The sequence below is a fragment of the Mauremys mutica genome, chromosome 13 (genome assembly GCF_020497125.1).
Source record: "Mauremys mutica isolate MM-2020 ecotype Southern chromosome 13, ASM2049712v1, whole genome shotgun sequence".
NCBI lineage: Eukaryota > Metazoa > Chordata > Testudines > Geoemydidae > Mauremys > Mauremys mutica.
In genome coordinates this window covers 3,218,302-3,341,531 of record NC_059084.1, presented here as the reverse complement: position 1 = coordinate 3,341,531, position 123,230 = coordinate 3,218,302, and the positions used below count along the sequence as shown (strand labels likewise).

The 123,230-nt window shown below is 48.8% G+C and overlaps 4 protein-coding genes across 10 annotated transcripts; 2 read left to right on the top strand and 2 right to left on the bottom strand.

Annotated features, from left to right (window-relative positions):
* Nucleotides 1–8,633: 8,633 nt before the first annotated feature.
* SDCBP2 (syndecan binding protein 2) lies at nucleotides 8,634–19,436 on the top strand. The gene is made up of 9 exons (XM_044986651.1): nucleotides 8,634–8,745; nucleotides 14,136–14,213; nucleotides 14,621–14,684; nucleotides 15,210–15,319; nucleotides 16,035–16,196; nucleotides 16,640–16,815; nucleotides 16,912–17,083; nucleotides 18,118–18,209; nucleotides 19,017–19,436. The coding sequence occupies exons 2-9, from the start codon at nucleotides 14,160–14,162 to the stop codon at nucleotides 19,069–19,071; spliced, it is 885 nt and encodes a 294-aa protein (XP_044842586.1). The 5' UTR covers nucleotides 8,634–8,745; nucleotides 14,136–14,159; the 3' UTR covers nucleotides 19,072–19,436.
* A 1,041-nt stretch (nucleotides 19,437–20,477) lies between these two features.
* Nucleotides 20,478–55,205, bottom strand: SNPH (syntaphilin). Of its 5 annotated transcripts, none has more exons than XM_044984572.1 (6): nucleotides 54,960–55,205; nucleotides 54,261–54,367; nucleotides 32,432–32,522; nucleotides 30,456–30,662; nucleotides 26,702–26,851; nucleotides 20,478–25,016 (listed from the first exon to the last, which is right to left on the bottom strand). In XM_044984572.1, exons 3-6 carry the CDS (start codon nucleotides 32,473–32,475, stop codon nucleotides 23,780–23,782), a joined length of 1,638 nt encoding a protein of 545 aa, XP_044840507.1. In that variant the 5' UTR covers nucleotides 32,476–32,522; nucleotides 54,261–54,367; nucleotides 54,960–55,205; the 3' UTR covers nucleotides 20,478–23,779. The 5 variants fall into 5 exon arrangements, with proteins under 5 accessions (XP_044840507.1, XP_044840506.1, XP_044840509.1 ...); XM_044984571.1 differs by lacking the exon at nucleotides 54,960–55,205 and adding an exon at nucleotides 54,629–54,840; XM_044984574.1 differs by lacking the exon at nucleotides 54,960–55,205 and adding an exon at nucleotides 54,629–54,840 and having other exon boundaries at nucleotides 30,456–30,563.
* Nucleotides 55,206–58,781: 3,576 nt separating this feature from the next.
* On the bottom strand, nucleotides 58,782–93,363 carry RAD21L1 (RAD21 cohesin complex component like 1). 3 transcript variants are annotated; one of them, XM_044985106.1, is made up of 13 exons: nucleotides 93,229–93,363; nucleotides 88,173–88,349; nucleotides 85,967–86,096; nucleotides 83,442–83,541; nucleotides 81,514–81,620; nucleotides 80,381–80,566; nucleotides 76,627–76,728; nucleotides 75,687–75,800; nucleotides 73,035–73,264; nucleotides 69,744–69,846; nucleotides 66,531–66,670; nucleotides 64,793–64,870; nucleotides 58,782–60,254 (listed from the first exon to the last, which is right to left on the bottom strand). In XM_044985106.1, exons 2-13 carry the CDS (start codon nucleotides 88,314–88,316, stop codon nucleotides 60,066–60,068), a joined length of 1,623 nt encoding a protein of 540 aa, XP_044841041.1. In that variant the 5' UTR covers nucleotides 88,317–88,349; nucleotides 93,229–93,363; the 3' UTR covers nucleotides 58,782–60,065. The 3 variants fall into 3 exon arrangements, 2 of the variants coding, with proteins under 2 accessions (XP_044841041.1, XP_044841042.1); XM_044985107.1 differs by having other exon boundaries at nucleotides 93,255–93,358; XR_006573112.1 differs by having other exon boundaries at nucleotides 60,201–60,254; nucleotides 66,512–66,670.
* A 20,606-nt stretch (nucleotides 93,364–113,969) lies between these two features.
* On the top strand, nucleotides 113,970–115,710 carry TMEM74B (transmembrane protein 74B). The gene has a single exon (XM_044986427.1). It carries the CDS (start codon nucleotides 113,970–113,972, stop codon nucleotides 114,639–114,641), a length of 672 nt encoding a protein of 223 aa, XP_044842362.1. The 3' UTR covers nucleotides 114,642–115,710.
* Nucleotides 115,711–123,230: the final 7,520 nt, after the last annotated feature.

The window sequence follows — 123,230 nt, the reverse complement described above, 5'->3', positions numbered from 1 at the left end:
GGCCAAAGCCCTGAAATGTCTCCCCAGGCTCAGCAGCCGTGTGCATTCCGGTGCTGCTGTCGGATCCCAGGACGGCAGTGCCGTTGTCCTCCAGGCGCCTGGGTATAAACGCTGCCGGCTGCTGCTCAGGCTCCTTGCAGAAGGATCAACTCTAGGTGGGTGCTTGAGGCACGTATTAAAAAACAGGCTGCAGGTTTCTTTGCTTTAATTATTAACCAGCGCCTGGCAGTGCTGCATTCTGCGGAGCCCAGCGGGAGTATGTCTGTGCAGGCTGAGCCAAGGCAGTCTGGCTGTACAGGTGGAGGCTGGTTTCTGGCTTTTTTGAGGGGGTTATTCTGAGACCAGCTATGGCTCATTTTTAGCAGTAAAAATGGCGTGTCAAGGTATGTTCCCCTAGATTATATCAAGCCCTGGCCTCCTGCCCTTAGTGAGGCTGACTGTTACAGTGGCACCACCGGCCGCCCCAAACCCCACACGTGGCCAGTTCTGGATGCTCCTCACTGTGTGCGTCCAGCCCAGCGATGAGTTTTCGGTCCCCACCAGGATGCCAGAGCCCACAGAGCAATTTGCCTCCTGCTTTTCATTCTACGTTTCCCCTTCCCCCCCCCCTCCCCCCTTTATGTAACGAATGCATGAGTCACTGGGTGGTGAATCTAGCTACATGGCATGTGTGTGACCTTTTGGTGCTGAACTCGTGTTCTGCCTCCATTTATCGTGGCCGTGAAAACGCTGTAATCTGCTTCCTTGTTTTCTATCGGGTTTGTAAGTGACCCCTCTGGCTCGCAGCCCCAGTTCCTGTGCTACTTAGCAACAGTTGCCATACAGGCCAAGTGTAGCAACGTTAAGCAAGCGCGGGCCGGGCCGTGTCTCTCAGCCCATTGGCCCTCGGATGGATCGTTTCCACCCCCGGAGCCCAGGTGCAGGGTGACGGGTTTGAACAGGGAGCTGATGTCATGAGCAGCGCGGGGTGTCATGTGGCTGTTCCCCAGGGAGCTGTCGAGCGGGGGCTGTGCTCGAAGGGAGAGCGTGGGGGTGATTTGGGTGTGGGTGGAGGGGCTGATGCACGAGGGAAACACGCAGTTCCCTTCTGTCATTGTCTCCCCCGCACGGGTGCATCTCCGACAGCGGGAGTTACGCATGGTGCGAATTTGGCCCTGGGTCTGGGGGTAAGCGAAGGAGCTCGGAGGCCAGAAGCTGTCCCCTGCTGTTCTTCCATGGGTGGCTCAGACAGCAGCTGCCAATCTCTCCACGCTGCCCCAGCAGCTTGGCCCTGGGAAAAGCCAGGTGCTCAATGCACCACGGCCCGGGTGCTTGGACAGCAGTTCCGGCTCCCGCCCAGCCACCTCCCCACAGAGCTTGTTCCTCCAGGCGTGAGGGGCTCCGTGTTCCCGTTCCCGAGAGCGAGGATGGCATCCATTTCTCTGCAACACCCACAACCAGCCCAGGGCAGCCGACTCCTCCAGCACATCCCAGGGACTCGGTCTCGTCACATCCATGCCTAGTGCACTGGGGTGTGGAGCGTTCCTGGGCCCCGTCCTGCTGCTGGAGAAGCCAACGGGATTTGTTCTATTGGCACCAATGCAGTCAGGCTTGGGCTCTGTGTCTGGGTACAGGGCTGAGCACAGGCAGTGCTTAACAAGCAACCCTCCTAATTCTCTTGTGGGGGAGAGGCCAGGCCGGAAGGGGAGAGGAAGAGGCACCTGCAGAGTCTGGCCAGTTATCCCAAGCAGTGTCCTGCCTGGAGGGTGGAAGCCGAGAGCAGGAAACTCAGGGTGCCCAAGGCCTCTTCCACTCTTGCTAAAGTAGGTCAGGACGCTCAGCTGCCAGGAGGGAGCTCAGCCCTGGCCAGCTGTATGAACTCCATTGTTGTCGCTTTTCCCGGGGCTGGGCCTCTCTGAACAGACAGGGCCGGGTCCCGGCGACAGGATGCAGCCTGCAGGGACTGTGTGTGTGCAGATTTCTTTCAGCAGGGTTTGCAGAGGGAGCCCTGGCTGCATTCTGGCATGTGGCACGTAGATTCCCACACGCTACCCGACAGGCAGCAGCAGGGACGCGACCGAGGGACTCCTTCAAAGTAGGGATGGTTTTTCACATGTGCTTTCTTTAGTGTGAAATAGAAATCTGTGTCCTCCCTGGCACTTCTCGCTTAGTTATTGTCGGCTGGGTCACTTGGACACTGTCTGGTGAAAACTAATGGATAATGGATAAAAAACCAAAATTCATTGTGTTACAAATAGAATCTCCGATTAGTGAGATGCTGAAATCAGATGCACTTGTCACTGTGTACGCAGAGTGTTTTCTTTTTGCTAAGTTTGGACGAAAAATAAAAAGTGATTCTATATTTTTTTTAAAAAGCCCAGTAAGGGAAAAAGCCTGAAATGCATGGGAGTGTCTTTATTGCTACAGCAATTATAATGTTGCTAGATTACTATCTGATAGAGAGGCAGTGGGGGCTAGTGGATAGAGCAAGAGTTAAGGACTCAGGGTGGGTTCTAGTCCCAGCTCCTGTAGTGACCTGCCAGATGGACAAAGCCATATCACCCCCATCTGTGCCTCAGTTTCCCCATCTGTAAAACAAGGATGATACTGACCAACTTCGTAAAGTGCTTTGAGATCCATGGATGAAAAGTTCTGTATGGCCTTGATCCTGTGAAGTCTTTGAAGGATGGTGGTCGGTAAGAGCTGGGTATTAGTACTGTTACCCAGGTCAGTATTTCCACTGGGGTCTGCATGGCTACAGCACTCAGCTTGCGGGATCAAGTTACTGCCAACTCCAGGTGCTCAAAAATCTTGGGCTAAGCTCCCTAAAATAATGAGATTTTTAAATCTAAGAACTGAGGGTTTTGTGGCGTTTTGCCTGCTGGTTTTTGAGCCTTTAGGGGTCACCTTTTCAAGCTTTGCTCTGCAGCAACGAGAGCTAGAATGGTCTGTCTTTTAAAAACTAAAATGGAAGCTGAGAGTCGCCCACACTCCCTGACGTGCTGGAATTTAAGGAAAATACCAAGTCTCATTGGACTCAGTTGGGGGGGGCGACGCTGTGCACTGGTAGTTTCACTGACTTCAGCGTGGCTACGCAGAGTGCGTGAAGCTACGCGTCTCTTGAAGTCTTTGCAGAGTCGGGCCGGGGCCTAAGTGAGCTGCAGAGGCAGGATGCCCAGACCAGACCTCTCAATATTAGGGACTTTGTCTCCGATAGGCAACTATATGCCCCCTTCCTCCCCGAAAACAGACCTGCCTCTATTTTTCACACTTGCAGTCTGGTCACCCTAGGCGGAGACAGGGCTAGTGAAAAACCTTGTGCAAAGGGGCCTGTGTGTGAACAGCCGGCAATTTTCAAAGGCTCATCACTCAGTCAAATCAAATTCAGGTACACCACAGCTCTCAAAGGCCTTCCGCCTCAAGAACAGCTAGTTCCTTGCCATATCTAGCTTCTTACGCACAGGAGTTTCAGCTGTAAAGTTAATTGGAACAACTTCATATGTTTTGGGGGTTTGGGTGGGTTTCTTTGATAATAGGAGTTCATTTCCCCCCCCCCCCCGCCCCCTTCTACTCCAAAATGGCTCAACTGTTTGTTTCTTTCTTTTCTTTCTGTTTTTTACCAGACTCCAAACCTGGACAATTTCAGTCCAAAAGGTGAAAGTTTGGGAAAGTTAAGATCAACCCCAAAGAGGCAGTTGGAACCTTAACTGGAGCAGTCCCTGCCCTCGGGCTAGTACAGAGACACTTTCAAAGCCCTGGGCCGATATTAACGAATCCATCCAAATAGCCTCTTCACTGTACCCCGTTTAGAATCGCTAAGAATCTCTTAATGAACTACAGCAATTCAGGGTGAGGTTCTCCGTCCTGTGTTATGCCTGAAATCAAATGAGCTTATCATGAAAGTCTCTTCTGCTCTCAAAATCAGAAACAGAAAAATGTTCAAACACTTCTTTAATGGCCAGAAATCAATTCAACTGCATGAGCAGGAGCACCAGCTGGAGCATGCGCTGAGCCGGAGACAGTCCCATCGTGGGCTGGAATGACCCCACCCCAACAAACGCCGCCAGTGGCATGGCGACTGACAATACACGGAGCCAATGAGACACAAGACACGACACAGAAGTAAACTCCTTGGTTGTGCTGTAATCCACAGGGTGGGTCACTGTTGCCTAGCAGCTGTTCAGAGGCAGCTGTTATGAAGTAACCTTTTCCTGGGTGTTGCCTAGCCAAGTGTGGCTGTGGTTTCTAGGCAGGTTCACTTTCTGGCTCTCATGCCGCAGCAGGAGGCTGCAGAGGAAGGGTTTCCCTTTGACTCAAGCAGGGCAGGTGGGCTTCTGCAGCGCTTCCCCTGGAGTGTATCACTGCAGAACCTGAGCCTCTCTGGAGTTTACAAACCAAGCCGGGGGCTCAGCTACTGACCTGTAGCAGGCCTCTCCCCGTGGCCGGCAGCAGGGCGTGTGCCCGACGTAGTTTTGGGAGGCTGTGACATAACCGACCTGCTGCTCAGCAGTGCTCTCGGCCTTGTGCTCTGTGGGCCTGGCAGGGCTGGAGATTCAGGAGCAAGCTTTGAGCCAGTGTAGGCTACAGGCCCAGCTGGGTTTGAATGTGTCGGGGCAGCAGTAGCCGTGTGGCAGGCACAGCTGCTTCCAGCAGTGTCAGTTTCAGTGTCCGTTTTAATTTGAACAATTCGGGGATCAGGACCCATTGAGATCCCTAACAAAACTCCCCTTCTCATCAACTGGCGACAGGCTGAGTCCCTGCATCCCAGGGGTCCTGCTTTGTTAAGGTGTCTTCATCATGGTGCTGGGGTACCCCCTTTCCTCTGTGTGGCTTTTGGATGTTTTTAATCCCGGCAGTTTAACCTTTGCTACAACTGCTATCATAGCGAGCAGCATCGGCTCAGCGCAGCACAGGGCATGGGGAGCGCCTGCAGCATTTCCTTGTGGATTCAGCCCTGCAGCTTGGGCCGTGGCGACACTCTGACCTTACTCCGGTTTTGGCCGGGTTTCGCTCACTGCCAGCCTGGCATCTGGAAATCAAGCTGGGCCCTTTCTGGCTCAGCCAGGAAATCCTCAGGGGGACCCTGCCTGAGCGCGCTGTGGGTGGAGGAACGCAGCCCTCCCATCACCCCTGCAGCTAGCTATGGGTTACTCTCACAAACAGAGGCCCAGGTTACAGCATGGGTGTTATGGAAAAAGCTTATCAGGGCTTCCGGGGCACTCCTTCCCACGGCTGCTGCTAAGAATAGCCCGCTCCCCGGGTGCCCTCCCCTGGCTGAGAGCCCCTCCTGCCATGACGTCCCAGAGCCGGTGGGGCAGCATTCCAAGGCTTTGGAGAAATGACGCCTGTTGTCTAACACACACAGAGGGCGTCAGGGTGACGTTGCACACAAGGGGTGGTTTTGCTAAACAACAGACAAGTTCCCGCACCCCTGGTATTGCCCCTGATTTTGTGCCCAACATCAGAGCAGCAGAGACAACCTGGGGGCAGTTCTGCCCTGACAGTTGACCCTCGCTCCCTGATCCTTTCTTATTTATGCTGCGGTTTGCCCTATGCAAAAAATACTTATCAGCCTCTTTCTTCAAACTAAACACACCCTTTGTAACCAAGAGGAAGCTGATCACAAGGGGGAAGCTCATTTAAATGCTGCTCAGACCAAATTTGCATTTAACCTGAGCATGAAGCTTGTGTTCCCTTTATACCTTTGAAATACAGTGTGTGCCCAACACCCCTAGATGCCATAGAAATCCACAGCCCACCTCCCCTTTCACATCAGAGGGACCCGGATGATCCACCGTAATGAATATTTGTGAGGACTTCTGGCGACAAGCACTGTTGCAAGACCGTCTCACCAGCTACTGATTTTTCTTCTTGGTTTCAAAGGCCTCATGGAATTACCACATTGGCTGTTACGCAGGCTGTTGTAGTGAAGGCATGTGATCACTCCCGCAGTGGTGTCAGACCCATGTGCTCATGACCAGAGACAGAGCAGTGTCTAGCAGATAAGCACAAGCCTGAGCATCAGGAATCCTGGGCTCTTTTCCTGACTCTGCCACTGACTCGTACAGTCTTGAGTAACTCAGTTTTCCCATCTGTTGAATGGGCTTATTAGTGCTGCCTGCAGTGGGGGTGGTGAGGATTAATTAACACTGGGTACAGCTGCATCCAATACCAGACTGGGGGCAGTTCTAATGCAAAGAAGGAAAAGCAACAAAAACCACCCCATTGCATTCACCCCAATTGACTAAAACTACCCTGTCAGCGAATGAGTGTGCAATGGGGCAGGCAAACAGTTAAACCATTAGCTGTGCAACAGAAAATTAGGGGGGTAACAGATCACTGCGCATTCAGGCCCGAAGGTCCCAGCTCTAGGTGTTGCGCTGGTGCACAGGGCTGCAGGAATAGCACCTGGAGACTGTGCACATCAAAGGGAAAGCAAACGTGGCAGGAGACACCCTGGCCAGAAAAGAGAGCCCAGACCTGCACCCGTGGGCTAACCTACTGCATCAATGTCACACAGACACCCCTTAGCAAAGGGTCCCCTGAGCTTTGCAAACAACTCTCACCTCAGCCCTGCCAAACCCACTACACAAACACACATCTTACAGGCTATTTAGCCATAAAGAGTCACAGGGAGCTACAGAAAGCTCAGAGCTTGTCAAGCGTCACAATCATTACGAGCTGTATATGTGGGTAATAGTTAAGGAGTAATGTATTTATATTGAACGTGTGCTTTATAGACTGGGCGCTAGAAATGAGACCCAGGGGATAATGTGTCTCGGTGACGGCCCATTCGGGCAGGGTGGTGTTGTCACCCCGTCCTTTTTAGCTGGTGATGTAATGCCTGGCTCAATTGTGTAGCCTTGTGCAATACATGTTCAATGGAAAAAAACCACCAGCTGCAACAGCAAACAAGTGAAACCACTTGAAGGTGAAAAAGGAAACGCACAGCAAGGCCGGGGTTCGCCCTGGCTGTTTTCAGTATAACATAGAGGCAGGAGATGCATTCTGGATCCATTCATTACGGAAACCCTTTGGGGAGCAGGGCTGCTTTCATGGCCTTGGGAAGCCAGCCAGCTCAGCACCAAACTGAACTCTGTGGGGAGGGGGAACGGCCCTACTTTATTAGCTAGGAAAGCGAACCATTAATACGAGTAGGCCCAGCTTGGTGTTTTGTATTGTAACCATTTGTTTCCATCAGGCTCTATTGTGTCTAGTCAAAGCTTTAGTCTTTCTTAAATCACCCCCCTGTTGTTGTACTGGACGGGCTCACAAGTGCGGTGCTATACAGGAATGGAGATTTAAGCCAAACCTAGTCAACGGGGGTACACGGCACCTTGGGGGGCAGAGGGTCTGGGATTTCTGTGAGTAGCCAGTGTCAGGGGCTGGATATCACAGGGGACGAGTCAAAGGGCCTTGAGGCCACGTATTGTTAACCAGCACGGCAGAGCCCAGAGGAGAGGGAGCGGCTGAGAGGCTGGTGGTGGTAGGAGCTGCCACCCAGCCAAGAACAAGCGAGTCTCCCGCCCTCTGGAGGCCGGGGTAACAAGGTGACTCACAGCCCTGGGGACCCTGAGAACTGTCACCGTCTCATTGCAATGCTGAGCAGTTAGAATAGTATGTCATGAATTAGTATCCAGGGACACATTGTCCCTGACTGCAGGGCTATGACACCGTCAGGCTTCGTGCTGCAGACGCGGCAGCTGGAAGTGGCGGCTCGGCCGGAGCTCTTTAAAGCCAATGGACTCTGACGTGCATTTCTCACCTTCAGCAACTGGGCGGTCAGGCAGCTCCGGTATTAACTGCACCCTGGGTGTGCCTGTTTGTGTTGCTTTGTATCAACGTTACCAGGCCACACAACTTGCAGCCATGGACCCAAGTGCAGATTTGGGGCCATTGTAGCTGTTCTGTTCTCACCAGGATGGCTAAGGTACTGATCACCATGCTGTCCCAGCCCTCGTGTCTTGGCGCTATCGGTGGTGCCCAGGCTGGCCGACGTGCTAGACAAAGATGGGACCTTGTTGCTAGAGAAAACAGGGCTTTGCAACAGCTTTAAAAATGTCCCAAATGGTCACATGCAACTGCAAAGACTTTTCAACGACGGCGCTGGCGCGTGGGAGTGAAGGGTTGTGTATCACCAATCCCAGTGTGGAGCCAGGAAGTGACTTACTCAAGGCCATAGCATGGGTGTCAGAGCCAGGAGTCAGCCCTGGTCCTATGACCTGTAGCCACAGCACTAGGCTACGCTGCCTCCCTAAGGGGGTGCCAGTGTCTGACATAGGCCTTGCAGATAGGCTAGGAGAAGCCGTCCCCCAGACTAGACCTGCCTTCCAGCCAGATCCTGACTCCTGGAGCCAAGGGGCCCTTTTAGTTCTTGGGACCTGTGTGATACGAACTGTCTGTGCTAGAAAAAGCGCCAGGCTCGTGCCCGGCTGAAGCAATGCACCCAAGAGGCCGTGACGCCAGGTTTCCTGCACGGAGCAGCCTGAGTCTCAGACCCACCCGCTCCTTGCTTTGGGCCTGGGTGATCCTCGCACACTTTGCCAGTGTGGAGCAGGGATGGAGCTTGGCTTCCTCTTTCCTGCACCTGCCTGTTTCCTGGGCTGCTGAATTCCTCTCTGGTGACTCCGTTGTCAGCTGATTGGGTGACGCCCCTCCCAGGCAGGCAGCACCTGTGTTTTGCTGCTATTATAAAATCACAGACCTTTGGAAGAGGAAGGCAGAGTGTGCTGGAGAAGAGAAACCTGCTCCGGAGCTGTCTGCCAGGTAAGGCGGGACACCCCTTCAGCAAGAGAGCGGGAGGGATGCACTAAGCTTCACCTGCTCCCCCCATCCCACTGCTCCTTCTTTGGGCTGTTCGGTTTCCTTAGAATCATAGAGTCATAGACCGTTCAGCAGTGCTGTGCCGAGTCTTCATTTATTCACTCTAATGTAAGGTTTCGCGTGCCAGTCATACATTTTAACGTTTGTAGAAGGTCTCTTTCTATAAGTCTATAATATAGAACTAAACTATTGTTGTATGTAAAGTAAATAAGGTTTTTAAAATGTTTAAGAAACTTAATTTAAAATTAAATTAAAATACAGAGCTCCCAGAGCAGTGGCCATGACCCAGGCAGTGTGAGTGCCACTGAAAATCAGCTTGCGTGCCGCCTTCGGCACCCGTGCCATAGATTGCCTACCCCTGGTCTAGTCTGACCTCCTGCACAACGCAGGCCACAGAATCTCACCCACCTGCTCCTGTAACAAGCCCCTAACCTATGTCTGAGCTGTTGAAGTCCTCAAATCGTGGTTTAAAGACTTCAAGGTGCAGAGAATCCTCCAGCAAGTGACCCGTGCCCCATGCTGCAAAGGAAGGTAAAAAAACCCCAGGGCCTCTGCCAATCTGCCCTGGAGGAAAATTCCTTCCCGACCCCAAATACAGCGATCAGCTAAACCCTGAGCATGTGGGCAAGACCCACCAGCCAGACAGCCAGGAAAGAATTCTCTGTAGTAACTCAGATCCCGCCCCATCTAACATCCCATCACAGGCCATCGGGGGTATTTACCGTTTGCTAATCAAGCCCAGGGGTTTGTTGTGGGCTCAGGTTCAGCCCAGCTCTGCATTCGACGCCACGGAGCAGCAAAGCTTGGTTTGCCCAGCTGGGTTTCTCCTCTCTGGGACGCTTGGCTGGCAGGTGCTGGATGGGATGAAGTCTAGTTTTTTCCACCAGGCTGAGACAAGGTGCTTTCACCTGCTCTAACTGAGCGAGTTATAGGCACAGATTCTGCTCTCTGCTGGCGGCACTTCCGCTGGGACCAGTGCGAGCCCCAAGTGCTCCTGTCACAACAGAGGGCCAGACTGTCAAAAGGGAGCATCACCTGGGGTGCACAGTGGGGGCTGAGCACCTTCAAAAAGCTGCCTGACGGGTCACACAGGTCGCTGCTGGGAGCCGAACACGGGAACGTCTGGGCCCAGCCGTGTGTGCTGAGCACTGGAACCTCTGGAGACAGGCCCTCAGCCGATGTCAATTGTCCTAGGTCCACGGACTCCAACTGAATTCTGACACTTGCCACATATTGAGGAGGTGGCCCGAGCCCTTTGCCCCATCGCGGGAAATTGCTCAGGCCCCTGTGGGGCTTGTGTGAAGGGGGCTCTGTTCTTGTTGCTGGGAAATCGCCCCGTTCGGCTTCGGAATCTGCATCCCTTGATGGTTAGTATCGCGCGTCCAAAGCTGGTGGAATGGTGCTACAACGAGGTGGATTTTTTTCCCCTGGTACATTTCCATCCACCCTGGAGTCACTTTGAGGCCCCATCTGCTCCCACTGGAGTCACTCAGCAGCTGATTTCACTGGACTCAGGCTTGATCCTGAAGTTTCTCCTACAGGATTAGTGCCAGGGACGGGGAAGATGGGAACGTTGACGCAGCTCAGGCTGGAGTCTGTTTTCCAGATGCCTTCACTGGCTGGAGCTGTGAGTGAAGTTAATGAATTCCTGCTACATCTGTGCTTTAGCTCTGAATTCCTGGGCACTTGAGGGTTTTTGGGTATTTCCGTGTTCCAGAAGGGCTGAGGTCTGTCCCAGTGCGGGGCATCAGGACCCAGGGTGGTGGTTTTCTCTCTGGCCTCAGGAGTGTGCTGCTGTTCTGAAATCTTGGCCCTTTTAGTCAGTGGCCATGGTCATGGCATTTATTCCACCAGGTCACGTCATTCGGGAGCTCCCGACCTTGCGGGTTGTGTTTTCAGAGCCAGGGGCTGCACTCGACATGCCTTTGTAAGCGGGAGCCCTGCTAGTGGGGGGGAATAAAGCGACGACTCCAGAACATCGTCTGCTTGGTTCTGACTAATCCCTGGCTTGGGGAATCGTGGACCTGCAGAGCAGTAACGGCCCACGGGGCGGCTGATGGCACCGTGTGACAAACTGGGCAGGGCCAGCCTTTACCTTTGCTATTAGATCAGCTGATAGTGTCTGAGGGACGTGGGTGGAAAACCCACCCCCTGCGTCACTGGGGCATTGAAAAGCAGGCTGGCCAGCTCACCAGGGCAGCGTGTGACCGGCAGGGACGCAGGCTCAGGGCCGTATTTCAGCGAGTTCAATGGGAGTTGGACACCTAGGAGCTTGGCCTGAGACCCCGAGCAGCTGGTTTTTGTTCTGTAGGGTCAGAATGTGCAGAAGGCCGGATTCTTTCCAGGTGTAACCAGGAGCCTCGCATGCATTTACACCCACTCAGCACTTGGCCCGGAATCTTTAGGGGAGGGTCAGGCCAGAGCGCAGGACGGCAGAAAGTAAAGCTACACCGCTGAGTAAACAAGGAGTCGCATGTATCCCACCCCTGCCTCCCCTCTCCTCCCCTGCCGGGTTTCCCATCACTCCAGCTGCAGCCAATGGCAGCTTTGCCTGAGGCCAGCCGGCAGGCTAGACCTCCACAGGCCTAGGGAGATTCCTCTGTTGCGTTGGTGTCATTGTAGTCTGGGCTCGTCTCAATACACTGGGGGAGGTGAGAGTGGGAGCGTGGCCTGGTAAAAAGCAGGTTTTCACTTGGTTCTTGGGGGAAGCCCTCACAGCGCTACCCTGGCTGGGAGAGGCGAGAAGCTGGTCAGAGAAAAACCCGCAGTTCTGCACCTCCTCGGGCTAGAGTCCGAGCACAGCAATAAACCCCAGGTTGCTGCCGTAATCCCTAGCACCCTGCCGCCAGTGGGGCTGCGGGCCGAGGTTACTTCCCCCAGCCGTTGACAGCAGTGGGTGCTTTGCCATCAGCCCATCACTTGCCACAGAAATATGCTATTGCTTGTGCCGGTATCCCGGTGTATTCCCCCATTTGTGCCTTAGGTAGAGCAGAGGGAGGCTGGCCCAGTGGTTGTTAGCCTAGGACTCTGGTGACCTGGGTGCAAATCCTGGCTCTGCCATGTCCGCCTGTGTGACCTTGGGCAAATCACCTATGAGATCTGTGCCTCAGTCTCCCAGCTGTAAAAGGGAGGTCATAGCACGTCTCTACTGCACAGGACTGTTTCGAGGGTGAAGCCCTTAAAGACAGAGAGAGAGGAGGGAGGGTGTGTGTGTGTGTGTGTGTCAGGGACTGGGAGCTCAGGGGCTGAGGCTGCAAACAGTATTTTCTTATCCTCCCCTGTGCTTCATTCATAGGCTCCATTGCTGGCTCTCTCTCACACACGCAGAGGGACAGATGTGCTTTTTTACACACACACACACACACACACACACACACACACACACACACACACACACACACACACACACACACACACACACACACACACACAGGTCAGATGTGCATAAAAAGACATACCACCACCCCGTCAGAAGCCCACTGGCGCACCCTGCAGGAGAAGAGTTTTAAAGCGGGGCAGAGCCAGGGGGCAGATAACAGCATTACCAAAAATAGGAGCTGTGGCAGCCTTCTCGGGTGGTGGAGGTGCCCAGGCGAGAGAGAAAAGGGGTCCTGTCCCTTTAAGATGTTCTGCCATTAGGGTGCCTGCCTTTTACGTGCAGAAACCAATCATGTGATGCTGCAGAGACTTGGCCTGGCCCCAAAGTTGTATCAGTTCCAGGCTTCACGTGACCAACCTGTTTGAATGGGAGCTTTTCATGGGCAGCGCCTGCTGACACAGGCCGCCTGTGCCCTGAGCGCCCGGTGCGGGGTTGGCTCATGGCCGTGGGGAAATCGGACTCCAGGGCAGGCGCCCGCCCCCGCTGCCTGTTTATTCTGTGGGTATTAATGGCACAGAGGCAGCTATTCAGCCAGCAGGTCACACCCGCTAACGCCACAGAACTTGGGTCGTTACCAGCAGAGGTTGGACGCCAGCAAAACACAAAGAACAAAAGTCTGACACATGGCGCCGGTTTCGTGCAGCAGCAACCGCTTGGTTTGCAGACGCCCCGGGCAGGGCTGCGGTCATTAGACTGGCAGGCTGCTCCGGGGGGTGTTGGTCTATTCCTGGCACTGTCACAGACTTCCTGTGCAACCGTGGGCCAGGCCGGCACCACCTCCTGCCTCAGTTTCCCCACCTGGCTATGAATAGCTTGCGGCACTGATTGGAGATGTGATACAGGTGCACAAAATGAGAGCCCCAAGCTGCAGGAGGCCACAATGTGGTTTTAATTGTGAGGGGTGGCACGGGCACTGACACGACCAGGGAAGAATTTGAACCAGGCATGACGCAGCCTGACAAAAACCTTATTCCCCTGGCAATTTCCACTGAAACGCGGGGGGGGAGGGAGAGAGAGAGAGAGAGAGTGTGTGTGTGTGTGTGTGTGTGTGTGCGCGTGTGCGTGTGCGCGCGCATGCTGTAGCACCAATGTGAATCACATATGGCGGCCTGGCCATGATCCCATCCTACACTCATGCCCCCGCTGGGGCTTTTTGCCCATGAAGGCTGAGCAGATTACAGGGTGATGGTTGGGCTGCTCACTTTTGCTTTGGCTACTTGGGTGCAGAGTTGTGCCCAGTGTGGCTAAGAGAACCCAGACAGCGTTCATGTTCCAAACTAGACACGGGCCAGGTGCCAGTTTCCTGCAGATTGGTGAACCTGGTCTGAATTAGCCTTCCTGTGGCTGCAACCCAGAGGCAGGTGAAATATAGTGGTTTAGGCTCAGGTTTTGCTTTGAGCTGGTGTATTTGAAAGCTGCTGGAACTGTAGGCTGTCATTTTAATTTGCACGGGGTTTCCTGGTCGTGCTTGCAAGCTAAGGGGCGCTGTAGCAAAGTGTGCAAGCGAGAAAGAAACTGCTTAAAGCAAGGCCAGGGTGAGTTGTGCATCACTGCCTTAGGGAGCAGCCTGCTTTGTCTCTCTCTGGTTTTGGTTCTGGTACTGGTACGTGAGGGTTCTGGCGTCTGTCAGTGCAATGTTACCTTGCAACCAGCAACACTCCAGCAAGAGTGTTTTATGGTCTCTCTGAGCTCTTGGGCTGTGTGCCGTGAACATACCCCAGTGGAACCTGAAACTTGGGAACCGGGGGCCAGTACTTGCCCAGCCCCATGTAGACTGGCCCTGCAGCATGCTGCCTCTGGATATTAATGCAGCAGTGTGCGGAGCTTTGTGTCCCGAGAGGCAGGCGGCTCCGAATAAGGTTTGCCAATGAACTGGGAGGGAAGGAATGTAACCTTTGCTCTCCGTTTGCTCCAGAGCATCTGTCTCAGCCTTGCCTTTGCGTGCCTCTTACAGGTGGTTCCTGTGGAGGAAGCAGCCATGTCAGCTCTGTACCCATCACTGGAGGACATGAAGGTGGATCAAACCTTGCAGGTAAGAGGCTGGGTTTTGGGTCCAGTTGACACCAAGCTCGGCGGTTGGAGCAGCTTCTGCCAAGGCTCCAGTGTGGCCCCATCCATGCGGCGGGGCGGTGACGGTGCTCCCTGACGGCCTTGCACCGAGCGATGCGCTATGTCCCTCTTCAAGCAAAGGCCTCGGACACTGAGTGAGCAGGGGCCCCCTCGTCTGTGGTTTGGTTTCAGTGACCAGCCCAGCTGTGTCTCCCAGCCCATTACCCGGTGCTGAAAGGGACGGCGTGGATTCGCTCCAGCCACCGACAGAGCGCAAGGACAATCCCAGCTCCCCAGAAGCTGGGGGGTGGGGTGATAAAACGTGCCAGCCCTGCCCACTCTCCGTGCCCGCTGCCGTCCCACATAGTGACGTCTGTCTTCTCTTCCCAGGCTCAGGCGAATGCAGCCGCCAGGGCTCTGGCTGGGGTTGCAGAGAAGTCAGAGCCAGCAGCGGGTAAGTCCCAGCTGAGACGCGGCCTCTCGCCACGAGAAGCAGGTTTGAGGGACAGTCTCCTAGACCAGGAGTGGTTTCGCTAGCGGCTCAGGGTGCAGGGGAAAGCACTTATTGCCCAGTGAACAAAGGGTTAATTCTCAGCTGCACGCCCCCCTCAGGCTGGGCACAGTGAGGAGGGGCTGTGAACTGGCTGCTTGGGGTGAAGGGGCGGGGGAGGGGACGGCTGGGGGAAGGGCAGATCTTTGCCCTGAGGCTACAGGACAGGGGTGGCCAAACGTAGGGACCTGCCGAGCCGCCTGACGACGTTCAGCAGTTCGAGCACTGGGGCCCCGCCGTGGGGTGGTGGGGCTAAGGGCTTCTGTCTCGCGGGGTCTCGGGGCTGCAGGACGTGGGTAATTGCTCGTCATCTCAAGGGAGGCAGTCGACTCCTGTGGCAGGAGGACGGGGCCTCCCTGGCTGGCCCAGGCGGCGCCTGCTCAGCTTAGCTCTCTGAATGGACAATGTCCTTTTCTCTTCCCCCCTCAGCCCCACCTGTTCTGTACCCAAACCTCACGGAGCTTGGGGACTACATGGGGCTCTCGCTCTCCAGTGACGAGGTCCAGAAGGACCTAGCCCTGGTCCCAGCAAGTGGCAACGTAGGTATCGCCGTGACCGTGTCTGTCTGTCCCCCCGCTGGCACCACTCACGTCCTAGGCCTCAATAAGCCGGGTCCTTGCCCTCACCCCTGCCGGACGCTCTGGAGAGGAGGGGACGGAACCTGCAGGCCAGACCCAGGCCGAAGTCCCCCTGAAGAAGCAGTTGGTCTGGTGCCTGAGGAGTGGGCCTGGGAGAGCCAGCCTGAGTCTCGCTTCCTGGCCGGCCCGTAGATGGCTCTTGGGGATTAAGCTGATGCCAAACTTTGGGCTGCCCCTCGTTTCTGGGGAATGTGTCGTATCCGTGTCTCCTTCCCCGCTTGGAATCCTGCTTTCCCACCCAGCCCCCAGCCACTGGTTACTCCTAATGCCACCGGCTTTTGCTCCTGGCACCTTGCTGGGCCTTGCACTTGGCATCTGCAACATTCTGCAGCAATTCTGGAGGAAAGACCTTTGCTGAGCCCTGGCCCATGGCTGTTGGGTGCAAGGAGGTGGGGGATGTGCAGGCGGGGTCACCTCCCTCTTCTGCTGCCTGGCTCTGCTACCAGAAAGTCTCCCCTCTCCTGCCACACCTCACCCCCGCTGCCCACTCCAGTGATAGACACATGTGAGGGGCCAGCCCTGATGCCATCTTCCTCCCCACTCTCATTCCACCCCATGGACCATCTGCACTTGAGTCAGCTCAGATTGTTCATGTGCCGGTTGGATTCTCCAACAGGCAGGGGCCCTGGTCCCTTCCTCCCAGGGTGTGCTGGTCGCCCCACTGACGGGAAACAACCTCGGGCTGCGCAGGGCAGAGATCAAGCCAGGCCTGCGGGAGCTCCACCTCTGCAAGGATGAGCGCGGGAAGACTGGGCTCCAGCTGAAAAGCATCGACCAGGTGGGTTCTGAGGCCAGTGTGCACCGCTCCCCTTGGGTCCACTGCGGCCCCATCAGGCCTGGCGCCCGAGTGCCGGGGCTGGGACCTGCTGAGCAATCTCAGGGTTGTATAAGAATAGTACAAGGAGAAGCTGGACCCCTTTGTGATAGTGAGCGGGTTGGTCTGAGGATGCTCTGACTGTGAGATGGGGTATCAAGCGCCAAACTCCCTGGAGCCAGCCTGGTGCCCGGGTCGCCCTGGCAGTGCCCGCTGTGGTCCCTTACCTCTGTCACAAACCCTCACGCTGCAGCCCCAAATCCTTCCAGCCGAGGCCTGGCCAGCATCCCTTGCTGAGCCGCTCTGCAGTCAGCGGGAGTGGTCGCCACTGAGCGATGCGAGCGCTGTCCCGGCACAGGCTGCCTGGTGCCGCCCATGTGACAGTCTGACTCCTGCTCCTCCCGCAGGGGGTGTTTGTGCAGCTGGTTAAGGCCAACTCCCCAGCGTCCCTCGTCGGGCTGCGCTTCGGGGACCAGGTGCTGCAGATCGACGGGAAGGACTGCGCCGGCTGGAGCACAGACAAGGCCAACAGGGCCCTGAAAAAGGCCGCCCCGGAGAAAATCGTCGTGATCGTGCGAGACAGGTGAGTGGGGTGGGGGGGTGCGCTCGGCCTGCGTCCGGCTTCCTCAGCGGAGCGTCAGGTCCCGACTAACTGCCCGTGTCCCGGTGCCCCCCCCAGGCCCTTCCAGCGCACGGTGACGATGCACAAGGACAGCACGGGGCACGTGGGGTTCGTCATCAAGAAGGGGAAGATCGTTTCTCTCACCAAAGGCAGCTCTGCAGCCCGGAACGGCCTCCTCATCAACCACTACATCTGTGAGCTGAACGGGCAGAACGTCATCGGCCTGAAGGTAAAGGCCCCCGGCGAGATGGGCCGGGAGGGTGCGCGCGGGAGACTCCCTGAGACAGGCCCCTGGCCAGGACAGGGAGCAGCCCTCGCTCGGGGGGCCTGGTCCCACAGCGGGAGAATCCCGCCTCTCTGGGGCAGCCGTTGGAAGCACCTTGAGTCGGGCTCGGGTGACCTACAGCTGAAGATTTGTCTCGCTCTTGAGAAACAGGAACTGAGTGTTCTGAGAAGCTGCCACTGTGGGTTACTGATGCCTCCTGGTTCACCGCTGCTGTGGAAGCGTTTCCTGTGGCGATCGCTGTGCTGCAGTCAGACCAGACAAAGCAGCTGGGTACCAGGGAGTTTGAGGGGAAGATTTTTAGAGGCACCCAGCCCCTTTCAGTGGGACTAGGGTCCCGAACGCCCCCTTGTGGCTTTGAAAATCTCCCCCAGGTGGTGTCTCTGATTAAAAGAAAAAATTGTGGTTGGAGGCTGAAGGAAACTGATCTCTAGTTAAATGTACCAGTAATTAAATCATACGGTGGAGTATTTTGCTGCAGCAAACACTCAGTGGCTGTTTCGGTCCCTCTTCCCAGGCCTTCCTTTTACTGGGGGACCAGCGTGCCCCAGCCCGGGGCCTGGTGGGGCGAAACAAAGTCTTTTTTCATGTCATTTAGTGACGTTAACTGGTGTGTTGTCAGCCTGAATAAGGGCTGCTTTACGGGAGGTCCCTGCAGCTGCCTCTAGCGGGTGAGTCTTTTGGTTTTAAAGGCTGCCGGGTTAAAACCGTTTTAAAAAAAATCAAGGCTGACTGTTTTTTTTTTTAAGAGCTAGGTTTGCACAGCTGTCCATGCAAATAACCCCCTGTGCATGCGTAACTCACCCCTAGCAGGGAACTGACGGGCCTACGCACTGGCCGTGCTACATCTCCTTTGTGCTGCTGCAGGAGTGCACAGCGGAGTGGCAGCTGTGCGTTCGCTCTGCCTGGGGGGGGGAATGCTTGGCCCGTGCAGTATCTGGGGCTGTAATATTGTATTTCTCAACTCTTCCCCCCTCAAGGACAAACAAATCCTGGATATCCTGGTTACAGCTGGTAACGCCGTCACCATCACCATCATCCCCACAGTGATCTACGAGCACATGGTCAAACGGTAGGGACACTGGCTTCCCACACACGTACAATGGCAAAGTGAGTGCCTCCTGGCCTGGCGCGTCCCAGCTGGAGGCATCTGTGAGCTCTTCCTAGAGCTCTGTTAAAATTCAGAGGCCTGGCTCCAGCCCGAACGTGACCCGGGCCAGCCACAGCCGGGGCCTTTATTACAGCATAGGCTGCGCTGGGGATCAGCCTTCCCAAGCCCGCAGGGAGGCTCTGAGCTGAAACGAACACGGTTGTGAAGTGGTGAGCGCTTTCAGTCACAGGTGCTAGAGAAGGGTCAGGTTAATTACTGTAAATTGTTAATAAATTATGCCTTTCATAGTGCCAGAAATCCCCCACTGCCTCTGTATGGTGCCTAGTGCAACCGGGCCGGTGGCTGCTGCTGGCCTCTGGCATCTTTCCCTTTTCAAGTAAAAGGATCCAAAATCAAAACCCAAAAACCCCCTGGCACCAGCCACGCTCATGCAAAGTCCCACAGCTCCTCAGCAGGCTTTTTGCAGGCCCGTTCCTCCACCTTCCTCTGTACATTGCATGGTTAGAGCGGACGCTGTTTGAGGCAGGGAACACGTCATGTGCCTTTTCTGTACCGCACAGGGTGCTCTCTGTACTACGGACATTGCTTTACCTAGTACAGCTTTTTTGGTGCTGTTCATGAAGAGTCAATTCCTGCTCTCCCCAGCCCCCCCGAATGTTGGGAAGGAGGCTCTGGCCAAGGGAAGGAGGCGGGGTGCTAGGTAAAGATACTGGGCAGATCCTTTGCACAAACACTTCCTCACTGACCTTTTTCCCATCTACTAACTAGGCTGTCACCTGGGAAGATCAAGTCATCCATGGACCACTCGCTTCCTGATGCTTAAAGTCCGGCCCCTGGTCAGCGGGAGCTCAGCGAATCTTCCTTCCTCTTATTAAACACAATATACCAAAGACTTCCCTACAATGCCGGGAAAACAGGTGCATCTCTGTGGGGGATATTCTAGAGCAAAAACCAACTGTTTCCTTTAATCTTTTATTCATTCACCTGGACAGGCTGGAGCCTTGTTTTGTCCATCCAGTCGGCTGGTGTCCGAAGGAGCGCGGGGAGGTGGAGGTGGGTAGAGATGCGGGTGTACATACACAGAAGCGAGGTGAATGGGTGTGGGGGGGCCTCCCTGGTGGAGGTCACATGATGCAACCCTTTCAAGACCCACACAGAGAGCTGTTTTAATAAACTCAATTAAAGCTGCTCCTATTTGCCTCTTCTTAAACCGAGGGGAGTGAGGGTAGGTTTAGGAGCTAATGAATGGCTCAGTGGCCACTCCAGCATCGAGTGTGCCAACCCCACTGTGCAGTACTGCCCCAAAGGAGTTTACTATTGATGGGTGAGGCCTGCGGCTGGCTAGCAATGCATTCGCACCTGTTCCTCTTTGCACCACTTGGGACTTGACAAGCAGCATGGGTGGGTGTGTGGGTGGGGAACCTTGGGCATAAGTTCTTCCTCAACCAAATCCCGGGCCAGCTGCAGTGCTTGAGGGAAGTGTTTGCAGAGCAGGTCAGATCCAAGGGGGTTTGTCCCATCACAGATTAACGGGTAGAGCAGGTGAGAATGGGAACGGCCTCACAGCAGAAAGGCAGGTGCATGTTAATACACCCAGGCGGCTACCCAAAGGGGCGTAGTGGGGACTGGTGGATTGAAGTCCCAACACCATGCAGCAGAAAGGCCCCAGTCCTGGCCCAGGCCGCCGGGCTCAGCCCTGTCACAGGAAGTCGTAGTCCTTTCTCCGTGGGCCACTAGAACCACTGCTGCCAACGGATGTTGTGCTGGGCCCCCGCCCCACTGAGAATCGAGGAGTTAAACTAGACCTGCCCTATCCCCTGTCTGCTTTATCAGCCTTCCCACTTCCCCCGTCCCGCCCTGAGACACACCGACAGAAGGAAACGGGAGCCCACCCACACGGCCTGCCGGAAAGCACAAGGCACTCGGGGCGTTGCCGCTTCCCCATCCCTGGCTCGGGTTTGACTGCCCAGGCCCGAGAGCCCGTTAGCGCCCCGGGAGCAGAATGGACATTCTGGGTGGAGACATCACGTCCGGGCGGCAGGGGCTAGGCTCTTTCATCGCTCAGAGGCAGGGACACTGACAGGGGAACGTCTGCGGAACGTGCGCTGCAGCCCAGCTCGCTCCAGAGCGGAAGCCTACGGCCGGCTACATGGAAACAGCCACATGGAAACAGAGACCCAATGACATTTATTACATCCACCAACAGACAAAGGTTACAGGCCCCTGGGAACAAAAGTGGTTACAGCTTTTAAGTTCTGTATTTAAAAAATATATAGATTTCTCTTTCAAATATAATCCTACACTGATTTCTCAGCAGAGCGTTGGATAGTCTAACAGACGTGTACACACATTCACAAATACATTGCACAAGAGCCTTACATCCTAACTCCAATGACAGTTGCCATTTTGCCTGGGTTTTGTCCATTTCTCCCCCAAATACTTTATATTACATTATCAAACCCAAGGCTCCTTCAACCCCAGCTCCCCCGGCTCCCCACTACATTTTGAAGATCAGTGACCCACTTTTATCCTGCAACAAGCTCTTGTCCCAAAGGGATATTGATTTGTGACAGTCCTGGCGTGCTGGATACAGGTTGTGAAAGTACGAGCATGTGGCAACATCAACACATGCAGTGACACCCCCCTGCAACAGTAGGTAGGGGGCGGGGGGCACATGACCAAGGTAGCCAGCCACCTGTGGTAAAGTCTAACTAAAGCTGTTTGACAGTCTGACCCAGAGGGCAAAAGCCACAGGGAGGTGAACCAATGTGCCCCGCCCCAGACGCTTGGACCCCGCCAGACAACTCGCTTTCAATTGAATAAAACGCTTACAAGAAATACTCCCGCACCCCACGTGTGTGGAGGAGATGGCAGCGGGGCAGGGAGTGGGGGAACGTAAGAGCAGAAACATTGTTAGTTCAAGTAATCGTAAAGGTAAACACAACCTTTGCAGCCAGATTCAGAAACGTACGTGTGTGTGTGTGTGCGCGCGTGCATGTGCGCACAAAAATGCACTCACGCCCTTCTGAAGCCCTGGCCCTTCAGGTCAGTCACTCCCCAGAGAAGACAGGGGCAAGGCCATCCAAGCTCACGGAGTTGATTTTATGCGCTCTCAGGGCTGAACACTGCAGATAACCCCAAGCCGATTACCCGTCAGAGCACTGGAGCGTATGCCAGCAGGCTTGTGCTGCACATCTAGAGGAAATGGTTTGGATGAGGCCTCATTCTCTCTAGGCATTTGCCCCCAGCTGATCGATCTCTGCAGTGAGATTTTTTGGCTTTTAAAGGCATTTCCGGAGGCCACCTTCACTTGCAGACGTTTTCTGCCAGCCTGAGTTTCAGACAAGCTGCCTCCAGAGACCAGGGCTATGCTCTCCCTGTGCTTCGCTTGGCCCTCTGCCTTCTCTGCTCTGTCCCCCCACCGCTCCATGCCAGTTCCAGGCATCTCCAGCTTTCAGAATCAGCACCGAAAGCTCTGCGGCGATGGGCAGCCAGACGCCCCCCACCGCTAGCGTAACCGAAACACTCTCACCCTGCACTCCTATCAGACACTCCAGTACTGCTCCGGCCTGAGGAAACCCCAGCTGTTCTCCCGGCCCCAGGACGAAGAGCTGGGATGGAAGCAGAGCAGCAGCAAAGGACTCCGGGGCCTTGGTTCGTCCTTGTAACCCTTTCAGGACTCTGCCAGCAGTGCAGACGTCAGCCTGTCATTGAAACCTGCAGCAGAGAAACCTCTACAAGGGAGCTTCCGTTTGCAAAAAGTGAACATAGTGCAAAGCACGGAATGAAAGATACAGAACTTAAGGAGGTCTCCCCATAAGCAACCTGGGTGCATATGTAATACAGCAGGTGGCTCTGGAGATTCACATGAGGTATATCGGGCTTCTCCGGCTTGGCCACCAGGCCCTCACTGTCACATCTTCCAGGAGGCAAAAAGCTTTAGAACTGGGTCAGCAAAGCAGGACTTGAACCAACAGCTCCAAAGCCCCAGGAGGTGACAAGGATAAGGGAGTGACATTCCTGTGGGTTCCAAAGTGAATGCATAGAAGCATCTGTCCACTCTGTCCTCTGACCCCATCCTCTGGGGGGAGGGATTGTGAGTCACTGACTCTCCTACGGGCAAAGGGAGCAGACCTGGGCAACCCTCGTTGCTCCACCCCTGCCCCTAGAAGCCACGTTCTGCACCGGCTCTCACACCGATTGAGACTAGACTCCTCTCTGCAAACCGGGAATTCAGGCCTCTCCCTGTTTATTCTGCAAAGCGTGTTGGGAATAAGGACATCTATTCTAGAGAGGCACCTCCCCCATTCTAGCCCTTCTCCCCATCTCTCCGGCCCATGCCTTCTTGATTTCCCCTTTGTTCTCTACACGTTAAAATGAGTCTCTGCAAGCAATGTCACTTGAGAGCTACAGCCATTAGCCAATGTCCTCGGAGCCCTGGGCAGGGTTTCAGAGAATCACAGAATCTCAGGGTTGGAAGGGACCTCAGGAGGTATCTAGTCCAACCCCCTGCTCAAAGCAGGGCCAAGCCCCAACTCCCCCCGATCCCTAAATGGCCCCCTCAGGGATTTAACTCACAGCCCTGGGTTTAGCAGGCTAATGCTCAAACCACTGAGCTAGCCCTCCCCCTGTTTGACCCGCAGGACTCCCCTCGCACTGACGGCAGGCGTGGCGGTTTCCTCTTGGGACTCAGGAACGACTGTAGGAACAAGTTCAATGCAATGAAAGGCCAGTTGGGCAGTCAGCCTTTCAAATGACCCTGCCATGGCCAGAGGGAACAACAGAAGTGGACTAGTGAGGGGAGGCAGGGTGGGGTGGAGGGGATCCATCAGTCCAGGGAAGGGCTTGCAATGCTCTGTCTCCCTAGATGAAGTGACCCTGGGTCCGTCTACACCGCAAAAAGAGTCCCATGGCAGCAAGTCTCAGAGTACAAGGTTAACTGACTCAGGCTTCTGCAGCAGGTTCAAAACAGCCAGTGTAGATGTTGGGGGCTCCGATACCGGGTGAGGAGAGGGCCTCAGAGCCTGAGCGAGAACGTCGACACTGCAATTCGTAGCCCTACAGCGTGAGCCTGAGTCCGCTGACCCGGGCCCTGAGACTTGCTGCCGCAGGGGGCTGCGCTGTGTAGACGCACCCTGCACGTACACATCTGTGCTACCCAGACTTCACTTGCGGACAGTGCAAAATCCATCAGCTACATCACCTGCTGGGCGAGTGTCCTTCAGCCTGGAGGCTGGGGTGCCTCCCCCAACTCTGCTCTTCCAGGATTGGCCGTTTTTATTCCTCAAACATCTCAGAAGCCAAAGCAAACCCAGAAGCTCATTTTCCTCAGGCCCCTGGCAAGCCCCCTGGAATTGCATATTCTAGCTGCAGCAGATCAGAGGATGTCAGGCTGCCCATGTACTTCAAATAAATAAAACAAACGTTTTGTGTGTCTGGAATTTACAATCAGTGGTCAGATAAATTCTGATCGTTTCACAACGTCGGACCTTGAAGCATGTGCAATGTGTTTGGTTGCTGGAAGAGGAGAGTTATGGCTGGGAGCTGCCGCCGCTACCTCCCATGTTGCTAACAGAGCGACAGTTGATCTTCCGTAAGGAGTGCAGAGCGACCGTGCAGCACCCACGGAGCAGCGAGCTGATATTGTATATGGGCTGGCCCTGCCTCCGCTGAGTACGGCACAGCCAGGCTACCGTGGGCACCACCGGCACCACCACGGCCAAGAGATCCACAATGAAATGGCGGCTCCAGTAGCTTTTCGGTACCGTGGCCTCCTGGCTCAGCTCAGCAGCGTCCTCCTCCAGGGTGCAAATGACGCTCACCGACTGGCTAGTGCTAGAGGGCTGGTGCACGGCAGGGTTGTTGGTCACCAGTCCTGGGCAGCCCTCTTGCCCCTCCGGAGTCTCTGGCCCATCTCCTGCAGTCACCACCACCACAGAGTTGGGTTCAGTCGCCATCCAGTCCGTGGTCCCGGAGAAGTTCTGGGCCTGAGTCTCAGAGCTGGGCACGATGTCTTCCATTTCGGACACCCACACTGAAGTGGGGCTGCCCAGGCTGCAAGCCTGGGTCTTCATGACCTTTTCCAGGATAGTGTCCAGGTCTGGCTGGTAATGCACGAAGTCAGTCTGGATGGCCTGCTCCTGCATGCAGCTTGCCTGCACTCCAGCCTCCACGCTGCCTTGCGTACCCATCAGTTTCTCATAGGTGGAGCTGGTGGGAAGTCTGGAGCCCAGCGTGAAGGAGCTCTGTAGAGACCCCTCCTCAGTGCAGAACTCTACCCCTGATGAGAGCAGGCTGCTCTGCTCCAGCAAGTCCGTCCGGCTTAGCGAGTCATCTGCAGCCACAAAGCCGCTGTCCGCCACCTCCTCAGCTGACAGGGTCTGTGAGTCCCCAGCGTTCCTGTCCCCTGCTGCCTGGTCACTCAGCTTGGTGTAGGTGGAGCTGCGGGTGAGTGACCGGGCTGGAGAGCCCCCCGCCGACTCCCCAGCCCCTTCCTCCTTCACAGCCCCATCCTGAGCTATCTCCATGCTGTGCAGCAGAGTCTCCAGCTTCTTATTCTGGATGTTGATGTCCACAAAATATTTCTGAAGGCCTTTGTCCTTCTCCATCAAGTTGTTCTTCACGGTGTCAATCACTTGCTTCAGCTGTTTGATCTCTTTCCGGGCCTCCTTGAGTGCCAGCTGGGCCTCCACACGATGGCACTCTTCCTCGATCCAGTCCTCCTGCATCCTCGAGAGCTGGGTCTTCAGATCCTCAATCTCAGTATCCCTGCACCAGACAGACAGACAATCACCACCACTTCCACCCGAGGGGGCCGGTGTGACACGACCGGAGGTTGGAACTTTGCATAGGTGTTGACAGTCCACGCTAAAAGTAGTTTGGACGGTGCATTTCTGGGGTCAATTTATTGTCCAACCCCCCTAATCACCATCTTTCTCCTCTCACCTATGCTAGGACCTTCTATACAAGGAGAAGGGCAGACAGGACTTATATGGGTAAAAATGGTGGGAAACCGAAGCACAAAGTTGTTCTGTGATTAGATTGTCCAATCCCAGGTTCCCTTGGATAACAGCAGCACTGGGGAGATGTGTGTGTGTGTTCAGTGGGGAAGGGGGTCAGAAAGCACATAGGGGCCTTGGGGATACTTCCTGAGGGAAGCAGAGAGGGGGGACAGGCAAATAGAAACCCTGTGATCATCTCTTACAGTGGTCCCTTCAGATGAGAATCTTCTTAGCTCTGCAGGTTTAAACTAGAGTAAATGCTGGATTCTCTGTAACTTGAAGTCATTAAACCAGGATTTGAGGCCTTCAGTACCTCAGCCAGAGGTTAGGGGTCTGTGACCGGAGTGGGTGGGGGAGGTTCTGTGGCCTGCAACCTGCAGGAGGTCAGACTAGAGCAGGGGTCGGCAACCTTTCAGAAGTGCTGTGCCGAGTCTTCAGTTATTCACTCTAATGTAAGGTTTCGCGTGCCAGTCATACATTTTAACATTTTTAGAAGGTCTCTTTCTATAAGTCTATCATATCTAACTAAACTATTGTTGTATGTAAAGTAAATAGGTTTTTAAAATGTTTAAGAAGCTTCATTTAAAATTAAATTAAAATGCAGAGCCCCCTGGACCGGTGGCCAGGACCCGGCCACTGTGAGTGCCGCTGAAAATCAGCTCACATGCCGCCTTCGGCACCCGTGCCATAGGTTGTCTACCCCTGGACTGGATGATCACAATGGTCCCTTCTGACCTTAGAGTCCATGAGCCTAGTTCACAATTCCATCCTTTTTCCTACACCACCAAGTTATTAGGTATTGGGTCGGAGGGGAATTTATATTCATACACAACGCTCAATAAATATACAGTATACAGGCAGAAATGTAAGAACACCACAGTGTACTAATATCTGCTGCTCAAGAAAATCAGATCAGAGAGCAACTTGATGGAGAACGGGAGAGTCACAAACCTGCCAGGCGAAAATCGCGGTCTCTGCAATCTCCAAATTTCCTTCCCAAATTTGGCAACAAATTTAAAACTGATAAAAAGAAACCCTTTGTTTTACACAGCTCCTGACTAACCTGTGGAACTCACCACCACAGGATGTTACTGACTGCTTAGTCAGATTAGCACAGGGATTAGCTATTCATGTGGATAATGAGATCATCCACAGCTACACATTATCATCCTATATAAGGGATATAAACTCTCAGCTTTAGGGCACAAACCAACCAGGAATTGCCTGCAGCTGGGAAGGCTGTTTCCCCTTTGGTCATAGTTACCCACTACATGGATTCTGGTGCCCCCCTCTGAAGCAGTGGGTACTGGCCACTCTCAGAGGCAGGACACCACATTAGATGGCCTGACCTGATTTGGAGGTTCCTACGCATTCAGTTACAACCTTCCCATTCCCTCATCCCCACTGGTACTGGGAGCCTCCTGTTACCTGCTCACCTGCCTCAGCACTTACCTGTCCTGGAGTCTCTCCTGGGTGTCCTTCAGCCGGGCCTTCAGGTGTCTAATGCAGACCTCCTTCTGCTGGAGGGGGGTCAGGTACTGCTCAGGGGTGGGCGGCTTTATCCCATGGTTATCGCTGCACAGACTGTACTTGATGGGCCGCCTGGGAAAACACGGACAGTCAACAACCCCACCAAGCACAACAATCCTGACCACGTCAGCGCTGCTCCCCACAGAGCCGTTCCGCCCCAGACCTCGGCTCAGCTCCTTTCCTTGAGTCCAGCACTGCCAGGCGCTGGGGCACAGGCCGGTAGGAGCCAGGAGGCTCAAAGGGAAGAGGAGTTTCACCAAGTGGGGAATTTTAACCTTTTCCTCCCCACTTCTCAGATCTGAAGCACAAACCTCCTGGATTACAGACCGTCCTGGACTCCAGTGAGAGATCCCAGCGTGCGCTCGGCTGAGCACACTGAGGGCATTCCCAGACGGGTACTGGAGAACGGAGCCTGTCTGTGTGACTAACAGAAGGCCCCCCTCACCCCTCAACACCCTGCAGTGTAAGAGCCCCAATATTCCTAAAGTGGGACACGTGGTAGGAATATTAAGAACTACTGAATATCACATTTTCATGCAGAAATTAAAGCAGGCCGTGTCCTCTAACCAGACCCCTTAGGACACCCCCCGGCTAGGTAGAGAGTATTTGTGCTGCAGCCCTGAGCTACAGTTGTTGTTATTACTAGAGTGTCACGGGCAGACAAAGCATTGTACGGACACACTGAAGACAGGCCCTTGCCCTCAGACAGCGGCCAGTCCCACGGCTATCAGCAGAATGGGTGCCGGGGCATCTCCCTGGAGAGGGACTGCACTTTAGCCCTGGAAAATACAGCCACCCGAAGCAAAAGGAAGTGTTCATTAAAAATGACACTTACAGAAACATCGCCGGCCTGGTTACTGACACATTGGGACGCTAACACTAAAGCTGGACTAGAAGAAGGGTAGATCCTTCGCAGAGCTCTGCTAGGAGACAGGGGAACCCTGCAGACAGCAAACACTCTGACCTCTCTGAGCGAGCTCCCATGGCAATGCAAGATTCCTAGTGATTTTCTAAAGCGAGCCCAAGGTGAGACCTCTCCCCTGGAATACGTCACCAGGAGCACGTTTCCAAGAGGCAGAGAGCTCCGGATTAGAACTTGCTTGAGGCAGTCGCTCCTCGTGGCCACGAAGGGTCACCCGAGGACTCTAAGGGCCGGGGTGAGTAGTCAATCATGGGCTAGCTTTTTGCTCCTGCACACCTACGTTCAAATCCTGGGGGCATCAGGTGCGCAAATAAAGCTTGATGGCTGCCACCTGTCCACAGCACAAAGCCACTGGACAATGGGGCATGATTAGCCGCCGCTGCTCAAGAAGGCCAGGGCTGAACTAGAAGAGGGGGCTGCCTCTCAGGATGGAAATGAATTGACCCGACTGCATGGGGGCCTGGGGCTGGAACAGCAGGGAGGAGAGTTGTGGGTAGGGTGACCAGACAGCAAGTGTAAAAAATCAGGAATGGGGGTTGGGGGGTAATAGGAACCTATATAAGAAAAAGACCCCAAAATTGGGACTGTCCCTATAAAATCAGGACATCTGGTCACCCTATTGTGGGTCATTGCCAGAGCTATGTGAGGAAGCCCAGTGCAGTGTCTAGCTGCAGACTCTGGCTGGTATCATTAGTCCATCGGTGTCCCAAACAGGGAATTCATTTAGAAATTCAAAGCAGAATATCTGTCCTGGCAAGGCACCCTTGGACTGTGTGCGCCTCTGGAGAACCCAGGAGATTTGGGGGCCCATCTGGAATGGGCTTCGATACAGCCCCAACCCTAAACACACAACACACTGCAGACAACGAGCCATATTCTCCACTAGGGTTAATCAGCACAGCTGCCCTGAAGTCAATGGAAGTGCACTCAGTAACTGGGGAGCAGAGCATGGCAACGGGGGGAGAGGAAAAGCAGAAATATCTTCTCAGCTGCTAAACCCCATGTCATTTATCCCCTGGCCACGACACCGACGTTTACTCGGCCCTCACGCGACGCCGGCCGACGTTTACTCAGCCCTCACGCGATGCCGACCGACGTTTACTCAGCCCTCACGCGACGCCGACCGACGTTTACTCGGCCCTCACGCGACGCCGACCGACGTTTACTCGGCCCTCACGCGACGCCGACCGACGTTTACTCGGCCCTCACGCGACGCCGACCGACGTTTACTCAGCCCTCACGCGACGCCGACGTTTACTCAGCCCTCACGCGACGCCGACGTTTACTCAGCCCTCACGCGACACCGACCGACGTTTACTCAGCCCTCACGCGACGCCGACCGACGTTTACTCAGCCCTCACACGACACCGACCGACGTTTACTCAGCCCTCACACGACGTCGACCGACGTTTACTCAGCCCTCACACGACGTCGACCGACGTTTACTCAGCCCTCACACGACGCCGACGTTTACTCAGCCCTCACACTTTCTGTTGTACTGGCTGAGTCAGGCACGACAAGACACACATGATACAGCAAGGCCCAGATCTGACGTGCAGCACAAGGAGGGCCAAGAGGCATGCGACAAACCAAGCCAGCTGTGCATTGTGTCTGCAAAGTGCTATTGCCACAGCACTGGAGATCTGTTCTGCCAGCTGCAATACACACAGACGACAGGCAAGCAAAGAATTGGTGCCAGACAGAGAGCAGAGGGGCTCACAGTAGCTGTAATGCAGAGATAGGGGGGTTTCTGAGCCGCTAAGTCCTTCTCAGCAAACTCGGAGGGGGCCATACATTTACTTAGAGCGAGAAGTTGGTCAGTTTCTCCATGATGAGCTTGGGCCATTCATTGAGGAACCAGGTCTGGGAGTGGAGACGAGGGATAGAAACGATCCATTATAGCCCTGGGACCAGCTCAGCTGTCTGCAGCAAGTACCACTGCATTGCACAGCATCCCCGGGCCCAGCAGTTCTACTCCCAAGGGGGAAAGAAATGCAACGGCAGCTGTGTTTAATATTTGGGGCCATTTCATGTGCTCCATGCTCAACTGTCCTTTATCCCAGGGGAGAGTCAAAATTCTCCTCTTCCAAACAGTCCACCAGTCTCCTGCTTTCCAGTCCAACATCCGCCGGGCATCACAAAGGGACAAGGACCACCACCTCTTGTTTCCATGGTGCTGTTCCTCCCGAAGGATCTCACAGTACGTCACCAGGGCGTGCGGGAGGGGAGCACACAAGAGGCACACAGTGCGCTGTGCAAAAGCGTGTGTGATGGCGGGAAAGGCGACAAAGGAAAAAGGGTGCTTGGAAATCGAGGTGATGGGCGGGAAAGAAAATGGAGCAGAGACGGGGAAATTTTTGGACAAGGACACCAGGGCGAAACTTTCCTCTGACACGACCTACCGGCAGATCAGCCGTTCCACCCCCTCACAGTGCCCCGCCCGCCTGACTGCACGTGCACAAGTCCCGCCAGCCCCAGCCCTGCGGGGACGGGAACCTACGGGACGAAGGGATTTGAGGGGGTTCAAGCCCGTGCCGCAGACCCTAACGCTGCTCTTTGCCAGCAGAGCCAGTGACCGGGCAAGGGCTTTCAGACTCTGCCTTAGAGCCGTCCACAAACAAGACTCCCTCGGGGAAATCTCACTGAGCCACTGACAGGCCCGTGCCCCGTTCCACGCGGCAGGACGGACGGTCAGCGGAGCAGGTGGGCGAGGCGAGGCGAGGCGGCCTCCCCGGGGCGCTCTGGACGGGTTACCTTGGGGTGGGGCTGCTGTCGCTGCCCTTGCAGGAGCCCGAGTTGCTGCTGCTGCTCAGCGACGAGGTGCCGTAGGTGTCCCGCATGCTGACGGGGGGAGAGGGGCGCCTGGAGGCAGGGAGAAGAGGCTGGTTCTCAGTCGGAGTGGCAGGGGGGGCTGCAGACTTAAAGAACGAGGCCAAGCCACTCCTTCCACAAAACCCCCGGCTTCCAAACACCACGGGCACAGGCACACGCAAGACAAAAGGACAAAACAAACAGCGGGGATCAAGATGGCACAGAGCAAGGCTGTCTTGCAACGGTCACTGCGACAATAGCAGCGGGGCCGAGAGGAGCTGCACACCCGGCGCTGCCCTCATCCCCTGGGCCAGGCCAAGGCGGCTGTGCCCCTCTCCCACGTCTACTGCCCATCGCAACAAAGAGCTTCTACCGCTCTCCAGCAGCCCTACAGAGGGCACCGCAGACCGGGGCCAGGGGCGGCGCCAGGCACCAGTGCTCCAAGCGCGTGCCGGGGGCGGCAAGCCACGGGGGGCGGCCTGCTGGTCCCTTTGGCGACAGGCCTGCGGAAGGTCCGCTGGTCCCGCGGCTTCGGTGGCAATTCGGCAGCAGGTACGCCAAAGGCGCAGGACCGGCGGACCTCCCGCAGGCATGCCACCGAATCCACGTTACCAGCAGACCTCCTGCAGGCGCGCCACCAAAACCCACCTGACTGCCGTGCCTGGGGCAGCAAAATACATAGAGCTGCCCCTACCGGGGCTGGGCTAACGGGCACCAATCCACCCTGTCTTACGGCAAGGGTCTTGAGCCCAATGACAGCAATGGTGTGAATTTTGCCTCAGGTGCCATTTTGGTTTGGAGCCACTCAGAACTCTCCTCCCCCACCCCCTTCTGTTCTGTTCTCTCCTCCCTCACCCCCCCCTTCACACCACAAGCCCAACACTCTCCTGAGCCCGCTGGAATCCCATTGTGTTTTATTTATAGCAAAGTCAACCCTGCTATTCCCAAAACATCTGTCTGATAGGCCACCTCTGGGCTTCTCTCATGGCCACTCTGGAGATACCTCTAGCAAGGCATTGACACAATCAATAGTGAAATAACCCCTGTCCGGGGATGTTGTGAATCTGAAGGGGGGTTTCAAAGAGGATGGAACTTGACTGTTCTCAGTGGTACCAGATGACAGAACAAGGAGCAATGGTCTCATGTTGCAGTGCGGGAGGTCTAGGTTGGATATTAGGAAACTAGGAAGGTGGTGAAGCACTGGAAGGGGTTACCTAGGGAGGTGGTGGAATCTCCATCCTTAGAGGTTTTTAAGGCCCGGCTTGACAAAGCCCTGGCTGGGATGATTTAGTTGGGGATTGGTCCTGCTTTGAGCAGGGGGTTGGACTAGATACCTCCTGAGGTATCTTCCAACCCTAATCTTCTACGATTCTAATGAACAAACTCTGGTGTGAACATGCATGTCTCTCCTAGCCTCTGACTGTACCCAGAGTACGGCAGCCTAGGGAAGGTCTCTTCAAGGGGAAAACCCCTCAAAGCCCCATAACTTCCACACCAATGACTGAGGATAAGGATACTCCATCAACACCTGCCTTTGGCCCAACAGAACTGAAGAGATAATCCCGACTTCACGCACTGCAGTGGAGAGACAAATGCAAGTGTGCATGCAGGAACGCGGGCCCTTCTGCAAGTGCTGCGCAGAAGAGTCGTTAAGACGTGCCACAAGGTACTTCGGCAGCTGCCAAAACTATCGCCCGACCCTGGAGTCTGGTCTGTGCACAATGCTGCCGGTCCAGGTCCAGAAAAGGACCTTGCTAGCTGCCCTTCTTAAATGAAAGCGCTCAGATCTCCTCCTGCACTCTTGCTGCACTAATGCATTTGGGAGGAGAGGAAAAATGGCCTCTAGTTTGTATCTTTTATCGGCAAAGGCACTGCAGGGATTCCAGTGTCATCTACAATAATAGGTTGGACGTATTCACCTTCGAGAGCCAGTGGAGGACCGTCTGCTTCCCGGCAGGGACATAGCAATAGCACTGCAGGTCCCGGCAGTGAGGATAACCGGCACACCAGCTAAATAAAGAGAAAGACAGGAGGAAAGAGAGTGAGAGCTGGAAGTGTGGACGACGTCACTTGAGAGGCACCTGACTGGAGGATACTTAGTAAGTGTCTGGGGCAAGGTCCAGCTTTTTCACTGTGTGTCCCCCGTACCTACCGCTTTGGGGCCCGCTCCCTGACTGGAGCCTGTAGGGTGCTACAGTGCCACAAACAGACAAGAATGGAAGCACTGTCGGGTGCTTAGCCTCTCCAGTCCCGAGGGGATGCCATTCTGCCCATTGCAGCGGAGCTCGGCTGACTTACACCACATGAAGATTTGGTCCAGCATGTGGGTTTTTTTTTAAACAAACCATTGCTGTGCTCTGTATTATCCGTCCTCCTTCAGTTTTATCACCAGCACCTAATGCTGTGCTCTGCTCTGTGCCGTCCAGGCAGGGAACTCAAACCACTTCACCAACATTAACCCGGCGCACATTTCACTCCTGTTTTACAGGTGAGAAACCGAGGCCCAGAGAAGTGAAGCAACTTGCCTAAGGCTGACGAGTGAGTCAGTCGCACAATTGGGAGTAGAAGGCAGGTCCCTAACGCCCAGCTCTGGGCCTTAGCCAGACCTCTCTCTTCTGCCCGCCCCAGAGGCCTGGTCACGCGCATTCCTTATGTTCTCTTCCTATTTACTCCTCAGGTAAATCCAAATCATCCGTAGCGCAAAGAAACCAGGCGTGGAAATGGAGGATTCCAGGCAATCCAGCACCAGCAGAGAATCTCGTGAAAAACCCAAAATCGGGTTTTTACTGCAAGTAACGGGGCTGATCTCGAGCCCCTGGAAGTCCACTGGAATCTTTCCTCTGGCTCCGCCCCAGGGGGGGGGAATAGGAAACGGCACGGGAAGGGAAATCTGGAAAATACGAGGTCGGCACCTAAATTCTCCTTGGGTGCTATTTTCTAGATCGGTGGGCTCCAAACTATTTACGTCCAAGATCACTTTTTGAATCTAAGGGCCCCCCAGGATCTATCCTGAGGCCTCGCCCCAGCCCCAAAGTCCCGCCCTGCTCACTCCATCCCTCCCTCTCTCTGTCGCTCGCTCTCCCCCACCCTCACTGCTGGGGTGCGGGATGGGGTGCAGGCTCTGGGCTGGGGCTGAGGGGTTTGCAGTGTGGGAGGGGGCTCCGGACTGAGCCTGGGGCAAGAGGTTGGGGTGCAGGAGCGGATGAGGGGTGCAAGCTTTAGGAGGGAGTTTGGGTGCAGGAGGGGATCAGGGCTGGGGCAGGGGGTATGGGGTGCTGGCTCTGGGAGGGGGGTCAGGGCTGGGGCTGGGGGTTAGAGTGCAGGAGGGGGGACATGTGCTGGCTCTGGGAGGGGGCGCAGTGCTGGGGCTTGGGGTGCAGGAAGGGGTTCGGGGTGCTGGCTCCGGGAGGGGGCGCAGTGCTGGGGCTTGGGGTGCAGGAAGGGGTTCGGGGTGCTGGCTCCAGGAGGGGGCGCAGTGCTGGGGCTTGGGGTGCAGGAAGGGGTTCGGGGTGCTGGCTCCAGGAGGGGGCGCAGTGCTGGGGCTTGGGGTGCAGGAAGGGGTTCGGGGTGCTGGCTCTGGGAGGGGGCTCAGGGATGGGGGTTGGGGTGCAGGAAGGGGTTCAGGGTGCTGGCTCCAGGAGGGGGCTCAGGGATGGGGGTTGGGGTGCAGGAAGGGGTTTGGGGTGCTGGCTCCGGGAGGGGGTGCAGTGCTGGGGCTTGGGGTGCAGGAAGGGGTTCGGGGTGCTGGATCTGGGAGGGGGCGCAGTGCTGGGGCTTGGGGTGCTGGCTCTGGGAGGGGGCTCAGGGATGGGGGTTGGGGTGCAGCCTTCTGCCAAGCAGCACTCACCTCCGGCGACTCTCGGTCAGCGGTGGGCACAGCGAGGCTCAGGCCGGCTCCCTGCCTATCCCGGCCCCACACCGCTCCCCAAAGGGGCCAACGCGCCCCTGCGGCCCCTGGGGAGTGCAGGGGGCACATGGCCCTTAGCGCTGCCCCTCTCTGCAAGCACCACCCCTGCAGCTCTCCGGCCAATGGCAGCGATGCTTGCAGGCAGGAGCAGCGCGCAGACGGAGACTCCTGCCCTGGGGCCATGGGGCCGCACTGGCCGCTTGCGGGAGCAGCGTGGGGCCGGGGAAGGCAGGGAGTCTGCCTTAGCGGCAGCCACGCTGCACTGCCGGAGATCACGATCGACTGGGAGATCCTCTAGAATCGACCAGTTGATCACGATCAACCGGTTGGTGACCCCTGCTCTAGATCATAGCAGGCACTGCTGTAATGCTGTGGCGGATTCTCCATCCCTGGAAATTTTCAACTCAAGACTGGATGTTTTTCCTCTATTTCAAACAGGAATTAATTCAGGGAAGTTCTACGGCCGGTGTTCTACAGGAGGTCAGACTAGCTCAGTGGCTCTCATCCTTTCCAGACAACTGTACCCCTCTCAGGAGTCTGATTTGTCTTGTGCACCCCCAAGTTTCACCTCACTTAACAACTACTCGCGCACGCAGCCAGACATAACAATACAAGTGTTACAGCCACTGGTACCGAACAATGGCTGACTCTCACTTTCACCATAGAATTGGCAAAGAAATCAATTGGAATATACATCCTGTACTTACATTTCAGTGTACAGTCTAGAGAGCCGTATAAACAAGCCATTGTCTGTATGAAACCTTCACTCATATTGACTTGGCTAGTGCTTTTCCTGTCGCCTGTTGTAGAACTAGGCAAATCCTAGCGGAGGTGCTGTAGCCCTGGAAGGCCCCTGCGTACCCCCAGGGGGACGTGCACCCTGGCTGAGAACCACTGGACTAGATGCTCACAGCCATCTCTTTTGGCCTTGTATCTCTGAATACAGTGTCTCTTGTCCATGCCCTCATGTGTTCTCACACTATCCAACACACCATAAACCTATGGGAAATATGGCTGCTCTGTGCCCCCGTCAATGCACTTCCTGGGGTGGAAGGTGCGTCTCCTCCTTTTGGCCCCACCCAGGCCTGCTCTGCCCCACACACGAAGGGCAGCAGATGCGAGCAGCAGTTTTGCACTGCCGGCCTTGGTGCTTTAAGTAGGACTTGACCAGTTTCACCCTGCAGGGAAAACTCTGCCAGCGCCCCGTATCTCAGCGAGACGGGAACACTCAAGCCAGCCATCTCATAATCAATCGGGTGGCTGTGCTGGCTGGGCCATGACCCTTGGGGGGGTGGCAGGAAAGGAAGGGAGAGGGGATGACCAGGGATGGAGCCAATGGCCGTTGAAGGGCTCACCAACATTTTCTATAGCTCTTCTCCCGCCTTCTCTCTCCTCACTCAACCCCTTTTTTCTGAGCATATCAAATATGGCAAATTCCACCTTGTGCCTCTGACTGCGGCACCATTCCTCCCTGCCCCCTGCAGCATCCAGCATCTGCACAAAGGCTCCCAAACCAACAGCGCTGACATGGTTAAAGAATCAAAAACCCCCAGCAACGGCTAGACCCATGAATGCCCTGACCCCCTGAGCTAGCTCCTCAGCGACGTGGGCCGGGTTAGGTCCCGTGTCCTCGGCTAGGTCTGCACAGCATCGAGCGCGCTATTGGGACGGTGCAGAACAACAACAAAAACCTTGCGAGATATTTGCCGTCTCACTCTGGTCCTCGGGCTCCACCTCGAGAACGGAAGCTCGGGGTGGCAACAGCCAGGTGTGAAGGCAGGAAGCAGACGGACCACGCGGGATCAGAGCTTCGCACTCAGCTGGGTAGGAGCCAGCGTCTGCCTCCCTGAGCCAGGCAGCTGCAGGGGCTTTGCAAACGCACCCCCAACCTCACCGCTGCCACTGAAGAGGCTCAGCGAGTGCCAAGTGCACTGATTGCAGCTTGAGCGAAAAGCAGTCGCTCCAGCGCTGCCAGGGAGCGCAGGAGACAGCAGCCCCAGGCCCGTGGCAGAGGATTTCAGGCTGCAGGTGGGCCACATTTCACTGGCTCTGGCTGGGGCTGCAGGAGAGCAGGGGCATAACTGTGCAATAACCTGCTCCAAGTGCGGTGCTGGGGTACAGAGAGGGAGAATGGGAACGGCAGCCGCGCGGCGAGAAATCGCTGCTTTTGCCAACAGTTTTAAGACCAGCTGGTGCCCGAGGAGAGCTGCATGTGCTAGACAAATTGCTCCAGGCCAGCCGGTTCCTGGCTCGGTTCCAGGGTGAGCCTCACAACTCCCTAGGAGGGATGGTCTTGTGCCTAAGGCACTGAACGGGGACTCAAAAGAGCCAGCAGTATCTCCTGGCTCTGCCACAGATTCTCTGAATGCCCCATGGCAACTTGCTTGACCTCTCTCTGCCTCAGGTCCCCATATGTAAAATGTGGAGAATAATCTTTCCTTTCTGCTTGTCTAGCTGGCCATAAGCTCCTTGGAACAGGAACTGTCTGTTACCGTGCGCCCGGACAGCGGCTAGCACAACGCAGTTCACTGCAATATCAATAACTCAGTCACCTCTCTGCCATCTAATGGGGCAAATGTCTCCTTGCAGCTGGTAGTCGCAGGGTATTGTCTCCACCTCCTGCTCTTGCCCTTCCGGTCACATGGTTTTCCACGTGGAGATGCTCTATTTAGTGGGTGACTGAAGGGTTTGTCTTAGGGGGAGATTTCCAAAGTCACTAGTGGTTTGCTCAGTCTGGACAATGGACACGAATCACTCCATTTCCCTTTCTGGTTCGGCGGCACTGGCTCACGGGCGTAACTGCACCTGAAAACACACTAAAGTATCAATTTGCATGCACAATTATTGCCACTATGGAAATCTGGGTCCTTGTTGACAGTAAGGAGATAGTCCTTCCACAACAGCGTCAGCAAACCCAAGATTAGCTAGTCGAATCTGAAAGGTAAGGGGGGTACTGGCAGCAAAGAGCTCAGTTCCACGTACCCTGCCCCAGAGCACTTTGTCCGGAAGAGAGAGTAGAGCCTGCCCAGTACAAAGCTAATAAGAGTATAAAGGGCAGGCAGCTCTTCACTGGAAGCACAATACTTATTCTGTGGAGAATCGGTGGAAGCATGGAAGCTTTGATGGACTCCAGGGTTTTGCACTGTTACCTTTGTGGATGAATTATACCCCGGGGGGTGCTCCATTAGTAGAAGTCCATACACCTCCATGGAAGAATCTCTACCCTGCGCCCTCTTCATCCCAGGCACTCAACTCCACTCGGCGCTCATACTCCCTGGAAATGCCTTGCATTTCTGATGGCAGCTTTAATGAAAACTGTCTTATTGTTGCTGTGGTGATGAGCCCAAGCATTGCGGGCAACACTCTCCATTGCGGCTGTTTGTCTATTAGTCATTAGGAAAAGTACACAGAGAGGAAATGGAAAGTGCTCAAAGATAAACGACTGAATGCCCACGTGTGCTGTACGCTCTCCAGCAATAAAATACACCAGCTGCCACTGGGGATGGCCAAGAAAATGCAGAAGAGTAATCAAAGGCAGGAGAGAGAGAGGTGCTTCTGGGAGATGGAAAAGCAGCTGGGGCAGGAGAGGATGGGCAGGATTTCAGCACAAAGTGGGAAAGCGTGAGGCAGAGACGTGAGGCAGCAGTACATAAAAAGGGGAGGTGAAAAACCACTTCATCTAAGTAAGAAGTCACTGCGTCAGGCACCAGTGAGGACAGGGGTATTTACATCACCTAGAAAAGAGAGGGGGACATTGCTAACAATTAAGTGAACGATTCAGTGATGCAGAGTGCAGGGTACGGCAGGTACCAGTAACAGAGCTGTCTTTGCCAGGAGGAAAGACAAAACACTTAAGCAAACCAGGATCATGTCAATTATCCAAAACACATGAGAGACAAACAAATGAGCAGGCAGGAAGAGCTCCACCAAAGCAGCACTGGATGGGCTCCATGGGGTCGCAGCTGAGAAAGAGACCAAGAGAACGGGGAGGAACATTTCAGAGATTACATCTGTAACAGAAAAGCTCATGTCAACAGTTTGAATGAAATCCTGGCTCCATGGAAATCAATCAGAGTTTTGCAATTGACTTAGATGGAAACAGGATTGCAACCTTTGTATCCAGACAATAGAAATGAATGCATGAAAAATGAAGTGTGTGTAGCAAGCTGCTTTCTGTCTAAGGGTACGTCTACACCACAGCTGCTGCATCTGTGCCACTGTAAAACCACAGTGTAGACCAGAGGTGAAAGTAAGCCGGTACGCCCTGGGTACAGCTTACCAGCAAGAGCCGGTGCGCCGTACCAGGGCCAATCAGCTTCCCCGGCGGCAATTTAAAGGGCCCGGGGCTCCCACTGCCGCTACCCTCTGGGGCCCTTTAAATCGCCACCCAAGCCCCGCTGCTGGAGCCCTGGGGTAGCGGCAGCGGGGCTCTGGCAGTGATTTAAAGGCCCAGGGGCTCCCAGCTGCCGTTACTGCAGCGGAGCCCTGGGCCCTTTAAAGCTCCGCCAGAGGCCGGGGCCCCAGGGTGGCGGTGACAGCGGGGAGCCCCCTATGATGGTGATTTAAAGTGATTTAAAGCCTCTGCGGCTGGTAGCTCCGGGGGTAACTTAAAGTGCCCAGGGTTCCAGCTGCCGCTACCACAACCCCAGCCCCAGCCCTGGGCCCAGGCCCTTTAAATCCTGATTTAAAGCGCCTGGGGATTTAAAGGCCCCGCCTTTTCCGGTAGAGGCCCCGCCTCTTCTGGTTGAGTCCCCGCCCCTCCTGAGGACTCCGGAGTACCGGTAAGTCCTTTAAGTTACTTTCACCCCTGGTGTAGACGCTTCCTACATCGACAGAAGGGGTTCTTCCATCAGTGTAGTTAACCCACCTTTCTGAGAGGTGGTAGCTAGGTCATCCGAAGAATTCTTCCATTGACCTTCTTGTGTCTACACTGGGGGTTAGGTCGACCTAACCATCGCACTCAGAGCGTGAAATTTTTCCACAGCCCTGCATGGCATAACAAGGCCAATCTACTATTTAAGCGTAGACCAGGCCAAACGTGCCCCCCTGAACTGACATTGAATCTCTTGGCTATCCTCTTAATCAGCGGGTGAGGTTATGGCTCATTTATTGCAACAAAGGGAGAGATCAGCATTGCTGGTCAGGACAGAGCAATACAAACCAACAGCCGTCAGGTCCACCTGCTGATGTAATTACCCAATGGCATTTCTAGTCCTTCTGGGTGCAGAGTACAGGCGTCACTCACGCATTCGTGCAGCACTGTCTTGCTGAACCTGCAGCGAGGATGCCACAGTACCAAACGAGGTGTGAACTTCATCCATTCGTCTTGAGGAGACTGTTACATTTAAACTCGTTAAAGATCACACTTTCCCATCAGCTCGAGTGACTCTTGCTTGCAAGTTGGATTCTGTGATGTCCTGAATAAGATCAAAAGCAGGTGAAATAGTTTCCTCCTCCCAATCAGCATTGGCAGCAATTTGGGGAACGAAGACCAGGAGGGATGCCTTGCAGTACTCACGGCTTGGGCTACACCTATAATCGGCATAGCTATCTTGGTCAGGGATGTGAACAAAAACCAAAACAAAACATGCCCCTGCCCAACACAGCAGTGCCAACAAACCTGCAGTGTAGACACAGCTATGCCAAGAAAAGATTCCCACACCAGCAGAAAAGATGGTTATTCACCTTTGGTAACTGTTGTTCTTTGAGATGTGTTGCTCATATCCATTCCAATAGGTCCAGTCCTCCTCCAACACTTCCCGGAGAGTTCACCAACACTGGACTCGACAGACCCCGCTTCGAGGCTGGAGTCGACGGTGCCGGGAATGACAGACCAGCCTTCTGGTGTCCCAACGTGGGACACACCATGCAGGAGTCCTGTCCGCTCTTCTTGGCAGGGGAGCGGCCCTGCTCCACCTTCTTCTTATGTGGCGCCGGGGATTGTGATCGGTGCCACACCGATGAGCCGGCCTTCCACACAGGGGAACGGTGCTGATGCTCCTTATGTGAGTCCTTACTCAGTGCCAAGGCTGGTGCACTGTGCACCGAGGCTGCCGGTGCCAACTCTTGAGCTGGAGAGCGGACTCCACCCAGAGGAGTGTGAGGTGATAGTCTCTCTCCCTCTTAGTTCTGGGCTTGAAGCCTCTGCAGACGGTGCACTTTTCTTGCCAATGATCCTCTCCCAGGCACTTCAGACAAGCGGTGTGTGGATCCCTTCTGGGCATAGGCCTACCACACCTATCGCACGGCTTGAACCCCTGGGGGCCGCTGCATGCCCCGGTGATGGGGAAAAATATTGGGGGGGAGAATCCCCCAACTTAAACGTACTAACGAACTAACAAACTAACTAAGATGAAGGATAACAACTATGTACAGGGAAAACCACTAGGAAGCACTTGCCAAAGCAAGAGACCAGTTGCTCCAATGACCGTCTCTGGCGGTAGGAAGGAGCTGAGCAGGCGGCGGGTCGGCAGGGGCCTATATACACCGCGGGCTCCAAAGCTGACCCGACCGGTACTGCTAGGGTAAAAGCTTCCGACGATGGTGCACGCAGCGCGCACACACCTATTGGAATGGACATGAGCAATCACTCGAAGAAGACCAACTCTTTTGTGCGTGTATGGCTGCATCTACACCACGGGGCTATGCCGGCCTAGCTTCGCAGCGCAGACAAAGCCTAACAGAAGGAACACGGCAGACTTGAGAGAATTCCATCAGTTCGTAAGTGAACCGATCCTCATCTCTTCATGTCATTCGTCATCAGCCTGTTCAGTCAGAAGGGAAGGAGTGATTATAGCAGAGTTTGAAAAGCTTTTAACGTGCATTAGAACGCCTAAGCTGTGAGCACAACTTCCGACACGGGGCCTGCGAGCGCAGCACACAGTTGCATGCCAAATGGATCTGAAAATGCAGATTTTGAAAACCTGGCCCTCCCCTGTTCACAGGCCACTTACTATCACTATCACTAGTGTCCAGAAGCACGTTTTCCGAAGTGGAGTGACTCTGCTGCACCTGAATACCCCGACACCCCCAGAGGATGCATCTAGCACAAGAATCACAAAGTGGGGCTATCTGGGGTTTAGTATCAGATGGAATAAGGCCCCATGAAATGTTGTAACAAGAGTCCTAAAACAGAGCTGGAAATAATTGTTTTCTTTCTTCATTGCTGCGGGTGTTATCCTACAAGTCACCATTTGCCCTAAAACAAGCTGTCTGGGGAGGGGATTGACCCTTCGACTCTGCTACAGGGCCCGATTAACCCTTTTCTACCCTACAACTGGGATTTCATAAATTTCACCTTTCACGTCCAAACTGCCAAGCCCCAGCTCCCCCACTTCCTGTTTATCGCATTTACTGGAGAAAGGACACCCTGCCTTCAGCCATGACCCCTGGACTTAGGCAGCTTAGCTGTCATTGAAATCCAACGCCCTGCCAGCCCCCCAGTCCTCCTCCTCCTCAAGGCAGCAGCTACCAGCACCCCACAAAAATCCATGTTGGCCTCTAGGTTGCTGTAACCCAGCTGAAAGGGTTATCACGGCAACTGGGATGGGGTTTAAAGGATCGGAGAGCATCTGACGCTGCTGCAGATAGACAACACGCAGCATCCCCTGCACCACCATCGGGCTGATGTGTTCCAGCACCAGGTGGAAAAGTTAGTGGGTTCATATCCCCCAACCTCCAAAATATTCTTAAGCCATGAGCCCACAGTGCTATTCAGACAGCCAGTGGGATAGTCCACCCAAGTCCATGGATACTTGGCTGCAGGGGCTCTCTGCTATCTGTGCAGTCGTATGGGGTCCCACACCACACACGGTTCTGAACTGCCAGCCAGAGTCTCACTCCAAGTCCCTGCCCTTGGTTCTGCTTGGCAGAGACGCCAGGGAGTGCAGAAGAATGCAAAATTCCCCAACTGCAGTCACCTGACCCACCTGTGGAAACTTGCACGGCCAGTCCCAAGAGCGGGGAGCAACAGCGCTTCAGACAGGTTGGTGTGGGAGTGTATGAACATGGAGATGGGCAGGGATGTCACGACCTGAGGGGATTACAGTCAGCCAGGGGCAACCAGCTCCTGTAGAGATGATGGTTATGTAGAGGGTATTGGACGGCTCTCCCCCAAGTTATTTTGCATAGGCCCCCTACTAAACTGTCGGACCACCACCACTGTGTTTATGAACAGGTTAGACAAACATCTGTCAGGAATGGTCTAGTTATTACGTAGTCCTGCCTTGAGTGCAGGGCACTGGGCTAGACGACCTCTCAAGGTCCCTTCCAGTCCTACACTTTTATGACGCTATAAAGTACTATTTGGAATTTGCACTGGTACAATCAGGCTCCATTTCCAGCAGCCAAACGGCAGAAAAGCGTCAAAACTGAGAGAAGCTGTCGGTTCTAAGTGTAACATACAAGCTAAGCGTGTCACATCCTCTTCTACTGACTGGTCCACGTAAACAACAAACTACTATTGCTGCCGCCTAACGGAGTTGCTCCTTTTGCTCAAGTGCTAGGGCCTGTGTGCTGGTGCCGAAGCCTCAGGTTCAAACCACGCAGACAATTGGTGGTGGTGACTGTTACATGCAGCAGTGTTCTGTACACAGGACAAATGCATGAACACAGCAGAGCCTCTGCAGTACAAACTCTCCACCGGCATCTCCTTTGTTTCCCATGAATTACTTGTTCAAACTACAGAGAAACAACTCAATTTGCCTGTCTCTCCCGCAGCCCACTGCCTATGGAATTAGGAGGACAGTCTTGGTTTGGGTTGAACGTGACTGTTTGTGGGGAAGGATTAAGAATGAAGGTGTATGAAGTACACGTGGAGGGAGCCGCACGGTACCCCAGGGAGCGTGCCCTGGACTCAGTGCGGCAGTACACAAGACCAAAACCACACGGGTAGAATGGTTCGATCCTTGTGTGGCTGCAACTCATTTGCCACATAACAACCCACTGCGGGTTAGTCACCAAGAGAGTATCCGACGGCTCCTTATCCTTTCACTTGTGACAGAAGTTGCTGTTGTTTAATGCAGCAGATCATTTTGGAAACTCATGAACATCTCACCACGAATAAACTGAAATGGACCTGAAAAGAGAGAGCTTCTCAGTTATATTAAACAGTGACCGTCCTTTGCTCATGAGGCTTGGAACTGGCTTAGTAATCTCTGGCGTAGGGTCCACACACAGCCAATGCCGCGAGTGATGCCGTTACTCAGGAGCATGGTGGCCACCAGCAGGAGTCTAAAATGCCAAGTACAGTTTAAATCCTTCCTTAACCTGGGCACATCAGTCACGGTCTACACCGGCGGAAAGCGCTTCATTCCGCAGTAGTGCTCGGAAGTCACCACACTACAGACGCACAGAGTAGATCAGGGGGTCTCAAACGTCATTGCACTGGGAGCACGACCCCCTTCTGACAACAAAAATTACTACGTGACCCCAGGACGGGGGAGCCCACCAAGCCCAGCTGCCCCAGGTGGGGGGGCTGAAGCCAAAGCCTGAGCCCCACTGCTCGGGGGAGGAGGGGCAAAACTGAAGGGCTTAAGCCCTAGGCGGGAGGCATGTAGCCCTGGGCCCTGCCACCCAGGACTGAAGCTCTCGGGCTTCGGCCCTGGGTGGTGGGGCTTGGTCGTCAGTCCCAGGCCCCAGCAAGTCTAACACCAGCCCTGGCACCCCCATTAAAATGGGGCTGCAACCCAGTTAGGGGTCCCAGGCCACCGTCTGAGAACGGCTGGAATTCAGCATAGCCAGAACGTGCCCAGTCTCGTGTGCAGGGAGGCCTGCGAGATGAGACCATCGACACCAGGCGAGGACCTGGGTTTTCTGAAGAAGCATTTAGACTATGTTTGTAATCCCAGCTTGCTGGCAGGTGTTGGCAACCTCCTGAGACTCCCTACGCAGCCCAGGGTGATCGCATTCCAGATGGCAGTGGGAGGGCCTGCCAGTTGCCAACTCAGAGAGAGACTTTCACAATTTCTATGGAATTCATATGAGCAGACTCCTCCCCATCCTTAGATCATTCTGCCCCACAGACTCCCAAGCAAGCTGGACGTAAGTTAGGCAGCAAGTCCCCCGGATTGTGTGGGACTCTGGTACGGCAGACTGGAATCCTAGCCCAGATTCCTTGCCGTTTAAAAATGGAGATTTGATTGAATTAAACAGGAACAGTCAGAGCACTGGCCGAGGTTTATTTTGATTCAATTCTTCACCTGGTTACTGCGGTCACTGTCAGACGGCAAGAACTGAGCAGCTGGCTCAATCATTCCAAGCTCTCTGGTCTGGTGCACGATAGCCGTGTGTACCGAAGCCCCACGATTCAGCCCCCCGTACCAAGGTAAGACTTCTAGCGGGGAATCAAACCGCAAACTTCCATACTTTGACGTAGGCTTCCAAAATCCAGCAGAGCAGATTCTCCAGTACGTCATGTAACAGCAAAATAGCACATTGTCTCTGGGAGGGCTAGGGACACTGTCATTCCTGTCTCAAAAGAGATCCTCTCTGAGCCTCGTACCGGGTTCTAAATTAGCTATAACTTCACAAAAAGAGTTGCTATCATTGTGGACGGCTCAGAGGAGGCAGGGGTCACGAAAGACAACCAAGTGTTAGAATGAAAAAGGGATGGGATGGAGAGCCCTATTACGCCATTTTATAAATCAGTGCTATGCCCTGACCTCGAATGCTCTGCTCTGGACACCGCCTCTCAAAGAGGATCTAACAGAAATATAGAAGGTTCTGAAATGGGCAACGAGAATGACATGGAAGAACGTGCGTATGAACAGAGATGGAAAAGATCCGGGCTGAAATTCTCTGCTGTGGTTCTAAGAGGTACAGCACAGAAATGGCAGCACAGGGGGAGGGACGGCTAACATGGCATTAAGACATCGTTGTATCCTTTTAAACCTGGGCTGCCGTGGGCAGGCCCCTGGTGTAACGTAGACAGTCCTGGGGGCCTTCGGTGTGGCAGCCCCAGGGCTCTGCTATAGACTGCAGCCTTGCTCAGAAACTCTGCAGTGCTGCATACTGCAGCCCTGCCCGGGGCACACCTCCCACACCAGGGCTTGCAAGGCGTTAGTCGGGTGGCAGCCTTCCACCCACACCCACATATGAGGCTTTAGGGCCTTTCTATGGAGCGCCAAGGAGCCAGAGTGAGTGAGGATCTCACCCTAGAACCATTTACCTAATGAACAAGAAGGGACATAAGTCAGAACAGATCACTCCTCAGTGCAAAATTCGTCGTAGTTTAATTAGTTAGTTCTTTATTTTGATGCTACTGGTTTTTACTAGGGCTTGGAATGATGGGAGAGGGTCCTTGGTTCCAATGTGCTGGAACTGAAGACACAATAAAGAATGGCCTAGAGAAGGCAGACCAGAGCTTCTGTTGATGATACGATGAAAGGACGAGGGGCGGAATATTCAATCCGATGGGAAGGGAGCACATTTAACATTCATTAAAGGAAACGCCTGTTCTGTGCAACACAATCAGCTGGTGGCACTCATTGCCCCAGAACTTAGCAAGAGTCAAAAAAAGACCCGGGCATTTCTCTGGATAATGGAACCTCCAGACTTACATCGTGACGGTTAAACAGCAACAAGAGTTTAGAAATGGGGATTAACTCTCAGGGTCCAGGGCATAAGCCAGCCTCTGACTGATGGGAGTTTGGGCAAGTTTATTCCTCAGGCAAATTTCTCCAGGGTTTCCTGCACTTTCCGCTGATTAATCCAGTGCTGGGGCCACTGTCAGGGCCTGGGCACTGGACTCACTTGTTTGAGCTGCGTAAGTTCCTGTGCTCACCGCTGATACTTTTACCTTCAAACCGCTCATCTGTTCCTTCCCCTTGAAATGCCTGTAGTACCTCCCTCCTCACTCCCACTGAAGATATCTGGCTCACACAGATCCTTGCTACCTCCTCCAGGGGCCTAATCCTGCCAGATGCTGGACACCCTCAACTGCCCTTGAACGTAGAATCGCCATTTCAGTGGATGACTCTGTTCCACTTCAAGCAATGGAGCTTTAAACACCACGGGACGGCCAGTCCCATTAAGGATTGGAGGCGAAGAAAAAACGGCACTTGAAGTGATCAGTCAGGAGCCTTTTGCTCTATCTTGTGATTCCAGCATTCACAGTCTGGTGCTTCGCGGGCATACCACCGCTACGGCTATTTCCGACATTTTATAGGGACAAAACATACACAAAAATAGCCCGATTCATACCCTCTCACTGGAGTCAGAGGATAAATAGCACTGCTGAGACCATCACATACGATCTCATGCTACTGCCTCGCTGAGAAAGATTTGAGGGTGTTTATATTACAGTGGAACACAATGTATTGCACCACATTAAAATAGATATTGGAATAAGTTTGCCATCCACCCAGGGAGGGACGCCAGCTCAGCCACCCTTCCTGTGCCAAGCAGACAGACGTTTTCAGGTGTCTCCCACCCTGGAATTCTGAGCGAATCAGTGGCTGCTGTGCCGGCTCCAGAACAAGTCTAACTCAGCAGCCTCGCCGAGGCCTTACACGCCACCATCCTGCTAGGTGCTGGATGCCCTCACCTCCCCCCGACTCCAAAGGAAGTTGAGGCCCTCAGCACCATCGAACCTCAGGCAGGCAGGCAGAAAGCTGCCACCTAAAACGGAGCCAAGCAGCAGTATCTGTGTGAGAGAGGAACCTGACACTTACTGAAAGGGAAGAACAGGGTCTACCCAGTAAAAGAACTAAACCCTCCAGTTAGGGGCCTCTTCTCTGCAGAGATACAGCACCAGATCCCCAGCTGGGGTCAACTGGCAGAGCTTCCACAACGGCAACAGAGCTATGCTGGTTTGTGCCAGCTGATGATCTAACCAAAAATGCCTAGAGACCATCTTGTAATTATCGGCTCTGCCAAGAGCTGGACAGGGCCTGGTTACTGTATAGAACAGTGACCATAGAATCATAGAATATCAGGGTTGGAAGGGACCTCAGGAGGTATCTAGTCCCACTCCCTGCTCAGAGCAAGGCCAACCCCAACTAAATCATCCCAGCCAGGGCTTTGTCAAGCTGGGCCTTAAAAACCTCTAAGGATGGAGATTCCACCACCTCCCTAGGGAACCCAGTCCAGTGCTTCACCACCCTCCTAGTGAAAAAGTTTGTCCTAATATCCAACCTAAACCTCCCCCACTGCAACTTGAGACCATTGCTCCTTGTTCTGTCATCTGCTACCACTGAGAACAGCCTAGTTCCATCCTCTTTGGAACCCCAAGTTTCAAGTCGTTGAAAGCAGCTATCAAATCCCCCCTCATTCTTCTCTTCTGCAGACTAAACAATCCCAGTTCCCTCAGCCTCTTCTCGTAAGTCATGTGAAAGTAAAGGATGGATAGTTCCCAAGACGATATGAAAATGAACCAGAATTCTTTGAGAGGACCCCGGGACATTCACACTCCTGGGATGTGGCAACAGTGAGGGTGGACCAGTGGAACTGTCTAGCAGCAGTGCCTGTTGAAGCGCTCTCCTGCCCCCGGGTGACTGTGAACGTTCAGAGGGTGAGGCTACGAAAGGGTGGCATGGCACTCCGACTCCCTCAGTTCCTTCCAACTGAGACAGCAGACGGACCAGAAACTTTACTGGGTAACTGGAGCAGGATCCCTCAGATTGTTCCAAGAATGGGAACATGCAGAGGAGACTTGTTTCAGAACATTAACTCTGATACTGAAATTGTATGGCCACCTGCTATTCGAGTCACTGTTCCTCATGCAGTGCTGCTATTGTGTCCGATTTATGGTTGTTTTCCCTTCCATTGCTCCTTTTGTTATATTTTACATAATCTGAGCTAATGCTGACGTTTGCCAGTTTCTAACAGAATGGCCTCGCCTCGTGTTTGGGGGCTGTGTTGAGGCTTCATCCCTCCTTTTGGAGGCTTCAAAGCAAAGTTCTAAATAGCGGTTTAGAAACATCCCAACTGAGCTCGCCAGGGAGCAGAACTCAGCAAGCTACAGCTCTGTTGCAATATGGCTTTGGCTAATAGTGTTCGAAGGGCCCTCCCGACTGATGGGGCCAATCTTTTCCCCCCAAGAACTGGGCTCACTAAAGCTGGTTGCAGACTCTGCTATGCGCCCACTCACACAGGGCTTTAAACAGGGTTTGAGAACGATCTTTAAGCAGAGTTTAAACTTGACTGTGTCTGAATGTAGGTTCTAAACAGAGTTTGATCTGTCAGTAAAGAGGGGGCCAGTTCAGTTATAATCGGGCTAATCCACTAGGCTCTAGCCCAGAAAAGCACATTTCTCTCAAAGGTTAAGAGTTCATTTATACTAATCTAATGTCTGCCCTTTGCAGCCTTTACTCTCAATTTAATGGGAATTATCGCCATTTTGGCGCAAGATTTTAACTGACTGGCAATGAATAAATAAAAAATAAAAACAAAAACGCCAGGAACTGGATGGTAAGTTTGGTTTCTGTCCCAAAAGTTAACTCACATCCTCTTTCCCCACATACTTCTTATATCAATCCCCAATCCTGCCTCAGGATATGCTAACATGAATCCCTGCACCTGTGTGGCATCCCACTGAAGTTGGATACACTCTGCATGGTCTGTGCTAGAGGATCCTGATTCAGAGCCAGGGCCCTGCTTTTAGAAAGCAAACAAAACCCGACCTACTCCACACTTCGGTGTAAGCCCAACCCAGCCTCCAATCCTGTGGGCATAATTCTGTGCCCGCAAATGACTCTGGGCACATATGTCAGAATGTAGACAGCTAACCGCCTGATTTGCGGGTGCAATCAGGTAAATGTCTCAATGCTTTCATCTGCAACCACAAAACTGGAGGCCATTTCTGAAAAAACGACAACAGGCCCTAAAGGTCACTGGCAAAGCCAAGGCAATGCTGTGGAAAGGCTATCTTGGCACTCCAGTGCAACCACACCGCCCTGACTGATAAAAACCCAAAGCGACTGCAAAGCCGAGACACAATGGGGCTGAAGGAAGAACAGAGAGACCATCTGAACTCAGAATTTCCTTGGTTTCCTTGTCACACGTCACTCCAGTAGCATCAAGAACACATTTCTGATATACACATATTTAATAAATGACAGCAATTACCATAAAATGGAGGGTTTACATTTAAGCTCCTATACCCTGCTTTTCACTATACTGTCGGGAGACCTCACGAGTACCAGTGTCACGTCCACATCCTGCAAAGTTGCTAGTGGGATAAACCCAGCGTTCGGCAACCCCAAAGGGTTAAAAATACAGGGCACACAGTGAAGGCAGAGCCAAACCTTAGTTTTGAAATGGCTAACAAAATGCTGAGGCGCACTTTAAAGAGGCCTCCCTGCACTCTTCTATATTAGGCCTTTTTTTTGTTTCGTGTTAAAAAAAATCACAAACAAAACATAAACCTGATATGGAGGAAGACGTTCTAAGTTCAGAAAGATCATTACAAATATTTCAATCGGTTATTTTTTTTCCAGGGGTGGGAGGAGGGAAGACAAAGAATACAAGGTGTTTATATTAGGGGCACATTGAACATAGGGGCAGATTGAGATGGGCTCTTTGGAGCAATGGGATCCAGTCCCCCATAAACTGGAACCACATGGATTCCACGGATCTGTTATCAGTGGCATGGGGTGGTTGCTCACTCTGGAGACCTGATGGGCTCTGTACCGAATGAACTCGCATGTGTTACATTCCACCCCCCTGCCAGAGGGTAATTGCAAGGCACTAAGTACTGATCAGCAAATTGCAGCACAAAGACCTGGGGGTGTTTTGAAGCCATTGGTCTCTCTTGTGCCCAAGTATGGCGGTGACTGTAGGAAGAGCCTTGTAATTTTTGTGGCTGTAGGACTCCAACCGTCTGAATCCCACCTCTTTACAATGGAGCAGCCAATTGCCCCATAATACTGATGGACTTAAGTTGTGATCTCACTGTTACAATCCAATGGGGCAGTGTTGGTCCCAGATTCGTTACTTAATAATAAATATGCAAGGGGGGTGTGTGGAAGAAAGAGAAATTCCTGCCTTCGTTAAATGCTTAATCATTCGAACCCTGGGTCTTGGGGACAATACTAGCTTTATTACGGCGTTGAAATCCATAGCTTCATTAATTGTATTTAAACATATGTGGATTTGAATCATCTCCTGCAGAATATAGAAGGTTGGCCCTGCTTACCCAGAATCCTTTCCCCTTCATTATCCACCCCATCCCCAAACTGCTACATGGGGTGAAGTGATGGACGTGAAGGGGATCCAGGGCCCTTCCCATCAGACCTGCTTTGCTTCATTGGCAAGGAATAGGCCTGGGTAATGCACAGACAGGTGTGCAAACACTGTCAAAAGCAGATTCATGTTTCCACCCAACATTTGTTTCCCTGCAGAGCTTGCAGTTTTCCACTGGGTCAACATCGATTTATTTCTGAGTTTCAACCCAAGCACACAAGCCATCATGGCCCCATTCTGTTTACTTCCTTGACTGCCGTGCTCCAGCCTCACCTACAAAGGTCAGCAGGAAAACGCCCCATTCTGGGAGTGGAAATGCTTATTTACCATTGCTACAGCATAGGGAGAATACACACAAAGATATTCTGGGCCAAATTTTCAAAAAAGCCTCATCTCAGCCTTTACATTTGAGCCCACGTCATTTGCAGATACAAAGTAACAATTTTGACAGCTAGCTGGTTTGTGGGAATTACAGGCATCTTCAATCGATGTGATTAATAGATTATAAAGCCAGAAGGGAGCCCTGTGCTCACCTAGGCTGACCTCCTGCATAGCACAGGCCACAGGACTTCCCTGAAACAATTCCTGTTTGAACTAGAACAGTGGCATATGCAGGAATTTAAATTTCACTGCTTTCAGAGGGGCTCATTCTGTGCCCCCCTTGAGGCCCTGAGGCCAGAGGAACTCGCTGCCCCCTGCCCCAGCCCTGGGGCCAGAAGAGCTTTGTGCCCCCCCCAATTATTGCGGGGCCCAGGGCCCTACTTGCCCCCACTTGTGCACGCCCCTGAACTAGAGCAGATCCTTGAGAAAAATACCTGATCTTGATTTATGGAGACTCCCTGACCACCCTTGTTAAATTGTTCCAGTGGTTACTTACCCGCACTGTGGAATATTTGTGCTTTACTTATGCATGATTGTACATGCACAGTCGCAGTTGTGGACTGATTTTCAGATCTGCTGAGCACTTGTGAGGCCATTGAAAGCCAATGAGGGCTCTGTGGGTAAGTTTACACTGCAGCTGGGAGTGAGACTCGTTAGACTCGTGCTAACTGGGCTCAAGCTAGCACGCTAAAAATATCCGTGTGGACCTTGTAGCTCAGCTGCAGCTCAGGTGTTCAAGCCCACTCGACCCCCTGCATCTGAGCTTGGGTGGCTAGCCCATGTCTCTGCCGGAGCCACAACATTAGCTCCAGCCCAGCGAGCGTGAATCTGCACACCCAGGCTGCCAGGCTCACCCTCCCCTGCAGTGTAAACTTAGCCTGTGTTCCCAGCATCTCTGACAATGAGGCCCAGGGAGCCTTTCGCTCCCCCCAGCAAATCCTTTTACATTTTTAAAAGCTTCTTATCTTAGAGATGGGATGATGGTTTTTAAAGACGCAGAATCTGAAGGAAATTTCCTAGGCAAAGTATAACAATTTTATAATGGGCAAATCTGAGGTTTCCCCTGCTTCCTGCTCCTTCAGATGAAGCATCTGCCCCACTCTAGCAGGGCGGGCAGCTTTTTTGCCACCCCAAGCGGCGAAGTGTGTGGGGGAAATAAATAAATAAATAAATAAATAAATAAATAAATAAAGCCGCAATCGGCGGCAGCTCTACCGCGTCACTTCATTCTTCAGCGGCGGGTCCTTCGCTCCGAGAGGGACCGAGGGCTCCGCCGCCAAATTGCCACCGAAGACCCGGACGTGCCGCCCCTTTCCATTGGCCGTCCCAAGCAACTGCTTCCTGTGCTGGTGCCTGGAGCCGGCCCTGCACTCTAAGATCATTTGATTCTGTGGTTTCCAGGGGGCTGGTGACATCTAGAAGTGGCTAGGGAAATGTGGTCCTTTAGACTAACATGCACATTCAAGATTTGTGCTTTAAGAAGCCACTGCAGCAGCAGAAAGGGATTTCTCTGAGAGCTGCTATTACACATGTAACTGGAAACCTTTTCTTTTTTTTGGCTCACCACTAAATGCTGAGTTTGCATCAAAGATCCTATTGAAAAGAAACCCGCTAGACAAGAATACGTTATTGTGCTAAGTAGCTGATCGGTTTTTCAAACTGATATTAACGCAGGGACAAAGGGTGCTGGTATTCCCAGGAGGAAGGGATCATTGGAGGGTAACCCTTTCCCTTCGTGTACAACCGGAAAGCTTCCCTGTGTGTCTTCAAGAATAGTTTGAGAAACATACGGCAAGATTCTAAAGCTGATTACAATTGACACATTCCCTTTTGTGCAGAGGGGTTCAGTTCACCAAGCTTTGCCCAGTTCCACGAGGGTTAACTTGCTGTCAACTTTACATTGTGCCTGATCCAATCTGCAGGGGGGCTGGAACAATTTTTATAGTGGGGGTGCTGAGAGCCATTGAACCAAATTGTAAACCCTGGATATAATGGAAACCACTTCAAGCCAGGGTGAGCGGCAGCACCCCTAGTTCCAGCCCCTATGCCAATTTGCACAGTATGTGGCACTCTGTTAACTTGCTTTATCAAAAAACACAGTCTCTCCGAGAAGCCCCGTTTGATGCAGAGACGCTTATTCATGGGCAGAGGCGTGGGGGATGAGGGATGAGCGGGTAGATTAAAGGCAGGATCCCTGGGATCTAGGCCCCATGTTCCTAGGTGAGGCCCAGACAGAAAAGCGAGTCAGAGAAGCAGCAATGCTACAGAGCACAGCTGATTACAGAAGGCAAAGTGAGCTGGCCTGCGTGGGGGCGCCCAGGGACCGAAGATACAATTCCATGGGGCTAGGGAGAATGACGCGGGAAGAGAAATTCACTTCTCAATGTGGAAGAAAAAAGCAAAATGTTGGTATAACCAGCTCCCCTCTAACCTCAATCCACCCTGCGCCAGGAGAGGCTGTTCACAAAGACTGTGGCCCACTGAAGTCCCATTTGAGCTTTATAAGGAGGCCTTCGGGGCTGAAGTGGGGTTTCTGTGGTGGCGGAGACCTTGTGCTGGCCCTATAAAGCATGGGCAGATGTTGCTTTCTTTTGAGCACAAGATGCACCCGCTTAAAGATCAGAGAGACCTAAAAAAGGTTGGGGAAAAATGGTTTTACCTGCCTGAGCAAGGTCATTACTTCAACTATGCCTTATCTAGATCCAGGGGCAGAGCGATGTTTCACAGGGATGACACATGCACGGCAGGGGATTTTTATGGGAGAATCTGCCTTCATTGACCTTGAGGGGGAAGAAATAAGCAAGGAGCACACCCATCAATCACCCCATGTGCTGCCAGCATCCCCTTTGAGATGCAGCATAAAATCATTAAATAATAACCCCCCCCAGCTGCACAGCAAGGCCCCAGGGTGCAATGCTGCAGGAGAGGCATCTGGAATGGCCCCGGCAGACGCTGATTGGGGGCGTGCCTGACCCAAAGCGGAATATCCTCCCCTTTGGCCCAGGGTGTGATCCAGAACAAGCAGCCTGCCAGCCTCCTCGCTGCAGAGCCCGAGCTCCAGAGCTGCGTTGCGTTTGCAGAGGGGGGGGGGGGGGGGGTTTGTGCCGGTCACATGCATCATCCTTAAGTTTTACTTATGGGGAGGCTAGAGCCAATGCAGCCTCACGCCTTATCCCCACCGCAGTCTCCGGAGCATTCCCCCAGCCCCGGCTTTCCTCCCCTCCTCCCCCAGGGTGATGCAGCGCTTTGTGTGCGCATCCTGGGTGCGTTGCGCTCACCTGAGTTTGCTCAGCGGGGCCCGCCGGGTCTTCTCGGCAATTCCTCCCGGGGTGGGGGGTGCAGCACCACTGCGGTACTGCAGCAGGCAGCCGGCTAGCTCAGCAACCTGCCAGCAGGGAACACAGAGGCAAGGGGAACGGATCAGAGCCAGCCCCCAGGCCCCTGCCCCTCCCAAAGCTCAGCCCCGGCAGGGAGGGATGCGCAGCTTCCTGCACCTGTTCCCGGCGCACGGACAGACCCCCCCAGCTCCCCCCGGGGCGCACCGCAATAGATGCCCACCCCCTCCCGCCCTCCGCAGCCTAATCCCCTGCAAAGCACCGTCCGTTCCCAGTGCCGGCTGGGGGAATGGGAGCTCTGCCTCCATCACCTGCTTCCGCGGCCATGCCAGGATGCTCCTGCGTGGCCGGCCGGGCGCTGGGAGAGGCGGCTGCGCTGGGGCTGGGGAGGGATGGTCATGGATGGAAGGCAGCGCCCGGCTTCGCTCACATGCTGCTGCGTAACTGCCGCTCGGCTCTTAAAGAGACAGCTGGCGCTTGGCAGCGGCAAGGGGGTCCCCGCCCCGCTGGGCTTTTCCTGCCCCCGGAAAGGGCGATTTCTGCAAAGTTGAAAGCAGACCCCACCCTCCCCGCTTCTCCCAGCGATCAGTGGCTCCGAAGCACTCCAGCCACGCGAGGTAGGGGGCTCTTGCCGTGACTTACTAAATCCGCTCCACTTCGGAATGATGGGCCATAGTCATTCCTGGTGCCACTCCGGACTTCAGTGCCGTGAGGCCAGAATACAGGCACGGACACATCTAATCTAACCGCATTCCAGTTACCTGCCTGGTTTTTCAGTCCCGCTGCAATTCACACAACCTCACTGTATTCCGTGTCCAGGGGGAGAGCGTCGGGAGTGTTAATAAACTGCAGCAGGAATGAAAGGACAAGAAACTCCATGAATAGCCCAATGGCTTGCACAGCTTGTGAAGGCTGCCACAGAAACAAAGAAAAAAAAGCCACAGGAAATGTCACACAAGCAATAATAGTTTCTATAGCAACATGCATCCCATCCAGACAGATTTCCCCAAAGCACTTTACAGTCTCCAGGACAGATTCTGATCTCAGGCACCATTCGTTTAAATCTGGAGTAACTCCGGTGCAGGCAACAGAGTTACTCCAAACTTACACTTCTGTAATTGGTCAGAATTTGGCCCTTCCTCACACCAAAATATGTAATTATAATTGGGAATCAATAGACATGGCTTCATCCTTCTCTCACACTGGTTAAATGAGGAGTAACTTCAACAAAGTCAATAGAAATGTATTGGTGTAAAATTGATGGAGAGGAGAGGAGACTCAGACCCAGAAGAGTCAAACGGAGAGATATGGTGACAGTTCATCTGATGTCAGGAGTTTAAGGTATTTGGGATTCTATTTTGTATTTCCTGACTATTCAATCTGTTTGTGACTAGATACTACGGAAAATCTGTGAAGTGCTTTGAGAGACTTTCGGATGAAAGGTGCTGTCGTTTTAGTCTATAAAGTCCTAATCCTGCAAAGACTTTTGTACATACTTAACTTTGTGCAGTATTTGTAAAGCATGTGCAAAAATCTTTGCAGGATCACAGCTCAATGCAGCCAACATCTGGGCTGAAATTAACAAAATATATAGTTACAAACACTAATAAACATTAACAAAATAAAAGTTTATACTTAGCAATGGCAACACACATATTTGTGTACAGCTTCTTAAATGTCTCAGAATGTCCTCTCAATTCAGAAGTAAAACATTTAATGGGAAACATGCATTCAGACCCTTAATCCACATTGACATTGAAGGCAGAGATTCCTTTGTGCAACATATCTTGATACATGTTCTTGCTGGTCATACTACTACTCATACATTTGCTTTGATATCTATTTAATATAACTTCTTCTACATTATTTAAAATACAAACATCTAGATTAAATAAACCAAACTCATGCCTCAAATATTATATATACTCAGCTAACCAAAATTTAAATCCCTAATTTCTCATTTTATATTTAATCTGATATAATTTGTAAGCACATGATATTGTTTATTATAGTATTTTTTTCTTGTAAGGTTTGTATTTGATTCAACTAAAGTATACACATTGTGTTCAATTTCTCTCTCTCTCCGGCTTACACTTCTCTTATTCATCCCTGCTTGCCTCCTCAGATCTTCTTCCAAACCACTTTTGTTATATCCTGCTCCTACTCTTGTTTTCATGCTTTCTTCCATACTGCAAGCCCCTCACTCTTAGACACACGCAAGCTAAATAACCTCTTTCCTCCTTCAAATCCCTCTTCAAAGCACACCTCATTCTGTGGAAGTCTTTCAAACAGTGATCTTTGCAAGGTTCCTAAACCATCTACAGATCTTGATCTTGAAGTGGAGGAGTCAAAATCTCCAGCATTGAAATCTGGGTCATATTGAAGAGTTCCACAAGGGAGAGATGTATTTCTGCTGGTTCATCTTCCTATTCACTGTTGTGTCCTTTTGTATTTGTATTATTCTAGCACCTAGGATCTGTAGTCGTGTCTTCTCATGCACCTCAGGTACTGCAGTTATTTTCATGTTCAGACTCTTCTCCCTCCTGCTCTCCATCTCCTGCATCACTGGCATTAATTTCTCTCCACCTGAGTCTCTCATGCAGCAGTTTTTCTCTGGATGCACCATACACTGCAGGTCTTTCCCTTTACCTTCCTTGTATCATACCCTAACATGTCAGTTCCTCTACTCTGCACTTGAAAACCAGCTATCAAACAGGTTACCTGGGATTTATGAAGGCACTAACACAAGGCAGTTGCAGATGTAAAATATGCAGTTAATTCCCTCCCCCCCCCCAAGTACAGAAGAATATAACATAAGAACGACCACACTGGGTCAGACCAATGGTCCATCTAGCCCAGTATCCTGTCTTCCAACAGTGGCCAAAGCCAGGTGCTTCAGAGGGAATGAACAGAATAGGCAATCACTGAATAATTCATCCATTGACATCCACTCCCAGTTTCTGGCAGTCAGCTAGCATAAAAGTTAGCATAAAAGTTTACTTGAGGAGTGACAAATGATAGAGTCAGTAACTACTCCCTTAAATAGTGAGATGTGGCCTGAGGGAGTCCTTGAAAACCACTTTTCTGACAAGGAAGCCATTTCCAAAACAATTCCTTTCATAACAGGGCCTATTATTCACGAGTTTTCACTTTTGGTTTACAACTACATTTTCTAGAATGCCCATCATTTGAGCCCTCCTGATTCATATACAAGATGGGGAGACAGCAAGCTTTGGTGGGTAAGGCTGGAAGTCAGAGAGACTTTTTTATTGCTGTCTTGGTCATGGTCATGGGCCTGCTCCCAAGGTAACAGATGCTAGATTTTGAAAAACAAACTCCCTTTTTCTCCACAAATTGGTACTCAGACTCCTAAATAAAAGCGTCTGGCCAGCCCTCAAAGAAAAGAAAAATATAAGCCATTCATAATTACAGTCCCAGGCCAGTCTAAATTTGGATGAGATTTCTCCTGCACATGTCATCAATGGAAAATGTTCTGCTTCTATAGAGAAAGACTTAGGTCTTTCAGTTCTGCCTGGCAGGGTCTCTTTCTTCACAGAAGGCAATCTGTCAAATTGTTAGCCCTAGAATAACAGCAAGGACTCCTTTTTAGATTTGTACCTTATTAGGTTATCTCAAACTGGGCAAAACAAGCAAGCAAACAGCATTTAAGTAATAATTAATGGTTAATTCTACTAATTCTTACTCATGTGAGTAGTCTAATTGAATCAATGGGAAGGGCTACTCTTATGCAGGATTGGGCCCCGATTCCACAAACAAGTAACTTTTTACATGTCGATGGTGAGCAACATGTGTTTGGGCCCTGAGGAGGTATCCAAACTGATAAATGTGTGGAAATTCAGAAATTCAAAACTAAAATTAACACCACTCATTTAACTTTTGGGTGGAAGGAGCATTCCTATAACTTAAACCAATGGCAAACCAATCTTTTTTTCAGTTTCCATAAATAGTATTTGGTCCCATCTTTTAGACAGTAGAAAAAATTATGGCTGAGATATTAAAATCCCCTAGATTGTCAGATACATAGAAGAACATAAATTGTTGGGCAAAAGTCAACATGGTTTCTGTAAAGGGAAATCATGTCTTACTAATCTATTAGAGTTTTTTGAAGGGGTCAACAAACAGGTGGACAAGGGGGATAAATTCATGGAGGTTAAGTCCACTAATGGCTATTAGCCAGGATGGGTAAGGAAAGGTGTCCCTAGCCTCTGTTTGTCTGATGGTGGAGATGGATGGCAGGAGAGAGATCACTTGATCATTACCTGTTCGGTTCACTCCCTCTGGGATACCTGGCACTGGCCACTGTTGGTAGACAGGATACTGGGCTGGATGGAACTTTGGTCTGACCCAGTATGGCCACGCTTATGTGTCTGTTGTTTTTGACATTTTACAGCTGATATCAACAAGATAAGAAGATGTCTGCTTTTGCTTTTTACGGATTTAATCTCAATGGTTTGCACACAAAGTATATCAACGTTTTGTTAAAAAATGTAATGTACATTACCATCTCACATTTCAGTATATTTAAGATAACTAATTTCTCAATGCAGAAAACACCAATTTACAACACTGAAATAAAAGTGACAGAACATCCTAGGAGAAAAGGAAGGAAAAGATATACTAATGCACTGAGTTCATTATATATAAATTTAACAAAGAATTTTAAACGTCAACAAATAATTTTTAAATAAGTAATCTTTGAGAAAAATACTGAGCAGTATTTCATAGTGTAAAATGTCTTCCGGATGTTATATGAATATTCTGGGTCTGGAGTAACTTCTCTACAATGCCCTAAAGAACCAGCAGAGTAACAGAAAATGGAACTATTAGTTTTCTAGAGGAAGAGACATAGTCGGCAGTGTTTGAAAGTCTATTGTTAGAGCTTAAAATATAAAGTTTAAACTCTCCTTGTAAGAAAGTTATAATTTTAAAATGGACTCTAATGTTTCTAATAAAGACCACTTAAAGTATCACTGTTATCACAAAGTAGCAAAATATGCTTTAGTGGTGTTATCCAATAAAAATAAAGTTAAAAATAAATACACACGACTTTCAGTTATAAAATAAACAGACTGTACCATGGCTTGTGATAAACTATATAAGTTTTCTGAGATGTACACAAATTGAACATCTACATTAGTTAGTAGGGTTTCATGGACCATTACATTTGGATATTTGTATCTCACTTATATAACCTTACAATGCCATAGGAAATAGTCAAATCTATTCATGTACCCTGTGACATCCGGACTGAATATTTAATAGGTCTTTTAATGGTCTTTTTTAAAAAATAACCTAGTGCAAAGATTTTGGCTTAACAATTTTTAAAAACAGTGTTTGTCGTAACTCTAGACAGGTTTTACAGAACTTTCACGGAGATTTTTAAAAGAAATTTAATATTAAATACAAAATTTGTTTGAGTGGAATGCTTATTTTTAGCTTTTCTCCATTAACAAAATATTGAACTATTGATAATATTAAACAAAATATTTTTTTAAAAACCTAAACCTTATAATAAACATCTTCTCCGTGAATAACCATGACATATATATCACACCTACACAAGCTATTATATAATCCGGAGAGGCGGTGCAAGGATGATATGGGGGGAACTATTTGTCAATTCCCCATAGTCTGATGAGACCTGCAACTCCCTCCTCTGGAAAAAAGAATGTTTGAAAAACTCAGGGCACAGGTTTTAACCCTGGTATGTGTAGATTATGCTAGCTCTCAGATAGTATGGAACTTTGGACCCACAGTTACTATAATATCAGCGTAGGGAGCACACTGAGTAAGCTCAATAGCCAGCTGTTTCTTTAGAACAAGGAAGCTGTAAAACTTGGCTGAAACTTGTTTCCGGTCATTGTTCTTACAGAACTCCAAAAAACTGACAGAACTCACTCCTGATTTGTTGATGTACTGTATAGAAAAAAGAAATTGAAAAATATACTTAGGTCAGTTTAACTGCTAATAAAACAAGTTCCCATGGTGTTGGAACCAACGTACTGATTTTACAAACATTTTTGCACAGGAGTAAATATTTACAGGATTGAGGCCTTAAGATGGTTTCTTATCTGTATGTTTTAATGTATGTAATTTTCCTAAAGTTCTTTATAAATTTTACAGTGTTGCCAACTCTTGCAATTTTATCACAAGTCTCACGATATTTTGTGTTTTCTTAACCCCCCCTGCCCTTCTGGAATCAAGAGATTGCATGGGAATCTAAGCTTTCATTTTAAACAAAATTCTAGCCTTTGTGGTTGTGCAGAAAAGCTTGAAAAGATAAAGCAAGTGCATCCTAATGGGGCCAAAAAGCAAAAGGCAAACAAAAAGAACCTAACATTTATTTTAAAATTTCATCATTTTGGGGGGTCTGAGTCATAGTTTTTGGATGGCTGGAGTTGGCAATACTGTTGATGATACAAGATGCAATGTATCCCATAAAAATCTACTTAGGCCTTGATCCTGCAAAACGTTACATGTCTATTTACAGTATAAGTCATTAGTTCCATTTAATTCAATGGGACTACTCAGATCCATAAAAACAATCACATGTGTAAGGCTTTGCACAACTGCCAGTCCTTATGTTATAATTTACTGTGGCTTTTACTATCTTCCCTTCTAAGTACAGCAAATACCATTAAAAATACAGTAAAGTCTACCACAACTTGGTAAACGTTTGTGTGATTTTTGTAAATGGCCATGTGTGTGACTGTGTAAATATACACACATGTATCACACTGGATATGTGTGTGTACACACACACACACACACACACATATATCTCACAAAAACTATGTTAAAATAAGATTATTAAGGTTGCAAAATCAAACACTCCAAAGTTAGGAAATGCTAGAATTAAGGTTGCCTGTACCCCCCTTGTATGTTTGCATTATGATACATTCTTTAATTATATGATCACTTATTTTTTTCACAGAATCCCTGCCTCATTCAGTGCACAGAATAGTCTATGCTCAATTAATACACAGCTATTCAATATTTTGTTTTCTCCTAATTGTTCAATGTGTGGCCCATGCCTTATTTACCACACATTATTCAAACCTTGTTCTGAAGAGAAAATTATTAATTTTCTCATGGGTTTTTCCTATAGTATTCATCACTATAGCATCAAGAGAGTAAGGCTTTATAAGGGGGTCTTGCCCCCTGTACCACTTCAGTTCCTTCCACTGCTAACCCAGAGAAACCACAATAAGACTTTGAGAAAGAGGGGATGGTGGGTGCGAACTGTGAATATGCAGTCATCTCACAGAACTCTGGTTACAAGGAAGTAACCTTCATTTCTTCTTTGAGTAGTTCTGCATATTCCCAATTATATGCAGTGCTGAACATTCAGAAGGTTGGAACAGAGTCCTAATTAAATAATGACTGAAGCCCTGACTCCAGGAGCGGCGGAAGCTCTCTCAAAGGAGGGGGGGCCCCAGCACCCGAACCGTAACCCTGCCCCCACTCCGCCTCTTCTCCCAAGGCCACCGTATGTAGGTTCAATATGGATGCCATGCAATCCACCAGGGAGTTGAACTGAGAAGTATCCTCAGAATGGGAAGAAGCAGAAAGCACACCCACATGCTCATCAGTTGACATCAGCTCATCAGGTGACATCAAAGTCAGTATCCATTTGTTCTTGTTCAAAAAGAGGAGCTATCTTCTCATCCTTCTCTTCGACAGTGTATCAGGTACCCTTGCCTGAGCTGCCAATGGATCTGGTGCAACCAGATCCAATGATTGCTGAGACACTGGATCCATATTAGATGAAACATCACCTCTCCATTCATAAGGAGGAGGATTCAGAAATTCCTGCAGTGCAATGCAATGGGGCCATGGAGACTAGGACTGCCAATCTCTCCAATAGATGGGATCTGGAAACACACCATAGGAGGAGAAGCAAAGGAGTGAGGGAGCCCAGGCTGAGGGGGCATGAACTGGGATGAATCAGGTGTCTGAATTCTTTCTTTCCTCCTCTAAATGAGGATACTACCTCAGAACCACTGTGGATCATACCAGAGACAACAATGGAACCAGAAGTCAAAGAGAAATAAAAGGTGAGAAAGATCTGCCACAGGGTCTTGCAGGAGTCTTAGGAAGAGGATGCATTGATGGATCTGGAGAAAGACTATCTCCTCTGCTCTTCTCTTTCCAGATGAAGAAGACATTGACCATGGAATAGATGACACCCATCTCTTCTTCATCGTCCTCTGCCTCTCAGTTGGATTTGATGAGTGTTGAGAAGCAGGAAGGTGCACAGACACCACGGTAAAAGTCCTCTTCAGGTCTGAGAGGACAGTCTCTGAACAGAAGCAGAGGATGGAGCCTGTCCCACAAACTTAAGTACCAGATCCAAGTATGAAGTTGAACCCAGAACCACCTAGGGTTTCAGAGTCAGAACCACAAATGCCATGTCAGACTTGGATGGAGCTGATAAATCTGATGTACAGAATCTGGCATTGCTAACACTGGCTGTCTTCTCCCTTGTCTTCTTCCTCAAAACAGGTAAGGCTGGAGCCAACCATGTGGCTCCAGGATCCTCAGCAGAAAGATGGCCTTGTAACACCAGTGGTGCCTTTGAAGCCTTGACATCTTTAACAGAAGGATCCGGAGACCAAACTATTGAAGATCCCAATGTCCTGGGAACCTTTAAGCAGCTTAGTCTTGCTGGAGGAAGCCTCAGGATCTGAAATTGACCTCTTAGGCTTCAGATCTGATGACCATCTAGAACCAGAGGATTTAGCAGCTAAAGCCTCCATAATCAGAAGCACCTTCAGTCTATTCTATCTGTCTTTGCATGCTCTGGGCATGAAATCCTGGCAAATGGAACACCCAGAAGGAGAATTACCTTCAACCCAGCACTTCAGACATCTAATGTGGTCATCCAATGCTGGGAAGACAGCTGAGCACAAAGTACATCTCTTAAATCCCAGCTTCTTCTTCTTCTGCTGTTCCGCCATATCATGGAACCGAACCTTCCAACTCTCCTTAACTATCTACACTTATTACTTAACTACACTGCACACTAACAACAACAACTAAAACTATCAAAGGCACTATCAAAGGAGGAAAACCCCTGGATCTGAATGGATTGGAATGGTTCACTTCTGTCTGCTGCAGCAACTGGAAGGAACTGAGGTGGTAGAGTGCAGTGCCCCCTTATATAGTCTTGCCCTCAGAACATTCAAAAGCATTGAGGGGAAGGCGTGCGTGCGTGTGTGTGTGTGTGTGTGTGTGTGTGTGTTTGAACATGCGCTCTAATAGGCAGTGCTTGGAGAAGGTTCTACTGTTAGGTGCCACCAGGTGGGGCAATATTCATTAGTGGGAATATGCAGAGCCATTTGAAGAACTATTAATTCTTTACCCCAATCTCTCAGACCCAGTCTCCCCACAGCCATCTCCCAGGCCTGGTCTCATCCCTCTGTTTCCCATTCCTCCCAGGCTCCCACACCAACTGCCTGGCACAGTCATCTGCCCCCACTCCCAGATCTGGCTTATGTCCCCTCTACATTCAAAACAGACAACTGTCTCCTCAGTGGTGCCTCAGTGCCAGCCTGGGGGCAGGGGAGAGAAGGAGGGCATCAAGAGCACAGGAGAGCCAGTCTTCCCACTCTCACTTCTGATGCCTGGCCCACAGCAGTCCAGACCTGTAATTTCAGGGAAGTCCTGCTCAGTCCTGGGCTGGAGAATGCCAGATTCTGTATGAACCTTTTGAGTTTTTAGCTGTGAAGCTCTACTAAGCAATTGTTGCAATTGTTCAAAGACTTACAATTTGGCCAAATTTGGGCAGATTTTCACATGGAAGGTAAACAGCACATCCCTGACATAAAGGCAAAAACCGCTATCAAATTTCAAGATCCTGCTCCAAAGCATATGGGCATAAAAGCATCTTAAAATGAAGGTCATCAGAATTTTTTTAATATGGGCAAAACAATGTATGTTTCCCTAACATCATTCTGAGAAATGTCTGAATCATTAGGGCTGAAATTGTCCAAAAAATTTAGCCTGATACAGACACCCAGCATGTAAAACTTTAGCTTGAACAGTTTGGCAAATTTTGGCAAAGTTATGAGCAATTGAAAATAGGGTCTTACAATGGGAAGTGTCAGGCAACCTTAATAATAGGCAGTGCTACCAGACCCACCAATAATAAAATCATGGTCCAGTGTTAAAGCAAACTTCCAAGTGAGAAATCAAGTACTCCAAAGTTAGAAAATTCTAAAAATTCCAAAAACTGTGCAGGATTTGCCATTATATAAAGCATTCTGAAGCCTGAGAGTATCCAGGTCAACACACAATAAAACATGGTTGTATCACACATGAAACTCTTACAGAGACCAGTTGCACATGTAATGTATCAACGAATAGCAAGTGGTTGTACATTATATTTTGTGGTTCAATCCAATTCAATAGCTGATTTAAAAAGCATCTAATGGCTACATCCAACGTCATACCCGTAAAATGTTCAATATTTGAAGAGTTCTTTTGCTCCACCTTCTTTCTTCACTGTCTTGATCATTCCTCACCATCTCCTGTATAGGAGATTAATACAAGCATTAGATGTAACTTATAAAAAAATCACATGCCAAAATGTTAAAAATGGGACAAGTATTTTAGCTCACTCCTTTAAATTTCAACAGTTATTTACCTCCCTACCTGGTAAACTTCACTTTTTAAGGCTGCAATTTTTTTTTATGTGGCCTGTGTGTTATCTATTTTGACAATGCCTAACCACATCAGAGCTGTATTAAGGGTGAAGCTGGGTATTTTGGTAGTTGTGTAGCGGACAGTTGGGGCTTTTGGCATGTGTGGAGTACTAGGCTGTAAGGAATTGTAAAAACATTACATAGATATTGTTACTCAGATGGGCTCAAATCTTGTTTAACAGCATTTTACTTACTATACAAATAAAGAGCCTTTTAACTATTTTGCTACTGTTCATGGGCCAATCTGGCATTTAAAATGTTATCTCTGTATTTTGGAGTTAATGACCTATTAAGATGAATGGGGCACTTCACACTACTCATAGCTACTGTTTCAAGCTGCCTGCAGACTCAAGTTTAAACTTGGTGCAAGTTTTTAAGATTTTTTTCACAACCATTAAGGTCAGAAACTTTTTCTAAATGAAAGTTTACATTCTGCAGCAAGGAGTTGATTCAAGGCAAATTCCACAATGCTTGAATGGTGGAATACACGGGGCCTTGATTACCAAACCAGGGTTTCATATTTGTACAAATTTTGGCACTCACAGAAAAAACTTGTCAAACATGAATTCTACATTTTTAAAATAAATAACTTCTGTATTAATTTTTATTTTAAATTTTGGAAGAATATTGTTTTTCCTGGCTTCATCCTCTCCTTACAGGAAGTAGTATGTACTACCAGTCTTTAATATCTCAGTATTTTTTACAGTAACTAATTTTCCCATCCCATAGGCAAGGCACAGACTTGTGTTCTGCAAGAGTGATTGCAATGCCTTCACAATCTCCACTGGAGAGTCACAACTACCAGATTCATAGTCGGTGTGTATGCACAGACTCTGCCCCAGCTTGTTCCCAACCCTCACCTGCATCAGACTGTTCAGTCTCCCTCTTTGGTGCACAAAGGACATAGAGGTCCCGCTGTGTGACAGCAACACCACACCCTTATACAGTGCACTACAGCATGACTTAAAAAGGAGCAGAATGTATTGTGGCACCCACCACATTGGTGTAAATATAAACTCTACGTTATAGCAAAAACCTCAAATTAAAACTAACTAAACAAAGACATTTTCTAGTTTTGCTAAGGACACTAAAAGACTGTATAATGTCCAGGCTGATATCAGGGAGATCTGAAATCCTATCCTTGATACAAATGGCCATAACATGTATCTTTTTCAGCACACATAAATAATAATTAGGTTCAATTTATAAGTAGTTTATAAAGAGTTAATAAGTGAATAGCTATTTTAATAAATAGTTAATAAATTGGTATTGTATCCAACAAGTTTGCTTATAAACATGGTTTATAACCATCCATAAGGCATTTTACTAATGTACTTAAAACATCTATAACATAAGCTACTCATGTCTGTAACATACTTAGTAAATAATTAATAGATGTTATAACTCTCTGTAAATGGAAACTTAATATAAAGCATGGCTAATAAATACATGCATTGATCCTTTTACATTTATTGAAGGTGCTTACTATAGCCTCATCCATTTTATTAGCATCCTCATTTCTGCCATTCTGTAATGCCAACACAAATGAATCATCAGTAATAGTTCTCTCAGTTTCTGTATAAGCTGACTCTTGCAGGTAACTTGACTCTTCTGTTATCAACATCTCTATATTAACAAGAGAACAAAGTTTAAAATGAAGTTACATTGAATCTCAAAAATCAACCACCATTAACACCTAACGATCATGGACTATAAGAATCAAAATGAGTCCTGAGCAGGAGCTGCGTACCCAATGGTACTTTGGGACAAAAAACTAGTGGAAGAGTTTTCTTGGAAGCATTTAAAGACCGACCTGTCACTTGCAGGAAAACTGTACAAACTTTATAAAAATAAATGACTGGTTAAGAAGCAGACTTATTTACCATGGAATAAACACTGTTTTCCACTGCAAGTATAGTTCTCTCAACACATCCTACAGTGCAATTCAGCAAGTGACAATATAACATTCTACTCAATGTAAAGTATAATGCTAGTAGTCACATTCTCAAATTAATAAAGGAGGAGGAGTAAATAAGAAAAGGGACCAATTCCGACACTGGAATAAAAGGTGCATTTTCTATTGTTTTCTCTGCACTCATTTATGCCAGGGTTGAAATTGATCTAAGTTATACTAGTGCCAAAAAGAGGCAGGATGGCTGTATATGCTGGGAGAGCTAGTCTGTGGTCTGTAAACACTTCTGTACACACTTCCTTTTGCTTGTTTGGTTACCATGGGTAAGTAGACTTAGCAAGCAGCCATCATGCAGAGGTGGATTAATGTCTATGTGATACAGGCTGGGTATGACATGCTGTTTATTCACTATCATTGGGCAAACATTAAACTATGCCTATACATTTTTATAATTATGCCATGAGGCTGCTCAAAATGAACTGGGTGAATCTGGGTCTGAAAATCTTTTTAAAAAGAGACTGAGTACACTGCTAAGTACTGAGGAAGAATAATTGTGGATATAGAGGTATCCTAATCTATTCCTCTACCTAACTTCTTGACAACATTACAGATTGTTTTCTCTAGATGACCTGAGAACCAAAAATGGGTGGAACACCTGTAATCAAGAGTTTCTGGAAGAAACATGTCTCTTTCTGTATGTTCCACAAAATCTCAGTCATCCAGAATAGAATAGACCTAAATACCTGTTTTGGGACAGTGGGCTATTATTCATCAATCTCAGAATAAAATGAAAGCCTTCTTTGGTTTCAGTGGTCTCCCAGATAAAGAGACCCTCACCAACCTAACAAATGTACTATGCCTCTTATTCTTAAGCATTTTTTAAGCAGGATATTGAAGTATTTACAAAGCAAAATATGTATTTCTTCTTTATAACTAATTAGGGCTGTCAAGCGATTAAAAATTAATTGCAATTAATCACACTGTTAATAATAAAATACCATTTATTTAAATATTTTTGGATGTTTCTACATTTTCAAATATATTGATTTCAATTACAACACAGAATACAAAGTGTACAGTGCTCACTTTATATTTATTTTTTATTACAAATATTTGCACTGTAAAAAACAAAAGAAATTGTATATTTCTGTTCACCTAACGTAAGTACTGTAGTGCAATCTCTTTATCATGAAAGTCGAACTTACATATGTAGAATTATGTACAAAAAAATAACTGCACTCAAAAATAAAACAGTGTGAAACTTTAGAGCCCACAAGTCCACTTGGTTCTACTTCAACCAATCGCTCAGACAAACAAGTTTGTTTACATTTGCAGGAGATAATGCTGCCCTCTTGTTTACAACATCACCTGAAAGTGAGAACAGGCATTCGCATGGCACTGTTGTAACCGGCATCGCAAGGTATTTATGTGCCAGATGCACTAAAGATTCATATGTCCCTTCATGCTTCAACCACCATTCCAGAAGACATGTGCCCGTGAAGATGGTGGGTTCTGCTCGATAACAATCCAAAGCAGTGCAGATCGACGCATGTTCATTTTCATTATCTGAGTCAGATGCCACCAGCAGAAGGTTGATTTTCTTTTTTGGTGGTTCGGGTTCTGTAGTTTCCACATTGGAGTGTTGCTCTTTTAAGACTTCTGAAAGCATGCTCCACACCTCGTCCCTCTCAGATTTTGGAAGGCACTTCAGAGTCTTAAACTTTGGGTTGAGTGCTATAGCTATTTTTAGAAATCTCACATTGGTACCTTCTTTGTGTTTTGTCAAATCTGCAGCGACAGTGTTCTTAAAATGAACAACATGTGCTGGGTCATCATCCGAGACTGCTATAACATGAAATATATGGCAGAATGCAGGTAAAATAGAATAGGAAACACAATTCTCCCCCAAGGAGTTCGGTCACAAATTTAATTAACACACTATTTTTTTAATGAACATCATCAGCATGGGAGCATGACCTCTGGAATGGTGGCTGAAGCATGAAGGGGCATATGAATGTTTAGCATATATGGCATGTAAATACCTTGCAATGTTGGCTACAAAAGTGCCATGCAAATGCCTGTTCTCACTTTCAGGTGACGTTTTAAATAAGAAGCAGGCAGCAGTATCTCCCATAAATGTAAGCAAACTTGTTTGTCTTAGTGATTGGCTGAACAAGAAGTAGGACTGAGTGAAGTTGTATGCTTTAAAGTTTTACATTGTTTTGTTTTCGAATGCAGTTATGTAACAAAAAAATCTACGTTTGTAAGTTACACTTTCACAATAGAAATTACTCTACAGTACTTGTATGAGGTGAATTGAAAAATACTTTCTTTTGTTTGTCATCTTTACAGTGCAAATATTTGTAATAAAAACTAATATAAAGTGAGTACTGTATACTTTGTATTCTGTGTTGTAATAGAAATCAATATATTTGAAAATGTAGAAAAACACCCAAAATATTTAATACATTTCAATTGGTATTCTATTAACAGTGTGATTAATTGCAATTAATATTTTAATCATAGTTAATTTTTTGAGTTAATTGCGTGAGTTAACTGAGGTTAATCGATAGCCCTATAATTAATATAATTGCTGTAACAAATTGGTTAAGTGGGTAACCAGTTTTCTTAAGCTCTAAACTTTCTTGCCTTTCTGGTTTGTGCAGTGATGCACATTGAATGTTTTGTGTCTGAAACACTAAATAAAATGTGTGAGTTTAAAAAAAATATTTTCTGGTGGTTAAATAATAAAATCAATTGGGACAAGCAGAATTATAAAAATCTCACCTGTAGTCTCTCTCTCTTGTCTTGTTTCTTCAGTTTCAGACTCTGTCTGTATACTTTTTCTTCCAGTCTTAAAGCCATGATACTTAAAGCAATTTGCAAACAACTGTAAAAACAAAGATTTGTTTCTTTTTTATATTTCTAGAATGTAACTTCAGATTAATAACTAACAATAAAACATAACAGAAAATACAAGGAAATGATGGACAGTTACTGTATATTAATTGCTTTGATCCAGAATTTAGACTCATTGACTCAGACCCTGTTAACAAATTTTGCAGAGATTCTCTAAATCAGGGGTTCTCAAATTTCATTGCACTGTGACCCCCTTCTGATAACAAAAATTGCTACACGACCCTAGGAAGGGGGACCGAACCCTGAGCCCACACGAGCCCTGCCCCTCCGATTGGGGGGTGGGGTAGGGGATAAAGCCGAAGTCTGAGGGCTTCAGCCCCAGGCAGGAGGCCTGTAACCTGAGCCCAACTGCCCAGGGCTGAAGCCTTCAGGCTTTGGTCCCAGATGGTGTGGATTGCGCTTCAGCTTCAGCCCCTGGCCTCAGCAAGTCTAAGCCAGCCCTGGTGACCCCATTAAGACGGGGTCGCAACACACTTGAGGGTCCCAAGCCACAGTTTGAGAACCGCTGTTCTAAGTGAGAAAGTGGCAAAGCTAACATTGGGCTGGATCATCTCTCCCTACCCACAGGAGAGGGATAAGGGAAAGAAAAATCTGTGAGGTTATTCACATGGGAGTGTCTCTCATATAGTTGTGGAGCCATGATTTGTCTCCATGTGGAACAGGGTGTGGCTCTGTCCCTAAACCTTGCAGATCTGAGGGATCTATATGGATCCAAAGGATTAACAAGAGGTTAAGGCCATCTGAATGGACGCCTGTGCCTCAATACCTGCTCTTGCACTCCAGTGTCCTCTTCCAGAAGTTCCCCTGGAACACTCTTAAAGGAGAGGTGACCCACTAAAGAGGTGCCCCATATAAAAGGTAATAGAGCCTACATAATCTCTGTGGGGCCAGTAGGGGGACACTATATGCTTCCTTTTGCCTTACTCCCACCCAAGTTGGGCTCTCCCAGCAGTCTTCACCCCATCATGGACCCTGAACCTACAGAAGGTTGTCTGGAAGGTCCTTGAAATCATGGGAGAGGGAGCAGGGAACAGTTCCAAAAAGCAACTGATACCTCCCTCCTGTGGAAAAGAGGTGAGGATCCATGCCTGGAAGGTCCTTCCATGCATGATTTGACCTATTTTTCCAGCCAATATCCTTCAGCATAATGAGAAGCCAGTGTTCAAGAGGTTCTTATCTTGTAATGAGCTAAGAGATGTAGACATGGCTGGATACAAAGATATGTTTTAGGTCAGGGGTTCTCAAATGGGGGGCAGGACCCCTCAGGGGGTCGCGAGGTTATTACATAAGGGGTCACGAGCTGTCAGCCTCTACCCCAAGCCCTGCTTTGCCTCCAGCATTTATAATGGTGTTAAATATATTAAAAAGTGTTTTTAATTTATAAGGGGGGTCACACTCAGAGACTTGCTATGTGAAAGGGGTCACCAGTAAAAAAGTTTGAGAGCCACTGTTTTAGGTCAATGGCACATTAGTAAGTACGTTATTATCAAAAAAAGATGTAATACAGTGTCTTATTGCAATTAACCAATGAAGGCTTTTACTTAAAATGAAAAATTAAAAACACAAGTTGAGATTTTGAAAGCAGTGCAGGGGATTTTGCTACACAAAAACCTGTATCTAAATTAGGGTGACCAGACAGCAAATGTGAAAAATCGGGATGGGGTGGGGGGTAATAGGAGCCTATATAAGAAAAAGACCCAAAAATCGGGACTGTCCCTTTAAAATCAGGACATCTGGTCACCCTAATCTAAATCCCCTGCATTGCTTTGAGAATATTAATCATTATATTTCACGCAACTAGCCTCAGTGGTTTCAATTGCCTTCCTCTAAAATAGTTAATAAATGGGAAAACTAAAAAACATTTGAAATAAAAATATAAACACAGGTATACCACAGGCTGCTGGTTTAAACATACACACTGTTATTCAGGATTCACAACATACTTCTTCCTTCTGCTTTGCTTCAATGTTTATCTGACAGAAGTCTTCTTGTGATAATGTTCTATTCCAATTACTTTAGTCCCATTATACTGAAAAACTGAAGTCTTTTGTCTAACAGTTGATGGACCAAGATAGTGACAGCTGTTCACTATACCATTATTGAATAGCTGAATTCTGACTGGCTTAGAGAAATGACTTGTGTGCTTCCAATAAGAGCTTAAAATACAGGGTTTTTTTAAAGTATGTTCTACTTGTAACCAGATGAAGTTTTGTTTTAAATCAATAAATAAGTAGCCACCACCAGTAATCTGATTAGTTGGCACTATTTCCATTTGGTGCAACTGAAAACACGTTTCAGAAACTAAAATTAATGAAATGACAATTTCAGTAAAACTGGACATGTCCACAGATATTTCAAACAATTTTAACACCATTTCTCTGTAAGACCTCTTGCCTTGTAAGACTATTAGAATGTTCTTTCTAACATAAGGCTCTTACTACAACAGTACAGCATCAGGCCAAGTCACACATTTTTCCTCAAGCTGATCTTATTTGGCTCTACGAATTTAAAGGTTAGTAATTCTTTTTCTTAGAATTCATTGTTCAAAACTAGGACTTCCCAGAATATAATTCCTACTCAATTAGATTATATTAATAAAAAATCATAATACATTTGTATTTACTTGGCAGCCTGAACACCTCAGAACACAAACAAAAAACAAACAAACAAAAAAGCACTTTGAAATCTATAGATGGAAAGCACTATATAATATTTTTATTACTATTATAACAAGCAATAATTGCAGAAGGTCAACATGGTCTAGTACTAATTACAGAGCAATAAATCAGAAAAATAATAATGTACCAGTGTGCAATCAACTAAGTGCTTCTATGTGAAATCACAAACATATGCTCACATTTCTATGCCCTCTTGTTCTGGTTCTTGGAATTTTGAAGATTCAGGGCCTGAATTCTAGAGATGGCAGACTTTTAAGTAGAAGCAAATACCAGCGGATACAAATATAGTCATCAGAGGTCCAATTACCCGAATTTCTGTATAATTAGATAACGGCAGTTTATTGGACACACAGTTACTTGTGCACACAAAATGAAACCTGTAAAATTGGAGACCATCTCTGATAATCAGGTCCTAAATATGCAATAATCCCATCATGTATAGGGTAATGTCGTAACAGCGTACAAAGGCATAAACCTTTACCATTTGTAGCTCAGCATTAATCAAAGGCTGTGTAGTACGGGACAGAAGTTTATCCACTCCTCCTGACTTCTTCCACATCATCAACTTTCTTGTGGGGGGTGCAAGATCCAACATAGTAAGAATATCCATGCAGTTGCTAAGCTGTTTGTAAATAGTACTGCTGCTGAGCTCCTTCACTACATCAACAAGCAACTTCCTCTTTCTTTTAAAGATCCTTCTCCCTATGACAACTAAGCATAAGAAACATTCACAAACAGGGACGTTTATCTCTTTTTCTGATGGACACTTGTCTATTACTGTACTAGAGGTGTTGGGTATCACACCTGAAGTAAATGATGCTATTCAAATTGAATTATTTTTTCTACATTTTCATTGTTCAGCATGTTGGTGTCAACATCTGAACAGGAGCTCTCCCTTATTCATAGTTCTGATGACAGCATATACTGTAACAAGAGTGTGGAATGGGGAGGGGCTGGCCTGTGATCTTCTTAACGCAGAGATTTGGATATTAGGCCATCCTGACATTGCTGACCTTCCCCTTGTGGGCCATTTCCCTCACTTTACTCTGAGTCCTCAACTCTCTTTGTAAAACATTTTCCTGCAGCAACTTAGAGGGCATATTGTTTATTGCACGTGTACTGGTAACTCTCCTTAGGAGGCCAAAAGTATCACCTTCATCTCCCACACCCTCACATCCTGAGGTCAATCTTTCAGCTAAAAAGAAAAAAGTGTCAATACGGCAACCACCAGCCAAACAATAAGGGACATTTTGACTCCAGTTTAGAATATTTTCCTCTAATTTCTTGTTGAATTATGAACATATACAAACAAGTTCTGATGCTTGGGGGGACATGATAGAGGTATATAAAATCATGAGTGATGTTGAGAAAGTGGATAAGGAAAACTTATTTACTTATTCCCATAATACAAGAACTAGGGGTCACCAAATGAAATTAATAGGCAGCAGGTTTAAAACAAATAAAAGGAAGTTCTTCTTCACGCAGCGCACAGTCAACTTGTGGAACTCCTTACCTGAGGAGGTTGTGAAGGCTAGGACTATAACAATGTTTAAAAGGGGACTGGATAAATTCATGGTGGCTAAGTCCATAAATGGCTATTAGCCAGATTGGGTAAGAATGGTGTCCCTAGCCTCTGTTCGTCAGAGGATGGAGATGGATGGCAGGAGAGAGATCACTTGATCATTGCCTGTTAGGTTCACTCCCTCTGGGGCACCTGGCATTGGCCACTGTCGGTAGACAGATACTGGGCTAGATGGACCTTTGGTCTGACCCGGTACGGCCTTTCTTATGTTCTTATGTTCTTATGCTTTAAAACTTAAGCATGAATATAATAGTTGGAATAAAAAGGACAGGCTGGAAATAGTTTAGAAAAAAGTAGAGTGAACTGGAGAATTACATTGACAATGAGGGGACCTTTTCACCAAAAGTTTTCAGAAAGACAGCCTCTTCATTGTATTGGGAATTCTGTATACTCTCAAGTTCAAATACCTCTAAGTGCAGGAAGATTTATAAATATTGTAGTCAAAAAGCTGTGAGAGACAGGCATTATACCTCGAAAGCTAGTACATTCCACCAACAGAAGTTGGTCCAATCAAAATATTATCTCACCTCCCTTGTCTCTCAGGCAGTTTACTCTACTGAGAAGTTAGCCAGGTCAAGAATTGCAAACGTCCTTAAAAAAGTAGTATTTTAGGATAATGTCTGGTTTTGTCACCTTTAACCCTTTAAGATGTTGAATGAGGAGACAGACACCAACACATGGAGAAACACATCTATGGTATACATGCATCTCAATCGTCATTTGGTAGGAAGGTTGGAAAATGTAAGCATTCTAAGGTTTAGGTTCAATATGAATGGTGTGGGTGTTTATTTCATAACATTCTTTTCCATTGTACCATTTTATGTATTTGATAACACCCACAAATGTACCACATGAGTTGGCCACTGGATGAAACAAATTACACTTTCATTTCTTGTATCTCCAAGGACTGATGATGTCTCTTTGAGCCATCCAATTTTAATCTTCTTGAATAAACTAACTTTGAACACCTGTTAATCACAGTAACGAGGAAAAATTTTCCTTTTTCAATATCTTAGGGAAATCTTTATGTTTAAGTAAAATTAAGACCATGAAACAAAGCGAACCCTGAAAATTCACCCTGGAATCTGAAAGTCAGTGTTGGTTCTTTCTGGCCACAATTCGCCCACAAAGATTCTGCAACTGGAACTGAGTTAACAATTCTGTTGATGGTATATGAGCCAGAATAGAATACAGTTCACTCTCCTATAGCAGTATTGGTTTTGCATTGCTAACAGGAGTGAAAAATAATAAAACTTATTTTAGTAAGTGGAGAGAACTGTGAATAAACCTTGGGAGTGGATCAGTTGATGTAAGAAAATGCCCTTTTTGCATAGTCACTTTTCAGAACAGAACTGAACTTTGACAGCAGGAACAGATGAAATGTAAGTAAATAAAAATAATCTCTGATACAAATATCATTAGTAATAATGAGTGAGGAGAGTAAAGCAAATAATATAACTAGAATAATTTTATATAACATGCTTTTCAGGGTTTTCCATGTAGCAGGAATTGTAATATTTGCACCTAACAGGAAACTGATTGAACTCTGACCTGTAGCATCAACTGGCTCAAGTGTAAATCCTTCTTTTTCATTTGTCAACAGCATAGTTTCACTCATCTGGTGGCTTTCTTCTGGATGCACAGAACCTACATAGCTGAAATTCACTGTAAAACACACATCCCACAATCCAATAAAAATATTTTAATTAATTCATTTGGTAGCAAAACACAAATATTAGAGTTAGAAAAATGAGTGTAAGTCTTAAGGTACAACAGAATTTTTTTTCTCCCTGAAACTAATTTCTAAAATAATATTTTAATACAAATATTTTGCACTTCTGCAGTTTCTTTCATCATAGGAACATAGGACTGGAAGAGACCTCCTGGGTCATCAATTCTAGTCCTCATCTATCACAGGTAACCCCATCAGATAAACTCATACATAAATTTATCAAGCTCCATCATAAATCTAGATATCTTTTTTTCCCAAGTACACCTACTGGAAGGCTGTTTCAGAACCTCACTCATTTGATGGTTAGAAACCTGCTTCTGATTTTCTGCATAAATTTATTCATTGCCAGTTTATAGTCATTTCCTCTTGTGCCAACACTGTCCTTTAGCTTAAATAGCTTTTCTCCTTTCCTAGTGTTTACTCTCTTGATGTATTTATAAAGAACACTCATATCCCCTCTCATCCAAGGAGCCGATATCAAACTAAACCTCCCAACATCCTCTGAGGTAGAAAAAGGGTATAATGTAAAAACATGTTTCTATCAATGTTGAGTTACAGACACAGAATTCCAAGAATTAATTATACCTGAAAGGGGAACAAAGTATAAAAGAAAAAAGTAAAACAGAATCCAAGACAGTAATGAAGCAAAGAATACGATTCTGATCACATAATGCCTGCATAACACTAGTTTTATACATTAACAAATTAGTGAAGTGCTGATTTAGGTAATCAGAAGGAACAGAAACACTACAAACTCACCTACTCCATTATCATCAGGAAGCTCCTGTGACAAAGGAACTTCTTCCTCCATATCAAGAATGTCATAAATTAGGCTATTTTGCTCAGTCCTCAGCAGATTTTCTTGAAAATAAAATGCATAATTTTAATCACTCTAAGCTTTAGTGATAATAAAACAAATGACACAGCCAAATGTTACTATTTAAATATCAGTCTTGTGTCTAAAGCAAGAGACCGACTTAAACAAGTCTGAAGATTTAGAATTAAAGCTTTCTTAATACAAAACAATGTGTATAAAGGAGAGAATTAGACTTAATTTTGAATTTTCTGCCTTTCACCTGTGAAAGTATGATCTTTAATGTTGTTTAAAAATAGTTTTATATATAACTTCTTTATTCTAAAAAACAAACAAACCCCCAAACCTGTTCTACCTTATATACAATGGTAATCACCAAAAGCTAAATATATACATTTCAAAATTAAAACTAATCTGTACATTATCATATTTTACAATACCCTATGGTATATCAACTACATTAATACAAATATAAATTTACATCTCAAATAAAAAGCTATTAAGTAAATCATAGGTGATCTGGTCAACAGGATAGACATATATAAAAATGTTTTAAAATAGCATTATTTATGCAATAGGCCAGCAGAATCCATTAAAATGAATTATTTAGAAGGAATTATATAGAGCTCAATTCTGCAAGATGATGTGCATCTCCTGCGAAATCAATGGGAGCTCAGGGTGTTTGGCTAATCAGAAGAGGTGTGCAGCACCTTGCCAATGAGGCCCAAGCACTTATACAGAGTGATTTATAATTAGTAAAATTCTATGTGAAAATGTCAACATTGATTAACTCATCTTACAAATTAATCACTTACTAGACAGTTGTTTGTAAACAAACTTTTGAGATAAATAAGCAGAAAATAACACCATACTGTGGTAAAATGTCTATTATTTTATATTTGTACATGTCTTGCAAAATCATAATGAAAATTTAACAGACCACACACAAAGTGTACTTAGCTGCTCTTGCTATTATGAGGATGAAATTTAAAAAAAAAGTTTATAATATTTTATTTGTCAAAAAAAAAATTCAGTTTAAGTGGGCATCTATGTTTCTGCATCTATGTTTCCCCCCTGAAAGTTAAAAACAATACTTTTTTTCTTCTTCCAGCACTTTAAAAAAAAAAGTGCTTCTGAGTTAAAATGTGCATACCAACTTTTATACAAGATTTTTTTTATAGTTTCATTATTAACCCTTAAAATAATGGGTTTGTATGTAAATTTTAAAACCATTAATTATAGCTGTTTACAGTGCTGGTCCTTCAAAACTGCAGGCATAATGACACACTTGAGTTGCCATTAATTTCCAAATATTTCTTTTGAGAAAAGCATTTTGTTGTAGTACAAAAGGCAAGGCTGTAATTGTAAAATGTTTTTGCTTGGCTACAGATGCAAAAAATAAAAGTTGAGGAAAATGTACTGAAACCCGTTTTAAGCATAAATTTCAGATGACGATTTACTTATGATGTTTTATTATGGAAGCACCACTTGCAGTGACATAGGGCATGGCTACACTTGCAGGTGTAGAGCACTGTGAGTTAAACGCACCTTCGGGGAGCGCAGTAGGGAAAGCGCTGCAGTTTGTCCACACTGACAGCTGCTTGTGCACTGGCGTGGCCACATTTGCGGCACTTGCAGTGGCATTGGGAGCGGTGCATTATGAGCAGGTATCCCAGCATGCAAGTGACTGCAATGTGCTTTACAAATGGGCAGTGGGGTGGAGTGTGATAGGGAGTGTGTTGTGTGTATGGGGGGAGAGAGAGTGGATTTTGGGGGGGCTGAGGGCATGTCAGCATACTGTCTTGTAAGTTCAGACAGCAGCAGACCTCCCCCTCCCCCAGCATCTCTCTCTTACACACAGCATTCCCAGCTGTCAGAAACGGAACTTTTAAACAGCATATCTGCATTCCTACCAAAACAATGACAACAGTGGCCACTTGACTTAAGGGGGTTATGGGACATTTCCGGAGACCGATCAGAGCACAGTAATGCAACACCTTGTCCACACTGGTGCCGCAGCGCTCCAGTGGGGGCGCAGCAAACGTTATTCTACTCGCCAAGGTGGAATACCAGCAGTGCTGTAGCCGCAGAGTCAGAGCACTCTACATGCCTTGCCAGTGTGGACAAGGAATGAGCTAGGGCACCTGGTGCTCCTTTATTGTGCTGTAACTCGCAAGTGTAGCCAAGCCCATAGTAAAGGCGGAGCTGAGTTTTGCACTTAAAGCAGCGACTCAAGCGCTTTGTTATGTATGAAGATACAGCATATCCTTCCCAAAACTGCTGTACTTACTCTTTGGGAACAGAATTAATTTTCTCAGAATTTACAAGTAAATTGTTAATTTGACTGAGTTAAAATTAATTAAAAAAAGAGATCCTCTAAAAACGTGGCATACAATGTAGGGCTGTTTAATTGTCCTGAATGAACTTAATAACAGAATAATACAAATGATTCGGACTTTATTTACAGTTAAAACTCACTCCATAGACTACATCTGAAGACTTTATTTTTTAGGATTAATGGTAATTTCTCCCTGTTTATTCTTTATAGCTGAACGTTTCTCCCCAGCAAGGGGCTCATAAATAACATTCCATTACAATGAATTCTGTCTAGAACTGCCCTCTTTCAAAATGGCTGCCATCCCATTTTTCTCAAGATGACTCAGGACATAACTTGTCCACAGTTAGGAGATCATTTTGAGAAGGTCACCTATATCCCATTGTTCTCAATGGGAGTGTGACCATAGGGTGCTCTTAACAAAAAAATTGAGTGGCTTCACTCTTAATGGAAACAGTGGAAAGTAGCAGTCATTTTTAAATGGAGTATATTGACTGAGGGAAGACATGGCCTCAGTCCTTCTGAGAACAATGGACTATTGAAACCATTTTGCAAATTCTATGTAAGTTTCACTGAAGAAGATTCTTATACACAAGCTTGTGCTGATGGAGAGACTTTCATTGGTTAAAAAAATGACAAAAAGTGACAATTAATGCTAAACATTTATTTTCAAAAGCAAACTGTTGCACCAGATCTACTAAACAGAGGACAGAAGGGGTAAGCCAGGGATATAGTGCAGGAGTGGATCAGTGGGGAAGGGGAAAACTGGTTTGTGTGCACACATATGTCTGTGCTGGGAAATGTGGGGTGAAGGAGAACGGGCCAAACAGGTGACACAATGAGGTGAAATAAAGAAAAAAACCTAATGTATTTTAAAATATCATTTTAATCGAATCTGGAACCCAAAACATTAAAATGCTTTAATCAAAATCATATGGTTATTGCTTGGTGTCACAAAAGGGGCAGAGTTAAGATTGTCTGAATGCCCTAACTGTGCATTTCCATATCTTAACACGTTTGAATTTCTTTTAAGTTTAACTTTAACTCTCAATTTCCTGGTTTTATAATGCCTGATTGTGGGATAATTGGAACATTCTTGTAATGTATTTTACCCTAAATTGCTGATATGTACTCTCAAGCTTAATTTCATTTTAATGGAGTTTTTGTCTGGGATTATATAAATGAGCTCAGATTATTATTAAGTAGCGAAAAACTAAAAGTGCAAAAGGAAACACATAGTAAATTACAGAAAAAATGTTTTCAAACGCAAGTTCTATTTTTATTTACATTTTGTGTGGGGTTCTTACAGTAAAAATACTTTGGATAGAACTGATTGGATTGTGTTAATCTATGACAAACCATACCAATCATATCCCCAGGAACATCTTCGTCTCCAAAACCATCGAGTTTGAATCCATGTGTATCGTCACATAGTATAGATTTGTCTCCAGTGGTGCTCACTGAGCTGTGATCAGGCAAGAGACTATTAGTACTCATTAATATGCCATCACTGAAGAAGCTATGTCCTCTTAGTATTTCAGTCTCCTCACCTGAACAAACATATATAATTACTGACAACGCCTTCTAACAATACAGATAAAATACATATATGTCAATTTCCTCAGAACTTTATAAAATTCTCAAAATGAGGTTGCATTACATAACAAACAATTTAAGCTAATTCAGTAAAAACACAAAATATCTTAGGCTAGGTCTACACTGCGCACCGTACAGTGGCACAGCTGTGCTGCTGTAAGGTGCACAGTGTAGCCGTTCTTTGTCAGCAGGAAAGAGTTCTCCTGCGGACAAAATAAAACCACCCCCAATGAGTCAGGTGTATTTGTTTTTTTCACACTCCGGCCCACAGAAGTTTTACCAATGAAAGTGCACTGTAGACATAGCCTTTAGGCTTGATTCTCTTTTACATTAAGGCCTCTTTACATTCCTCTAGCAGAGGAGTGGTTGTGTTAGCTGCTCAAATGTGATCAGCACTCAGGCTTTAATCTATATTCTCTGATGGGCCAGCCAACTCAAGTGAGAGATTTTTGTGTGTGGACGGAACTTGGGTTGGGGTTAGGTAAGAAGTGAAGTTAACTTTGCAGTGAACACAAGTCTAAATTGCATATATTATGTTTACACTCACTTAAAGGGGCATCAGCATTAATGAAAATTACGCCCATTAGGTTTTAAGTCACTTAGAGCCTATTTCAAAGCCCACTTTAGCCAACAGGTGGATTTTCATTGACTTCAGTGGTCTTTGACTCAAGCCCAAAGAGAATAAGGAGACTCAGTAATTACAACAAGCAAACAAATCCTTCATATAAGTAAAAATAAGCTTTATGAGCTTGCATACAGTAATTAAATCTTAAAATGTAATTTTATAAATCATTAATAATGTAAATGCATTTGCTTATGAAGTACAATTCTAATAATTTAGAAAAATGGTGGTAAAAATTCTTACAAATTTTTCAAATTCTAATTTATTGGCTGTTCTCACCAAAATTCCCATCACCGGGAAGCATAGTCATTCTGTAATCTTCTGGAAGTGTGATGTCTTCAGGTCTGCTCTGATTCAAAGTAAAGTGTTCAGCAACATCAATGGCACTAATGAAAAATGTAAGGATACAAAAAACAACATGAATTGAAACCCATTGGCCATGTTGCTGCAAGGCAAAAAGCTTGTAACCAAAGGGTCCTCAGACTTCATATGTTTTCCTTTAAAGACAAAAAGCAATAAATTACTACTTTTTAAGGCTCCAAAACACCCCAGCTGGGTCAACTCTTGTTCAGGGAGAAAGGCAATCTCCCAGGCAGCCAGAACCCAAACCACTTAGGGCTTTATTGATTAAAACTGACACTTCTAATTGCATCTAGAAGCTAAAAGGAAGACAGCATAGCTACTGGAAAATAGATGCTATATATTCCCTACATCTGATACCTCGAAGCAAACAGGCAGCTGCCTTCTGTACTTGCTGAAGCTTCTAGGTAATCTTCAAAGAAGTTTGCACAGCACATTAAATAATCTAGTCACAAAGTCACAGAGGTACAATGACTGTGGTAAGGTCCCCTGGAGAGAAAAGCATTTAGGGAATATCTTCTCTACCAACGTTTAAGCACTGCAGCGGCAGCGCTTTAATGTGGCAGTGTAGTTGTGGCACCAGCACTGGGAGAGAGCTCTCCCAGCACTGTAAAAACCCACCCCCATGAGGGGAGTAGTTACCAGAGCTGGGAGTGCGGCTGCCAGCGCTGGTGCACTGTCTAAACTGCCTACACTGTCACTTTACAGCACTGACTCTTGCATTGCTCAGGGGGGTGTTTTTTCACATCCCTGAGCGAGAAAGTTTCAGTGCTGTAAAGTGGCAGTGTAGACAAGGCCTTAGATTAATGCACTGAGGCTACTGGCTACTGACACTACCTCCAACTACAGGAGCAATTTGTAATCAGGATGTATCCCTTTACTGCAAACCTGCTTGACAGGGGAAAACATCATCCCTATGACGTTCTACAAAAACTTATTTTTGCCTACCAACCACACCTTCATCTTGTCCAACTTCAGCTTCTATCAATATTTTCACATACAAGTCCCATTTTCTGCCAGATACCATGTCACATAATGGACTCCTCAATATAGCATATCATCTGTAAATTAAACCCTATAAACTCTTTAGGTAATTTGAAAAAGGGAGCTCCATCATTGTTCCTCACACAGTGGCACATTGTATTACTTTATTAGACTGAAAACAATTATGTATTATTTATCTGCAAGCTACAGGTTTTCTGAAGTTAGATTTATAACAAAAAATAGCAAAGACTTTCAGATCCAAAATAACTAAATTTATTGAGATATAAAAGGAAAATGTTTGTGAAGGTGAACTATGCTTTGGCTCTGACCCCCACTGAAGTCCATCAGAAACAAATGTTTTAGTTCCCAGCTCTTAACTTTTGAAGTGTCAGAATGCTGCCTCCCGTAGCCTACCAGCCCTCAGGGAGCAAAAGACCAGAATTTTAAATTCAATTTTAGATCATACCAGTGAAGGACTGCTATGCCATGGATCCAGGCTACCCTGTTCTTACAACAGAATGAAGTTTAGGCTACTTGGGCTGCCTCCTCTGGAGCACAACAGTTCAACTTTTCTGTCTCTAGTATTCATTCAAATAAATTAAATGAAAAACTTCTAAAGCCTATGCTGAAACAATTACTTCATTGAAAAGGTCTGTGTTCATAAAATGGGATTGGAAGAACTGTACCAATACATAATTCTATGGCCTAGAATATGGAAGAATCGGGTTATCAAATTCAAATAACTGGAATGACTGTACCACCTGCATGCTGAGTAAGGGTCAGATAATAAGCAAGAACATACATTTTTACCTCTGAGAAAATGAGGCCAGACAAAATATAAAAAAAAGTTGAGAAATATTTACTTCAAGTCAGGTAGCTGTGTGTCAAATTCAGGAAATTCTTCAGGCAATGTAATGGAATTATAAGCAGCTTCAAAGCTCTCTTCTGGAAGATCAACAAGTCCTAAAAGAAATGCAAAACATAATAAAATGAGCAGCAATAAGGAGTCATGTTCTCACAAGTGTTTACAATAAGACTGTTAATCTATCAAGGAATTATGTTGCCTTCATAAACGAAGTTTGCCATTGTCACTAGGACCCCAAAATGGAACTTAATCTTTAATTTATGTACATTTCAGAGGCATACTATTTATTGGCATATATACAAATGTATGGTGCCATTGAAAAATGCTAGAGGTTCTGAAATGCTGTCAATCTACTGGAACTACTAATTAATAGCTGTTCAAAGATCATGGAAAATTTTGGCCACTAACAACCACTAGGGCCAAGTATACACTAGGAAATTAGGTTGACATAACTACATCGCTCGGGATGTGAAAAATCCACACCCTGAGCAATGCAGTGAAACTGACCTAATCCCCTGGGTAGACAGGAGAATTCTCCTGTTGACATAGCTACCACTTTGCGGGGAGGTGGAGCACCTGCACCGATGGGAGAAGCATCTCCCATTGGCGTAGGTAACGTCTTCACTGAAGTACTGTAGCTGTGCCGGTGCAGTGGTTTATGTGACGGGATCCCTGGGGTGTACTTTGGGATTGTGGGACCATGGTGCCCCCCTTAACTCTCCAGCCTGGGCTGTCTCTCACAATGCTTTGCTAGTGACAAGCAGCAAACCCCTCCAGGTGCTGTTATCAGGGCCGGCTTTAGGAAGTGTGGGGCCCAATTTGAACAGTTTCAGCGGGGCCCTGGCAGGGATGACTTTAAAAAAAAAATGTAAAAAAAAAAACCTGTAAAAAAACACGTGGGGCTTGTACTTACTGGGCGGTGCTCCGAGTCTTCAGCAGCAGGGAGTCAGGTCTCTGGGCTGGGGGTGCAGGCTCTGGGGTGGAGCTGGGGATGAGGAGTTTGGGGTGCAGGAAGGGGCTCTGGGTTTGGAGGGGGGCTCAGGGCTGAGGAAGGGGATTGGGGCGTGGGGTTAGAGCATGGGCTTACCTCGGGTGGCTCCCAGTCAGCGGCACATCAGGAGTGCTAAGGCAGGCTTCCTGACAGTCCTGGCACCGTGGACCGCACTGCACCCTGAAAGTGGCCGGCCGCAGGTCCAGCTCCTAGGCGGAGGCATGCAAGTGGCTCGGCGCAGCTCTCACCCGCAGGCACTGCCCCACCATCTTCCATTGGCTGGGAACCAGTCAATGGGAGTGCAGAGCCGGTGCTCGGGGTGGGGGCAGTGCGCGGAGACCTGTGGCCCCCCCCCCCCCCCGCCTAGGAGCCAGACCTGCTGCTGGCCACTTCCGGGGCACAGCGCGGTGTCAGAACAGGTAAGGACTAGCCTGCCTTAGCCGGGCAGCACCGCTGATGGGACTTAATGGCCCAGTTGGCAGTGCTCACCAGAGCCGCTGTGACCCAGTACTGGGTCGTGACCCGCAGTTTGAAAACCACTGCATTAGTCCATGTGCTTGGAGAACTAAGTCCAGGCACGTATGGCGGTCATTGTTGAGTCACCAGGCAAGGTTGGTTGAGCAATTCCCCTGGTGTGGCCTTGTTCAAGTGAGTAATTGAATTGTAACTCCCTTGCTGGACAATGGCTGTTGACAGTTGTTTGACACCTGCCCAGGCGTTGGTTAGCAACCTTGTCCTTGACTCTGGGGATCTAATATCTAGACAATTCCTCAACTCACAGACTATGTTAGTGACCACCATACAACACAGTCTCATTACTTCATATGCACTAATGATATACATATTTAGATAGAACAATGGTTTTCAGCAGATCATAACCTTTCCCTTGATACATCACATGGCATGCTTTAGGTGAAATATCACAATTATATATAAATGACGACTCTGGGGGCTACAGGGCACTCCCCCGAGGTATAGAGTGTCACAGTTTAAGTGTAGACCTGCCCTAGACCATAAAAAGGTTAAATGCCTTGACAAAGATCATATAATTACTCAGTGGTACGTTTGGGAATAGAGCCGAAGTTCCTCTGTTCATAGTCCTCTGCTCTAACTATGAAACAATACTACCTCCCTATTAGGTGCCCAAAATAAAAGGAAACTTAAACAGATGGTCCATTTTAATTGAATTTGGTGGCCTCCATCCTGGTAGATCACAAAAGCACTAACAGAATTGGCTCTAACTGCCAGTGTCAGTAGAGAATTTGGTGGCCTCATTAGAAACGACAAGGAATGAACTGACAATGCAGACAGAATTATCCTTTAACTCCTACAGCTGGTTCCTCCAAGGCCACGAAGGAGCCAAAAAGATCAAATTACATTCAAAATAACCATTAATTCTTTTTGTTAAGCACCAGGAAGTCCAACTTCTGTTGAAATCAATAATATATATCTGACTGGAATATCCCAAATGAAATTTACAAGTGAGAAACTGTAAAGGACATAGACAGACAAATGCAGAATTTGGTACATACCTGGACGAAATGCCATCTTCATTTTCACTAAAGCTTCACTGCAGTCTGCCAAGAGGTACTTTGCCTTCCTATGATAGATTCGCACCACTCCCAAAAGCAAGTGTCCTGAGGTGCGCAGAGCAATTTTAACCTTTAATAATTTTTTTAAATGGTTCAAGTATTAATATTTGTGGCAAAATCATTAAGACAAAATAATTTCAGTTATTATACAAAGCAAAAGGTGTACTAGTGAAGTCTTGGAAAAATTTCTTTATCTGCTAGCTAAGTATAGAAAAGGAGCTCAATTAAACAATAAAACAACACAGTATGTGTCATTCTGAGATATTCAGGCTAACACAGGGTTGGAGCTCAAGAGCTATTGTCACTTAAAAGAAGACAATTCCTGGTGAATAGGGTACTGGACTAGGACTCAGAAGACTTCGGTTTTGTTCCTAGCTTTGCCACACTTGCTATGTGACCTCGGGCAACTCACTTCATCTCTATGTTCTGGTCCACACCCACCCTTTGTCTGTCTTGTCTAGATTACAAGCTTTTCAAGACATGGGCTAGCCCTTGCTATGCATTTGTACAGTGCCTCAAACTTGGGCCACAGTCTTGGTTGGAGTTTCTAAGAAGAATTTTTGAATAAATGCACCATGAAACCAGGGATGCTGAAACAATTTTTATAGTGGGGGTGCTGAGAGTCATTGAACCAAATTGTAAACCCTGTATATAATGGAATCCACTTCAAGCCAGGGGGTGCAGTAGCACCCCCAGCTCCCCAAGTTCTGGCACCTATGCATGAAACCAGTGATACACCTGAGATACATCAATTTTATTTTCACCCTCTGGACGGACAGACGACTTAAACTCCCACATAGATTTCCACCATAACTTCAACAACCACCGTGTGTCCATTAAACTCTCTCTGGAACACTCCCACACTAGCATCAACTTTCTCAACACCATGATCAGCTTCAACAATGGAACCCTACAGACAATTATATACAAGAAATGCACGGATCACCATTCCTACCTTCATAGATCTAGTAACCACTCCAAACACACCAAGAAATTTGTTATCGACAGCCAGGCACTCAGATACCACAGAATATGCACTGAGGAGAAAGTCCAGGATATACACCTTAACACACTCAAAAACATCTTCACCAAAGAAGGACATTCCACCAGAGAAGCAGACCACATCATGGAATGGGCCACCCAAATACACCTGCTTCAATACAGAAATAAAGCCCCTTCTGACCGCACACCCCTAGTTGTCACCTACCACCCCACACTGGAACCCATATCGGATATCATCAAACAACTACAACTCATACTTGATGGGGATCCCACCCTGAAAGAAATCTTTCCTGAACCCCTTCTTCTGGCCTTCAAACAACACCCCACCTCTCCAAGCTCATCATCAGAAGCAAGCTCCCCACAGCTCAGGACCCAGCAACTCAATGCGGCACCAGACACAACCAGAGCAACAGATGCAAAACCTGCAGACATATATACACTGCTAAAATGATCAACAGCCCTGCAACTCATCTTTCAAGATTCATGGATCCCACACATACCTATCACAACATATGATGTAGCTCACTAGATGCCCCAATAACAACTATGTGGATGAAACAAGAACTCAAACTCTCACAGGAAAATGATAAAAGACAACACCACCACATCACCTGTGGGCGAACACATTTCACTAAGTGATCACTACATATCTGACCTCTCAGTCCTTGTCCTCAAAGGAAACCTGCACAACACCTTCAAAACATGAGCCTGGAAGATTAAAGGCATAACTTTGATAGCCACTAAAAATCATGGGAACAGAGAGACTGAATTTATTGCTTATTACTACAATCTATGCCATTAACAATCCCCACACCAGCTACCTTCCCCCTCTTCCATTGCCCCACTTCACCTCAAAGGGTCCCTTGATATATGTTAACTACTTATGCTAAACAATCGGTTCCACGTTGTATTTAGCAGTGGCACTCTGAGTACCTTTCCCATACGTGAAGAAGAGCTCTGTGTAAGCTGGGCTTGTCTCCTGCACCAACAGAAGTTGGTCCAATAAAAGATATTACCTTACCTACCTTGTCTCTCTGACTTCAAATATGGACCTTTACAATATTTGTTGATATATTCTTTTTAAAAAAAACACAAGGATCTACCTTTCGACAACTGGTCTTAAACATCTCAGTCAGTTACATACCTTTGGTGAAATTATCTTTTCAATAGTAGTCTCCAAATTGCATTCAAATATGTGAGTTTTTGTGAGCTTCTTCTCCCAGTGAGCGGCGAGCCATATTTTGGCCAATGGCCCACGCTTGTTCATAAACAAATGCATATAGAACATGTTGCCTATACTCGGTAGCTGAATTCACGTGAACTAGGGAAAAAACATAAGAATTAATCTTAAAAATTGGAATGCACAATTTTAATGGAGATTAAAGAACACTGACTTTAATGTTCATTATAAGATAAAGGGATAAAATACTTCGGATTGGATTTTCAGGCAGTTTAGGCCTGCAAAATGTTTGTGTAATTAATTCTATTGTGTGTAGAAATTGTATGACTACGCATGAAAACATGTCTGGTTAGCTGCTTCTGTGCATAATAGTGGCAACTACACAATTACACATGACTTGTGGCCCCTAAACTCTCTAAAAATCTAGATCTTTCAGTAAATTATTAGAAGCCATCTGCTAGTTACAGCCACATACACCTCTAATTTTGATAGGGACATATGTCAGATAATCTGTATAAAGTAAAGTGATAAACTGTAAGCCATGCTGAACATTTCTGTTAGTCAGAAATCAAAGAGCAGGTGTTTTTTTGAGCAGAATGCTTTTTTTTTTAAATACTTGGCTCAGTAGCAGAGAAGAAAAGGGAATAGGCAAAAAGCAGGGGAAATGGAGAAAAAGTAGGAGAATTAAAAGGAAATTGATATTGAAAAGAAAAAAGGGCATGAGGTACACCCAACTACAAAAGATACTCTCTTCTGTAGTACTAGCTTATAAAGGCAAGAAAGGACCGTTTCTAGCTTCTCAGGGTGGGTAGAGACAGGAATAATGATACTTTCCTTTGTAAAGTGCTTTGAGATGTACAGATAAAACGTGCTATAAAAGATATAAGTATTATTATCTCCTGACCTGTACAGACTCAAGAAGAAGCCATTGGCTGTCTCCCACCAGACAGAGGGTAAAAAGAGGCTGCCATACTCATTACAATCCCTACTGAAGAAAGGAGCCACTGCCTCTGAAGTACCAGTGAGTCACAGTAGATGGCATTCTAGGGCATGGACTTCCCAAAGGCATTTTAATAAAATGTTGCCATGGTCTTCAGAAAAGGAAGGAGGAGTAAAGGGAATACTATAGATCTGCTGAAACAGAAAGTACAAGCAGCTACTTTTCAGATCCTCTTCCAAATACCCTTCCTCTACTTCTTCTTGTGAATAGCCACCCATTGTTCCTCTCTTTCATCTCAATCTACTTTTTTTTTTTACTTTGCACATATTGAACAACTTGGTCAGTATTATTCATTCTGTAAAGTGGCTTTGTAATGTACTATGACAGAAACTATAAAAAGTTTCTTTAAAGTCTTGAGGGGGAGGGAAGGAATTAAAGAGAGCACCTAAGGCGTCATAGTCCTTTCCACTCCCCATGGATAAGTGTTATAGTATGGTTTCATAGCAGGTGGAGGCTCATGAGGGGAGCCAAGTGTGTGTGTGTACTGGATAGTTATGACAGTTGGATGTTGGTTTTATCTTTGCTAATGGGACAGTTTTGAGTTAGGAAGCAGCTTTTCATGAAAGAATGGATATGAGAGGAAGAAGTTAGGGCTGCAAGGATTTTCCTTTGTGGGGGATAAGTCTGGAAATCGGGAAGATTTCACTACCCTGGGGATTCAGTTTATAGGAAGATAAGCAGATTCCAGCTAGGGGTGTGGAATTTGAGAAAGCAGACTGGAATGGAACAGAAAGTTTCTGGCCTTCCATCCCCTCTTTCCAATCACCACCAACTAGCCATCCAGCCTCTTGCACTCCTCCTCTGAGTGTGCCACAACCCATGAAACTGTGCACACCAGAGGGTGCAAAGCAACTGAGATTTGGAACACCCATCTCATTAGCATGCACACAACTCAATATGGAAGTTCTGGAACCACTGCAGAAGGGTCTAAATTTGTTGGTGCAGGGAAGAGAATATTTTAAAAACATATGCTGCCCACCTAAGATTTGTTTAGTTTGCAAGAATAGAGAATGAGTTGGGTTGGAGAAATAAAGAAGTGGGGGGTAGATGGAGAGGGGAAATAAAGGTGGAGAGTAGAAAAATGTGTAGGGCAAAGGGCTAGGGGAGCAGCTATGAATGAGATATGTGGAGAAAGCAGGTTGTAAGCCATGTTTGTGTAGTGGAGAATGAGGTGAAAGAAGGGGTATGCGGGGATGAGATGTGTATTATATGGCATGTAGGTGAAAGGGGTATAGGATGAGGGGGAATCAGGGATACGTGGGGAGGGGGCACAGGGAGAAGGTGCAGGAGAGATGTGGGGCAGGGATGATGGATCACGTGTAAGAGGGAATGAGAGAGATACATGGGAAGAAGACAGAAGGGGTAGGGGTATGATAGGACATTGGGGTACAGAGTGAGGGGGAAGATAAGGCATATATAGGAGGAGGGGTGTATGGAATGAAGGGTAGAGGCAATATAGGGCAGGAGGGGGCATATATGGAGTAGGGGTATGACAGGACATACCACATAAGCTGGGGGGGGGCGTATGGGGTGAGGGCAGGGATGATATAGGGCACTGGAGTACATGGTGGGATGGTATGTGTGGGTGTACGGGGTAAAGTGGTACAAGGCATGGGGAATGCAGGTTGGGTATGTGGTACTCCTGAGGGCATTCTGTGCCAAAAAATTAAAAATTCTGTGCACAATATTTTAAAATTCTGTAAGTTTCATTTGTCAGTAAATAAATGCAGAGGCTCCAGCATGGCAGTGGGAAGCAAAGGCCACTAGCTGCACAAAGGTGGGAGATCAGCCTGCAGCCTCCCCATCCCTGATCCACGGATTCAGCAGTGAGGCTGCAGCAGATCCTGACACAGCACAAGGCCTGGGCCTGCCCCAGAAACACCCTGGGGTCCTGTCTGCCCCTCTTAGCCAGGTGCACTAGGTGTGGGGCAGGCAGGCTCAACCAGGCAGGATCCAAATGTGAAGGGGCATAGTGTGGGGGGATCCAGGTGTGGGGTGAGAGGATTCTGTGTGGGACAATCTGGGTGCAGGCAACACAGTGTGGGGGGGTGTCTGAATGCATAGAGGTTTGCTTGGGGTGGGTGGGGGAGTTCCAGGTGCAGGGGCAATGGGACTCTGCAGGGGCTTCCAGGTGAAGATGCTCAGATGGGGGGTCTGGGTATTGGGAGAGTGGGGCTTGGTGCGGGGGGGGGTGTCTGGGTGCAGGTAATTGGAGGTCAGTGGCATGGGGATCTGGTTGTGGGGGCTCAGGGTGGTGCAGGGGGTGGGGCATCAGGGTGGGGGTTTGAGTGCAGGGAGCTCACTGAGGCACGGCCTGGTGCAGGGGGGGGCTCCAGATGCAGGCGTTGAGGTTCAGTAGGGTGGAGTTTGAGTATGGAAAGCTAGCGGGGGTTCTGGATGTTCCGGGTGAGGCTTGGCAGGGGTGTCTGGGTATGGGAGGTTTGGATGCACGGAGCCTGGGTGGATGAGGGAGCAGCTCCCTGTACAGTGACCTCTCCCTCCCACAGCTGAGAAGCAATGTGGGCAGGAAGCAGGGGAGGCAGCTGAGCTTCCCGCAGCTGGAGGAGGTTTCTGGGGGTGGATCTGACACAGCCCCGGCAACCCCTTGCAGGGGAAGAGGAACTCCCATCCTCTACTGCCTCCACCCCAGATGGGACTAGCAGCTGATCCTGGCTCAGGTTAGGAGTCCCCAGCCCCATGGTAATTTACCTCTCCTCCAGCTGCCTGAAACAACGTACCTGCACTGCTAGGGAGCGGTACATGACTGGTCTTGCAGCTTCCCTTTGCTTCCCCTGTCAGAAAGTCATTTTTCTGCAGGGAAGCAAATAAATCTGCAGGGGACATGAATTCTGTGCATATCCAGTGGCGCAGAATTCCCCCAGGAGTGATGTGGGGAGTGCAGGTATATGGAGTGAGGGTGATATAGGGCATAGAGGTACAGATTGTATGGAGTGGGGGTGTAGGGGATGCTGGTGGGGAATACACAGGGGTGTATAGGGTGTAGGGCATGGGGTGTACATGGGGGTGCAAGGTAGGTGTGTCAGGGTGCAGGGTAGGGTACACAGGGGTATGAGGTGATGGGGTGGAGGACATGGGGTGTTTATGAGGATGTAGGGTGGGGGTTGTGAGGTGAGGGGGTGCAGAGCAGGGGTGAGGGTGATGGAGGTCCTGGGGGTGCAGGGTGGAGTACATGGGGGTATGGGATGAGTGGGACAGAGGGCATGGGGTGTATACAGGGGTGAGGGGTGCAGGGATGAGGAAGAGAGGGCATGGGGAGTATGTGGGGTGCAGGGTGGGTGGAAAGGGGTGAGGGAGATGGGGTGCAGGGTGGGGTACATGGGGGTATGGGGTGAGGGGGTGGAGGGCATGGGGTGCAGGGATGAGGGGGACAGAGGGCATGGGGTGTATGTGGGGTGCAGGGATGAGGGGGACAGAGGGCATGAGGAGTATTTGGGGTGTATGGGGTGAGGGGGTGGAGGACATGGGGTGTATGTGGGGTGCAGGGTGGGGTACATGGGGGTATGGGGTGAGGGGGTGCAGGGATGAGGGGGGCAGAGGGCATGGGGTGTATGTGGGGTGCAGGGATGAGGGGGACAGAGGGCATGAGGAGTATTTGGGGTGTATGGGGTGAGGGGGTGGAGGACATGGGGTGTATGTGGGGTGCAGGGTGGGGTACATGGGGGTATGGGGTGAGGGGGCAGAGGGCATGGGGTGCAGGGATGAGGGGGGCAGAGGGCATGAGGAGTATTTGGGGTGTATGGGGTGAGGGGGTGGAGGACATGGGGTGTATGTGGGGTGCAGGGTGGGGTACATGGGGGTATGGGGTGAGGGGGCAGAGGGCATGGGGTGCAGGGATGAGGGGGACAGAGGGCATGAGGAGTATTTGGGGTGTATGGGGTGAGGAGGTGGAGGACATGGGGTGTATGTGGGGTGCAGGGTGGGATACATGGGGTGAGGGAGGTGGGGTGCATGGGGGGGAGGTGTTGTTAGCCAGGGGGAGGCCCGTGGGGGAGCCCGTACACGCAGAGCAGCGGCGGTCGCCCCACCCCGACTCAGGCAGCCGAGTCAGTCGAGCCCCTGCCGGCTCGCCCGCAGCCCGCACTTCTCTCCTCAGCGCAACCGCCGCCGCCAGTCCGACTCCCGCTGACTGCGCACGCGCAACTGTACGCGAGGCGCCAACCGCCGGTGGCGCGGGGTGGTGCGAAGACCCGGAGCTGAGCGCGTGCCGCGGAGAAGGGGCTCGCGCTTTGCAGCCGGGGAGCGAGCGAGCGCAGGGCAGCCGGGCTGCTGCAATAGCTAGTGGGGTGGGCATGGGCGTACCCCGGTGCAGAGGGGCTGCCGGTGTATGGAAATGTCCCTCTGTTGCTGGTGTGATCCTTAGAGCATGTTATTGTTTAGGTGCCCAACTGCTGTTCTCAGGCCTTTGTTGCTGTATATTTGAGTCTGCCAAAAAAATAAACAAACAACCAAAACCCATAAACACTGGAAACTGTGTGTGTGTGTGTGTGTGTTATGCGATATGTATAATATCAATATACAAATGGACAAACATACCTTTAGTTATACCTGCCACTGACTCATAAGCCACGTCTCTTTCTGCCTTCATTTCCCCAGCTGTACAATCAGCAAGTAGCTAACCTCCACTGTAAAGCCCTGTGAGATCCCGAGGGAAGCTGTGATATTAGTGCAAAGTGCTATTATTAATTATTATTCTATTTATTATCAAGAGCTTTTTGTGGGCTCAGGCCCAGACCCTGTGATCGCTCACACCCATGCTTAACTTTAGGCACAGGATGTTAGGAAGTTGTTTTTTTGTGGCAATATGTTTGGTTAGGCTGCCTTGGGTTTTGAAACTATCTTTAAAAGAAAAACAAACAGACGCACGTAACTGACAACATTTAGAACAAACATCCACATTTACCCATGGCCCTACTTCAAAATGAACTAAAAGCAGCCTTCCCCTCTAGGACAAGGACTGAATTTTATTGAAATTCACCTTGCCTATCCCTGAAGAAATGTGTTTGCTAGATTGGCTAATCCAATTTACAGTGGTTGCCCTTTAAAATCTTTCCTTACCAGCTCCCATTGAAATCAATGGCAAATCTCCAGTTTACTTTAATGGCAAGAGACAAACCAGTATATTCACCAGTCTGAAATGTGTGTTGATCAAGCTGCTCTCTACTCTGCTATATTCTTTGCTCAGTGGGATATCTGAGTGCCTAAGCTAACATCCATAGGACACAATAAATTCACATCAATTAATAAAAATATGTGTAATGCCTTATTAATTGCACAGCATGGATCACCATCACACCTCGGTCGAGTAAGAAAGGGCCAAATGCTGCTTTCAGTTATACGGGTATAAATTCGTTGGCCGCAATGCAATTACTTTGTGTTTACACAAGAGTATAGGAGAGCAGAATCTGGCCCATAGAATGGAAAGCTGATCTCATGCTGGTGTAGGTAGGACTATTTCCCTTGAACTTGGTGGAATTATACTGGTGCAGGTGAATGCAGAACAAAGCTTCTAGGCGCCGACACTAGCTCTCCTGAAATAATGGCCCTTTTTCTCCCACCACCAGGCTACCCCCGTCAACAAATGTCAATAGAAAATAACCCAAAACAAAATCAAATAAACCCAGAACAAAATCAATCAGCTCAATGCAAAAGACAATAAACAGGCCTTGTGCCCCGCCACCCTCCAAGCACAAACTCTGGGGGCTCCCTCATGGAGAATGGATTCCAAAGGGTGACAGCCCTCAGTGGAAAGGGAGTTGCCACTGGTCAGAGTTTTATGATAGAAGCCGGCAGCAAGAACATCTGAACTGATCTTAGCCATCATGATGGGCCAAGGTGAGAGGTGTTTCTCAGATAACAGAGTTCCAGACTATTCAGAGCTTTGAAGATTCTCACTGTCATCTCAGAATCACACAGTAAGGCAGTGAAAAGACTTGAGCACCTGTTTCATGAGTTCCTAGTTAACATTGACAGACCCTGGTTGTCAGTGGGTGGGATTAAACCTGGGACTTCTGGAGCTAAATGCATGAACCTCTACTGCATGAGCTAAAATCCACAGGGCCCTTAGCTAAGGCTGTAGAGCAGACTCATTAATCTCTCTCTCTCTAAGTGGTCTTGGTGCCACTAGATGGGACAGAACATCACATCCAGGAGGTGTGTGAGTTACACTAGCATTCTGCATCAGCTGAAGGATCTGAGCTGCTTCATTTACTCCGGTTAGCTATGCACATATGCAAGAGTGAGCTGGGTTCCATTCTGCCTCCTCTATTCTCAACAGAAATGCCAGCTACGTTCCAGTTGTGCCTGCTTAGACTGTGAGGCGGAAATCTGGACACAGCTGGATTTTCACACTCCTGGCAGTGAGAGAAAAACTACTTTGATTTGTGAACTGAGCCCATTTTAAATGAGACTAAATATAGAACCCCACCGTTTCATTTTACAATTGCTTTTCCAAAATTGCATTTTAAAGAGTAACGTACGTGACCTGGACACCAGGAGGCACTGCCCCTGTAAAGGATAAATCTGGTGATCTGACAGCTGCACTGACAGACACTTCTTCAGTGAATGACACTAAGTGCAGCTCATCATGAGACTGACAGACAAGTCACACATGGTGGTTTTGCATTATCTAGAGAATTAACACAATGGTGCGTTCCAGTTCTTACTCCTGCAGGGAAGAAGGTTCTCACTGCTTTTCTGCAATTCTGTTGCTGTGACTCTCCCAACATATATAAAATTACCCAAAACATTTGCATTGGTGGTAGCTCAAAGTGCATCTGAATTACTCTGGCTTTGCCCAGTAAGAAACTTCCTTCCCGTTCCTCTTTCTTCATTCAAGAAGGCAGCAGAAGCAGGAGCCTGAGTGAGATGGGAGCATGGCTGAGGGCAGAAAGCCCAGCAAACTAGGGGCTCTTTTGAAAGTCGCCCCGTTTTTCATTTCTTATGCTGGGTAATTTTTAACTCCTTCCTGCTGCTATATTCTAAGTCACCATATGTAGGAGGTGCTCTGAGGATGCTATTGTCTATCTAGGGATGTGCTGGAAAGCTGCAAACCCTGGGCTCCTGTTGCAGTGTATGGGAAGCTTTTCTGGTTGGGGGTTCCTTATTCTCTCTGTCCTGATAAGGAGCTCCCTTTGAGCCAGCACTGCAGATGGAAATGACTCATCCGGTCCCTGCAAGACTGCCCCAAATTCTGCAGTGACTCCATTTGTATGTGCATTGATAGTTGCGTGTCCAACTGTTGAGCACGTCTGGTAAACGTGATTGGCTGTATGTCTGCATGCACACAGGCGCATGGTTCTAGATTGCTGTCTCACAAACAGCACACTCCCAGAAATTTTCCATGCGCTCCAGCGGGAACCTGCTAGTACAGCAGATTCAAAATGTAAACAAGGCCATTCCCCCCAGCCTGCAGGGCTCTCTGAGTGAATCTGAGAATCATCCCAGCACACCACTCTCTATAGGAGCTTCATGGTGATGATTGCAGAGTTGTTGTAGCTTTGTTGGTCTCAGGATATTAGCGAGACAAGGGGGTGAGGTAATATCTTTTATTGGCTCAAGACAATCACTCTGCTCTTGAATTAACTCACGCAGAAAAATTATAAAAACCCAGAACTCATCACCCCTGGGTGAACACTTTTCACAAAGTGATCACTCTATATCTGACCTCTCAGTCCTCATTCTCCAAGGAAACCTGCACATCAAACCTTCAAAACACAAGCCTGGGAGCTTAAATTCATAACTGTGCTAGACATCAAAAATCATGGACTTAATAAAGACACTGGATTTATGGCTCATTACAACACTCTGTAACCCACTAACCCTCCTTTGTCCAAGAGGTGAAAGCTGCCCACTTCACTTTGAATGGTCTCTTGCAACATATGTTAACCCCTTATCTGTTCCACCTTGTATTTAGCTGTGACTCGCTGAGTACTATCTCAAAAGTTCAGAAGTTTCTCTCTCACCAACAGAAGTTGGTCCCATAAAAGTTATTACCTTGCCTACCATGTGTCTCTTATGTTGATGATATAATTTAGTTTCTTGCAAACATTTCAGAAGATTGGGGGTTTTCCTTTTTCCTTTCAGCCCGAGTACTTTGAATGGTCTAATTTAAACACAGTGAGCCTGGTTTTCTCATTTACATCAACTTGACACCAGTGTGAGAAGAGAACCTAGCACAGTTCTGGGAGCCTCCTGTAGAATGTACCAAGAAACGGAAGACAATTTGTAGAAGGGAAACATGGGCTGGAAGAATTGATGTAGGGAATTCAATATAGCTTGATGAGGAAAAGCTGAGGGGCTGTGTCAATCAGCAAACATCTAACTGGCAGAAACACTGGGCAGGGGATCATGCTGAGTGCTATGAGAAATGATAAATGAAAGTCATGACATGAAATTTCAGAAAACCTCTGGCCCTACTAGAAATCATAGACAGCAAAAGTTAGACCCCACCTCTGTTGTTTCTGGTGGAGAATCCTTTGTTCCTGAACTGCAATGGTGGTGACATAGGCAGCTGCATGTGTGTAACTGGCCAGGGGTGAGCTGCTAACACGCTGAATGGCACACTGCCCCCCTGCCTCCCACAAATGGTTTCAAGGGGTAGCAGGTCAACCCCATTGATAAATATTCCAGCAAAAAGAGGAAAGCAAATAGAGTTTTCAGAGCCTGATCACATCCACTTTGCTTTACATTAAACCCAAGCACAGACGACAGCCTCCTGGGCTTCAAAGCCTCAGCCTGACACATCAGCAGCCGCTGCCTCTCAGCACCAGGGACAATTCTTCACCCTGTTGCTTTCCCCATCTCCCTGGTGGCCTGGTGCTAGCGGGAGATAATTAGACTTCAATGATCATCGGTTATATTTTCACACGTTTCCCATGCAAATCCCTGGCACATCTAGTGGGTTCCGGCCCATCCCCCGAGCAGCTTTTGGAGTTCGAAATCGATCCTTTGCCTTCTGGTTTGCATATCTGCTGGTGCTAACCCCCCTCTAGGAGAAGTACTGATCTCACAGCACCTGCAGCCTGGCAGATCAAAGGTTGCATTTCCTTATGGGGGATGACTGGTTCCTGGCATGGGGTACTTGTCCTTCCTTCCGCATGGGTTTCACTGGGAGAGGGATAAGCTGCTCATTATACCCACATTAGGCCTGAGTGATCACCCTGCAGTAGGTCAGCTCATTAGCAGGTGTCATTGAAGTCAGTGGGAACCTCTTGAGACAGCTACAGAGAATCCACAGAAAGAGGAAGGAAATGGAGCAGGGTGGAATGGTTTTATTATTATTATTATTATTATTATTATTATTATTATCAGGACACAGCCCCATTAACACAGTCACTGCAGGTGTCTCTACAGCCTCCTCCTTTAGCAGCTGGCTCTTCCACCTCCTTTCTCCTGTTGGCAAAAAAAGGCTGTTTGCAATTCCACTCTCCTGGCACTGGGCTGTTCCACAGGTGGAGCTATGGCATTGTGTAGCACAGGCTAACCCTGTCTAACAAAGCTCATGTCACCTGAACAGACTTTGTTGGCTCTGGAGAATTCATCCCCTCCTTTAAAGGAAACCACCCAAGGTGTCCCAATCACCACATCTCACGTAGGGAAGGGTGCCTCACTACAAATTATTCTTAAAATGGCTTGAATACAATAGGGGGAAAAAAACAATCATGGTGGACTTTCTGGAAGATGCTTTAGCCAGACACACGTTATGTGTCTCAATACGGGGGTAACTGGGTGACATTTAATAGCCTGGAATCTACAGGAGGTCAGACTAGAGGATCTAATGAACTTTTGGGGCCTTCAGCTCTGAATATATGTATCAGACCGGAAGTCACTATCTGGAGAGTCTGCTGGCACAGGAGTGCATGGGGAAGCAAGAGACTTCCAGAGCAGTTCTAAATAAGTTCTGTTCTGTTCTTTTCTTTTTTTAAAGGACAGTTCTGATTACGTCTTAAAAGAAATTAGTTAATTGACCTTATAGTGCAATAACTTTGAACATTTCCTGCCTTGGTCATGGATTCAGCTGGATCTGCATTTCCTGTGTCCCCATTGTATACCAGATGGAACTCCTCGCTGTCAAGGATCAGTAAAATGCCAGCTCCTACTGATGCACACCCAGCACCAGTCGCAGTTATGGAGATACTGGAGTAAAGGCAGTTATCTCTGAAAGCTCTTCCGCAAATATATTATACGCCCGTGCGCGCACACACACACATATTCAGATTTAGCAGATAGTTATTTCTATTGATAAGACTGTGTCTTCTCTGAGCTATGGGTGCATTTTCATGAATAAAAAGCATAAATCACAACCACTGTAGCACAGGGATAAGCAACCTATGGTACGCGTGCCGAAGGCGGTACGCAAGCTGATTTTCAGTGGCACTCACACTGCCCAGGTCCTGGCCACCGGTCTGGGAGGGCTCTGCATTTTAATTTAATTTTAAATGGAGCTTCTTAAATGTTTTAAAAACCTTATTTACTTTACATACAACAATAGTATAGTTACATATTATAGACTTATAGAAAGAGACCTTCTAAAAACATTAAAATGTATGACTGGCACGCAAAACCTTACATTAGAGTGAATAAATGAAGACTCGGCACAGCACTTCTGAAAGGTTGCTGACCCCTGCTGTAGCATCATGCTGCCACAACTTTCAGTCTCTGGGAACCTTCCTTTCCCTAACTACCACGATAACAGAAATAACGTCTGCCATGGAAGCACTAATCCACAGATGTCAAAGGGCCAGATTCTGATACAACTATTAATTATCTGTGTTAGCTTGACACCTATGAGCCCAATCATGGAGCAGGACCCTATTGTGCTTGGTGCTGTACAGACACAGAACAAAGAGAAGGTCCTTGCCCCAGGAGCTCACAATCTAAGTATAAGACAAGAGAGAACAGATGGATACAGACCAGCAGGAAAGTGCAAGGAAACAATGAGACGGTATTGGCCAGTACAACAGGCAGAGATCCCAGCACATTAGCAGATGTGCTCTTAGCTGCGTCCAGTGCGGGTGGACAGATACGTGCTAACTCTGCTTGAGCTAGTGTGCTAAATATAGCAGCATAGCCATGGAGGCACAGGCAGCAGCTTGGACTAGCCAGCCTGACTACAAGCCTGTGTGACCCCCTGGGTACATTTGTGGCTAGCCCAAGCAGCTGGCTATGCCACCACAGCCACACTGCTATTTTTAGCATGATAGCTCAAACAGAGCTAGTGTGTGTCTGTCTACCCACCCCAGAGAGCACCCATGCCAGCCTGTGTAGACACACCCTTAACTCTGGTTTAGTGGAACCTTATTCCATGAGGACTCCCATTGACTAATGGGAGTACGGAGATTCTCAATGGCAATAAGGATGTCAGAATCTGGCCCTTAGGTATCAGACCAAATCACTTCACAGGCTTCCTTCAATTTGGAAGCTCTCATGAGGAGTTGCCCCAAACCGGGGCAGTGTGTTGGGAAGTGAAAAGGAAGGTTCATGAAACACGCACGCCTGGGGCAGTCTTTTATTGTGCATGTTGAGATGTTTCCCAGAGGGGGCCTTTGAGTAGAAAACATTCCCTGGTGTCCACTGAAGGAGGCCTGTTGGCCGGGACCATCGTGATCAGCTAGGCCGAAGACACCAATACTGACGTGGCAGTAACACCGATCGACGGAGAGTGTTTCAGACACTTGATTCAGTTCATGGAGAGAATCTCTGCGTGGCAGTGACCAGCTCAGCCCTAAAAGAAGCAGTCACAATTTATGCCTCGGGATGACCATTAAAAAAAGAGAGAGATGATTTGTTATTTCCAGATGGCTTTAACATTGACGTGACCATCAATTCTGTTCCCCAAATAGCTTGAGCTGCCTTATGGGATGGAGTTCCTCCTGCTTGTCTCTCCTTTCAGGGACGGAGCCGAGCCTCCTGTGGGAACTGGAGCACCCATGTCTTCTGAACTGGACCGAGCTCTGGCGCGGATCGTCTCCCTGCTCGGATCTGAACTCTCCCAGTAAGCGCATTCCACTTTCAGCTCCTGCATGCTGGTGTGCAGCTGTAACAGCTTCTCCAGCAGCTGCTGATCCTGGAGCTGCATCTCTGACTGGAGCAGGGCATAAAAAAAATATATATATAGCAGTGATGCTGAGTCTTTAGCACTGTACCAGGCTTTGGTTTATGAAACCCTTATTCCATCCATCCAGAGAAGGGGGGAAACAAACATCAGGGGCACAGTCCTGCCCCTGCTGTGAACTGCCTGATCTAACCGTGATGGAACCAGTACTGGAAACCCTCAGCTTAACCTTCATCCCCTCCCTCCTTGCTACAGTCTTCCAACACTTACTAGCGTTTCTGAGGACAGGAGGGGATTTTCTGAAGGGGGAGTGGACATGGGGAAACAGGCTGAAGCCCCAGGGAAGTAGGGTTGGCGAGTCACGGGTGAAGGGTTGTTGAACACGGGTGTTAGAGTTTGAAAGGTGGGTGGACCAGGCTGAAAGAATGAAGTGATCTTTACAATGAAGGGACAGGCTGGAAGGATCAGAAGTGTGGAAATGTGGGGTAGGTCATTGCATCTTAGGCCTTGTCCACACACAAAAGTAACAGTGCTCTAAGTACACTGGTGAGGTTAAAGCGATACAGCTCCTTGAATGTGGACACAGTTATATTGGTGTAGAGGTGCCTTGTACTGGTATAGCTATTCCTGTGGGAAGGAGGATAAGCTATAAGCATAAGGCACCTTATGCTGCTATAGCTGTGCCCACACTAGGAGTTATACTGATATAGCTATTTCAGCAGAAAAAAGATCACCCCCTTAACCAAGATAGTTAAGCTGGTATAAATCCTGGCCATACATAAAGCCACAGGCTGCAACATCAGCTGCTTCAGACTGCAGAGCATGAGTAACCAGACATGAGCATGGAACAGTAGAGTGTGTCACGGAAGAGGGAACATATGGGATAACTCAGTGCGATCAGAGAAGTAATGTGCTAGTTCCTTAAAATGGCTCAAATCTTCCTTGTCTTATTCATGCAAGTAGTACCAGTCGAGATAGTTAAGTCCAAAGGTGACTGGGAAGCGTTACAGGGGAGCTCACAAAACTGGGTGACTGGGCAACAAAATGGCATATGAAATTCAACCTTGATAAGTGCAAAGTAATGCACATTGGAAAAAATAATCCCAACTACACATGTATAATGATGGGTTCTAAATGAGCTGTTACCGTTTCAGAAAGTGATCTTGGGAGTCATCGTGGCTAGCTCTCCACAAACTTCAGCTCAATGTGCAGCAGCAATCAAAAAGGCTAACAGAGTATTAGGAACTATTAGGAAAGGGATAGAAAATGAGACACAAAATATCATAATGCCACTATATAAATCTGTGCTGCATCCACACCTGGAATGCTGTGTCCAGTTCTGCTCGCCCCATTTCAGAAAGGATCTAGTGGAACAGGAAAAGGCTCAGAGAAGGGTCAACAAAGATGATCCAGGGTATGGAATGGCTTCCATACGAGGAGAGACTAAAAAGATTAGAGCTGTTCAGCTTAGAAAAGAGATGATTAAGGGGAGAAGGGATTATTGTAGAGGTCTATAAAATCATGAATGGGATGGAAAAAAGTGTTATTTACCCTTTCCCGCAATACAAAAACCAGGGGTCACTCTATGAAATTAATAGGCAGCAGGTTTTATACGAACAAGAGGAAGTACTTTTTCTACACAATACACAGTTAATCTGTGGAACTCATTGCAATGGGATGTTGTGATGTCCAAAAGGATAAATGGCTTAAAAAAACAAACAAACTTAATATGTCCCTCAAGACTATTAGCCAAGATGGTCAAGTTTGCAACCCCCTGCTTGGGATGACCCTAAATGTCTGACTGCCAGAAAGCAGGAGGGCAAGATAGGATGGATCTCTCCAAGACTGCCCTCTTCTGTACACTTCTCCTGAAGCTCTAGTACTGGCCACTGGTGAAGGCGGGATACTGGGCTAGAGGGACCACTGAGCTGACCCCCGCATGGCAGTTTTTGCGTTCTTATGTAGTCAGTGACACCACTTGCATGAGAAAGTTGAGGAAGAACTGGCCCATTCATTACAGGGAATGATTTCCCAATTGTAAGGGGTAAGGGCTGATGTAGCTGAGGCTGTCTTGTGCTGTCTGGGAACTCCCAACATACATCAGCTTTCCAATAGAAAAAGGTCCTAGAACAGTGACCCTCTCACTGCAGTCCTTGGAACACCAGTCGTCCAGTGATTTTTTCAGGCTGTCCCACACAATAAAACAGCTTGAGAAGCAAGCAGTGGAAGGTTTGGGGTTAGGCGGTGATGTGATGGCTGGGAGATTGGCACAGCAAGTGGAGCCATGAGGGAATCTCTCTCCCTCGCCCCACGGTCAGCACAATAGTAAAGTTGGAGTAAACCTTCCCGTAGAGCAGCTTCCCTATCACCCGAGCTGGGTCGCCTGAATGGGTGCTGCCTTGCACCCACCCTTTGCTGGAGCTCAGAACTTCATAGATTGGAAGGAATTCAGCCACCCCAGACTTCAGAGAAAGGATGAAGAGAACCTAAGCCCAATCCAAAGTCCATGAAGTCAGTGGGAGTCTTTTCAATGATTTCAATGGACTCTGGGTCAGGCCCTTGCAGAGTGAAGCTGCAGAGGGACATTGACTGCTTCTCCTATTCAGCACTGTGCTCCTCTGAGCCGCTAGGGAGGGATAAACCTGAATCAGCCTGGGCAGACCCTACACCACAGACAGGGAGGTGCAGGATCAGGGTCTAGCTGAATGCAGCCAGCGAGGGACATAAAAACAGAGCAACACTAAAACCCCTGCCCTACGGTGACCCTGTGGTTGTTATTGAGCCTGGCACCACTGCCCATGCTCAAAGCTGGGTTTGTGGGTTAAACTCAGGCCGTTAAGGAGGCTGGTGCTCACAGACAAGTCACTTTTAGCTCTGCTGAATAACGTGAAAACAGCCCTCACCTTACCCCCACGCTGTTATGTCATTGTGGGGTCCGCAATTCTAAATGACTATCATCATCTTGGCTGTGTTTCCAGTCCCTCAGGAAAGGGTCCATGGTAGAATATCATGGAAACATGGGGTGCACTCCACTGGAAATGCCCCTCTCCTTGTATGGGATCTCGTCTGTGAATGGAAGATGGGGCTTTTAAACCTTGAATGGGCATTAGAAAAATTCCCCGTTGTGTTTTTAAATGAAAGCTGAGATTCTAGTGAATACGGTGCAGTTTATTAATGTATTAGGTAGCACCTAGAGAATCCAACTGAAATCAGAGCCCCACTGTGCAAGGGGCTGTACAAACATATAATAAGAGACAGTCCCTGCCCCAAAGACCTTACAATCTAAACAGATAAGGCAGACAAAGTAAGGATTATACTATCCCCATTTTGCAGGTGAGGAAGCTGAGAGGCACAGAGGAAGTGCATGTCTTGCCCAGGGTTACATGATGAGTCTGTTGTAGAGCCAGGAATTGAACCCAGATCACCAGTGTCTTAAGTTTAGTTGCAGTCTATGTGACAGTCCTAATTCTGCAACTCTGGTCATGTTTCTGTGATTGCCAAAGATTAGTAGTTTTGAGTATGTGCAAGTGTTAAATTGTGACTAGGGGTGTGACAGCATGCGGGCATGAGCAACGAGACACCATGATTAGGGTGAAACGGCATGTATGGTGTGTGTGTGTGTGTGTGTGTGTGTGCATATTGCCATCTATTGTTTGTATTTAGAGATTCTATCTAAGCACATGTCCAGGTGTGTAACAGCAAGGCAGCAGGAGTGTTAGAAAGTGCCTCAGTAGACGCAGTTCTTCGCCTCAGTATGCAGCTACCCCGGAGCTTTTAGCTAGCTCCAGAAATGCTCAGCTGTTTTTCTCATAATCAAAACCTGACCTTTGAGTCACCTTGAGCTGCATTCAGCTGCTGGTGTTCAGTCTGCTGTGAAAAGCTATGAATACTAAAGAGGCAGGAATGAAACTTTACCTCCCCAGCAGAGCTGGGAGCGAATGCCAGCTCTGCCCTGGGCCAGGATGGAGTTCAGCGCACACACACACACACACACACACACACTTCCCCTTTTCCTCCAGCAAACTAACGATGCATTGGAGGAACCTAAATAAACAGAACCAGCTTCCCAGCCCTGCTCGTGTATCTCCCTCTTTCCCCTTTTCGTTTCTTCTCTCCCAACTTTCCTCCTTCTCCTCTCATTTATGGGCCATTTATCTGCTTCCCATCTCTCTCGCTCCCTTCTCGCTTCTCCTTCACTGACAACCAGGCTCTCCCTCCCTTTCCTACTGTGCTGCCACTTTCCTCCTGGCCAATCCCTTCTTTGACCCCTCTTCTAATTCCTCTTCTCGGCACCCCCACACCTCTCTGCCCACCAGCGGCGTCTCTCTCCTTCCGTCCGACTCTATTTCTCGTTATTTTCCCAGCCCCCGCACCACATCTCTCTCCCACATCCACTGCCGCAAGCTCACTCCGATTCTTCTCCATCTAACCGATCTCTCTTTTCCTTTGGCATCCCTGTCTGAGTGTGGTTCTCCCCTGCTGCTCCTCCTCCAGAGTTGTAGGTTTTAATCTTGGCCTTCTCCTATCTAGCCATCCATCCCATCCTTGTTGCCATGGTATCGGAGCTCCTGAAGTCTATATTCCAGGGTTTTTCTTCTTGTAGTTCATTTGGCTTTGTGGTCAGCCCTCCCGAGTAGCAGGATTTACCAGGGGAAGCGTCTTCTACCATCCCTCAGCTTACGTATTTTGGGGGGAGGAGGACCCTGCTCATCCCAGTTCACTTTAACCACTGCCCACCCCAGCAAGAGCACTTTAGGTTTAAGGTGACTGGGATTGCTTCCCTGTGCACGCCGACCCAAACCCAGCTGAATCTGGGTGGCATTCTGGATTAGGCAGCCAAAGGTGGTGACATAAGGAGGACTTTGCTAAGATCACCCCCCAGTGCATGGAGCGATCTCCCACACAGGTACGCTATTGCCAGACTAGCCCATGATGTAACACTCAAAGGTCTTCCCAGTGCTATGAGCTTTAGGGGCCGGGATATAAAACTGACCCCATGGTAAGTTCACAAGCTCCCTTTCCACCCCACCGGCTGCTCTAGTCCCCTAGCTTCATTCCACTCCAGAGCTGCAGAGCATTGGCTAGCCAGTGCTGCCCAGAGGTGGTGAAAGGGACGCGGAGCAAAGGGGGCGGCTGGGGTCAGCCAAAGAGACTGTCTCAAGAGACAACAAGGAGGGGGGAGACAGCCCTTCCCAGCGGGGGCAGGAGGAATCCTGGGGGCTAGGGGCAGCCCTCCTTCCCAGCAGGAGACCGAGGCTACAGAGGCATGACAGGGACACAGTGGCTGCTGTGGCGATTGCTCCTCCCAATGCAGGGTGTGGGAGGAGGTTTACTGAGGCAGGGGAGGAGCCAGGAGGTGGATTGGGACAGACAGCAAGGAGCACTGTACAGTGTCTAATGGGGGAAGGTCAGCAGGTCAGGATGCCAGGGATTAGTCATTCTGGGAACAGGTGACTCCTGTGTTCTAATCACTGACACCGACTCCCCCATGGCCTTGGACGAGTCCTGTAGGGCCTGAGCCTGTTGAAGTTAGTAGGAGTTTTGTCACTCACTTCACCTGGAGCAGAGAAGAACACAATCTCTCGGCCTGTTTCCCCCGCAGTCCCTTTGAAATAAAACCCGCCTAGCTCACAGCAGTGCCAGGGGATTCGGCACCTAGGGCGTGCAAAATACACTGAATGTGAAAGTGCCATATACATGCTAATTGTGATTAGAGAGGGAGACTCATGCCTGATGTGCAGACTATTTGCTTATATGTGTTTGTCAGTGAGTCTCTGTGTCTGTCTGTGTGGGCACACACAGGTTTGCTGCTGGGAATGTGTATTGCTGCTGGCAAATGCGTGTTTCTCTGAATGTTTCTGCTTGTATGTTTGTGTGCATGTGAGTGTGTGTGGTTCTGTATGAATGAATGTTCATGCTTGCATGTTTATTTCAAAGGTGTGTGCACAAACACTGACGGAGAACAGCCCCTCTCTGTGGCGGTGTGAGCTTGCATGTGTGTTTATGCAGGAGCTTTGTGTGTTTCAGTGTGTGGGTTTGCCTGTCCCCCTGTGCTCACAGCCTTGGCTGGGTGTGTGCTTGCATGTTTGCATCTCTCTCTGGCTGCGCAGAGGGAAGGGAGGGCTGTAAAATTGAAGATGTCTTACCAGTTCTCTCCTCAGCCAGGCCAGCGTGTGCTCTAGATGCAGTTTCTGCTCCTCCTCCAGCTGCATTCTGGCAGCCCAAAGCCACCAGGCAATCTGCCACCCTGCTGGCTGGGCACACTCATGGACCTCCTAAGGACTCTGGGACATCGTCTCTCTGCTACCACCTCGTCCTTGAGCAGATCGGAGTCGGCTGCACAAGCTCTGCAGTTTCCCCGGTGCAGCAGCACTGAGCAGTGAGCAGAATAAAAGCAACTGGTGACTCAACTTTGAAAATGTGTGTTTTTGACTGCGGCACTCCAAGCAAAGCAGGGAGGCAGCAGTGAGTCATGCAAAACAGCACCTGACCTCAAGTGCTTTGACAGAGAATGCAGGAGAGGGCTCCTTGCCTCTGTCAAAAGAGAAAACAACCCAAGCTAAGCAAGAAGGCCAACAGCCTCTCTCTCACTGCAGATGCCCACCAGACGGGGAAAAGGAGCACACAGCAGCTGGGAGAGGTGTGCAGGAAAAATACGAAGGGAGCTTGTTATTCTGGTGGCAACGTTTCAAGTGCAATCGCTCAGGTTAACAGATGCAGAGTGGAGACGAGAACAAACATCAGAGGGATTTAGCAACAAAGAGTCCTGTGGCACCTTATAGACTAACAGATGTATTGGAGCATAAGCTTTCGTAGGTGAATACCCACTTTGTCAGGCGCATGTAATGGAAATTTCCAGATGGATTTAGTGACTGTCTTAACTGCATAAAGCAGAGCTAAGAGAGGAAGCTAACCCAGTGCAGAGATGTAAGCAGAGCATGCAGACAGCGCCACGTGGCTTGGCCAAGAGAAGGTGAGAGAAAAGTCCTGTTGGGCCATCAGGTTTGTTTTCCCACAAGTCCAAGAGAGGGATGGTAGCAGGCAGGAAACTGATACCACCTCTCAGCATAGACAGGCCTGATTCACCCCTGCACTACTCCGTTTTTATTGCAGTGTAACTCGACTGACATCGTATGGGCTACACCAGCACAGCTGGAGGGGCACAGTGGTGAACCAGGCTCCAAGTGCAGTCAGTGCATATGTTCACACACAGCTCAGGTACTTCTATGGACCCATCACTGCAGTATTTTAGCATCTCACAACACCCCCGTGGGGCACGGCAGGGCAGTTCACCACTTTTTACTGCTGGGGAACTGAGGCACAAAGAGGCTAAGTGACTTCCCACGGTCTCAAAGGGAGGCTGTGGCAGAACAAGGATGGAACCTGGGTCACCCAAGTCAGCACTGTAACCACTCAGCCATGCTTCCTGGGCATGCGCACACCTGTGCCCTTGTGGGGGTGCCTAGCTCTGACACACATCAGAGGACCTGGGATTGACCGGGGTGTACAGACACTGGGACCGGTCCGCTGGGGACAGGGCATCGTGTCTGCCTACAGCTCAAGGGCTCGAGGTGGGATGGTATTTGGGGAAGTGGAGCTCGGAGAGCACTTCCTGGAAAGAAGAGCAGAGCCTCAGTCACGGGGAGCTGGAGTGAGCTCTTGGCCCTTTGCAGCAGCCACTTGTTAAAATCCTGCTGCCCTCCGGAAGGGAGAGCGAGGGGTTTCTCTGCTGCCCACGCCGGTCACTGCTCTGCGGATGCTGCTGTCCAGCCGGATGGCCCCTGGAGCTCCTTGCTTCTGGGTTGCCTCCCTTTCTCTTCCTATCCATCCGTCCGTCTGTGGCGAACTCTTCGGCCTTATCTGTAGGAGGATTTTCTGAGTCCAGCCCCCCAGCAATGGCGGAAGTTATGTTACCACCACGTTGCCTGTCCCTGCTCTGAGCCGGATTTTCCCCAGGACTCACAAATCCTTCCCAAGGACAAGTTGTTTGCTGTCAGAATGCACCAGAGTAGAGTAAATGGAGCTGTTCTAAGGCCTGGCCTACACACTGGTTTGTGCTGGTATAACTATGGTGGTTGGGTGTGTGTGAGATTTTCTTTGCCTAGCTAGTTACGCTAACACAACCCCCAGTGTGGTCACAGTTATGCTGCTATAAAAGTGCTTGCAGCACTAGATCTCAGGTTCTCAACAAGGGTTGTGAGGGGCATCAAATTTTCTAGGGAGATGGAGCCATGGGAGCCTGAGATAGGGTGGGGGTGGCAAAAGGCCATTGTTCCCCCGCTTTTTAAACAGGGGAGCCAGGACCCCCTCCTTTGAGAACCTGAACTCAGCAGGGGCACAATGAGGGGCTGCAGGAGACCCAGCACCCCCCACAACTTGGATCATGACCAGATCTGTGTGGTGTAACAGCAGAGTCCCTTTCTTGCTGGCATGATGGAGCAGCAGCTGGGGCTAATCTACTGAGTGGCACTGCAGCCTGGCACACCAGGTTGCACCACCTCTCAGGTTTGGCCCAGCCACCCCTCCGTCAAGACAGGGGGGTGGCCAGGCCAAATGCATTAGCTATGCCAGCAGGCAGTCCCGTTCCTGCTATTGTAATGGGGGAGGAACCTCCACGTTGAAAGAAAATACTAAGGTGGAGTGGAGTCAACACCTGGTCTAGCGCGTTCCCCTTCCTGTACGGGAACTAGCTGTGGTGGCATAACTGCATCCAAACTAGGTCTTACTTCTGTGTTTAGATCAAGCCGAAGGGAAACAAATTCCAAGGCGAGGATACAGAAAACTGCTCCCTCCCCCAGATCTTTATCCACCCTTCCCCACTTCATATCCCACGGCTGGGACGCTGTGCTACACGCCAAAGCCTCCCGATGTTTGCGAGGAACCAAATCTAGCTCTCCGGTGAGCTACACTTCCCAGGAGTTGGTTGGCCAAGTGGCCCGGACTCCCTCCTTGGCCAAGCTGTGACAAAGCCTTTTATTTAAGTGTGAAAACAGCTGCATGGCTCTGCCAGTGCTTCCCTTCACCTCCTTCCTGCACCATTGGATACAGGCTCTATCACAGCCTAAGGAGGACATTTCGGGGAGGGGAAGGGAAGGAAGTATAGGGGGAACCCCTGTACAAAATAGTCAAAGTAACAGGGGCACATCGGAAGGGGAAAGCGTCCTGAATGTCAGAGCAGGAGGAAAGGTCTGCAAGTGAAGAAAGGGCTGCATGAACCCCCCCTCCCCCCGCCCGAGACCTTCTTGGTTGAAGTGTGGCAAGAGGGAGCTTGTTTCTTACAGCATGCGAAGGGGGAGTTTATGCTGCCACACGTGGTGCTGTCTCTCCCGGTCCCTGTATGTTCATGGTTATAGAAAGAGCATTTCACTGCCACCTGTCACAGATCCGAGTTGGGGGCGTTATAGGGCGGTGACTTTATCATGCTTGTTGGCTCATCACTGCAGGCCAAGATTTTTCAGAAGTGACTAGTGATCTGCGGTGCCTTGATGCTTTGGGAGCTCAACTTGAGACACATGAAAGGGGCGAAGGGGGTTCCTGCCAATTCAGACCCTCGTCAGGGTCACTAAGGCTCAATTTCCCCCACAGGGGATGGTCTCAAACAGAATACAAAGGTCCAAACCAAACCTCCCTTTCAGGAGACTAGTTCAACAGAGGGTCTCCAAAGTCAAGTTACATCCCCACACTGGCACCGGAGAGCTGCTCAGCCTGAGGGTTTCCCTCAGCACCTGGTTTCCTCAGGTCTCCTTCACATTAGATCAGTCACTTTTCAAAGACTTCAGCCATCCAAAGCTTTCCCTCAGCTCCACAACTAGATCTTCAAAACACCAATTCTCCAGACCTTCACCCTGTAACAGGGGTTTCCCAAGCCCTTCCCCTAGATTGCAGGGGTTCACCCCTTGGAGCAGGGTGGGGCAGGAAATCAGGTCACCCCTCAGCTGTAGTCGTTCATACCACCTCCTGGTGGTCTCCAGCCTGCTAATCAGCATCTTTCCACAGCCCCTCTGAGGTTTCTCTGCCAGGATGGACTTAACAGCCACAGCTGCTCAGAGATGCACAGATTCTAAGGCCAGATCACACAGTCTGAGCTCCTGTGTAACACAGGCCAGGGAACTGCCCTGGAAGAATTCCTGACCTGACAAAAACAGAGACTGGAACCCCGTATCCATGGAACAGGTACAAGACAGCGAATGACAGTGCAAACCTCCCATACAACACCCCAGCAAGGTGCCCCAGCCGCGACCTTCAGAGATTGCTTCTAGGGGTGAGAGGAAAATTCAGTCTCCATCCCTAGTCAGTCCTTGGCCTCTCGACTAAGGCTATTTACAAGGATGCCATTTAGTTCCAGCTGCAGTGTGGACACATTTCTACACTGGGCTGAGACCTGCCGACTCAGTTAACAGAACTGGGTGCATCCCAGTCAGATCAGAAAGTGTGACAAAGCAGCTAAATTCCCCCCCACTCCCCCCCAAAACATTAGCAATAGGGTTTTTTTTTAAAAGGCAACGTTAAAGCTTACTCAGAGATGGATAATGAAGATAAACATAATCCACATCGTTAATCTTATGAACAGTAGTGATAATGGGCCAAATATATCCATGGTGGAACTGTGTCAGATACACTAGAATAATTGCTCCTGAGATAAATGTGGTTTAATATTTTATTCTATTCTAGTTATTTCACCACACTCATCAGCATGGTGTCAGAGCATCTGCATGTCCGGCTGAGAACTGTATGGATTGTTATGGCTGAGATTTTGAAGCTGCCTGAGAGACAGCACTGCCTTACAATGCCTGGGCATTGGGGGTCTGCATTCCCTAGGTGGCTTTGAATCCCTCCTGGCCCCATATCATTCTGTACTTATGCCCACAACACAATCTCTAGGTACAGGTACTAAAACTAAAATAACACATAGTTTAGGAACCACTCTCATGCCAGCAGGTCACCACAAAGATTGGGAAATGGAAGGGTTAACAGTGTCTGGAATATGTCAAGCACTGTATGAAGAAAGCAGGTAGTAGAAATGTGGGAAGGAAGGCGGTGTGTGTGGGTGGGTGGGTGTGTGTGTGTGTGTGTAGCTCTCAGACTGTTCTAGGGCTGGGGCATGGTCCTGCTGCTCTGCGGGGTGCATTATACCCATCTGTTCATGTGCTGTCTATTTACACCTGCTACTGTATGGGCCACTCCATGCATCCGATGAAGTGGGTTCTAGCCCAGGGAAGCTTATGCCCAAATCAGTGTGTTAGTCTCTACGGTGCCACAAGGCCTCCTCCTTGTTCCTGCTGATACAGACTAGCACGCTGCCCCTCTGAGACCCAAGAGCAATTGCTTCATCCGTGTAGAGATCGGACCCTGTAGGGCTGATCCCAGAGTCCACTGACATACACTGACTTAGTTTGCAGGAGCGGGCCCTGGCCCCAGCCCCTATGGGACCCCTCCCTGCTTTGAGTGACGGGTGAAATGACCCCACTGGTCTCTGCGTCGCCCCCCAGCACAGCCCAGCCAGGGATGGGCGTTCGCGGACTTCCTCCCCGGCAGGCCTCTCTCGCCAGCCGGGATCTGGCTCCTTGTGCTTGGCCTGCGTATGGGCCCTCATTGGCTTGTCTCTCCTCACCGCGCCCGCTCGGCCCCTCCGCCGCTCTCCGCCGCCGGCCCCATTGGCTGCCGGGCACAGAGGGGACGTCCCCGACCTGCTCCGCAGGGAGCCCGGTCCGGCCCGCCGGAGCAGCCCGCGGGCACGAGCGCCCGGGCAGGGCGGCTCTGGCTCTGCCCAGCCAGGTAGGTGTCCCTGCGCCCCGGCCTCGCGGGGGATCAGCGTCTGGCAGCAGGGGCCTGATTTGCTCCGTTGGGCCATTGCGTGAGCACCTGGCGGCGCCTTTGTTTACCGCCCCCCACTGAGAGGCGATCCGGGCTCCGGCAGAGCCAGCTGGGGCGGGGGGAGCTGGGGGGGCCGCTGCTCCCCGGGGGACCGAGCCGATTCCCGGCGCTCTGGCTGGCGGCTGAGTCGGGTGCTTGGGGCAGGTGTGTCTGGCGGTGCCAGCCCTGGGGAATGTAGGGCGGCCGGGCCGGGCCGGGCCGGGCCGGGGAGGGAGGAGGCTGGTGCCGAGCTGGGCGGGGGATTGCGTGACTCGACTCCCGGGGCCGCAGGGGCGGGACAGCCCAGCCCCGCCGCCGCCCTGACCTCCATCCTCGCCGCGGAAGGGCACCGGGGCGCTGCCAGATGAAAGCAGCGGGGCGCGGCACGGCCGGAGCAGCGGCCCCCAGCGCCCGGGGGGCGGGGGTGGCGGAGCGGAGCTCTCCCGCGGGCTGCCCGCAGCCCAGCCCGGCCCCCGGCGCAGGCAGCCCGCGGTGCGCGGCCCGCGCAGGTAGGCGGAGAACAACCAGGGGGCGGGAGGTGCCGTCGCCGTGTGCACCGGGCAGGGCTCCTCCATGCACCCGCACCCCGCGGCCGCGGCGCTCGGCGGTGACCCCCGGGCGGCCCCTGGCTCGGGGGGTGCGGGGCGCCGGGGCGCAGCGCGGGGGAAGCTCGGTCCTGCCCGGCGCTTCCCGAGCCGCGGTGAGCGGGCCGGGGCCGCTGGCGCTGCAGGGCGCGGCCGGGGAGCTGCGGGCTCTTCACAGCCCGGCCTGCGGGCCCGTCTCGTGTCTCCGCAGAGCCGGCGCTGACGGGGATGCCCCGGGGAGCCGCTGGCCCATGGCGACTTCCTGCCCCCTGGAGCTGAGCCGCCTCGGGCAGGGCGCCGGGGGCTGCTCAGCACCGCGGACAGCTCCCACCGCCGGCCTGGACAACGCCTCCTACCAGGCGCCGGAGGAAGAGGAAACCTGGTTCCGGAGCGGCGGGGAGGCGGGGAGCGGCCCCCGGGGAGGCGCCGCCCGGGCCAGGGCGCAGCGGGGAGACCTCTCGCCCAGGTCGGAGGATGGGCCCCCGCCAGAGCCCGCCGGCCACTCCGTGGACTATGGGTTCGTCTCGGCCTTGATCTTCCTCGTGAGCGGGATCGTGCTGGTGGTGATCGCCTACAGCGTCCCCCGGGAGCCCCGGGTGGACCCCGCCGCAGTGACGGCCCGGGAGATGGAGAGGCTGGAGATGTACTACGCGCGCCTGGGCTCCCACCTGGACAGGTGTATCATCGCGGGGCTGGGCCTGCTGACGCTGGGGGGGCTGCTGCTCTCCGGGCTGCTGCTGGTCTCCATGTACAAGGGGGAGCTGTACCGCAGGCGGACCTTCCCGGGCTCCCGGGGGCCAAGGAAAACCTACGGATCTATAAACCTGAGACTGAGACAGCTCAATGGCGACGGGGGACAAGCCTTGGTAGAGAATGAAGTCATCCAGGTGACAGAGTCCACAACCATCAGCCAGGGTTCTTAGAGCCCTCACTCCTGCTGTCCCTTGGGCCTTCCCTCTTGGGGAACAAACCGATCAAAGGGGGTTTAACTGTTCGACATGGAGGCTTTACATTAACGCCACACCTCGGAGCAGAGCAGGACTATTGGAATTTCACCTACTGCAGGAAACTATCTGGGAGCAAGAGCAGACATTGAAAATGCAGATCGGACACTCACCTGACTAGTGAATATAACTAAGTACCTAGTCCAGCAGCCTTTTGGAAACCAAATGTTTCTTTTTCTATTTCATTTTGGGAAGAGCTGCTTTCCTAAGCCCTGACATTAGAATGAAAGAAAACTTCAAGATAGCTGGAAGTTTTCTGTGCCATGTACAATACTACGTCCTCATGACCTTTGACTGATGTGCAGCCAAGGGTAGCCTGCAGTAATAAGCATGGCCAAAGTTACAGATCAGTGGTCCTCTGCTAGGTTATTTATGGAACACAAAGCACATTTAGAGTCTGTGTTTTGGGTTTTTATGTAGGGTATAATTTTCAAAAGTAAACAACTTTTTAGCAATAGTTAGTTGTAAAACTTGTGTGGTGTCAAATCTGAGCTTTCACTATTCCTAACTAAAAGGGAAGAATATGTGAAAAATGTGACCATTTTTACAAGTTATGTGAATATAAAAGACGTCTCCGATCCTTCACAATATTTGCATTGCACCTATTCTACTTCTGAAAGCGGGACAGAGAAATGGACAGCCCACAAGCTTCACTCCACCTACCAGACACACCAGCAAATCCATGGTCCTTGAGCCTTTAAAAAAAATCTGGTTCTTTGTCCAGAAGAAAAGAAATAGAAAAACGACTTGCATTTTGAACAAGTTCCAGATTTTCATTTTAAATGAACTGTTCTTCCCCATTCAGAAGTCTGAGTCTGATCATTTGTGCTGATGCCAGGAGACATGGTCTGCAATTAGGAGATGAAGTAACATCTTGGCAATAAAACCTGAAATATAAGTAAAGCACAATATTCTGCATAGAGAGAAAAAAACAGTGTAAGTAGGAAGTTTAAAAGTGGAATTAGATAGGAAAGTAATCCAAACAAAAGGTGACCTTTGCAGTGTACTGCAATAAATATCTCATATATAATAGTATATAAATAAATATATACTATTAATGGCTTAATTCAAATGTGCCTAGGCACATACAAATATATATTTAAATAGCCAAACAAAAATGCTTACAAGTAAAAAAGTAATTCTGCTTGTGATGGAATTGCTCATCATATTTTATTTCAATGCTTCCAAAAGTTATCCATAAAATAACTATTAAAGTTCTCCAGCTTTTGGGTGGTTGTCAATATACAGGCAGGTATTTTTTCTTGCAGTTTGAGGTTGGTTCTTGCTATCATTGTAAAGACACAGGGATGAACTATGGTCTCTATCACCCTGGAAAAAAAACAACTCCATTGAAGTACCACATTTTTTAATGGTCTCCAGAGGTCATGATCTGTGTGTAGTTAATTACATCTCATGTGCCGTGTTCTTTAACTCTCTGTCGAGCGCTTAGAAGTCTTGGTGAAATCCTGCTAAACACCTGATCCAAAACCGCACTGAAGTCAATGGGAGTCTTTCCATTATCTTCACTGGGTTTGGATCAAGACCTACCCCCCGGAGTTTGATCCTCCTTCCGCTGAAATCAGTGGGAACCAGCAGTGCAGTCTTTACTCAGGCCTCTTATCCCGACATCGTTGGGGAGGTTTGCTTGAGGAAGATCTGCAGGACAGTAAACAGCGTGTGTACATCGGTGACTGAGGTTAAAATCAGTGCAGGTGTTGAGCAAACACCACGCCCACTGAAGTCAATCAGCCTGACGCTGTCAGGTGCAGAGCAGTAACTGACGCTGGGATCAGTAGGTGATCAGGGCCCTCAGTACTTTCCAAAGGTTCAGAATCAGGCCCCTTGGGATTAGTCATGTGAATAAAGGGCGCAGGGATCTGGCCTTGGCTATAACCCTGATATAAGAACACAAAATCCACTTCCAATGGATGTCTGGATTAAAGACTAAACCTCTCCAATGAATTAAAAGAATCCCCGGAATACCAAATTACAGTGACGAGGAGACCAGTTCTGAGAATAAAGGAATAAAACTGCGATCATCAATTTCTATCACTTTAAATAAGATAAAATGCTTCTTAAGTGATGAAAGGATGAACCTGTTAGGAGATTAGATCTGCTGAACACCTGATTTATGTGAGTATAAGAAGGACTCCGTTTGTATTATAACATAAGACTGTTTAAGGAGAGAACTTAATGGAATCAGGCTGTCATTGCTTTCTCAGTGTATTACTGTATTATCCCTTAAGGAGGTCTGGAGGATGGGGAAGAAAGCCGGCCCCTGGATTGAAATATAAATGTTTAGGATGAATGAAGTGTATCTAGGGAAAAATTCCATTAGAGAGAGAGGCTGCAGCATCAGACATCTCTAGTAATTGAGAAAGATTTTTTTTGAAAAAAATCAGCCAGATGCTGGTAAACTATAATGTACACTCCATTTAAAGCCTCTGTTTTTGCTGGCAAACATTCACCTCACAGATATCCACATGCATCCAGCACTTGCTCTTTTTTACATTTTGCTTTACTTTTATTTTCTCTTTTTTTTTGTTCTGCTCTTTGCCCGGTGATTTATTTGTTGCATTCATAAGATGGAGGAGAAAACCAACCCAGAGAGCTTGAAGCTATGGACTAAGCTGAATAATAGGCAACAATGAATTTAGCAAGCGATAAAACCCACAAACATTCTAAAGTGAAGGGGAAATCTGTTCCTTGTGCTCTTAAGGCCAGAGCTGCTTTCTATTAGCTTGGGAGTCAGATATGCCCTAGAGCCAAGGATCAGGGTTTATTTGATTCTTTTAGGGTAGGAAGTGAGTTTCCCTCGCTTTTTCCACCCACTTGAATAAAATCACTGGCTGCCATTGGAAGGAACTTTGCAATCGTTCTGGAAGACTCTCAACTATAGAGAGTCTTAATTCTGAAGTGGAATGAACCAAAATGAAACAGATCTCCACCATAGTCTGTTTCACATGCCAGTTACATTGTCAGATTCTTTCACATTTACCTATAAAACCAGGTTTGTTTGTAAATGGGTAATTATTTTCCGTCATGGGTTCTTCAATAAGAGACAAATAGAAGTTATCATGGGAAACAAGAAAAGGGCTATTTAATCAAGGCCTCCTTGCAATCTTTGCTGATTAGAATTTGTGGATTTCTGCCTTAGGAGTATAAAAAGAAAGAGTGCATGCATGCTTGAGTGCTGGATTGTGTGTCCGTGGTGGTTTGCAGAGCTGTGCTTTATCATTACACTGCAGCAGCTGATCAGATGGGATCTGCCTTCCAGGGGCTATATTCTCCTGCAGCAGGACTCAAGTAACTTCCATTCACCTTAATGGGAATTACTAATATCCTGCAGAGGGAGAGTAGCATACTCCTAGTGCCCAAAGTGTGGCCTATGGATGGGCCTCCATCAATGTTAATGGAGTGGGGAGGCTCATGGCAATCACATTCCTGGCTGCACGTATCAGGTTGGAGCATTGCATGCGGGACCTGAGGTCTTCACTCAATATACCATGTTAAAGAGAAAGGCAGCTGCCATCTGCTGCAGTTTATGCAAGTTATACAGGGTTTGTGGCAAGTTGCCAATATGACCGTTGGATGACTGCTGTTTAGAAGCCATCAGGAGCTGGAGAAAGTCATTAGCACTGATGTGGAAATTATTTCCAAACCCACTGGGAAAGAATTGGTTCTAGAAATGAGCGAGATTAAAACATTCTTGAGTTATAAGGCACTGGACAGCATGGGTATGTGGGGATCCAGGGCACTGCACTGCATGGGAATGTGGAGACACAGGGCACTGCAGAGCACAGGAGTGTGGGGATACAGGGCGCTGCACTGCATGGGAATGTGGAGACACAGGGCACTGCAGAGCACAGGAATGTAGGAATACAGGGCGCTGCAGAGCACGGGAATGTGGGGACACAGAGCACTGCAGAGCACAGGAATGTGGGGATACAGGGCACTGCACTGCATGGGAATGTGGAGACACAGGGCACTGCAGAGCACAGGAATGTGGGGATACAGGGCACTGCACTGCATGGGAATGTGGAGACACAGGGCACTGCAGAGCACAGGAATGTGGGGATACAGGGCACTGCACTGCATGGGAATGTGGGGATACAGGGCGCTGCACTGCATGGGAATGAGGGGACACAGGGCACTGCAGAGCACAGGAATGTGGGGATACAGGGCGCTGCACTGCATGGGAATGTGGGGATACAGGGCGCTGCACTGCATGGGAATGAGGGGACACAGGGCACTGCAGAGCACAGGAATGTGGGGATACAGGGCACTGCACTGCATGGGAATGTGGAGACACAGGGTACTGCAGAGCACAGGAATGTGGGGATATAAGGCACTGCAGAGCATAGGAATGAGGGGATAAGGGCACTGCAGAGCATAGGAATGATGGGACACAGGGCACTGCAGAGCATGGGAATGTGGAGACACGGGGCACTGCAGAGCATGGGAATGAGGAGACATAGGGCACTGCAGAGCATGGGAATGTGGAGACACAGGGCACTGCAGAGCACAGGAATGTGGGGATACAGGGCACTGCAGAGCATAGGAATGAGGGGATACAGGGCACTGCAGAGCATGGGAATGTGGAGACACAGGGCACTGCAGAGCACAGGAATGTGGGGATACAGGGCGCTGCAGAGCACTGGAGTGTGGGGTTCCGGGCACTACATGGAGACTGTTGCATAAGGGAAGTGCATCTTGGAGCCTTTAGCCCCCTAGTTCTGATGTTCAGGGAGAGAGGGGTTGATTCTCTGTTGCCCTGCACCTGGCACAGTCATTTACATGTGTGCAAAGTGGGTTAAATGACTACCCGAGGTGTGAGGTAGGCCCAAAGATCACCACTGGTGAAAAATGAAGCCCTCCCCGGCCATATCTCAGAACACAGGGCTGCAGCTTGTCTGGCCTTTGCAATGCTCCTAGAGGAGCAATGGGACAGACCGGGCCTAGTTTCCAAACTGACTCTGCATTTGCACCTGCAGCTTTGCCTACAGGGTTCACTGTGTGAGCAAATACCCCGCGGGCACTCCTTGCTCAGCTCTCATTCTGACAAGCAGCCCCAAAGAGCGCATCACAGCAGTACCCCCAAGGAGGCCCTTTCTCTCACTCCCACCTTCTCCTGCTTGTGTGGTGTAGGACGAGATCCTTCCCATCCACTGAGTGGCGAGGAACCCATTGTAAAGCTGAGCACCAGGAACTGGCAGCCGGCTTTGTTACACTGGAGTCCTGGTTAGCTCAACCTTTTACGCTGTTGGAACAGAGAAGAGGGCTGGGCTAGGGAACCTGAAACAGCCACATTATCAACCGTGGCTTGCTCTGCTCATGCCATTTGGCTTGTGTGAAGGTGCTGGAGTCAGAGCTTCCTTCAGACTCCTGATCTATAAGCTGCTCCCCCAGCTGACTGTCTTGTTCGCTGCAGCTCAGGGTTGGTGGGAAGTCATGCCAGGCCTTTCTTGGGAGCTGTGCCTTGCGCCTTTGCTCAGGAGGGGGTGTTCGGAACCCCTGGCAGGTTTGGGAAACCACGCCAGGCTTTTCTTACTGATGTCTCCTCTTCAGCCATTTCCCCTGTTGCTGGCTTCACCTCCCTTCCTGCTGGTGTTCTCGTGTGAGACCGAATGGGGGTGAAAAACCGAGCTGAAATCTTGCAGCGCATTCGGCTCTGTGATCTAGATGTGGGGCCCAGTCTGCGGTAGCTGAAGGGGCCCATTCGCTCCCCTGCCTTATGAACCCCCATCTTCCCCCAGCCTCTCTGGGGGATGATCCAATAGTGGCCTTGGTTATTTCAGGGAGGGATGAAGACTCATTTGACCGATATAAGGGAACTGTGAACTCTTTGTTTTCCTGTTTGTGCAATAGTCACTCGATTCCTCCTCTCTCCCACGACGATACCAGCGGCGTACAGCTACTGAAGCAGCCACATGTTGTAAGAACATTCTGCCTTGAGTAACGTGTCTGTGTCCTTTATTGTAAGCGAGAGCGATTAACAGGGAGCCCTGCAGAGCAGATGGATTTCTAGCTGGGGTGTCTCGAAACAGTGCACTTATTTATTTATTTGTTGTTGTTGTCTTCCTTGGACTAATTAAAATTATTCATAAAACACTCAGTTTTCTGCCCTTTGGACACGCCTGTCTGTGGAGTGATCCTGTGCGATTGTTCTGCTTTCTGCTGCTGGCGCTTTGGTTGTGTGCTGGTGTCAGTTTCAGTATCGATGGGAGTGAAATGCTGATATTGCTTTGGAAAGCCGGGCACAGGGCCCAATCCTGCTCCTATTGAAGTCACCGTGAGCTTTGCTACTGACTACAGTCACAGAGGATTGGGCCCATAAAGCAAGCTGGGTGGGGCAAGGGCCCTTGTACATTCATTTAGAACAAAATCAAGATGCTGAGAACAAAATCAATCCAGACACCCAAGGATGTGAAGAGAAGAAATTCTGACGTTGCTTATTCACCAATGCTAGGAGCTTGGTAATAAACAAGAGGGATTGGAATTGCATATTTGTGAGCATAAATTTGATCTAGTTGGTTTTACTGAAACCTGCTGGGAAGATTCATATGATTGTAATGTTAAACTCAATGGCTGTCATCTTTTTAGGAAGGATTGAGTGGGCAAAAGGGGAGGGGGACAAGCACTTTATGTCAAAAATGGCATTACCTCTTTCTGAGTCACTGCTAACACGGAAGAAAATTATCCTGAATGTTTATGGATGAACAGATAAACCACAAATGGGGTATTAGCTGGTGTCTGCTACGGACCACCAGATCAGGGAACAGGATGACTGGCTCCTCACACACCTCTCTAGAACGTGTGGGAGGAAAAAGGACAATTTCACAAAGCTGAAGACTATATTACAAGCCAATCAGGAAGAATTCAATCCAAACAATGAGACTGACAAGTAGGAATTGTTTAAGAACACCTGACTAGATGCTCAAAAAGACACAAGCAAGGAAGAAGGCCACGCTGATTAAAAAATTGATCTGGTTTAGAGGGGAAATGAAGGCAGCTGATACATTTTTATATAAAACAAATGGAAGAAAGGGGAAGTTAATAGTAATGAATATAAATCCTGCTGCTGAAGGCAGGGGGCTGGACTCAATGACCTTTCAGGGTCCCTTCCAGCTCTGTGAGATAGGTATAGCTCCATATATTTAAGAGTTTTAAAAGAACTGGCTGAGGAGCTTGCTGGAGCTTCAGTGTTGATTTTCGATAAGTCTTGGAACACAGGGGAAGTTCCAGAGGACTGGAAGAAAGCTCTTGTTGAACCAATATGTAGAAAGGGTAAATGGGATGAGAGTCCCTTTCGCTCAGAACTGCAGCACACTGGCAGGGCAGCTGGGGACACTTGCCCCCGTCCGTGCCGTATTCATTTCAGGGACGAACAGAGGATAGGAGAGGTCTGGGCTGTCTCCTTTCCCAGCACTGCATGCCCAGGAGGAGTTTAGCTGCTGCCTGAACCATGTCTTGCTCAACTGGAAGTGATGGGCTCAGTGCAGGAATTATGGCCTGGGTTAAGCAGGAGGTCAGACAAGATGAATGAAATGGTCCCTTCTGGCCTTGACATACAAATTTCGGCCTCCGAAGAGCCACAGGCACAAGCAGTGTGAGAGGCATAGCGATTCAAAAAGAGAAATTGCTGATTTCAGTCCCAGGCTCTCTAGGCACTTAGAACACAGGGAGCACAGTGTTAGCGGGTGAACTACAGTGTGTGCAAGAGAGAACAGCAGAGCGAGCTGCTGGGGAAAAGAGACAGGCAGAGAGAGTCAGGAAGCCACCAGGGTGCATCGGGCTAGCGTTCAGAGAGGGGATCTCTCTAGGGGGCCAAGGGGTACTGAAGACGAGGGAGGAGTGGGAGACTGCAGGGAGAACATAGTAGGAAGAGATGTGACAATGGAAAGGGAGTAGCGAGGCCTGGTGGCACAACCCATCTCTCTAACTCAGCATTTCTCAAATTTCATTGCACCACGACCCCTTTCTGACAACAAAAATTACTGTCTGGCCCTGGGCAGGGCGAAGCTCATGTCACTTCTTTGCCATTGCAGAGAATTGAAGGCTCTCCCATTTGTCGGGCTCAGCGAGTGCTGTGTCTGCACTGCATGGGGCTTTGAAAAGCACAACCACACAGTGATTATTTGAAATCCCCCTTCTAGAGAGCTGGGCGGCTGCGGAGCTCAGCAGCTGTCCAGTGGGCGTTCTGTAATCCCAGAGGGCAGAGCGTGTGCTGGATAAGGAGCAGCAGGAACTGGCTCTGTCACAGGTCACCAGCCAGGCAGCCAAAGGGTCCTGAGGACATGGGACACAGGACATGGGACACAGAGGCAGGCAGCCAAAGGGTCCTCTAGTGAGCTTGAGCTACTGCCACTACTCTGGCAAGTGAACGTTACATTCAAGTGTCTTGTCTAAGCCACAGAGCAGTAGGGCTGTTTCTTCATTGCCTGAGCCGCTGCAGCAGAGTGTTTATTGTCCAGCCTCCGTCTGTCTTGATGGCCTGTCCATACAATT

Excerpts from the sequence above, each read along its gene's own strand:
- RAD21L1 (XM_044985106.1), bottom strand. The coding sequence starts at position 88,316 with ATGTTCTATATGCATTTGTTTATGAACAAGCGTGGGCCATTGGCCAAA. Across the intron at positions 76,729-80,380 it reads TGTTCCTGGGGATATGATTG|AAAATCTGCTGAGGACTGAG; the intron begins GTATGGTTTGTC and ends TTTATTTTCAAG. Across the intron at positions 75,801-76,626 it reads TCCTGATGATAATGGAGTAG|TGAATTTCAGCTATGTAGGT; the intron begins GTGAGTTTGTAG and ends TGTGTTTTACAG.
- SDCBP2 (XM_044986651.1), top strand. The coding sequence starts at position 14,160 with ATGTCAGCTCTGTACCCATCACTGGAGGACATGAAGGTGGATCAAACC. Across the intron at positions 16,816-16,911 it reads GTCGTGATCGTGCGAGACAG|GCCCTTCCAGCGCACGGTGA; the intron begins GTGAGTGGGGTG and ends TGCCCCCCCCAG. Across the intron at positions 18,210-19,016 it reads TACGAGCACATGGTCAAACG|GCTGTCACCTGGGAAGATCA; the intron begins GTAGGGACACTG and ends TCTACTAACTAG.
- TMEM74B (XM_044986427.1), top strand. The coding sequence starts at position 113,970 with ATGGCGACTTCCTGCCCCCTGGAGCTGAGCCGCCTCGGGCAGGGCGCC.
- SNPH (XM_044984572.1), bottom strand. The coding sequence starts at position 32,475 with ATGTCCCTGCCGGGAAGCAGACGGTCCTCCACTGGCTCTCGAAG. Across the intron at positions 26,852-30,455 it reads GACAGCAGCCCCACCCCAAG|GCGGCCCATCAAGTACAGTC; the intron begins GTAACCCGTCCA and ends GTGTTTTCCCAG. Across the intron at positions 25,017-26,701 it reads CAGGAGAGACTCCAGGACAG|GGATACTGAGATTGAGGATC; the intron begins GTAAGTGCTGAG and ends TGTCTGGTGCAG.